At 34.5% G+C, this 144,179-nt stretch overlaps 2 protein-coding genes across 9 annotated transcripts; one reads left to right on the top strand and one right to left on the bottom strand.

Annotated features, from left to right (window-relative positions):
- Positions 1 to 8,869: 8,869 nt before the first annotated feature.
- Positions 8,870 to 43,548, top strand: LOC143234653 (5-hydroxytryptamine receptor-like). Its single transcript, XM_076472168.1, has 2 exons — positions 8,870 to 8,987; positions 42,136 to 43,548. The coding sequence occupies exons 1-2, from the start codon at positions 8,951 to 8,953 to the stop codon at positions 43,398 to 43,400; spliced, it is 1,302 nt and encodes a 433-aa protein (XP_076328283.1). The 5' UTR covers positions 8,870 to 8,950; the 3' UTR covers positions 43,401 to 43,548.
- Positions 43,549 to 49,152: 5,604 nt separating this feature from the next.
- LOC143234654 (leucine-rich repeat flightless-interacting protein 2-like) lies at positions 49,153 to 138,647 on the bottom strand. Of its 8 annotated transcripts, none has more exons than XM_076472171.1 (13): positions 138,492 to 138,647; positions 133,991 to 134,158; positions 78,987 to 79,073; positions 73,522 to 73,590; positions 70,626 to 70,721; positions 67,730 to 67,900; positions 65,085 to 65,177; positions 62,504 to 62,675; positions 56,834 to 56,883; positions 56,225 to 56,345; positions 54,142 to 54,221; positions 53,092 to 53,196; positions 49,153 to 52,063 (listed from the first exon to the last, which is right to left on the bottom strand). In XM_076472171.1, exons 2-13 carry the CDS (start codon positions 134,075 to 134,077, stop codon positions 51,959 to 51,961), a joined length of 1,236 nt encoding a protein of 411 aa, XP_076328286.1. In that variant the 5' UTR covers positions 134,078 to 134,158; positions 138,492 to 138,647; the 3' UTR covers positions 49,153 to 51,958. The 8 variants fall into 8 exon arrangements, with proteins under 8 accessions (XP_076328286.1, XP_076328284.1, XP_076328287.1 ...); XM_076472169.1 differs by having other exon boundaries at positions 67,703 to 67,900; positions 138,492 to 138,637; XM_076472172.1 differs by having other exon boundaries at positions 138,220 to 138,529.
- Between the last annotated feature and the right edge of the window lie 5,532 nt (positions 138,648 to 144,179).

Genomic DNA, 144,179 nt, shown 5'->3' with positions numbered 1-144,179 from the left:
TACCAGTAGCGTGTTTGGAGACTATGTTCATCAACCTTTACCAGTAGCGTGTTTGGAGACTATGTTCATCAACCTTTACCAGTAGCGTGTTTCGATAATATGTTCATCAACCTTTACAAGTAGCGTGTTTGGAGAAAATGTTCATTATCCTTTACCAGTACTGTGTTCGGATATTGTGCTCATCCACCTTTACCAGTAGCGTGTTTGAAGATTGTGCTCATCAACCTTTACCAGTAGTGTGTTCGGATATTGTGCTCATCCACCTTTACCAGTAGCGTGTTTGGAGATTGTGTTCATCAACCTTTACCAGTAGCGTGTTTGGAGATTGTGCTCATCAACCTTTACCAGTAGCGTGTTTGAAGATTTTTATCATCAACCTTTACCAGTAGCGTGTTTGGAGACTATGTTCATCAACCTTTACCAGTAGCGTGTTTGGAGACTATGTTCATCAACCTTTACCAGTAGCGTGTTTGGAGACTATGTTCATCAACCTTTACCAGTAGCGTGTTTAGAGACTATGTTCATCATCCTTTACCAGTAGCGTGTTTGGAGATTGTGTTCATCAACATTTACCAGAAGCGTGTTTGGAGATTGTGTTCATCAACCTTTCCCAGTAGCGTGTTTGGAGACTATGTTCATCAACCTTTACCAGTAGCGTGTTTGGAGACTATGTTCATCAACCTTTACCAGTAGCGTGTTTGGAGATTGTGCTCATCATCCTTTACCAGTATCGTGTTTGGAGATTGTGCTCATCAACCTTTACCAGTAGCGTGTTTGGAGATTGTGTTCATCAACCTTTACCAGTAGCGTGTTTGGAGACTATGTTCATCAACCTTTACCAGTAGCGTGTTTGGAGACTATGTTCATCATCCTTTACCAGTAGCGTGTTTGGAGACTGTGTTCATCAACCTTTACCAGTAGCGTGTTTGGAGACTATGTTCATCAACCTTTACTAGTAGCGTGTTTAGAGACCATGTTCATCATCCTTTACCAGTAGCGTGTTTGGAGACTGTGTTCATCAACCTTTACCAGTAGCGTGTTTGGAGACTATGTTCATCAACCTTTACCAGTAGCGTGTTTGGAGACTATGTTCATCAACCTTTACCAGTAGCGTGTTTCGATAATATGTTCATCAACCTTTACAAGTAGCGTGTTTGGAGAAAATGTTCATTATCCTTTACCAGTAGTGTGTTCGGATATTGTGCTCATCCACCTTTACCAGTAGCGTGTTTGAAGATTGTGCTCATCAACCTTTACCAGTAGTGTGTTTGGAGATTGTGTTCATCAACCTTTACCAGTAGCGTGTTTGGAGATTGTGTTCATCAACCTTTCCCAGTAGCGTGTTTGAAGATTGTGCTCATCAACCTTTACCAGTAGTGTGTTCGGATATTGTGCTCATCCACCTTTACCAGTAGCGTGTTTGGAGATTGTGTTCATCAACCTTTACCAGTAGCGTGTTTGGAGATTGTGCTCATCAACCTTTACCAGTAGCGTGTTTGAAGATTTTATCATCAACCTTTCCCAGTAGCGTGTTTGGAGACTATGTTCATCAACCTTTACCAGTAGCGTGTTTGGAGACTATGTTCATCAACCTTTACCAGTAGTGTGTTCGGATATTGTGCTCATCCACCTTTACCAGTAGCGTGTTTGGAGATTGTGTTCATCAACCTTTACCATTAGCGTGTTTGGAGATTGTGCTCATCAACCTTTACCAGTAGCGTGTTTGGAGATTTTTATCATCAACCTTTACCAGTAGCGTGTTTGGAGATTGTGCTCATAAACCTTTACCAGTAGCGTGTTTGGAGATTGTGTTCATCAACCTTTACCAGTACCGTGTTTGGAGATTGTGCTCATCATCCTTTACCAGTAGCGTGTTTGGAGACTATGTTCATCAACCTTTACCAGTAGCGTGTTTGGAGATTGTGTTCATCAACCTTTACCAGTAGCGTGTTTCGATAATATGTTCATCAACCTTTACAAGTAGCGTGTTTGGAGAAAATGTTCATTATGCTTTACCAGTAGTGTGTTCGGATATTGTGCTCATCCACCTTTACCAGTAGCGTGTTTGAAGATTGTGCTCATCAACCTTTACCAGTAGTGTGTTTGGAGATTGTGTTCATCAACATTTACCAGAAGCGTGTTTGGAGATTGTGTTCATCAACCTTTCCCAGTAGCGTGTTTAGAGACTATGTTCATCATCCTTTACCAGTAGCGTGTTTGGAGACTGTGTTCATCAACCTTTACCAGTAGCGTGTTTAAAGACTATGTTCATCATCCTTTACCAGTAGCGTGTTTGGAGACTGTGTTCATCAACCTTTACCAGTAGCGTGTTTAGAGACTATGTTCATCAACCTTTACCAGTAGCGTGTTTGGAGACTATGTTCATCAACCTTTACCAGTAGCGTGTTTAGAGACTATGTTCATCATCCTTTACCAGTAGCGTGTTTGGAGATTGTGTTCATCAACATTTACCAGAAGCGTGTTTGGAGATTGTGTTCATCAACCTTTCCCAGTAGCGTGTTTGGAGACTATGTTCATCAACCTTTACCAGTAGCGTGTTTAAAGACTATGTTCATCAACCTTTACCAGTAGAGTGTTTGGAGATTGTGCTCATCATCCTTTACCAGTATCGTGTTTGGAGATTGTGCTCATCAACCTTTACCAGTAGCGTGTTTGGAGATTGTGTTCATCAACCTTTACCCGTAGCGTGTTTGAAGATTGTGTTCATCAACCTTTACCAGTAGCGTGTTTGGAGACTATGTTCATCAACCTTTACCAGTAGCGTGTTTGGAGACTATGTTCATCATCCTTTACCAGTAGCGTGTTTGGAGACTGTGTTCATCAACCTTTACCAGTAGCGTGTTTGGAGACTATGTTCATCAACCTTTACCAGTAGCGTGTTTAGAGACCATGTTCATCATCCTTTACCAGTAGCGTGTTTGGAGACTGTGTTCATCAACCTTTACCAGTAGCGTGTTTGGAGACTATGTTCATCAACCTTTACCAGTAGCGTGTTTGGAGACTATGTTCATCAACCTTTACCAGTAGCGTGTTTCGATGATATGTTCATCAACCTTTACAAGTAGCGTGTTTGGAGAAAATGTTCATTATCCTTTACCAGTAGCTGTGTTCGGATATTGTGCTCATCCACCTTTACCAGTAGCGTGTTTGAAGATTGTGCTCATCAACCTTTACCAGTAGTGTGTTCGGATATTGTGCTCATCCACCTTTACCAGTAGCGTGTTTGGAGATTGTGTTCATCAACCTTTACCATTAGCGTGTTTGGAGATTGTGCTCATCAACCTTTACCAGTAGCGTGTTTGAAGATTTTTATCATCAACCTTTCCCAGTAGCGTGTTTGGAGACTATGTTCATCAACCTTTACCAGTAGCGTGTTTGGAGACTATGTTCATCAACCTTTACCAGTAGTGTGTTCGGATATTGTGCTCATCCACCTTTACCAGTAGCGTGTTTGGAGATTGTGTTCATCAACCTTTACCATTAGCGTGTTTGGAGATTGTGCTCATCAACCTTTACCAGTAGCGTGTTTGGAGATTTTTATCATCAACCTTTACCAGTAGCGTGTTTGGAGATTGTGCTCATAAACCTTTACCAGTAGCGTGTTTGGAGATTGTGTTCATCAACCTTTACCAGTACCGTGTTTGGAGATTGTGCTCATCATCCTTTACCAGTAGCGTGTTTGGAGACTATGTTCATCAACCTTTACCAGTAGCGTGTTTGGAGATTGTGTTCATCAACCTTTACCAGTAGCGTGTTTCGATAATATGTTCATCAACCTTTACAAGTAGCGTGTTTGGAGAAAATGTTCATTATCCTTTACCAGTAGTGTGTTCGGATATTGTGCTCATCCACCTTTACCAGTAGCGTGTTTGAAGATTGTGCTCATCAACCTTTACCAGTAGTGTGTTCGGATATTGTCCTCATCCACCTTTACCAGTAGCGTGTTTGGAGATTGTGTTCATCAACCTTTACCATTAGCGTGTTTGGAGATTGTGCTCATCAACCTTTACCAGTAGCGTGTTTGGAGATTTTTATCATCAACCTTTCCCAGTAGCGTGTTTGGAGACTATGTTCATCAACCTTTACCAGTAGCGTGTTTGGAGACTATGTTCATCAACCTTTACCAGTAGTGTGTTCGGATATTGTGCTCATCCACCTTTACCAGTAGCGTGTTTGGAGATTGTGTTCATCAACCTTTACCAGTAGCGTGTTTGGAGATTGTGCTCATCAACCTTTACCAGTAGCGTGTTTGGAGATTGTGCTCATCCACCTTTACCAGTAGCGTGTTTGGAGATTGTGTTCATCAACCTTTACCAGTAGCGTGTTTGGAGACTGTGTTCATCATCCTTTACCAGTAGCGTGTTTATAGACTATGTTCATTATCCTTTACCATTAGCGTGTTTGGAGACTGTGTTCATCAACCTTTACCAGTAGCGTGTTTAAAGACTATGTTCATCATCCTTTACCAGTAGCGTGTTTGGAGACTGTGTTCATCAACCTTTACCAGTAGCGTGTTTAGAGACTATGTTCATCAACCTTTACCAGTAGCGTGTTTGGAGACTATGTTCATCAACCTTTACCAGTAGCGTGTTTGGAGCTTGTGTTCATCAACCTTTCCCAGTAGCGTGTTTGGAGACTATGTTCATCAACCTTTACCAGTAGCGTGTTTGGAGACTATGTTCATCAACCTTTACCAGTAGCGTGTTTGGAGACTATGTTCATCAACCTTTACCAGTAGAGAGTTTGGAGACTATGTTCATCATCCTTTACCAGTAGCGTGTTTGGAGACTGTGTTCATCAACCTTTTCCAGTAGCGTGTTTGGAGACTATGTTCATCATCCTTTACCAGTAGCGTGTTTGGAGACTGTGTTCATCAACCTTTACCAGTAGCGTGTTTAGAGACTATGTTCATCAACCTTTACCAGTAGCGTGTTTGAAGATTGTGCTCATCAACATTTACCAGTAGTGTGTTCGGATATTGTGCTCATCCACCTTTACCAGTAGCGTGTTTGGAGATTGTGTTCATCAACCTTTACCATTAGCGTGTTTGGAGATTGTGCTCATCATCCTTTACCAGTAGCGTGTTTGGAGATTTTTATCATCAACCTTTACCAGTAGCGTGTTTGGAGACTATGTTCATCATCCTTTACCAGTAGCGTGTTTGGAGACTGTGTTCATCAACCTTTACCAGTAGCGTGTTTGGAGACTATGTTCATCAACCTTTACCAGTAGCGTGTTTATAGACTATGTTCATTATCCTTTACCATTAGCGTGTTTGGAGACTGTGTTCATCAACCTTTACCAGTAGCGTGTTTAAAGACTATGTTCATCATCCTTTACCAGTAGCGTGTTTGGAGACTGTGTTCATCAACCTTTACCAGTAGCGTGTTTAGAGACTATGTTCATCAACCTTTACCAGTAGCGTGTTTGGAGACTATGTTCATCAACCTTTACCAGTAGCGTGTTTGGAGATTGTGTTCATCAACCTTTACCAGTAGCGTGTTTGGAGACTATGTTCATCAACCTTTACCAGTAGCGTGTTTGGAGACTATGTTCATCAACCTTTACCAGTAGCGTGTTTGGAGACTATGTTCATCAACCTTTACCAGTAGCGTGTTTGGAGACTATGTTCATCATCCTTTACCAGTAGCGTGTTTGGAGACTGTGTTCATCAACCTTTTACAGTAGCGTGTTTGGAGACTATGTTCATCATCCTTTACCAGTAGCGTGTTTGGAGACTGTGTTCATCAACCTTTACCAGTAGCGTGTTTAGAGACTATGTTCATCAACCTTTACCAGTAGCGTGTTTGAAGATTGTGCTCATCAACATTTACCAGTAGTGTGTTCGGATATTGTGCTCATCCACCTTTACCAGTAGCGTGTTTGGAGATTGTGTTCATCAACCTTTACCATTAGCGTGTTTGGAGATTGTGCTCATCATCCTTTACCAGTAGCGTGTTTGGAGATTTTTATCATCAACCTTTACCAGTAGCGTGTTTGGAGATTGTGCTCATCAACCTTTACCAGTAGCGTGTTTGGAGATTGTGTTCATCAACCTTTACCAGTACTGTGTTTGGAGATTGTGCTCATCATCCTTTACCAGTAGCGTGTTTGGAGAATGTGCTCATCAACCTTTACCAGTAGCGTGTTTGGAGAATGTGCTCATCAACCTTTACCAGTAGCGTGTTTGGAGACTATGTTCATCAACCTTTACCAGTAGCGTGTTTCGAGATTGTACTCATCAACATTTACCAGTAGCGTGTTTGGAGAATGTGCTCATCAACCTTTACCAGTAGCGTGTTTGGAGATTGATCTCATCAACCTTTACCAGTAGAGAGTTTGGAGACTATGTTCATCATCCTTTACCAGTAGCGTGTTTGGAGACTGTGTTCATCAACCTTTTACAGTAGCGTGTTTGGAGACTATGTTCATCATCCTTTACCAGTAGCGTGTTTGGAGACTGTGTTCATCAACCTTTACCAGTAGCGTGTTTAGAGACTATGTTCATCAACCTTTACCAGTAGCGTGTTTGAAGATTGTGCTCATCAACATTTACCAGTAGTGTGTTCGGATATTGTGCTCATCCACCTTTACCAGTAGCGTGTTTGGAGATTGTGTTCATCATCCTTTACCAGTAGCGTGTTTGAAGATTGTGCTCATCAACCTTTACCAGTGGCGTGTTTGGAGGTTGTGGTCATCATCCTTTACCAGTAGCGTGTTTGGAGACTATGTTCATCAACCTTTACCAGTAGCGTGTTTGGAGATTGTGTTCATCAACCTTTACCAGTAGTGTGTTTGGAGACTATGTTCATTATTCTTTACCAGTAGCGTGTTTGGAGACTGTGTTCATCAACCTTTACCAGTGGCGTGTTTGGAGATTGTGGTCATCATCCTTTACCAGTAGCGTGTTTGGAGATTGTGTTCATCAACCTTTACCAGTAGCGTGTTTGGAGACTATGTTCATCATTCTTTACCAGTAGCGTGTTTGGAGACTATGTTCATCATCCTTTACCAGTAGCGTGTTTGGAGACTATGTTCATCATCCTTTACCAGTAGCGTGTTTGGAGACTATGTTCATCAACCTTTACCAGTAGCGTGTTTGGAGATTATGTTCATCATCCTTTACGAGTAGTGTGTTTGGAGACTTGTTTATCAAATCTTGACGTACGTTTGAAGACTGCGTTTATTAAATATTAAGGTACATTTGGAGACTGTGTTCTTTAATTTGATTTCAAAGCATGGTTATATGTGTCCGAAATGCAAAACTAAATAAAGTAGCTTCGATATTAGAAACCTTTTTTCTGACAAGCGTGTTCGGTGTATGAAAAAACCGTAATATTTATCTCATCATCAGAAATATAGATTTCACCAAGAAAGACCTGTTTGTTTTTAAACACAAAACTACACAATGTTATAAATAAACCTTTTCGGTGAACAACCAATAGCAGCGAAAAAAGAAACACAAGACTCATTCTATTGAACACTCGTCACCCAATCAGACCACAACTGTGAGAGGTCTAGCCTAATAAGGCTACCGTGTCATTAAGCTTATTTAGTTAACCATTTAATTTAGCTGATAGTTTTTAATCCTGTCAATATTTTTATTATATTTAACTTCAAAGCTTCCTTTAGCCAATCACCTAGGTTCTTACAAATATAGATTATTAAGATAAGATGCATAGATTAAGAACGCTGCAACAGACATCTACTGAGTGTTTCACTGTGTTATCACTTACAATGTTTAAGCTTATCGAAGATACTATTTTAGGGTTACCTTTCACTGACTTGGCGACAAGACTAAGGGCTCACAGCGCCAGAACTCCGGTTTCGGTACTCCTGGTACGCAAAGCATAAACAGCCCATTAACTTACGAACAGTACTTTAAAGCCCTAATGACTATTTCTGTTAGAAAACAAAATAATTATTATAGCCGAACTTTACACACGTGTTTAGGCCATAATATATTTTTCCAAAACAAAAACTGAATTTATAAAAAGATAAAATTGAACATGAGCCGAGACCAGAAAGAAGTTTTTGTACTTACGTGATAACGAATGTCATAAAAACTTTCAAATAGCTCCACTCATCACGAGCACTTCACGTGCTTTTTATAAGTTAAACCTTTCGCATGCTACAAAAGAACCGCATACGTTTGTTTGTTTTGAATTTCGCACAAAGCTACTCGAGGGCTATCTGTGCTAGCCGTTCCTAATTTAGCAGTGTAAAACTATAGGGAAGGCAGCTAGTCATCACCACCTACCGCCAACTCTTGGGCTACTCTTTTACAAACGAATAGTGGGATTGACCATTACATTACAATGCCCCCACGACTGAAAGGACGAGCATGTTTGGTGCGACCGGATTCGAACCCACAACCCTCGGATTACGACTCGAAAGCCTTAACTTATTTGGCTATGTCGGGGCGACCGAATGCGAATAATAAAAAATAATAATGTTTCTAGATGTATTTCAGCATTCAACGTGATTGGCTTAAAAACATAATTTATGTACTTTCCAGGAAGAAGCTAAAAACCACTGACATGGGTTATTGAACTAGTTTTAAAAAAATATTCCATTTTGATCATAAAAAATTAAAATCATTTGTTTTTCTTATTTTTTTTAGCTACAGGCCGGAATAATAATAAAAGTCACTCGTGCGGTATTTTATATCTTTACATTTGAGAAAGAGATAGGAAAGCTAAGCCATTAGCTCTTATAACATGCTCTCAAGCATTTAATCAATGTAGCACGTGCATATTCAGTCTCGCGTCTCCCATTGGTCAGATACGTGACATCTGTATGACGTCATAAGATACAGCAGTAGCATCGCCTAGTGGGCTCAGGTTGACAACAAGTAACGAGCAATTGAGACGAATGAAAACATTTTTCCTCGCTCCCTGGTTTTCCCGCGAGCTGAACATCTGACAATATGATAAATTCTGCTACTTTTCAAGAATATTTAAAAGGTAAGCACGCGATCTTTAAATGCAAATGGTCTTAGTTACTATTTTTAAAGAAAAAATGCAAGTTTAGTTATGCCTCGAAGATGTTATTTTATAAAAAGCATCGAGATCAGATAGAAATGTATGTTTTGAGAAAGGACGTAAATGTAATAAAAATCGTGCTACAAGTGCATTTTTAATTTAGGAAAATAACCTTGGGTGAAATTCTGTAGGACAGTTTGTTTTGTTTTTCTAAACATATACCACAGTTTGTATTCTATATGTTAAGTTTATGATACTGTTAGGCGCAAAGCTACACTGTAAGCTATGGATTTTATAATTAACGGTGATCCACTGAGGGGTAGGGCGTATAGATGAAATATAAGTGGAATGTTACAATGGCACAGATGAGTTAGGGTAAGTTTAATGTTTTAGATGGAATATAAATTAATAATTATATTGCACGTAAGTTTAATGTTACAGCGAGTTTATATTGTAACTTCATTGTTATAGCGAGTGTAGATGAAAATTATATTAAATGTTACAGTGACTTTATATTGGATGTTACATCGAGTGAAAGTGAAATAATGTTGTAAGTTTGTTAAATGTTATATTGGGTGTAAGTTAAATGATATTGTTTGTTTGTTTTGTTTGGAATTTCGCGCAAAGCTACACAAGAGCTATCTGCACAAGCCGTCCCTAACTTAGCAATGTAGGAAGGCAGCTAGTTATCACCACCCACCGCCAGCTCTTGGACTACTATTTTACCAACGAATAGTTGGATTGACCGATACATTAAAACGCTCCCACGGCTGAAAGGGCGAGGATGTTTGGTGTGACGGAGATTCGAACCCCTGACCCTCAAATTACGAGTCCATTGCCTTAACCAGCTGGTCATGCTGGGCCAATATTGCGTGTTTGTGTAATATTTTGAGTAGCACGAAGCTGAACAAAATTTTTGTGTTTGTCTTTCCACATAAGTCTTCCTAAAATAGCGCGTTGAATCGTTTATTTATCCTGGAAATATTTAAAATTAATCTCTCTTAAAACATAATATTAACTTTAAAATGTTTCTTCATATTTAAAATAACAACTAAAAAATAAAGTTCCGTAAAACGAAAATCAAACTATTGTGGCCCATTAGTTGGGCATTTCAAGTAAATAAGTTGGCGGCGTATACTGTTGCTTAGCATCCTTCCTTCTAGTCTACGAATTCAAAATTAAGTACGAATATACGAAGGTAATCTTTGTCATAATTATTCGCGATTTTTACTTATGTTGTAACGTCACACAATGAAACGTTTGGGTGGAGAGTCATTTTCATTTGTCCCGCGGTAGGCCAGTAGTAAAACAATGGAGTTAAAATGCAAAAATTCTGGGGCTCAATTCCACACACTGAACAGAGCGCAAGTGACCCATTGTCTAGCTATACACAAAGAGAGCAACTTAGTCACTTCGCATACTACAGGGTGTTCAGAAAGTCACTTATATATTTATTAACAGACAGATTTCAGTATAGAATACAGGAGGTAAATATGAATGACAATTATAAACAATGTTGAAAGTGACTCCCGTTGGCATCAATACGGGCCTGGATCCTTCTTATTTTGTTTCTAAACACCACTATCAGTTGCTGGCTTGAAATAGACTGAATAAAATATGATTACAAAACTGCACAGTGACTTTACCGAACACCCTGTATCTTAACGTGGCACTTTTGCTCTTTTATAGGTCTTTTTATAAACAATTTACACACATAACATCTCAGACAACTGTGTTATTTCTGAAAGTAGTTTACACACGATATTAAATTATTGCATTTAAAGACGTTGTACGCAAGTGAATTAATAAAACCCACTCCTGCTCTGTTCTGATATGCAAGGGCCTGGCATGGCCTAGCGCGTTAAGGAGTGCGCTTCGTTATCTGAGGGTCGCGGGTTCGCGCCCGAGTCGCGCCAAACATGCTCGCCCTCCCAGCCGTGGGGGCGTTATAATGTGACGGTCAATCCATTGGTAAAAGAGTAGCCCAAGAGTTGGCGGTGGGTGGTGATGACTAGCTGCCTTTCCTCTAGTCTTACACTACTAAATTAGGGACGGCTAGCACAGATAGACCTCGAGTAGCTTTGTGCGAAATTCCAAAACAAACAAACAAAAGTGATATGCAAACATGCAGCTTGTAGAAACGGTTTTGGTTTGTTTTGAATTTCGCGCAAAACTTTACAAGGGCTATCTGCGCTAGCCGTCCCTAATTGGTGGTGGCTACCACCCACCGCCAATTCTTGGGCTACTCTTTTTACAAACGAATAGTGGGATTGACCGTAACATTATAACGCCCCCACGGCTGAAAGGGCGAGCATGTTTCGTGCGACGGGGATTCGAACCCGCGACCCTGAGATTACGAGTCAATCGTCTTAACCTACCTGTCCATGCTAGGCCCATAGAAATGGAAACAAATACAATCTACTTAAATTAAACTATATTAACAAATAAAATATATTAATGATATACTGTGTGTGTGTGTGTATGTTTTCTTATAGCAAAGCCACATCAGACTATCTGCTGAGCCCACCGAGGGGAATCGAACCCCTGATTTTAGCGCTGAAATCCGTAAACCTACCGCTGTACTAGCCTAGCGGGAGACTACTGACATATTATCGTTGGCTGTAATTTTATATTGTATCTTATGTCCTCAATACTATTGGTGTACTATTATTCGTTTAAGCTCATATTGTTGTCTATGTCCTCAATGCCATTAGTATACTACAGTTGGTTTAATCTGATATTGTTATCTATGTCTTCAATACTGTTAGTATAATATTGGTGGTTTAATCTGATATTCATTTCTATGTTCTCAATACTATTGGTGTACTCTTATTGGTTTAAACAGATATTGTTCTATATGTCCTCTATACTACTAGTATACTACTGTTGGTTTAAATTGATATTGTTCTATATGTCCTCTATACAACTGGTATAGTATTGCTGTTTATAATTTGATATTGTTGTCCATGTCCTCAATACTACCAGTATACTACTGTTGGTTTAAATTGATGTTGTTCTATATGTCCTCAATACTACTGGTATAGTATTGCTGTTTATAATTTAATATTGTTGTCCATTTCCTCAATACTATTAGTATACTACTGTTGGTTTAAATTGATATTGTTCTATATGTCCTCTATACAACTGGTATAGTATTGCTGTTTATAATTTGATATTGTTGTCCATGTCCTCAATACTACCAGTATACTACTGTTGGTTTAAATTAATATTGTTCTATATGTCCTCAATACTACTGGTATAGTATCGCTGTTTATAATTTAATATTGTTGTCCATTTCCTCAATACTATTAGTATACTACTGTTGGTTTAAATTGATATTGTTCTATATGTCCTCAATACTACTGGTATAGTATCGCTGTTTATAATTTTATATTGTTGTCCATTTCCTCAATACTATTAGTATACTACTGTTGGTTTAAATTGATATTGTTCTATATGTCTTCTATACTACTGGTATAGTATCGTTGTTTATAATTTTATATTGTTGTCCATGTCCTCGGTACTACTAGTATACTACTGTTGGTTTAAATTGATATTGTTCTATATGTCCTCTATACTACTGGAATAGTATCGTTGTTTATAATTTGATATTGTTGTCTATGTCCTCAGTACTTCTAGTATACTACTGTTGGTTTAAATTGATATTGTTCTATATGTCCTCTATACTACTGGTATAGTATCGTGGTTTATAATTTTATATTGTTGTCCATGTCCTCAATACTATTAGTATACTGCTGTTGGTTTAAATTGATATTGTTCTATATGTCCTCTATACTACTGGTATAGTATCGCTGTTTATAATTTTATATTGTTGTCTATGTCCTCAATACTATTAGTATACTACTGTTGGTTTAAATTGATATTGTTCTATATGTCCTCTGCACTACTGGTATAGTATCGCTGTTTATAATTTTATATTGTTGTTATGTGCTTTCAATACTATTGGTGTACTATTGTTTGTTTAACCTGATATTGTTGTCTATGTCCTCTAAACTCCTGGTATAGTTTTGTTGTTGTTAATGTGTTATCATTGGTCTGTAAGAAATGAAATGTCTTTTTTTAGGCACACTTCTTGACATTTATTCATCAGAATCTCTTTGTTAACTCATCTGAATGTTTCTTTTTACACAGCTTCACAATTTAAAAATATTCTGCACTTTAAAACTTCGCATTATTTATACTGACAGAATATCATGAGTGCCTCTTCTCGTTTGTAATTTTATGATAAAACATTTTAGTCGCTTTAATAATAAATTACTTTGACTTTAAGAACAGTTGTTTTACTCACGTTTCTAAACTGAATCGTGTTACTTTGACAGCTTCGCGCAAGTGAAACACACTTTAAAAAGATAAAAAATAAATAAAAGTGATATATTTATTTCGTTTATCTATAAAATTCAGCAAATGTAAGTTGAGTAGTGCAAAACAATTATCAAAACTCAAAGTATGTGAACAAATAATTTCTGTTAAGCTTTTAACTTGGATGTTCTATGAAACGTTTTTCTCTGCGCGAGATAAGGCAGACTTGTCAGACTGTTATTAATATTTGGACTGTTGGTGGTCGTATTGAAATTATCTTCTGGAGTCGTTTTTTTTTTTTTCGAGGTTCAGTTGACGTGTAACGTGTTTAAGCTCGGGCATTGTGCATACTTACTGTTCAATGATTCTGATCGTTGGTTAAATATATATATTAAGGACAGAAAAATCGATTGGTAATACGTATCCTGTACTGCTAACATTGTACCTCTTCATGAATAATCTAAAATACGTATCCTGTACTGCTATCATTGTACCTCTTCGTGAATACTCTAAAGTACGTATCCTGTACTGCTAACATTGTACCTCTTCGTGAATACTCTAAAATACGTATCCTGTACTGCTAACATTGTACCTCTTCGTGAATACTCTAAAGTACGTATCCTGTACTGCTAACATTGTACCTCTTCGTGAATACTCTAAAATACGTATCCTGTACTGCTAACATTGTACCTCTTCGTGAATACTCTAAAGTACGTATCCTGTACTGCTAACATTGTACCTCTTCGTAAATACTCTAAAATACGTATCCTGTACTGCTAACATTGTACTTCTTCGTGAATACTCTAAAATACGTATCCTGTACTGCTAACGTTGTACTTCTTCGTGAATACTCTAAAATACGTATCCTGTACTGCTAACATTGTACCTCTTCGTGAATACTCTAAAATACGTATCCTGTACTGCTAACATTGTACCTCTTCGTGAATACTCTAAAATACGTATCCTGTACTGCTAACATTGTACCTCTTCGTGAATACTCTAAAATACGTATCCTATACTGCTAACATGAATACTGTAAAATCCCTAATTTATATGTGTATTCTCTATTCCATTATTTCTAGGGTTATTTTAATAATGAAATATTCATTACTCACTTTTGATTTTTGACCAGAGATGATTTACCAATCCTTCTGCCCCCAAAGTCCGATAAATACCAAATCCTGGGTTGTTGTTGTTGTTTTCCAAGTTTGGTAAATGCTTAATGAACTTAGCATCACTATTACGCCTGAAGTTATCAGTTGTGAAAAGTCCATTGGTTATCCAAATTCTGTAATTTGATTTGATATTCTGCTACTGCTGCCCCTATAGGACAAAACCTCTAACTCGAGCATTTCTATTCTAACGTTATTAAATGCGTATTGAAACGAGTAGTAACATAAAACTCTGGATCATTAATAAGTTGGAATTCACTTATCAGCTTGTATTTATGACATGAGGTCATCAACTGATCTTACTGCTCTATGGAGGCTAAAAACCCCTAAAATATTTATATTTGTTGATCTGACTGTTGGTATATGTAGAATAGAACTGGAAGAGAAAAATACACCAGTATGAAAATAATTCAACTTGAGCTCAGCTCACTGTCTCCTGGACGCTGTAGCGACCCTCGATTATTTCTTTTATATCCATGATTTTCTGTTCTTTTCTTTCAAGTTGATGATTTCACCATGTGTTTGTTTGTGTGTAGTTTAGTACAAAGCTACATAATGGGCTATCTATGCTCTGCCCATCATGAGTATCGAAACCCAGTTTCTACAGTTTTAAGTCTGCAGATATACTACCGTACTATCTGTGGGCTTCACCATGTATAAGTAATGTATGTAAATGTTTTTCTCTACAGACTAGAATTGTTCAGAGAACGGGCTCAAGGCGGTTATTATATTCCACCAACAGTATCCGTTACCATTAAATGACCTAAACTAGCAGCCTATGAATCAAAAAATAAAAGATGGCCTAAAACTTAAGTAATACCTAAATATATAAAACTTAAGTAATGTGTGTATCTAAATGAAACACAAGTAATGTATGTATCCAGAGGCGTAGATCCTGGGGGGGAGGATGGAGGGTATACATCCTACCTTCATTTTAGGTGGGGGGTATGGTGCATACAATCATCCCCCCTACAGTTTGGTCTGTTGAATTGTTTTATTGCATCACAGGCCTACAAATTGTGGGTTTGTTCTTGTGATTCTCGTGTTCTTACCAATCGAATTACATAATTAGGCTCAGATGTAGGCTCTTTCAGTAGCCGAAATCTTTAATATAGGCGTGCTTTTAAGCTTTTCGATCTAAGCGATAGTTCGTAAGCATCAGTCAGTAGGCCAAAGTATACATGCAAGTATCGTGGCAACAAGATTACTCTGTGACAGCATGTTTACAGCTTTCAGGTTCATGTAATCAGAGATTACCAATTTGCAAATTGAACAGTCCACATAAGTAGTTGCAAAAATCATCCCCCCCATCAGGTGTAAAAAAATCTTCGCCCCTGTATGTATTTATATGAAACATAAGTAATGTATATACATATAAAACTTAAATACTCATTCGACGTGTCCCAAGGATGAAGCTGATTTTTTACGAAGTTTCCATAGAAACCATACATTGTTAACAAAAGTAAAGATATTCGAAGTATGAGGGACTTAATTCAAAATAAATAGAAAACTCATTTATATACGTCATAAAAACCTGTCACAGAAAACGGTTCATCTTTGTTGTAAAGAACCTCTTTTACAGGAATATGATATTGTTTATTTTGTATTGTTTTAAATGTTGTTTATCTAACTCATAATTATTTTGCTAGATAAGCGATTTGACAAAAGTTCAATAAAACAACCTATGCTGTTAAAGCGATTTTTTGTCTCCAACAGAGTATGCTATAACCAGAGATACGTAATAAACGTTTTGTTACGATAGTTATTAAATGAATTAAAAATTTAACTTTCTAATACCATAAAATTTCTTTTTAAAATCTAGATTTTTAAGTTCTAATTATGAATTTTCCTATGCATGTTTATTAACGTAATAATTATCCATATATCAGTAATACTTTTGTGGTTCTACGTTGTTGTATGTGTATTCATTAGCTGGTTAATTATACGATCCAGTGCCTGTGTGTCTTTGTAGGAGTCACAAAGTTATTTCTAAATAATTCACACGTTTTCTCAATCCCAAGATTTGCAGAAAAGTGTAAAACTTTTCACACCACCCCTTAGGGAACACGAATATTTCGTGAAGACACTTTTAACGAAATTACCCGAGAGTTCACTTAAAATTTGGCATTGATTTACATTAGAGCACCTAAATGAGCAGGCCTATTATTTACCGCTCGTAACTTGGTTAAAGTAATTAAACTTATGTTACTGTAGAAACGATAATTAAACTGACAAAGTTCAAAATAGCAATTAAAGCATTAAAAATTAATTGTAACGGTATGATCTTTAGGCCCAAAGGTTCGCTAGTTATCTTTTTTTTTAAAGACGCATGCGCTCATGGGTTCGCGAGTAGTATCACAGTAGAGAGTTTTATTCTTTAATCGTCTGCTTAAATTAACAGGTAAAATGACTTATACAGTGTAGTTGGTTTTTACAAGAAAATCAGTGGCGGCGCCAGGATATTTTCGTTGGGGGGTAGGGGGGCTGAGGTAAATTGTGAGGGGCTTCCCAAAATGCAATCAATATGAAGTATAGATGGTAAATTATAATAATGTAAATACTAAGGTACATTTCAGAAAGGTGTGCTATTTTGAACTGCGTTTTCAATACAGTTTTCATTGGAAACTCATACTCTGATTAATAATTCATTATTACAAATTAGAAATAATCTGTTTATGAAAATATGTGTATATGTAAAAGAGGAAGCTCACCTAAATTCCACCCAAGGTAATACATAAAGAAAATCAAGATTAGCTTAGATTGAACATTTAATATACCATTAAGAGTAAAGCTACAAATCAAAAGAAATATAACAAAGACATAGTTTACATAACAGAAACGAATTATCCCATGTGAAATTAATACACTCTGAGGAAAAGTAAGGTCACTATCAGGCTAACTATCTTTCATCTTAATGAAGACGTTGAGTTCTACAGATCTATGTCTCTTTGATGTTAATTGTTAAACACGACGACGATTGTGTTTTCCATGTTTTATGAATATATATAGGTAACAATATTTAGGGGCTTAGGGGGGCTTGGCTCATTGGGGGCTCTAGCCCCCAAAGCCCCCCTTGGCGCCGCCACTGAAGAGAATGGATTCCACGTTCACAAATTCTAATAAGGATATTTGACTAAAACTATACATTTAGCGGGCATGGTGAAAAATGTTGAATTTACTTGAAGGGAGAGTTTTATGATGCGTTTGTTTTTACGTTCGTGCAGAGTTACACAAGGGCTAGAAGGGAAGGCACCTAATCATCACCACCCACCGCAAATAGTTGGTCTACTCTTTAGCAACGAATAGTGGGATTGCTCGTGACATTGTAACGGCTGAAAGGACGAGCATGTTTGGTGTGACGAGGATTCGAATCTTCGAACCTCAGATTACGAGTCGAGTGTCTAACCAACTTGTCACGTTGTGTTTTTATGATGTGAAAATTATATAATGAATTTGTGACGTCATAGACTAAACAAAAACTATTATGTTATTTTCTTCAATTCAAAATTTGGCCAAATTTTAGTTTGTTTATTTGAAGTTAAGCACAAAACTGCACAATAGGCTATCTGTTCTCTTCCCATCACTGGTGTCGAAACGCAATTTTTAACGTTATAAGCCTTCACTATTCTTCCTGTCTAGTTACACATTTATTAATGTTTCATCTCCAAGCTTTAAACTATATTAATATACATATGTGTATATGTATATATATATGTGTGTGTGTGTGTGTGTATAAGGGGTTAAATTCGATGACGTTTGACGTAATGCTGTCAGCTACAAATTCTTGGGCTTAACAAACTGGCTTGAATGTCCGAAATTCGAAGAGTGCGTGATTTTTTGTAGTGGTTGAATAGGAGAGTTTTAAACCCAGTCGACGCTCCGTTGTGCCCCTAGGGGGTTTAGTTTTTAATTCAAATCCCGCTTTATTGGAGATTAACGATGTCAATAATCACAAAATATTCCAAACAGTAAATTTCAAGATAACCACTTCTTTGTAGAAAAATCCATCAGTGAGATAGCGATAACTCTTTGGATTTATAACCCTAAGATCGGGGGATCGATTCCCTTTGATGGACATAGCAGATATCTTGATGTGGCTTTGGTATACAAAACACGGGCGCACGCTACAAAACTCAGCTTTTAAGTAGAAAATTCCAGAAGTATGACACGTATAGTTGTGCTGTTTTGTTGGATTTATGAACGTGAAACTAACTTATACTTAACATTTTTTGAGGTATTATTTAGTTTGAATTATACGTTTGTTGTTTTGCGACATTGTTTTAAATATTGTCATCTACTCTCCATGATAGAGGGCCATAACTCACCTGTTAATAAGTATTAAATGTTTATATTTGAAATTCGCGCAAAGCAACACCAGAGTTATCTGCACTAGCCGTCCCTAATTTAGCAGTGTAAGACTAGAGGGAAGGTAGCTAGTCATCACCACTCACCGCCAAATCTTGGGCTACTCTTTCACCAACGATTAGTGGGATTGGCCGTCACTTTATAACGTCGACACAGCTAAAAAGGCCGAGCATATTTGGTGTGACGGGGATTCGAACCCGAAACTCTCGAATTACGAGTTGAGTGTCTTAACCACCGGGCCATGTCTGGCCGTTTTCTTGAGTGAAAGAAACAAACTTAAAAATCGGTAAATTACCGATAGAAAGAAAGATTGGTTTGGAGAAAAAACGTATTGTGAGCGCTATCTAGCAGAGACTAACATCTGAAATTTGCATTCAACAAACTTTGAAGGGTTTTTTTCAGGAAATAAACAAATAGATATTTAGCATCGAAAAAAATTTACTGAGATCCATCGTTAAGAACGTCAGTGTATAAAGACAAACAAAAGCATGTCCACCTCGAGTATGTCAGTGTATAAAGACAGACAAAAGCATGTCCACCTTGAGTATGTCCATACTGGAAAAAATATACAAGTTGAAGCTGAAAAACCGTCTAGGAATTATTATTAATTTTTTATTTAGCTCAGTCACCACAAGGGGGCTACAACTGAATTGGCGGAAAACGTGTATTATTATGGTAATTATAAAGGATTAACTTTCCACAATCAGTGATAAACGGAGTATTTTCTTTAATTACGTTCTTATGTTATTCATTTTTATCATGCTATAACTTCAAATCTATAAATCTAATTACATTAATCTGGAATAGACTCTAACAAATAACGGTTACTCTGATTTTCAAGCAGAAAATTCTAAAAGTTACTAATTAGATCCGGGGAAAAAAGCACATTTTATACCAAATTACCTTTATAAATCTTTATTTGACATAAAATTCACAAAAAAGAAGAAAACACTAGAGAAAGTATGAAAGGAATTTCTCTAAAAGTTAAGTTGAAAGTTTTATTGAATTAAAGAGCACGTAATGTTTTCTAATTAAATTTTGAATTAATTAATATTTTAACTCGTCGGGAAAATCTTTACACTTGGTCGCTTCATAAACACTACACCAGTTGTAGCCAGAGAAATATACTTTTGATGCAAGTGTGTCGCAAAGTATGTTAAAACGACGTTATCCAAAATTATATCACAAACTAGACCCACCAATCTATTTACCTTCTTCAAATCAATGTCCATTTGTTTCATGTTTTGTTTTATTCATAATATATATATATATATACTGGCACTTGATCATGTGGTGTTGATATACTGGCACTTGATCATGTGGTGTTGATGTACTAACACTTGATAATGTGGTGTTGATATACTGACACTTGATGATGTGGTGTTGATACACTGACACTTGATAATGTGGTGTTGATATACCGGCACTTGATCATGTTGTATTAATATTGGCAATTGATGATGTGGTGTTGATATACTGGCACTTGATCATGTGGTGTTCAAATATTGACACTTGATTATGTGGTATTGATATACGGGCAGTTGATGATGTGGTGTTGATATACTGACACTTGATGATGTGTTGTTGATATACTGACACTTGATCATGTGGTGTTGATATACTGACACTTGATGATGTAGTGTTGATGTACTGGCACTTGATCCTGTGGTGTTGATATACTGGCACTTGATGATGTAGTGTTGATATACTGACACTTGATTATGTGGTGTTGATATACTGGCACTAGATGATGTAGTGTTGATATACTGGCACTTGATTATGTGGTGATGATGTACTGACACTAGATCATGTAGTGTTGATATACTGACACTTGATCATTTGGTGTTGATATACTGACACTTGATGATGTGGTGTTGATATATTGGCAATTGATGATGTGGTGTTGATATACTGACACTTGATGATGTGGTGTTTATATACTGACACTTGATGATGTGGTGTTGATATACTGACACTTTATCATATGGTGTTGATATACTGACACTTGATCATTTGGTGTTGATATACTGACACTTGATGATGTAGTGTTGATATACTGGCACTTGATGATGTGGTGTTGATATCCCTGAACTTGATGATGTAGTGTTGATATACTGGCACTTGATGATGTGGTGTTGATATACTGACACTTGATCATTTGGTGTTGATATACTGACACTTGATGATGTAGTGTTGATATACTGGCACTTGATGATGTGGTGTTGATATACTGGCACTTGATGATGTAATGTTAATATACTGGCACTTGATGATGTGGTGTTGATATACTGACACTTTATCATATGGTTTTGATATACTGACACTTGATCATTTGGTGTTGATATACTGACACTTGATGATGTGGTGTTGATATCCCTGAACTTGATGATGTAGTGTTGATATACTGGCACTTGATGATGTAGTGTTGATATACTGGCACTTGATGATGTGGTATTGATATCCCTGAACTTGATGATGTAGTGTTGATATACTGGCACTTGATGATGTGGTGTTGATATCCCTGAACTTGATGATGTAGTGTTGATATACTGGCACTTGATGATGTGGTGTTGATATACTGACACCTTATTAAATCTAATTTACAAAATTTAAAAGATAATCTTGCTTTAGTTATTCCATATATGGGGCCACCGTGACCCAATAAAATGTCTATAATAGAAAACAACTGGCTTATTGCATCATTACACTAAACAGTTAGACCAATCATATCCTGACCAAGCACAGGGAGCTAAAAGTATCAACAGAGATGTCTGAATTGTAGAAAATACCTGATCAATTACAGTTCTGTTGGTATTCAAACCCATCACTGTCTAGCAGTTGCGAAGAAATTTGTTACCGAATCCACCAGTCGTGGACAGTTTTTCCTACGAGTGAAGTTTTGAAAACAACTGTTTTTCAACTGAGCTTCACGAGCGATGGTTTGAGGACGTTATTTGTCTACTCCAGCTAATGTTTTTATTTTCATTTTTTTACTAGACACTAATTATTAAAATCTCAAAAATAGGAACAGTTTCCAAGTAAAAATTCTAAAACAACACTTGAAAACGTATCTTTAACAAACATGAACCTTTGTGAACAACATTCCTCAACAAAGTTTCTGAATACCCCAGCCAACCTCTTTGATCAAATAATCTAGTCACTAGGTTTTTACATTATTCGGTTTGTCTGGAGATTCAAGTGACTCGTTACACTGGGTGAAAATAGTCTTAAATACTCAATTAAAAATATGTAATGCTAAATACTCGTGATCAAATAATTTATATTTCAGCTGTCAATCCGTTGCTGTCTACAGGAAAATCATGAGAAAGACTTTTTGGCGACCAGCCAAGGTTCGATCCTTGATATTTAAAAAAAAAAAGAAGAGTACTGTGTTATCCAATCATCTGGAATCATCCCCGTTACGCACTAACTATTATCTTATACCTCGTGTGCGATTCTTGTTTGATTTATTTAGTATTATTTAAATTAATCGTCTGCTATTATCTTGTTTTATGATGAATTATTTCTTAAATGTTGAGGTAATTTGATAGTCATCGTTGTATTGTTGAGGTAATTTGATACCTATTGTTTATTGTTGATGTAATGTAATACCGGTTGTTGTATTGTTGAGGTAATTTGATACCCATTGTTATAGTGCTGAGGTAAGTTAATACCTATTGTTTATTGTTGATGTAATGTAATACCGGTTGTTGTATTGTTGAGGTAATTTGATACCCATTGTTATAGTGCTGAGGTAAGTTAATACCTATTGTTTATTGTTGATATAATGTAATACCGGTTGTTGTATTGTTGAGGTAATTTGATACCCATTGTTATAGTGCTGAGGTAAGTTAATACCTATTGTTTATTGTTGATGTAATGTAATACCGGTTGTTGTATTGTTGAGGTAATTTGATACCCATTGTTATAGTGCTGAGGTAAGTTAATACCTATTGTTTATTGTTGATATAATGCAATACCGGTTGTTGTATTGTTGAGGTAATTTGATACCCATTGTTATAGTGCTGAGGTAAGTTAATACCTATTGTTTATTGTTGATGTAATGTAATACCGGCTGTTGTATTGTTGAGGTAATTTGATAGTCATCGTTGTATTGTTGAGGTAATTTGATACCTATTGTTTATTGTTGATATAATGTAATACCGGCTGTTGTATTGTTGAGGTAATTTGATACCCATTGTTATAGTGCTGAGGTAAGTTAATACCTATTGTTTATTGTTGATGTAATGTAATACCGGTTGTTGTATTGTTGAGGTAATTTGATAGTCATCGTTGTATTGTTGAGGTAATTTGATACCTATTGTTTATTGTTGATGTAATCTAATACCGGTTGTTGTATTGTTGAGGTAATTTGATACCCATTGTTATAGTGCTGAGGTAATTTGATACCTATTGTTTATTGTTGATGTAATGTAATATCGGTTGTTGTATTGTTGAGGTAATTTGATACCCATTGTTATAGTGCTGAGGTAAGTTAATACCTATTGTTTATTGTTGATACAATGTAATACCGGTTGTTGTATTGTTGAGGTAATTTGATACCCATTGTTATAGTGCTGAGGTAACTTAATACCTATTGTTTATTGTTGATGTAATGTAATACCGGTTGTTGTATTGTTGAGGTAATTTGATACCCATTGTTATAGTGCTGAGGTAAGTTAATACCTATTGTTTATTGTTGATGTAATGTAATACCGGTTGTTGTATTGTTGAGGTAATTTGATACCCATTGTTATAGTGCTGAGGTAAGTTAATACCTATTGTTTATTGTTGATGTAATGTAATACCGGTTGTTGTATTGTTGAGGTAATTTGATACCCATTGTTATAGTGCTGAGGTAAGTTAATACCTATTGTTTATTGTTGATGTAATGTAATACCGGTTGTTGTATTGTTGAGGTAATTTGATAGTCATCGTTGTATTGTTGAGGTAATTTGATACCTATTGTTTATTGTTGATGTAATGTAATACCGGTTGTTGTATTGTTGAGGTAATTTGATACCCATTGTTATAGTGCTGAGGTAAGTTAATACCTATTGTTTATTGTTGATATAATGTAATACCGGTTGTTGTATTGTTGAGGTAATTTGATACCCATTGTTATAGTGCTGAGGTAAGTTAATACCTATTGTTTATTGTTGATGTAATGTAATACCGGTTGTTGTATTGTTGAGGTAATTTGATACCCATTGTTATAGTGCTGAGGTAAGTTAATACCTATTGTTTATTGTTGATGTAATGTAATACCGGTTGTTGTATTGTTGAGGTAATTTGATACCCATTGTTATAGTGCTGAGGTAAGTTAATACCTATTGTTTATTGTTGATGTAATGTAATACCGGTTGTTGTATTGTTGAGGTAATTTGATACCCATTGTTATAGTGCTGAGGTAAGTTAATACCTATTGTTTATTGTTGATGTAATGTAATACCGGTTGTTGTATTGTTGAGGTAATTTGATACCCATTGTTATAGTGCTGAGGTAAGTTAATACCTATTGTTTATTGTTGATGTAATGTAATACCGGTTGTTGTATTGTTGAGGTAATTTGATGCTCATTATTTTGTTGAACAGGTTACTTCATGTTGTTTTATTTAACAGGTTTTCCTGGAGAAGTTACTTCATATTGTTTTATTTAACAGGTTTTCCTGGAGAAGTTACTTCATGTTGTTTTACTTAACAGGTGTTCATGGAGAGGTTACATCCTGTTGTTTTATTTAACAGGTTTTCCTGGAGAAGTTACTTCATGTTGTTTTATTTAACAGGTTTTCCTGGAGAAGTTACTTCATGTTGTTTTATTTAACAGGTTTTCCTGGAGAAGTTACTTCATGTTGTTTTACTTAACAGGTGTTCATGGAGAGGTTACATCCTGTTGTTTTATTTAACAGGTTTTCCTGGAGAAGTTACTTCATGTTGTTTTATTTAACAGGTTTTCCTGGAGAAGTTACTTCATGTTGTTTTATTTAACAGGTTTTCCTGGAGAAGTTACTTCATGTTGTTTTATTTAACAGGTTTTCCTGGAGAAGTTACTTCATGTTGTTTTATTTAACAGGTTTTCATGAAGAGGTTACTTTGTCTTGTTTTATTTAACAGGTTTTCCTGAAGAAGTTACTTCATGTTGTTTTATTTAACAGGTTTTCCTGGAGAAGTTACTTCATGTTGTTTTATTTAACAGGTTTTCCTGAAGCAGTTATTTTATATTGTTTTATTTAACAGGTTTTCCTGGAGAAGTTACTTCATCTTGTTTTATTTAACAGGTTTTCCTGGAGAAGTTACTTCATGTTGTTTTATTTAACAGGCTTTCCTGGAGAAGTTACTTCATGTTGTTTTATTTAACAGGTTTTCCTGGAGAAGTTACTTCATGTTGTTTTACTTAACAGGTTTTCCTGGAGAGGTTACTTCATGTTGTTTTATTTAACAGGTTTTCATGAAGAAGTTACTTTGTCTTGTTTTATTTAACAGGTGTTCATGGAGAGGTTACATCCTGTTGTTTTATTTAACAGGTTTTCCTGGAGAAGTTACTTCATATTGTTTTATTTAACAGGTTTTCCTGGAGAAGTTACTTCATGTTGTTTTATTTAACAGGTTTTCCTGGAGAAGTTACTTCATATTGTTTTATTTAACAGGTTTTCCTGGAGAAGTTGCTTCATGTTGTTTTATTTAACAGGTTTTCCTGGAGAAGTTACTTCATGTTATTTTATTTAACAGGTTTTCATGAAGAAGTTACTTTGTCTTGTTTTATTTAACAGGTGTTCATGGAGAGGTTACATCCTGTTGTTTTATTTAACAGGTTTTCCTGGAGAAGTTACTTCATATTGTTTTATTTAACAGGTTTTCCTGGAGAAGTTACTTCATGTTGTTTTATTTAACAGGTTTTCCTGGAGAAGTTACTTCATATTGTTTTATTTAACAGGTTTTCCTGGAGAAGTTACTTCATATTGTTTTATTTAACAGGTTTTCCTGGAGAAGTTGCTTCATGTTGTTTTATTTAACAGGTTTTCCTGGAGAAGTTACTTCATGTTATTTTATCCAACAGGTTTTATTATTTTTTAAATTCAAACAAAAGCGTAATATTTAAGATAAAAATTAATAATTATCCAATACCTTCTTTATTTCTGAATATAAGGTACATCAGCAAAAGGTACTATGAGGCTGGCGTGTTTAGCATGCCAAGCTGTGTAGGATTCCTGAACCCTAGGGGTCTCTCACCTAATAATTTAAATCTTAGTGCATAAAGTACATCAAACCATACATATACCAAAAACCAGTATGTATTTCATTCACATTACTCAACTTTCTTTGATAGGTTAGCCCTAATCTATTAAAAATAGTATACATTTCATTTACGTTACTGATGTTTATTTGATAGGTTAGCCCTAATCTACTAAAAATAATATGCATTTCATTCACATTACTCATATTTTATAGGTTAGCCCTAATCTACTAAAATAGAATATATTTCATTTACATTACTCATATTTTATAGGTTAGCCCTAATCTACTAAAATAGTATATATGTCATTTACATTACTCATATTTTATAGGTTAGCCCTAATCTACTAAAATAGTATATATTTCATTTACATTACTCATATTTTATAGGTTAGCCCTAACCTTCTAAAATAGTTTATATTTCATTTACATTACTCATATTTTATAGGTTAGCCCTAAACTACTAAAACAGTATATATTTCATTTACATTACTTATATTTTATAGGTTAGTCCTAATCTACTAAAATAGTATATATGTCATTTACATTACTCATATTTTATAGGTTAGCCCTAATCTACTAAAATAGTATATATTTCATTTTCATTACTTATATTTTATATGTTAGCCCTAATCTACTAAAATAGTATATATTTCATTTACATTACTCATATTTTATAGGTTAGCCCTAATCTACTAAAATAGTACATATTTCATTTACATTACTCATATTTTATAGGTTAGCCCTAACCTTTTAAACGTTTACCCTGATTTTTAGAAATGGGTTTAGAAAAGTTGATTCACAGCAGGATGGAGTGGCGTTGGAATCGAGATGGGGCTTTCCCATCTTTCAATCTCTCCTAATAAAAATGTAGCAAAATTAAAAATATTACGTTTTGGAAAAGTAGGAGATATGCGTCAAATTTAATCGAAAACCAGTGAGCTCCCATGGCTCTGAAGCAACCCCTGAACACGAGGATAATGGGTGCGTCTATAGCCTCCCACTTATAATCTACCTTCTACACCTCTGGTTTATTGTCATCCCAAATGGACATATACTTGATAACAAGAATGAATTACACTTAGAATCTTTAAGTTTCAAAATAATACAAATATGTAAATGTGAAAGTTTTTGTTTTTGCTTCTTTCTTGTCAAGTGTAGAGCAACACAGTTGGCTATCTGGTCTATGAGACATCGAAACCGGGGGAGGGGGGCTATTATGAAAGGAGTACAATCAATAGATACTAAGGTAATCTCCTGAAGAAGGCTTGTACTCGAAACGATGAGCACGTTAGGCCCATGGATCCATTTGCCAGCATGAATAATGGGTAACAATTATAATAAGTTCTGTACCATTAAATAAACTTGATTTATGGAAGATGGACCTCTATGAAAAACGAACTTTCCTGCTATAACGATATGTATCACGGAAAAACGTTTTACTTTCCAGTTTGTATTGGAAACTTCACGTGCATTGTAACACTGAACAATACTACGTTTGCTATGTAAATAAGTTTAAATCCCACAAGAAATATCAGTCTTGAAAATTTATTATAATGCCTGAAAAACTCATATTTGAAATTTCCAAAGTAAACACTCAAAACCCTTAAAATTCAACAACTCATCAAAGTCTCTGTAACCATGACGACATTCAAATCTTAAGCAAAAAAAGGAAAACAAATCAATATCCGGTTTGAACTGGAACTCTCTTATTCAGTCACGAAAAAATTCAGGCACTGTTCGAATTTCTGACATTTAAGTAGGTTTGGTTAAGCCTAAGAATTTGTAACTTACAGAATAATGTAAAATGTCATTGAGCTTTAACCCCTCATACATAGAAATATACATGAATATTAATATAGTTTAAAGCTGGGAGACAGAACACTGTTAATAAATGTAAAACTAGGTAGGAAGGATAGTAAAGGCCTATAACGTTAAAAGAACTTGGTAGTAGGCACAGTACAGATAAGTTGAACTGAACTGAATGTCAAAAACTAGGGCATTACTTTGTTTTTATTTATTTAGATTTTGTAGATGAATAAGAGAATTCTAGTTCCAATCGAATATTGCTTTTTGTGTCTCTTCGTGTGTGTCTGTATTTATTTATGTAGTGTATATTAGTGTATAGAAGACGTTTTGATACTAGAAATAAACAATCTTATAGCACATAGAATAAATAACAACAAAATGTTGGTGTTATATGGTTGTTTATCTATAGTTATAAACAGATATGACAATGATCTGTTAAAGGAGCAGATAGTTTATCTTTTAACAGATTTGCCGTTATACATTTATTTTAATATCTACGTTTGTTTCAGTTTGATCAATGTGACGTATATTGTTGGATGGGTATTGCGAAATTCCCGCCTGTTCTCTAAACTTGTAGAAGATTCTTGAGAGCAAAGGGCAACAACGCGCATTTTACGAAAATGCTAACGTGGCTTTGAACGTTGTTGAACATTCGAGAATCTCGCGTGGTTGGTATAAAAGTCATCATAAATCTTCAAGAGACAGTTTTATATTGTTCAGCTGCAGTAAGTAACTATAAACCTCGGAAGCTATAATTGTAATTAACGCTTATTAATCGGGAAACTACAGAATTTGACCAGAAAGGTTTATAGATTTCGAACATTAGGAACTGTTTAACCTCAGTGAATTAACTTCAGACGTTAATATTTCTATGAAGACATTAGATATCTATCTTCCTCTGTGAAAAGTAAGCTTGTAAGCGTGTGAGGCCAGACAAGAATAAAGCTAGCTAGCATTCTCGTCAGTTGAAGTGTATCTGCGTATCAACATAAAACTAATTTGCGCCTTGTGGACCTGGACCATTGATAAAGTTTTCTGACCAGGAGATTGAATATTGTTTGTTAGTTTGTAAAATTTTTATATATAAATAATTATTTGTAAAAAGTATTAGTAATAACCATTGTTATAAATTGTATTGTTGTTTGTATATTGTTAAGGCGTGCGACTCGTAATCTGAGGGTCGCGGGTTCGCATCCCCGTCGCGCCAAACATGCTCGCCCTTTCAGCCGCGTGGGCGTTATAATGTTTCGGTCAATACCACTATTCGTTGGTAAAAGAGTAGGCCCAAGAGTTGGCGGTGGGTGGTGATGACTAGTTGCCTTCCCTCTATTGTTACACTGCTACGTTATGGACGGCTGGCGCAGATAGTCCTCGTGGAGCTTTGCGTAGAATTCAAAAAACAAACAAGAATTAGACATGTGGCGTTTAAAAACACCAGGAATATAGTTTTCATGGAAACTAACATTATGCATTCTTGACATAGAAATAATGGTTCTCTATCCATATGCAATCAATAAAAGTGAAAATAGACTTCCGTGTTGTTACGTATTCCTATGAACACAACCTCATCGGTAATATTTCCGTATTTTTAGAAAATAATAAATATGAAAGTTTATAACATTGATATTACTTGGCAGAAGGTAATCTGTAGTGTAAAAAAAACACTTGGAAAAATGACTTGAGTAGCCAAACATTCGATTAAGTGAAGTGCCTTGAGAAGAAAAAATGCTGGTTTGAAATTTACACTTGGCAATTCTGTTGAAGCTCTCGGCCTCGTGCTGATGAATAACACAGGATATTGCTTCTAGAGCCTTCTTTTCCACTAAAGTTTAGTTTCTTGAAGGTGAAATAATATTCCCTTATCCAATAAGTCTCGCAGTAAATGAACAAACTGTAAGACAAAATTAGTCAAGAAGAAATCGAACTCCAACACGTGACTCACATTCTGAAGTAATGACTTTGTATCGTATTACATCTGGTGAGTCTAATTTTCTTAAGATGTAGTTTTCCTTGTGTTTTACCCTTACTTTTGAGGTTAATGGCTGTAGCACCATATTAATTAATACATCTGATGGGTTTCGGGTGTTCTTTTCTGGCTTTGTTTTTAAGGTGATGGTTGAAGTTGTATTGGAGGTATTGGAATACAAGGGTTTCTTAATCACGAGAAACCCACTTTTTTTTTAATACTATTATTTGTTCTTTACGCTACCTTCGAAGCGCATACAAGTTTTTTGTATTCGTCAAAACTTTTGCTAATCGTAATGACGGATGAAAGGTTATCTATGAATAGTGTTATTTATGCAGTAAACAAACAATGCACGTCATTCATAGACAATCTGTAGACAATCCAGATACATCGAGCCTCAGTAGAGTAAAGTATTCTTTACACTGTCAATAATATTTATCTCAAAATATTGTAATTTTGTCTTTTCTTAAGGCTTATAGGAGAGTGCTACACAATTAGATTTGTACATTTGGCAATACTTAAAGCTGTAAACTGGTACCTGTGTGTTCCGAACCTTATCTATACTCTTTCTGTAACCTTACTTTTCTTAATATTGGTTATAATATTTAATATTTCTAGTTCGAGCCCGGCATGGCCAAGCGTGTTGAGGCGTGCGAGTCGTAATCCGAGCGTCGCGGGTTCGCATCCCCGTCGCGCCACACATGCTCGCCCTTTCAGCTGTGCGGGCGTTATAATGTGACGGTAAATCTCCTTGTTCGTTGGTAAAGGAGTAGCCAGAGAGTTGGCGGTGAGTGGTGATGGCGAGCTGCCTTCCCTCTAGTCTTACACTGCTAAATTAGGGACGGCTAGCACAGATAGCCCTCGAGTAGCTTTGTGCGAAATTCACAAACACACATCTATTTTGATTATATTTTAAGCTGAAATTGGTTCGTTAGTTGAAAATATTTTGTTAACAGCAAAGCGCTACAGCTGATGAAATAATGAATTTTGAATTTTTTGAAATAAGGTTTTTGACCCTATTGCTTTAGGGCAAATTTTCATAATAGGCTGTCTATACTTTGTTCACCACATGGAATCGAACCCTGGACATTTAAGTAAGAATGTTTTTGACGCTATTGCTTTAGGGAAAAGCTTCATAATAGGCTGTCTGTACTCTGTTCACCACGGGGAGTTGAGCCCTGGACTTCAACGTACACCGTGAACTAAACGCTGACCCACCGAGACACGAGTGATAACGTTAGTAAACTATATTTCATTAGCAATAATCTTCACTGGATTTATTTTTATTTTTTCGTTTTCATTCAAAGACGTATATTTCTATTGCTGGAAGCTAACGTTAATGTAACACGTGATTTAGAAAAATTAATAATTCACACAATTCGAATTTCCAACAACTGTATACTACCAATAACAATGTCCAGTAGGTAAGAGATCTTTCAGAATTTTCCTTTTGTTTTGATTAACAATCCTATATATATATATATATATATAGTGTTATATTTCTGTATAGTTTCTGTTTTTTTTACCAGTTAAAAGATAATTTTATTCACCAGGAGTTCTAATTTCAATATTTCATACACAAATTTATTTTGACAATAATTTATTTTTAATTTTGTCTTACCAATTTCAGATGTGGTAGTTAATATTTTTGTGTTTAATATATAATATCGAGATTTTCACTGACTGATATAATTTTCTCGAACAAAGCTAACGCTTGAAACCAGGTTTCAATACTTATTGTGCGTACAGCACAGATAGCCACCTGTGTAGCTTTATGCGTAAGAGCAAACAAACATCGAGTAACTTTGTTTGTAGTGAGGCACAAAATTACATATTGGGTTTTCTGTTATCTCCCCATCACGGGGATAGAACCCTGGTTTCAAGCGTTGTAAGTCCGCAGACACACCGTTGTGTCATTGGAGAGCAAGTCACGGGGATAGAAACCTGATTCCAAGTGAGACAGTAAACCTACAACGCTAAAGTATAGGGCTCGATTCCCCGTGGTGAACGCAACAAATAATCCAATTAGGAACGTTATGAGAATGGCTATCAATTTCCTCTATGTGATTAGATTAATCCAAGAACTGACTACAGTCAAGGTTGACTCAAAATTAGAGACGGCTATTGGAAGTGGCTCCTGTGTACCCTGGAAACAAAACAAACAACCTGTTCTTAACACAGAAGATTTTCGAGTCGCGGTGACAACAGCTTATGTGAAGCTGCGACCGCTCGTGTTATATCTGCACATGCTTGGTTATCTTGTTTAATTTTACAAGCAAATATGTTATTTAGTTTAAACAAGTGTATTCTAATGGCTAATAACATAGACCTGCGAATTTAAAGTCCATAAAAGTTGTTTTGGTTTTAATAATAGATTTTCCATAATTCAACTCCGCAGAGTTCAAAATAATATTTTTTTCTATCACATAAGGATTTTTTTTTTTTTACAAATCGGGAAGAAAAATCTCTTACTTAAACCAAATTATTATTTCGTTTATCACAAGGAACATTTTCTATTAATATAATTGATATGTTAAGTTCTGGAACGATCGATAAGAGTTTTACGTCATGATTGGTCTGGAGAAATCTGTGGCAAGTGGGTGTCAGTATTTTAAGCATAACAAAAAGTGTCTCAATTTCAATGAATTTGATTCTCTCATGTAAAAGTACGTATGACGTTTTATGAAATATCTGTACGTGATGGAGAGAAATGGATATTGTTTTCGGATTCAGCGAACAGGAATTATCGTAGAACATGTAAAAGTTTCAAAACATAAAAGTTTGTTTGTTTTGAATTTCGCACAAAGCTACTCGAGGGCTATCTGCGCTAGCCGTCCCTAATTTAGCAGTGTAAGACTAAAGCGAAGGCAACTAGTCATCACCACCCACCGCCAACTCTTAGGCTACTCTTTTACCAACAAACAGTAGGTTTGACCGTCACATTATAACACCCCCACGGCTGTACGGGCGAGCATGTGTGGCGCGACGGGGATGCAAACCCGTGACGCTCGGATTACGAGTCGCACGCCTTAACACGCTTGGTCATGCCGGGTCCTAACAGTAAAAGCACGACAGGTTTGTGTAATCTGTGTTTGTGGTGTAATTTTTAATTAAGCATTAACTTTCGGTCGTTTGTCGCGATAAAATTATCCAATTCTTATCTTTCTTGTATTTGTAGATTTTACGTTTAGCATTTCCGCTAAAGATGTTGACAAAATTAAATAATGCCATGAATAATCGTTAGCTTGCAAACGTAACAAAATCCACATTTAACCGTAACAGGAAGTGACGAAGTGTTTTCACGCGCAACTGGTCATATTTCCGATGGCTTGTGTACCAACTCTTCATAAATTATAATCATTATTGTAATAACAATGAATTATGACGTGTAATTTCAATCTATGTGGTTAAATAATGTAGCTTAGGATGGTGCTCGTTTGACTTACAGTTTCATATAAAAGCTGTATCATTATAACTTTACAAACGTTAATATTTAACGTAGATGTTTTAACATCATATGGGCGAGTGTCGGGCCTTCAATTTTCGTCGTTTCGCTAAATTTGATATATTAAACTGTTTATTTATTTTAGCAAAGTTGAAGAGATTTCCACAGTTATTCACTAGACACGTGTGTCAGACTCCGCCAAATTCATATAAAAACAAAAGGAAAACAGGCTTTCCAGTAAAAGTTTCTGATAATTTGTTTATTCCACTGTGCATGTCACATCAAGTGTTAAACAGTTGTTCCGCTTTATAATACTCTTTGTTTGTTTTCGGATTTCGTGCAAAGCTACACGAGGGCTATCTCCGCCCACCGTTCCTAATTTATTAGTGTAAACCTAGAGGTTTACCAACGAATAATGGGGCTGGCCGAAACATTATAACGGTCCCCACTGCTGAAAGGGTGAGACGGAGATTCGAACCCGAGATGCAGGTCTGCCCTAATCACCTACTCATGCGAGGTCTAGCTGCGTTTGAAAATGGCATCCTTTATTAAAAATATGCAGCGCATTTTATGTTAATACGTTTTACTTTACGGCTTCAAAATTTTATGGTTATGCTATAATTAAACAGAGATTGGAATTTGTTGTTTTTAAAGCAGTCCTTCCTCATGGTTTTGTTTATTCATTCAGCTTTATGTGGATATAATTATATAATTTGACATATATATATATATATAAACCCCAAAACACGGAAATAACAATATATATCACCTAGATATAACAATTTTTAAACCACTTGAAAACTCTGCACAGGTAGTAAAGTGTAACTTCTCATAAAATATAACGTTTGACACATATTTTAAGTGGTTTTATATATTCAACGGAACCTTCCACACTTTATACTGCCCTTTTCATTTTTTTTTTTTTTTTTGGTAGTTGGATGATGTGAGCTTAATGGATAAAAATGTTCCTCTACTTTCTTTCTTTTTCTCACGGCTTGAGTAAAGATAAATTTGGTTTATATTGCTATGACCATAGTCCACCTTGCTTCGAAGAACACTTTTAGTTCCACCTAAAATAAAGGGATTTTAATGGTCTTTCACAGTTACGGACACAAAAGGTTTGATTTTTGGAATTTCGCGCAAAGCTACTCGAGGGCTAGCTGCACTAGCCGTCCCTAATTTAGCAGTGTAAGACTAGAGGGAAGGCAGCTAGTCATCACCACCAACCGCCAACTCTTGGGCTACTCTTTTACCAACGAATAGTGGGATTGACCGTGACATTATAACGCCCCTACGGCTGAAAGGGCGAGTATGTTTTGTGCGACGGGGATTCGAATCCGCGACTATCAGATTATGAGTCGAACATCTTGACCTACCTGGCCATGCCAAGCCCGTCACAGAAGGCTGGTCCAGTATTTCTTATAAAGATCACACAGGACTGCTGATACAATTCTTTGTTTGTTTGTTTTACTCTTCCTAATTTGTTCATTCCACTATGTATCTTTGCAGTTATCTATAAATCATACAAGAAAAAAGACTTTAAGTTCACTTAAAACGGATAGCCACTATAGACTATGACTGTGGTGGCATAGTTGTCTCGACGAACACTAGAGGGCTGGTTGACAAACAATTTATTTTATTTGGAAAATTTTCTATTTTCCTTTGTTTTTCATGAACTAGTAAGATATTATTGTGGTTTCATTTTTATTTTGAGTGAGATTAATATATGTTATGAAAAATATTTAGCACGTAATGATAAGTCTGTTCTTGATTAACTTGAAACATATGGAATTAATAGTTAGATTGTAAATAGCATAACTGACCCATGCGAAGCCCGGCATGACCAGGTGGTTAAGGCACTCGACTCGTTATCTGAGAGTCCCGGGTTCGAATCCCTGTCACAACAAACATGTTCGCCCTTTCAGCCGTGGGGGCGTTATAATGCGACGGTCAACCCCATTATTCGTTGGTAAAAGAGTAACCCAAATGTTGACGGTGGGTGGTGACGACTAGCTACCTTCCCTCTAGTCTCACACTGCTAAATTAGGGACGGCTAGCACAGATAGCCCTCGAGTAGCTTTGCGCGAAATTCAAAACAAACCAAACTGACCCATGCTGTTATTTATGGTAACTAAGAAGATTTATAATTGAAAAATAAATACAAAATTGTGAACCGTGACTAAACAATGTCATTAATCTGGAAACATACTGAAAAAAAAATGTCTCCTTTCCTTAACCGATGAATTACAATTCAATAAATTCGATAATCTAAGTGTTATTGAAAGAACTGGAAACTTTACTTCGTGACGATAACTATTTCTAAAACGCTTGGGTTATTCGATGCTTATAAAGAAAGATGAATCCTCCAATTATAGTTTTTAACCATTTTTTTTATTCGTTCAGAGTCGTCAAGTTCTCAACTTACCGTATTTCTGTATGTTATTATAAACTTTGAACATGCGCATTCACCCCAAACAGTTTGGCTGGTAGTTTCTGCTGCACGCGCATTTCGAACTATAATGAACATTCTTGCTACGTGACATGGGCTTAAGTTTTATCTTTGATTTCATTAATTAGTTCGCCTTTAAGAAAAATTTAGAATTTAATTAATTCAAAGTAATGACACAAGGTTCTAAAGTACGGTACGCTGTGCTAAAGTATGTGTCTTTAGTATTTGGCACAGAGAAGAAATGGGCTTACTTTTGGTTAATTTGTTCTATCAGTTTCTATAGGAACGGAGAATACCTATTGTTTTATTAAATCCCACAGTGAGACAGCGATAAGTTTACAGGTTCATGGGCCTATAATCCGGGATTCGATTCCCCGCGGTGGACGTAGTAGATAGCCCAACGTGGATATGTTGTGAAGCTAATAAGCCTTATGAATTTCCCTCGCCTACGGAAGTGGGAGGTAGACTAGGGTCTATGTGTGTCTGTCTGTCTGTCTGTTTGTGTTTCCATGCGAAAATCTCGAAAATTAAGAGACTGACATACACGAAAAGATGGTAAGTCGGTATGGAACAGTCCTCCTCGATCTCGGTCTGGATCCATCACGTATCTGGATTCTTGATCACTTTCAATCATTTTTTTATAATGTGGAAATAGGGAATGTTTATGGTTTTAGGTTAATAACACTGTAAATTGGGATTCGATTTGAACCATATTTTAAGGTAAACTTAAACCTGAGACTCCACATCACAGTCCAATGAATGATCCGGATCATTGTGGATTTGAGAAGATTTCGAGAGTTTCTGAAGATGAAATTTCACGTTATCTAATATAAACCACGCATCATCAAAAAGGAGCAGGGTGGACTAGGGTATGTAATCTTGTAATTTTTAAAGCCAGATTACAAACAAGAAGTCGACTTAACACTTTAGGAATCGATATTGATAAACGGGTATGTCTGAAATTGTTTATAGTTAACCACAAAGCTGTACAAAAGGAATATTTCCGCTCTATCCACCACAGGTATCGAAACCCGGTTTCTAGTGCTGTAAGTCCGCATATTTAAAACTTAAATATCTAAAGATGAATGAGTTTGTTTGTTTTGGATTTCGCGCAAAGCTACACGAGGACTATGTACGCTAGCCGTCCCTAATTTAGCAGTGTAAGAAAAAAGGGAAGACAGCTAGTCACCATCACTCACTGCCAACTCTTGGGCTATTCTTTTATCAACGAATATCGGGACTGACCTTCATATTATAACGCCCCCACAGCTGTAAGGGCGAGCATTTTTGGTGTTACGGGGATTCAAATCCGCGACCCTCAGATTACGAGTTGAGTGCCTTAACCACCTGGCCATACAGGGCAAAGATGAATGAGAGGCCACCCAGGTCATCACGATTTTTAAAACCTCGTGAACAAGAACAGTATTAGACCAATCACCGTCATTATATGTTGACCATAAATATAACCCTCAATTTAATGGTTATTTACTAATCATGTACATAACAAGGCTTAGCTGGTTGACTCAGGGAATCGGAACAGATATCACAATGTTTTAACTAAAACACTCACGAGTTGTTGATAATTATTAAACCCTTTTGATTGGTCCTTATTACATCTGGAAATACAGGATTTATTAATAAATATTATAGTTTTTATTGGCTCTTACGTGAGCAGAAATTAAACAAGCCTTTGATAAAAATTAAAGTGTTTTGATTGGTCCAAGCAGTAGGATAACCTGGAAGAGTCTCTGATAACTATTAATAAATTTTTTTTTCATTGGCTCTTGCAGGAGCAGGAACTAGAGAAATAACTTAATATCGTCTTTTGATTGGTTTTCATAGCACCAGGAACAAAAAGGACCATTGATAAAGTGTTTTGATTGGCTCTCATGAGAGTCAGGAGCAGATATATTAACTGAACTGATGATGAGAATTCCAAGATAAATCTCATGAAGGTTGACGCATTAGAACGAAATAAAAAACAGCTAACATTACTCGGTGTGAGGATAAAAAACAGCTAACATCTCTCGGTGAGAGGATAAAAACAGCTAACATTACTCGGTGTGAGGATAAAAACAGCTAACATTACTCGGTGTGAGGATAAAAAACAGCTAACATCTCTCGGTGTGAGGATAAAAAACAGCTGACATTACTCGGTGTGAGGATAAAAAACAGCTAACATTACTCGGTGTGAGGATAAAAGCAGCACTCGGTGTGAGGATAAAAAACAGCTAACATTACTCGGTGTGAGGATAAAAAACAGCTAACATTACTCAATGTAAGCATAAAAACAGCTAACATTACTCGGTGTGAGAATAAAAAACAGCTAAAATTACTCGGTATGAGGATAAAAACGGCTAACATTACGCGGTGTGAGGATAAAAGCAGCACTCGGTGTGAGGATAAAAAACAGCTAACATTACTCGGTGTGAGGATAAAAACAGCTAACATTACTCGGTGTAAGGATAAAAACAGCTAACATTACTCGGTGTGAGAATAAAAAACAGCTAACATTACTCGGTGTGAGAATAAAAACAGCTAACATTACTCGGTGTGAGGATAAAAACAGCTAACATTACTCGGTGTGAGGATAAAAAACAGCTAACATTACTCGGTGTGAGGATAAAAACAGCTAACATTACTCGGGGTAAGGATAAAAAACAGCTAACATTACTCGGTGTGAGGACAAAAGACAGCTAACATTACTCGGTGTGAGGATAAAAACAGCTAACATCTCTCGGTGTGAAAATAAAAAAACAGCTAACATTACTCGGTGTGAGGATAAAAGCAGCACTCGGTGTGAGGATAAAAAACAGCTAACATTACTCGGTGTGAGGATAAAAAACAGCTAACATTACTCGGTGTGAGCATAAAAACAGCTAACATTACTCGGTGTGAGGATAAAAACAGCTAACATTACTCGGTGTGAGGATAAAAACAGCTAACATTACTCGGTGTGAGGATAAAAAAACAGCTAACATTACTCGGTGTGAGGATAAAAAACAGCTAACATTACTCGGTGTGAGGATAAAAAACAGCTAACATTACTCGGTGTGAGGATAAAAAACAGCTAACATTACTCGGTGTGAGGATAAAAAACAGCTAACATTACTCGGTGTGTGATAAAACAGCTAACATTACTCGGTGTGAGAATAAAAAACAGCTAACATTACTCGGTGTCAGAATAAAAACAGCTAACATTACTCGGTGTGAGGATAAAACAGCTAACATTACTCGGTGTGAGGATAAAAACAGCTAACATTACTCGGGATAAGGATAAAAACAGCTAACATTACTCGGTGTGAGGATAAAAAACAGCTAACATCTCTCGGTGTGAAAATAAAAAAACAGCTAACATTACTCGGTGTGAGGATAAAAACAGTTAACATTACTCGGTGTGAGGATAAAAAACAGCTAACATTACTCGGTGTGAGGATAAAAGCAGCACTCGGTGTGAGGATAAAAAACAGCTAACATTACTCAATGTAAGCATAAAAACAGCTAACATTACTCGGTGTGAGAATAAAAAACAGCTAAAATTACTCGGTATGAGGATAAAAACGGCTAACATTACGCGGTGTGAGGATAAAAAACAGCTAACATTACTCGGTGTGAGGATAAAAGCAGCACTCGGTGTGAGGATAAAAAACAGCTAACATTACTCGGTGTGAGGATAAAAACAGCTAACATTACTCGGTGTAAGGATAAAAACAGCTAACATTACTCGGTGTGAGAATAAAAAACAGCTAACATTACTCGGTGTGAGAATAAAAACAGCTAACATTACTCGGTGTGAGGATAAAAAACAGCTAACATTACTCGGTGTGAGGATAAAAACAGCTAACATTACTCGGGGTAAGGATAAAAAACAGCTAACATTACTCGGTGTGAGGACAAAAGACAGCTAACATTACTCTGTGTGAGGATAAAAAACCGCTAACATCTCTCGGTGTGAAAATAAAAAACAGCTAACATTACTCGGTGTCAGAATAAAAAACAGCTAACATTACTCGGTGTCAGAATAAAAACAGCTAACATTACTCGATGTAAGGATAAATGCAGCTAACATTACTCGGTGTGAGGATAAAAAACAGCTAACATTACTCGGTGTGAGGATAAATGCAGCTAACATTACTCGGTGTGAAGATAAAAAACAGGTAACATTACTCTTTGTGAGGATAAAAAACAGCTAACATCTCTCGGTGTGAGGATTAATTTCATCTTACATGTTTTAGTCCAACATTTATGGAGGTTTCTAACACTGACCATATTTTGGCCGTATTTATTTATCTTGTTCTTTCAACAAAGTGCAGAGTTTACTGGCCAACATTTTTTCTATATTAATTCTGAAAGCGTCTTAATCATTGAACGATACCACCAATACCATTAACTTATTTTTCACGAATATCAGAAGTTAAATATCTTCAATCGATGAATTCTGGTTCGTGTATTTTGAATTTCGCGCGAAGCTACACGAGGGTTATCTGCGCCAGCCGCCCTTAATTTAGCAGTGTAATAAGACTAGAGAGAAGGCAGCTAGTCATTACCACCAACTACCAACTATTGGGCTACTCTTTTATAAATAAATAGTGAGTTGACCGACACATTATAATGCCCCCACGGCTGAAAGGGCGAGCATGTTTGGTGTGACGGGGATTCGAGCCCGCGACCCTCAGATTACGTGTCGAGTGCTCGAAAATTAGGCTTAAGTGATCGTATACGCTACAACAAACCAAATCCAGTTAACATACTTTCATTCGCCCTTTTTAATATTAAAACACTGTTACTTGTTTGAGCTATTTAGAATGGAATGTTTAAAAACTTAAGCTATTCCTGTGATATTTCAACACATTTCTTAACAAAAACTAAAAACAAAAAGACATTTTTTTTCCATTCGGTAAGTTAAACAGATAATAACACATGGTATGTCGTCAATAACATTTGTTTTCGAAATAAATCTTTAATTTAAACAAATTGGATAGAACTTCAAATATTGACCCTGCCCTCACCCATTGTGAGACAGCGATGAATTTATGGACTTACAAAGTATCGGATTTGATTCCCAGTGGTGTCCACTGGGGGTGTGACTTTGTTGTAAAACAAACGTAACATCGACCATCCTTCAATCAATTGAAGTAAAACGTTAGTTACGTGTGTGGTTCTTACACAATTCTTTACTCACCGAGAGTAACACAGGCAGTCTAATCAATGTGTACGTCCGTTAAATTATGTGAAATGTTATCTATTTTTTTCAAATAATTATGGTAATATAGATTCAGTGGTGTGTAGGAAGTCCCTACAAACACCATATAGGCTAAATACATAAGACCACATCGTCTTTTTTTTGGTATGTCCGTATACGGTTATTGTCTCAAAGGCATTTGGTTGGTTTGTTTTTTATCCTATAACAAAGCCACATCTGACTATCCGATATGTTCAGCAAGGGGATTGGTTTGTTTTGAATTTCGCGCAAAGCTACTCGAGGGCTATCTGCGCTAGCCGTCCCTAATTTAACAGTGTTAGACTAGAGGGAAGGCAGCTAGTCATCAACATCAAATACCAACTCTTAGGCTACTCTTTTACCAATGAATAGTGGGATTGACCGTCATATTATAATGCCCCCACAGCTGTCAGGAAGAACATGTTTGGTGCGACAGGGATTCGAACCCGCGACCCTCAGATTACAAGACGAGTGCCTTAACCACCTGGCCTCACCGAGAGGAATCGAACCCCTGATTTTAGTCTTATAAATCCGATTATTTATCGCTGTCCCTCAGGGGAACACGACATCTGGGAAATTCAGGTCTAAACTGAACCTTACAGCTTGGTGAGTGTTTTTGGATCAACCGATTTACAAGTGATTCATAAATGTTTATTAAACTTTATTGTTAAACAGTTTACAGAGGATCTAAATATATTTATCGATGTAAGTGTGTTAGTGATTAGATTAAACATTTTGCAAGTTTATTTTAGTTTTATGTTTATTTTACAGTTGTATTGTTTGTTTTACAGTTTTATTATGTTTATTTTAGTTTTATTATGTTTATTTTAATTTTATTATGTTTGTTTTAGTTTTATGTTTATTTTACAGTTGTATTATGTTTGTTTTAGTTTTATTATGTTTATTTTAGTTATATTATGTTTGTTTTGGTTTTATGTTTATTTTACAGTTTTATTGTTTGTTTCACAGTTTTATTATGTTTTTTTTACAGTTTTATTGTTTGTTTCACAGTTTTATGTTTATTTTATTAAGTTCACGAATGATCTCATCGTATTCTTATATTTTTATTATATAAAACAGTTTACAGATGAATAAATTGTAATTTAACGTATTCATTTACAAACAGTAATATCTGAAATTTTCTTTTGTAGGGTTAAAAATAAACAGAGACAACTCTGTTGGACAAACAAGCGCTGACAAACTGTATTCAGGAAACAATCTCGAAGAAAATGCGTATCTTCTTACACTCATTAACATGACAAACTGGACAACAGATCACCAGTGCTGTTGGTATTATGCTAACTATTCCAACAATGGAACCTCAATTCTCAATTCTTCTGCAGATCAACAAATTCTCTGGGCTATCTTCGTTTCCACTCTCCTGTCAGTTTTAGTTTTAGCCACTCTTCTTGGAAACGTTTTGGTTATTACTGCCATTCTAATGGAAAAAAATCTTCACACTGTGGGCAACTATCTCGTGCTGTCCTTAGCTTTAACTGATTTAACGGTAGCCTGTCTGGTAATGCCGCTAGCTGTCGTATACGAGGTTAAACAAGAATGGACATTTGGTATCCTTTTGTGTGACATATGGACATCTTGTGATGTTTTATGTTGTACGGCTTCCATACTCCACTTACTGGCCATAGCCGTTGATCGTTACTGGGCTGTGACGAATGTGGATTATATTCACAAAAGAAGCGTCCGCCATATTGCAATCATGATTGTACTCGTTTGGACCGTTTCTGGTATTGTGTCACTCGGTCCCGTTCTAGGTTGGAAGGATCCTGGGTACGAAGAACGTATAAGAACTTACAAAATATGTCTGGTAAGTCAAGACGTAGGTTACCAGATATTTGCTACACTTGCTTCCTTCTACATTCCACTAATACTAGTCCTGTTTCTCTATTGGCGTATATTCCAAGAAGCTCGGAAGAGGATTCGAAGAAAGAGTGGTTATCGTTCTTTCCAGAGGTCTTCTTTTCCACCACCAGTTTCTTCTGTGACAGAAATGACAACATTCATGATGCACTCGTCAAGCAACCCGAGCTTTGAGACGGTAACGACATCTAGAAATGGATATAAAATAACTCATAAAAATTCCTTGGTGATTCACAATCGTGAGCACAAAAAACAAACGAAGTGTCCAAAACACTCAATAGCAGAGTCCACTAGAGAAAGAAGGGCAGCCAAGACACTGGCAATCATTACAGGGGTCTTCGTCATGTGCTGGTTACCATTTTTCGTTACAGTACTTATTCTGCCACTTTGCAATGGTTGTAATATCCCTGTGTATTGCTTTAGTCTTTTTGTTTGGCTTGGGTATTCCAACTCCATGTTAAACCCTATCATCTACACCGTGTTTAGCCCTGATTTCAGGTCTGCCTTTAGACGCATGGTATTTAATTCAAACAAATGATCCAGATTCCGTTGTTGTATTTTTTCCTGATCTTCACTTTGTAGATTAATCTCAATTTTATATATTTATTGAAAATACAGATGTTAAAGAACTCGCTTTGTGTACATTCCACATTGTATATAAAATTATTAAATCAATCTTCCTGTTTATCAGCTGATATTTCAAAGATTTTATAAAATATTCTGAATAATCAATCGATTGCATTCATTTAGGAGAAGCTACTGATAAAAGAAAAAACGGTTTAAATCAAACCAATTTAATATTAGGTGATTTTAGTCGGCAACATCGTGAAGAATTAAAATGATCACTCTGGTTAAAGAAGTAGAACCAACTGATAAAAATCAAATTGAAATCTATCTAAATATAGCATGGGGCATTCTTCCCCCGAATAATAGCCATAGACGTGGCATAGAGTATGAAAAGTGCTGGAAGGTATTCTAGGGGATTTTTCTCCATTAAGTCATCAGAACTGTATGTAACTTATGTGAAGAGATGTAATCAGAGGACTCTGGACGACACTGGATTTTTTTCGTTCATCTAACAGATTCTTTACAGAAATCTAAGGATTGCAGTGACCTTGAAAGATGCTTGAAGGTTCCACTACGTCCTTCAAACAATGCATTCACAATTGAAGCGCGGTTGTAAAAAGGACTGTGATTTTAGAAGTAACTATTGCCAACAAGATATCCTTGAATCATTGCTGGAAATAATTAATCAGAAATTATTTTCAGGTAAGCTACGACATTTTCTCTGCCTTTTAAAGGAACCAAGGGGTTCAGAGTATTGCAGAGGAACATAGCTCAAACCATAAGTGGATAGCTCGTATCACACAAGAGAAGTTGAACTATTCTTGTAGATTTTCTCAAAACCATGATCCAGTTATTAGTACAATATCTGTTATCTTTCCACTATTTAAGGCATTTTTTCTCATTGGTAACTGGATCTAGAAGCTTATACAATAGTTTTCCATTACAACGTTCTCTGTAAGATACGACTTGAGATTGGTGTTCATTAAACTTATGCTAGTTAGTGTCTACTACTTGATGACAATTCTAATTTACCATCCTATCTTTTCTCCTCTTTCTGTCACTATATATTAGCAACCACAATTCCCCCTACGAGCGAGCTTCTTAGCCATCTTTGGCCATTGCTAACAAACCCAAATGACTGATAACTTGGAGCTACCAATTAACCAATTAATGAAACTGTTTTGACTACTGTGGTACTTTCTAGATGTGAACCCACCACGATGTCTCTAAAGAGCCCTCGTTCTATATTTTTGTTTTTTTCACATCTGTTCAACTTACTTTTAAAGACGGGATTATTCCAACCATTTATGGTACTGCAACTATCACCTGAATCAACCTACCTGGTATCTACAGATCAGGTCAATCCTAAATCTGAGAGAGTACACAGGACATAACAAAGTGGTCATATATATATAATAGTACTCAAGAGTCCAGCATAAAAATATATTACTTTTTGTTGTGTAACCTCAAAGTTAACATAAAGAATTCTTAGTCTTTGTTAAATGGAAACACTGTAATGTGTGTAAGTGCCACCACCAAACTACCCTAAAGGCATCTGTTCACTACCAAGTGTAGTACCAGTCTCTTCTAAGGGTGTCTGTTCACCACCAAGTGTAGCACCAGTCTTCTAAAAATGAGTGTTCACCACCACCAGTTGGAACATCAAACTCTTCTGAAGGTGATTGTTCACCACCATCAATTGAGGCATCAAACTCTTCTGAAGGTGACTGTTCACCACCATCAAGTGTAACTCCAGTATCTTCTAAAGGTGTCTGTCTGTTCACCATCATCAAGTGTAGCACCAGTCTCTTCTAAAGGTGTCTGTCTGTTCACCACCATCAAGTGTAACTCCAGTATCTTCTAAAGGTGTCTGTCTGTTCACCATCATCAAGTGTAGCACCAGTCTCTTCTAAAGGTGTCTGTCTGTTCACCATCATCAAGTGTAGTACCAGTCTCTTCTAAAGGTGTCTGTCTGTTCACCACCATCAAGTGTAACTCCAGTATCTTCTAAAGGTGTCTATCTGTTCACCATCATCAAGTGTAGTACCAGTCTCTTCTAAAGGTGTCTGTCTGTTCACCACCATCAAGTGTAACTCCAGTATCTTCTAAAGGTGTCTGTCTGTTCACCACCATCAAGTGTAACTCCAGTATCTTTTAAAGGTGTCTGTTTGTTCACCATCATCAAGTGTAGCACCAGTCTCTTCTAAAGGTGTCTGTCTGTTCACCACCATCAAGTGTAACTCCAGTATCTTCTAAAGGTGTCTGTCTGTTCACCATCATCAAGTGTAGCACCAGTCTCTTCTAGATATGATTGTTTACGACCATCAAGTGGAACACTAGTCTCTCAAAAAAAGATGCTTCTCACCTCCAAATGTAGCACCAGCCACCCTAAAAGATGACTGATCACTGCCATCAAGTGGGACACTAATCTCTTCTAAAGTTAATATATCACTAATATTCAAAGATTCAGCAATAAACAAACCACAGTTTTACTTGTTACACTTCGGTTTAAGTTTATAAGTTTCTTCAGGTATAAATATGTTGTATACCCACCTTTAACTTCTAATGTAGTATATGAATATAAATGTTAAGTTAAACTGGTTCCACCACTAGATGGTTAATAGTCTACCAACAGTAAAGTGCTAAAGATCTACGTCATTCTCATACACAGTATGAATGACAAACTAGTTAACCAGAGGACAATTTAAGATTCTTCCTAAAAGTAACAGCGAACAAAGGGAGTCTTTTTGAAGTTAAGCAAGATGTAGTTAACCAGAGGACAATTTAAGATTCTTGCTAAAAATAACAGCGAACAAAGGAAGTTTCTTTGAAGTTAAGCACCATGCGACACAAGGGGCTATCTGTGCTCCGCCCACCACGGGTATCGAAACCCTGTTTTTAGATTTGTAAATCCGCAGACATAAAAAGGGAAGTCCTCTAATTATAGATTCAAGTTGAAATAAAACAAACCAAATAGTGATTTATTTCAAAAAGAAAACTACTAGCTACTGCCAAATGCAGTAGCGCACTCTTTAAAAAACTGTAGTCTCAAAGAAACACGTTTTTGTTTCGTTTTAATCTGTTATTCAACCTCAACGTTACAAGCTAGCATACTGTACATACGTGTGACGTAAGTATATTCTGTGTATTGACCCTTAAGCGGCAGCTATCATCCGTTGATGCTACTATTTACAACATTCACGCTGTTTAAGGGTTAATCATTAGTACGTCATGTTATAGGTAATTATTTTCTGCGGTGGTCTTTTATAATTATATAATTTTGAAGACAGAGTGGGTAACCGTTTGTTCAGTGTTTCGCGAAAATCCTGACAAACAAACCAATCACTACTGTCAATACAAAATTACATTTATTTTAAAATTTCCTGTCTTTTATTTACCTCTTTGGAAGAACTGCTCCGAGTTTTATCATATCTAGCATACACTTCCTGCCCAAAGACCACAGTTTTATAGTATCTAGCCTGAACCAGCTGCACAAAATTATTGTTTTAGCATTCTTCTTCTTTCCACCGTGGTATTAGGACCGATAACGTTAAAATTCCAGATTCGAACGCAGAGCAGGTGAATTATCACGTCGCTTTGCGCTTGAACAAAGATTTATATTTGTTTGTTTTTTGTTGTTTGAGTAATCAAACGCAATGTGGGCACGTGTTTCTTTTTTCTTTCTTCCACATACTAGCAAGAACCGAGAAAGGAAACCCCCGTTATCGCTGTAGGTACAGTAAAAGCTTATGTCGAAAGTGGATTTCAGAGATTCGATTAGTTTGTTCACATGTTCAAGACAGCGTAACACGAACTCTGAGCATAGCTTCTAACGTGATTAGTGCAGCAAAAACATTCGTAATCTGTCTGGGAGAAAGGTAGGGCTTTGGAATTACTAAGAAATTACAGCCGCAAAGATGAAAAGTCTACAATGAAGAACGAAAGCAGCGAACTCAGAAAGTTAAAATCAAAAAGTTTATTTTTATACGCCTCAATAATACGTTAGGTATCTCTATATAACACACCTCTGTACTGCACAATACATACACAAAATCAAAGAGACACGTGACAACTCGAACCATATAAAATCGTGGTAAAACGGAATGCATAAGAACTACATTTTCATATTGTTTTAACGTTTCACAGAAACTGCAATGCTACTTAAAACGTATTGTGGAAAGTGGGCAGAAAGCAGATAACCCACTGTGTATCTTTGTATTATGTCAAATAAACCAACCAATCTACTGGGTCATATGACTGAAACGTTCATACAGTCCCCCAAGGGGTCAATAATACGTTTACAGACTTAACCTCCTAAAATTATGGGTTCAATTCTCAGTGGTGGGCAAACTGCAGACATGTACTGTGTAGCTTTGTATTAAAACAAACTATCGCACAAACGTCTATGTATGAGAATAACCAGGGCAAGAATAGTGAAATACTTTTAAGTAAGACCAAGTCTTAGTTCGGTATCTCACAGTCCTTAGACTGCCTACGTAAGAGATCCTTAAAAAAATAGACATATACAACATACAAAAAACTTGTAGTACCATTATACATCTAGTTTAGCAATAATTAATCAAAACATATAGTACTTGTAGTACCATTATACATCTAGTTTAGCAATAATTAATCAAAACATATAGTACTTGTAGTACCATTATACATCTAGTTTAGCAATAATTAATCAAAACAATTAACTGTAAGCATGCTTATGTTTGTTCCACAAGTTATTAGTTTCCAAACTGTCACTTCACACTGGTTCCAGACTATGTCATTAAGTCACTTCCTCTGCTAGGACCTAAACTATGTCACTTCTCCTTGTGACCAATTCCAATAAATGTATTTGTTGATGGCTGTGATCAGAGGAAAACCTCTCTCTCCTTATGGAATGTCATTAGCTGGACACATGTAACACACGAGTTGTAAACGAGCACAATCGTGGAAATAAAACTATGAACAATAACTCTTAACAAAGACAACACAAACAAGCACAACTCACAAATTACGTTATTCCTTTCTCCAAAGATTGTTTAGAAAATTCGTGAAATTTATAAAACAGTTCCTATTTCCAACTCTTGAGATTCTCTCATCAAATACTAGTATTTAACAGTCACTTTTATAATGCACCCACAACCTCAACGTGTACAGTACAATTCTGTGGCAGCGACATGCAAGCCATGAGCCCTCAGGTTTGCAGTCTATCATGCGAACCTCCAGAAGTCATACCTGGCACTCTTTCTTGGTCAGTGCAAGCCTCAAGATCTTGTGACACAGCTGTTTAACCCACTCGAACACAAGATCCCTTCAGGTTAAAAATGTCAGTACTTTAAATGACACAAAACAAAGTGTTCAGAGCTTGAACTGTGTGTAAGCCAGAAATATATATTCAATCACCTTCACTAAGCAATAGAAAACTTTGCTGTAACATTCTATTAGACCTGTTTTACTGTATGTTTAAATGTTTTCCATCTATGTGCAGTAAAAGCATGAACTAACTTCAATGATCCTGAATATTCAGAAACCTTGTGGTAGTAATGTGTGCACAAGTTTGGACTAGATGAGCTCAATTAAGGCACTGTGATCCTCAACACGTACAGAAACTGTTTAGTATCAATTTCCTCTCCTTATTTAAAAAGAAAAACAAATGAACCACACTTTATGTTAGAATAGTTTACTGTCTGATGTAAAACTCACTAGCTATTACAATGATATAATTCAACTTCAAGATTTCACAACAGTTTATTTAGTATCTGTACTTACAACAGAGATCAACATCACTCAACCAGTCTGTTTTTTTTGAGAAGTTAACAACTTACAAATATTGAAACTTGTTAATTTTTAAAATTACATACGTAAGTACACAATCTGTCCAAAAGACACAAACAAACCCACTAAATAATCGTCATGTTTATTCTCAAGATATTTAAATAAACAGCATTTGCTGATCTGACTGAACAAAGCATTAGTCAAGGGTCTACCCTAAGAATACCAACTTCATTGTAAAGCAAAAGATATACTGCAAATTATAACACAAGTTATTCTCTGTTCTACAGAGTGTAAAACATTCACAAAAAACAAACTAAAAACTACCAAAAACACAATGACAGTAAACTTCCAAAAGTTGCTACTGTGGAAGCGTAAAGTTAAAACAAATGCAGTACAATAAGATCAAAATTTTTAACAGTAAAATCTGTAGTCAATGTTTACAGAAAAAAAAACCAAACTTTTGAACATTAATAAATTAAAGACTAAGTGTTCTTTACCCAGCAATGAGATTACAAAAAATATTCCATTTTTTATAAATTTAAATTTGATATGAAAATGTTCATCACATATTAAACCAGTTTTGTACAAAGAAATAAATATGAAATTATCGTAAGCCTTTCTTTGGAACCAAATAATAAATCACAAAGTATATTTTTTTTTTACAAACAAACATCTAAAAAATGCAGGTTACCAATAAATTTGACTTCACAAACGTTTTTGTGAATTTTCATCTTGTTATTGGATTATGCTGCGATCATGCAGTGTACAGAGAGCTGAATATATTATATTAAAACTACTTTTCAAACAGAAATTGAAAAGTCAAGTGACAACTGTGACCAATATAAAGTCATTGAATGGCAGTATGTGTCATAACTACATTCTGACAACGTTTAGTTTCCGCAGGTAGTATGATACTAATAAAATTAATCGCTTTTGGAAATAGTGACATTCACTTCTGACGTAATGTAATAAAAAAAAAAAAAAAGCAATATGGATCAACCTGGGACACTACACTCACTGAATAAAAGACCTTCAACAAGTCATGCTCCAGTCATGACAAACAGAGTGAAGCACCCTAAGATAAATGATAATACAAAATCAAAGGCAAAAGTGATCTATGTATGCAAGGTACTAATACAAAAATGAGACTAATAGGATATGGTACACCAAGATAAGACTACCAGTCATACCTACCTTTCAACCTATGCATACTTCCAGCAGCAAGAGAATAGAATAGGTATTTGGTATTCATACTATTCCGTATATTTGAATATATAATGATCAAGTCATCAGATGCAGCAGCCATGGATTTCTTTGCCAGTGCACTATTGAAATAGGCATAGGAATGCCATCATTCTTGTACATTAAATACATTATGGAAAACATAACAGAAGGTTTGATAGACTTTGACCATGATGGCCTTACAAGTGAGCCTTTATCAACATGGGACTTTATCATGGGACTATGTCTATTGTCATTTTAATACAACATACTCCACCTTTGTATTTTTAAGATAAATTCATTATTAAGGAAATATCTTTTGCTGGCTACTAAATTTATTTCATTGGAAATGAAAAAAAAAAAACTTTCATATGAAGCTAATCAGCATCTGAATATAACCTATACACAACTGGCATTTTAATCCATGTCAGCAAAAACAAATCTCAAACACATTTGCAGAACAATAATGATACAGTTTAGTTCAACACAACTTAGTTCTGTTATTATTCAACTGATACATAAGGCCTTCTACAGGAATATAAAATGTTAAAGATAATTAACTACATATATGACCATTTATTCATTTCAACTATCAAATATCAAACGTTAGAGAAACAGTAGTCAAATGTTTTAAATAAGCTATTAACAGACATTTGAAAATCATAAACATTTATATAAATTCACACTTTGTAAACCTTCCTTGAAAGAGTTGATTTGGCACCAACCTAGCTATATTTAGCTAGAATATTAAAAAGACAACTAGCTTTTAACTGTGTATTCATTAAAATGTTATCTTACGTGAAAGCATAACAAGTTAACAACACATATTCCAGTGAAATCATTTATCTACAAATAATTACTGGTACTTCTTGTACAGTGTGAGCAAACATAATGTAACAACTTTTCACGATTCCTTGGTTTAACAAAATTTTAAAAGCCAGGTGATGACTGGCATTCGAGAAACTTTTTTTGGAAAGATTTAGCAAAGATCTTCAAAGATATACATAAAAACCAATCAAAAGAAAGAGTTCACTTATTCTGTCTGTCTTTTAAAATACAAACCAGTTTGAATTGGACAGAACATTTTTATTACAAACGGTACAAATTTTCTGATCAAGAACTATAATATTTTCAATTAAAAAAACTGAAAAAAGAATAGACTTGTTTCCAATAAAAATATTTTATCCACTACAAACCATTTTAATTATTTTATTGAATTTTTATAGTGAATCTTTGCCAGTGTTATGTCTTTTATTTTGTACATGTTTTTCCTTTGAAGAACAGTTTCCCAAATTACAGACAAATCTCCATCAAGCTTGCTTTCTCAAACTATTACAACAAATTCATCTTTTAAAATTACTTAAACATATCAACAAGTTAATAAAAACAAAAAGGTTACACATATTGTACTCCTCACCTGAGTCAAGTCTCTTGTTTGTTAACAAAGAAACAGTAACATTCTTTTAAACATTCTCTTTTGTTTCTGATAATTTACACACAACAATCTCTGTAAGCTTCTTAGTCTGAAATGACAAAAGCTTATGTAACAACAACATTTCGAGATGATTTCAACTTGTCTATTCTCTTCTGTAGATGAGCATTAGCCGTTTCAAGCTCTTCGATCCTTGCATGAGCATCTCGAACCTGCAGGTGACAAAAACAAATTCTGATCAGACAAACCTGACATCATGCATGTAAAGGCAATTTCTGCTTGCACAGACTTAGCATCATACTCATAAGGGTGATTTCTGGTCAGACAGACCTGACATCATACTCATAAGGGTGATTTCTGGTCAGACAGACCTGACATCATACATATAAATATTTCTGGTCAGACAGACCTGACATCATACATATAAATATTTCTGGTCAGACAAACCTAACAACATGCACATAAAGATGATTTCTGGTCAGACAAACCTGAAAAGATACACATAAAGATTATTTCTGATTACATAAACCTGACATCACAGATATAAGAATTATTTCTGATCAGAGACAGCAAAAATAATTTGAATTTTAATAATATAAGTCTGTAACAGTAGAAACTATTGAACATTAAAAATATATGTGTGTGTGACTTGCTATTAGATGTTAATGTGATTTATTACCAGACATAAATGTGATTCACATATCAGTTACTATTAGGCATACACCTAAAATTCCACTTTCTGATATTTCAAAAGCTTATTGTACCAAAATAAATCAGACATAACTTAAGACACAGAGAAGAGAAATATACAAAGTTCTGATTTCACAACAGACCAAATATAATACAGATATAAAGAACTATGCACAAGTTCTAATGAAACAGATATAAAGAACTATGCACAAGTTCTAATGAAACAGATATAAAGAACTATGCACAAGTTCTAATGAAACAGATATAAAGAACTATGCACAAGTTCTGATGAAACAGATATAAAGAACTATGCACAAGTTCTAATGAAACAGATATAAAGAACTATGCACAAGTTCTAATGAAACAGATATAAAGAACTATGCACAAGTTCTAATGAAACAGATATAAAAAACTATGCACAAGTTCTAATGAAACAGATATAAAGAACTATGCACAAGTTCTAATGAAACAGACGTTACTAAAAACTAAAAAACTCTCAGTGATGAAACTCGCTACCATAAAAATAGAATACACATCTACAGATCGTCACCTCTCTCTGTAACTTTCGTTTCTCTGCTTTTAGTTCATCTTCCACTTTTTCTCCATTCTCTGCAGCAGACTTGTACCTCGTGACTTGACTTTCCAATCGAGATAACTAAATAAAATACGATGTTATATTACCTTTAAAAATATCTACAACTTTAGATCTGAACTGTATTGCTTTTCCTAAAAGATTTTTTTTTCTTTTTCCAGCATTGTCCACTTTTTTTTCATTCCAAATGCCAAATAAGTTAAGAAACTTCAAGTAGAAAATACAACTTTATTTTTTACACTTAAACACAAAACAAATCTCAACTAAAATGCACATCCCAATTTACCATTTGATGCTACAAAAGTAATATTAATTTAGCACTTAGTTAACGCACACAATGTTTGTATTTAAATACAGAAAAACATTTAAAACATGCTGAAACACAGAACTTTAGCCACAGAAAGAGGAAAAAAATAAACTTAATTTTATCATTTTGTAAAGTTAGTGGAAGTAGGCTTAGTGAGATTTCGTTTTTAACACAGAAACTAGGCTTAGTAAAATTTCGTTTTCAACACAGATTTTTTGATACAGAAATAATACAATTTCACCCTTATCCAGAGTTCTTTCTTAATTTACAAATGTTTGTATTAAACCATTCATGAATTATAGAGCACAACAGTTTCTTTAAATGTTTGAAATTAAAAAAAAATCTAAAAGTATTATCAACTTTAGTGCTAAGTTAAAATTAAGCTAAATATTTTATTCCTTTATTAGCTTAGTATTAAAAATTACTTAAATAAATTATACAACAATACTAAATTCAGTGCTACAAAGTTAAATGAGATGTTCATTAGCTTTAACAGTCAAGTGATACGTCTACTGTACTATGAGTCATTTAAGTTAATCAGAAAGAAAACGGTTTTAAAAAGCAAAGTACTTAATCTGGTTAGAATGACACCTACAAAAATCAACACAAAACAGAATTAAATTAGAATTAAAACTGTGATACAAAACTAATTGATGAAGACCAATAATGTTCATTATTTAAATAAATACAACTGTACTCACGTTACTTTGTAATGTTGTGTTTTCTTGTTCTAACTTCTTCAGTTTAAACTTATAATCACTGACTTGTTTGTTTGTCTCTCCTGGTTGAAAACAATAAGATTATTAGCAAATGTACAGCTTAAGTTGGATTACAACAAGTTAAAAATAGAACATTTTTTAACACTTTCATTCAGTTGCTAGTAACTCCTATACTTATGACTTGTGTAAACCCACCTAACACCCCCATGCACAAAGTTTGGCAACCTTTTAAAATTCACCTTTCAAAATATTGCATACAACTGTAGTTAAAGGGTTAAACCACCTAAACTCCTGGATCATTTACTTGTACAGTTCAAGATTATTAGAAAATACGTAACTAATATGGAGAACCTGGATCATTTACTTGTACAGTTCAAGATTATTAGAAAATACATAACTAACATGGAGAACCTGGATCATTTACTTGTACAGTTCAAGATTATTAGAAAATACATAACTAACATGGAGAACCTGGATCATTTACTTGTACAGTTCAAGATTATTAGAAAATACGTAACCAATATATAGAACCTGGATTATTTACTTGTACAGTTCAAGCTTATTAGAAAATACGTAACTAATATGGAGAACCTGGATCATTTACTAGTACAGTTCAAGATTATTAGAAAATACGTAACTAATATGGAGAACCTGGATTATTTACTTGTACAGTTCAAGATTATTAGAAAATACGTAACTAATATGGAGAACCTGGATCATTTACTAGTACAGTTCAAGATTATTAGAAAATATGTAACTAATATAGAGAACCTGAATCATTTACTTGTAGAGTTCAAGATTATTAGAAAATATGTAACTAATATGGAGAACCTGGATCATTTACTTGTACAGTTCAAGATTATTAGAAAATATGTAACTAACATGGAGAACCTGGATCATTTACTTATACAGTTCAAGATTATTAGAAAATATGTAATTAATATGGAGAACCTAGATCATTTACTAGTACAGTTCAAGATTATTAGAAAATACGTAACTAATATGGAGAACCTGAATCATTTACTAGTGCAGTTCAGGATTATTAGAAAATACGTAACTAACATGGAGAACCTGGATCACTTACTTGTACAGTTCAAGATTATTATGTAATCAATACAGAGTTTTTGGATTGCACACAGAAACTCAAATGATTTACACAGCTATAATTTAGTTGCTCTTAGAATAAGTAGGTTTTAACTCACAATAAACAAAATAACCACAACAAAAGATTAGTCATGAAACACATCCAAATAATGAATTTTTTTCTCTGTCCTATCCATATTAACAAATGAAAAATTATAATTTCTACTTTTAACAACGTACATCAAATAAATTTTGTTGTAATACACAACATACAAGTATGCCTTACTGAAATATCAGGAACATAATGTGAAATCTTGCATTCAATATAAAATATTTAAATAAAAAAAAATCAAAATAATTATAACACCTACCTTCATTTTAGTTAGTGAAAATAAAACAACCAAGATGTCATTTTAAATTTGTGTTAATACGTAATAAAATTTAATCAAATCATAACAATATAAAAATGACATTTCATCAGCTCCGATGTTACTGTATTTCATTGTTAGGTATCGTAGTTATAAAGACATAGAAAAAATAGTTGAAATTTGTCTGAACAGAGATTGTAAGAAACTAGTGCAAGATAATTTATTTCTTGCAAAATGTATGCACGTGAATGCATGCATAATGTAAAAATCTAATGCGTACTTGTACATCTTGTTAAAAACTACCCAAACTTAATAAAATTTATACGATGTAATTTTATTAGTTTTTTATTTTAATACAGGTAGGTTATGCAAAAAGACTATTTTTTCCAAATTAAAAAATTGAATCAAAACATTAGTGCCAGATGAAGTAACCAGGGTGCGTCACTTGTCCTCCCTGCTGGACTGAGTGTGCAATAAATTAAATTTAGATTAAATAATAAAAAACAACAAAGTTTATATTTTACACTTTAATTTCAATATACATAAAAAAACTATTTAAATTGTTTCAAAATTACAAGATTTTAAAACTAACTGAAACAACAGAAGATACTTACTCTGAATATCTAATAGTTTCATTTCAGGACCATTAGAGTGAGGACCATGTACTAGTGTAATTTGTTCCATTCTAGCTGTCTTTTGCCTTTCTTCTTCCAAATCCAGTTTCATCCTATTAATCTGAATAGAGAACAGTAACTTGTTTATAGCATTAAAAGAAATGTAGCACTTATATTGAAATATCTAATTATAATACAGTCCTAAAGTTTATTACTTGATAAATAACTGTCAGGTTAATATCTCACTTTAATTTTTACAGGAACTTGTGCTTTGCAACACGTTTCTAATAAAGGTTCACAGAAATGTTACAGTTTAGGTGAAATTTCTGTTTGTTTGTTTCAAGACTGCTACTGTCTTTCTCACACATACATATAAACAATTACTCTAGAGTGAAGTCAAGTTTGTAGCTTCATAGGGAATGTAGATGCAAATTCGAAATGTTTTCCATCACATGGACAAAAAAGTGGGGTACTAACTTTTACATCCCCCAATTGGCATCTCAACCCCCCTTTTCACAAGTAATGATTTTTAGAGATATATTCCTCAGCCTCCCTTCTTTAAGAACTAGATCACAGTCAAACACAAAATGTAAATACTCTCACACTTACTTCATCTAGCAGATCCTGTTTTCTCTCTGCTAGTTTTTTCAACTTCATATCTGTAAGGAATCGTAGATGTATTTAGGTATTCAAGTAACAAATGCATTATCATAGTGCTAAGAGAAATTTAAACATTATTACATCTTTCCACGAGATAATTTAACAAGACAGTTTTCAGACATCTAAAATTCATTAATTAGTAAAGCATATCACAGAATTGTTCTTATATTTCTGAAGTAATAAAAACTGCCTGCATCAGTTGTCATTAATTTTATATACACATTGTTGTTAACTTGTTTCATAGCACAAGTTACAAGTCATTAAATACAGTTACTTCTCAGGTTACTTACAATGTCACAGATTACCATAATTCACACAATTACCATCTCAGCTTACTTAATGTGTAATTATTGTTTCAGATTAAGTATTACCATATTAAATATAGTTATTATATCAGGTTACTATACTAAGTATTACCATATTAAATATAGTTATTATATCAGGTTACTATATTAAGTATTACCATATTAAATATAGTTATTATATCAGGTTACTATATTAAGTATTACCATATTAAATATAGTTATTATATCAGGTTACTATATTAAGTATTACCATATTAAATATAGTTATTATATCAGGTTACTATATTAAGTATTACCATATTAAATATAGTTATTATATCAGGTTACTATACTAAGTATTACCATATTAAATATAGTTATTATATCAGGTTACTATACTAAGTATTACCATATTAAATAGAGTTATTATATCAGGTTACTATACTAAGTATTACCATATTAAATAGAGTTATTATATCAGGTTACTATACTAAGTATTACCATATTAAATATAGTTATTATATCAGGTTACTATACTAAGTATTACCATATTAAATATAGTTATTATATCAGGTTACTATATTAAGTATCAGCATATTAAATATAGTTATTATATCAGGTTACTATATTAAGTATTACCATATTAAATATAGTTATTATATCAGGTTACTATATTAAGTATTACCATATTAAATATAGTTATTATATCAGGTTACTATATTAAGTATTACCATATTAAATATAGTTATTATATCAGGTTACTATACTAAGTATTACCATATTAAATATAGTTATTATATCAGGTTACTATACTAAGTATTACCATATTAAATATAGTTATTATATCAGGTTACTATACTAAGTATTACCATATTAAATATAGTTATTATATCAGGTTACTATATTAAGTATCAGCATATTAAATATAGTTATTATATCAGGTTACTATATTAAGTATTACCATATTAAATATAGTTATTATATCAGGTTACTATATTAAGTATTACCATATTAAATATAGTTATTATATCAGGTTACTATACTAAGTATCAGCATATTAAATATAGTTATTATATCAGGTTACTATATTAAGTATTACCATATTAAATATAGTTATTATATCAGGTTACTATATTAAGTATTACCATATTAAATATAGTTATTATATCAGGTTACTATATTAAGTATTACCATATTAAATATAGTTATTATATCAGGTTACTATACTAAGTATCAGCATATTAAATATAGTTATTATATCAGGTTACTATATTAAGTATTACCATATTAAATATAGTTATTATATCAGGTTACTATACTAAGTATCAGCATATTAAATATAGTTATTATATCAGGTTACTATATTAAGTATTACCATATTAAATATAGTTATTATATCAGGTTACTATACTAAGTATTACCATATTAAATATAGTTATTATATCAGGTTACTATATTAAGTATTACCATATTAAATATAGTTATTATATCAGGTTGCTATATTTGATACATTCACTACTTCAGATAATTTAACACATTAAACATAGTTTATATTTCTAATAATATACTCACTTGTCAAATCTAGCCATTATAAAGGACAACATATAATTATAAAGGACTACATATAATTATAAAGGACTACATATAATTATAAAAAACTACATATAATTATAAAGGACTACATATAATTATAAAGGACTACATATAATTCGCAGCACACAGACAATTATTTTTTAAGCATCTTAGAATAAGAATATTTTAAGATGTACAATGAGAAAAACTGTTACAGAAAATAATCTAAGAATGGAACACATACCATTAAAATCATTAATATAAAAACTGTAAAACTTTTCCAAACCAGACAGCATTTTTCCAAAATTACTAATACTTATTTAGAAGATAAAATGTATTATAGATATTTATCAGTAAGTATCCTACATGTGTAACAGTAAACACTGTAAAATGTCCTGACCAATACAAGACATAACTAAATAAAATGCATTATAGATATTTATCAGTAAGTATCCTACATGTGTAACAGTAAACACTGTAAAAAGTCCTGACCAATATAAGACATAACTAAATAAAATGTATTATAGATATTTATCAGTAAGTATCCTGCATGTGTAACAGTAAACACTGTAAAAATTCCTGACCAATACAAGACATAACTAAATAAAATGTATTATAGATATTTATCAGTAAGTGTCCTACATGTGTAACAGTAAACACTGTAAAAAGTCCTGACCAATACAAGACATAACTAAATAAAATATATTATAGATATTTATCAGTAAGTGTCCTACATGTGTAACAGTAAACACTGTAAAAGTCCTGACCAATACAAGACATAACTAAATAAAATGTATTACAGATATTTATCAGTAAGTGTCCTACATGTGTAACAGTAAACACTGTAGAAAGTCCTGACCAATACAAGACATAACTAAATAAAATGTATTACAGATATTTATCAGTAAGTGTCCTACATGTGTAACAGTAAACACTGTAAAAGTCCTGACCAATACAAGACATAACTAAATAAAATATCTTATAGATATTTATCAGTAAGTATCCTACATGTGTAACAGTAAACACTGTAAAAATTCCTGACCAATACAAGACATAACTAAATAAAATATATTATAGATATTTATAAGTAAGTATCCTACATGTGTAACAGTAAACACTGTAAAAAGTCCTGACCAATACAAGACATAACTAAATAAAATATATTATAGATATTTATCAGTAAGTATCCTACATGTGTAACAGTAAACACTGTAAAAATTCCTGACCAATACAAGACATAATTAAATAAAATGTATTATAGATATTTATCAGTAAGTATCCTACATGTATAAGAGTAAACACTGTAAAAATTCCTGACCAATACAAGATATAACTAAATAAAATGTATTATAGATATTTATCAGTAAGTGTCCTACATGTGTAACAGTAAACACTGTAAAAAGTCCTGACCAATACAAGACATAACTAAATAAAATGTATTATAGATATTTATCAGTAAGTATCCTACATGTGTAACAGTAAACACTGTAAAAAGTCCTGACCAATACAAGACATAACTAAATAAAATGTATTATAGATATTTATCAGTAAGTATCCTACATGTGTAACAGTAAACACTGTAAAAGTCCTGACCAATACAAGACATAACTAAATAAAATATATTATAGATATTTATCATTAAGTATCCTACATGTGTAACAGTAAACACTGTAAAAATTCCTGACCAATACAAGAGATAACTAAATAAAATATATTATAGATATTTATAAGTAAGTATCCTACATGTGTAACAGTAAACACTGTAAAAATTCCTGACCAATACAAGACATAATTAAATAAAATGTATTATAGATATTTATCAGTAAGTATCCTACATGTATAAGAGTAAACACTGTAAAAATTCCTGACCAATACAAGATATAACTAAATAAAATGTATTATAGATATTTATCAGTAAGTGTCCTACATGTGTAACAGTAAACACTGTAAAAAGTCCTGACCAATACAAGACATAACTAAATAAAATGTATTATAGATATTTATCAGTAAGTATCCTACATGTGTAACAGTAAACACTGTAAAAAGTCCTGACCAATACAAGACATAACTAAATAAAATGTATTATAGATATTTATCAGTAAGTATCCTACATGTGTAACAGTAAACACTGTAAAAAGTCCTGACCAATACAAGACATAACTAAATAAAATATATTATAGATATTTATCATTAAGTATCCTACATGTGTAACAGTAAACACTGTAAAAATTCCTGACCAATACAAGAGATAACTAAATAAAATGTATTATAGATATTTATCAGTAAGTATCCTACATGTGTAACAGTAAACACTGTAAAAATTCCTGACCAATACAAGACATAACTAAATAAAATGTATTATAGATATTTATCAGTAAGTATCCTACATGTGTAACAGTAAACACTGTAAAAAGTCCTGACCAATACAAGACATAACTAAATAAAATATATTATAGATATTTATCAGTAAGTATCCTACATGTGTAACAGTAAACACTGTAAAAATTCCTGACCAATACAAGACATAACTAAATAAAATATATTATAGATATTTATAAGTAAGTATCCTACATGTGTAACAGTAAACACTGTAAAAATTCCTGACCAATACAAGACATAATTAAATAAAATGTATTATAGATATTTATCAGTAAGTATCCTACATGTATAAGAGTAAACACTGTAAAAATTCCTGACCAATACAAGATATAACTAAATAAAATGTATTATAGATATTTATCAGTAAGTGTCCTACATGTGTAACAGTAAACACTGTAAAAAGTCCTGACCAATACAAGACATAACTAAATAAAATGTATTATAGATATTTATCAGTAAGTATCCTACATGTGTAACAGTAAACACTGTAAAAATCATCACTAAACCTCACACAGACTTTTAAATGTCGCCAAGAAGTGACATGGGGAGTTCATGTTCAGGTGTCACCCCCACATCCCGTTTTTCCTCTGTGCACTGATCATTTAACCAAAGACGTTTATCTGACATAACACACCTAGAGACATCTAATCATTTAACTAAAGACATTTATCTGACATAACACACCAAGAGACACCTAATAATTTAACTAAAGACGTTTATCTGACATAACACACCAAGAGACACCTAATAATTTAACTAAAGACATTTATCTGACATAACACACCAAGAGACACCTAATAATTTAACTAAAGACATTTATCTGACATAACACACCAAGAGACACCTAATAATTTAACTAAAGACATTTATCTGACATAACACACCAAGGGACACCTAATAATTTAACTAAAGACATTTATCTGACATAACACACCAAGGGACACCTAATAATTTAACTAAAGACATTTATCTGACATAACACACCAAGAGACACCTAATAATTTAACTAAAGACGTTTATCTGACATAACACACCAAGAGACACCTAATAATTTAACTAAAGACATTTATCTGACATAACACACCAAGAGACACCTAATAATTTAACTAAAGACGTTTATCTGACATAACACACCAAGAGACACCTAATAATTTAACTAAAGACGTTTATCTGACATAACACACCAAGAGACACCTAATAATTTAACTAAAGACGTTTATCTGACATAACACACCAAGAGACACCTAATAATTTAACTAAAGACGTTTATCTGACATAACACACCAAGAGACACCTAATAATTTAACTAAAGACGTTTATCTGACATAACACACCAAGAGACACCTAATAATTTAACTAAAGACGTTTATCTGACATAACACACCGAGAGATCCTTCTCCTCCTTCTTCTAAAATCTGGGCAGCTTCTTCAGAAACTAAGGCAGCTCTGCCCAATAACACTGGAGTTGAACTGTCTGGTGTATTCCTAGAACTGTTAGCATTAACATCTCCATTAACGAGAGTTTCCTCTCCTCCCACTAAGACCAGTCCATAATCCTGCAAAGTGTAGCACGTAATTAAACAAAAAAATGTAGCACATGATTCAACAGGACACAAGAGTAAGTTACACAAAAAAGCATATTTTTCTCAAAAATCAAGTTGCTACAGTCAACGTTCTACTGTCAATTCCACGGAGATCAACTAGCGGTTCCTGTTCTTTATGTTCACGAGTTCTAGTATGAATGTGGCAGCAGGTTTTTAATACGGTGGAACTCTTTATTGTGAAATCAATTTAGAGAAACAGAAATACACATAATTCTGTAACCATTGTCTGTAATACTGGTGAAGAAATGCAACTTTGAAACCAAAGTTTAGTGTAAAGAATTATACACATTAAGAAACACATTAATTTTAATGTAAAGAATTATACACATTAAGAAACACATTAATTTTAATGTAAAGAATTATACACATTAAGAAACACATTAATTTTAAATCCATTCCTTATTATCCAATTGTCAGTACAGTTAATATACCTTGACCTTTCTTAATACTTCTATTAACTCATAAGAATTAGGAGTTCTTTCAACTACAGATAATACACCATATAACGGTGAGAATAAATTATTTACTGTAGTCTTCTATTGAGTAAAATTGAAAATAATATATATAAAAAAAACATCACCAGTCCACAGTTAGCAACTATGGTAAACACACATACCTTTTGATGTATACTAACTAATCCACAGATGAGTTTTTTACATTTGAAACACAAATCTAATGAGATTAATCATTTTACATCTATGATAACTGTTTTTAGTGTCACAATAAATATCATAATCTAGTCATTTTATACCTAAGATAACTGTTTTTAGTGTCACAATAAATATCATAATCTAGTCATTTTATACCTAAGATAACTGTTTTTAGTGTCACAATAAATATCATAATCTAGTCATTTTATACCTAAGATAACTGTTTTTAGTGTCACAATAAATATCATAATCTAGTCATTTTACACCTAAGATAACTGTTTTTAGTGTCACAATAAATATCATAATCTAGATTGCACAATTTTAGGATAAAAATATTTCAAAAACAGTAATTTTCCTTAATAATTTTGTGTTTTCTAAAAACAAAAAAATTGTGTTTCACAGAATCCCTTTTGTTATTTTTGTTTTGCTTGTTTTTAAATTTTGCGCAAAGCTACTTGAGGGCTATCTATGCTAGCCGTCCCTAATTTGGCAGTGTGAGACTAAAGGAAAGACAGCTAATCATCACCATCTACCGCTAACTCTTGGGCTACTCTTTTACCAATGAATAGTGGGATTGACCGCCACATTATAATGCCCCCACGACTGAAAGGACGAGCATGTTTGGTGCGACAGGGATTCGAACCCATGACCCTTAGATTGTGAGTCGAATGCCTAAACCCACCTGGCCATGCTGGGCCTTTTTTGTTATTTCAAACTGATGTTTCACTCTCCAATGCGTCCATAAGAAAATGGTATTTCATGGTGTAGAGTTCCTGCTTTGTTTTTTAAGAAACCAACCAAACCTTTTCTTTAATGATTTTAAAAGGTTTATCACAAGAAGTTTTGTAAAACATTTCCAGATTATATGGATCAGCAACATGAACAACATTAAAACAAGTGCAAATAATTTTTATGTTTACTAGTTCTCAAATGAAACAGAATTACAAAATTTTGATATTATAATATAAATGCTTTAACTACAGCTTGTAATATTTATTGTAGGTAAAAATATAAAACTACCAAATATGTACCCTGCACTGTAAAAGAAGGTATTCCAAAGATGCTATGGTTGATAAGAAAAACTCATAAAATGTGAAACTTTAAGCATACATCATTCACTCCTTGGTGTACATCCATTAATATAAAAGTCACAGTTTAATTACAACTTTCAATTAAGTAAAACAATATATAAGTGAGAAACAAATACTACGTTGAAACATAGTACTAGTTTCAAACAGATACTCTCTTCTTACACCCAAAGCGTCTTAAATTCTTCAAATATGTTTCTCCTAGTTACTGAAGAAGTAATTTCTGGATTCTATACTCTCTTCTGTAACACTGTCTTCTCACACTCAGAGCACAAAGACATTTTAGCTATATCACACTCTTTAGAACTATTCAACAATTGTAATGTACCTACATACACAAATAATTCTTAATAAGTTCTATTAAGAATATTTTGTCTTGAGAAGATTAACCTTTTCATATCTTTAGGTTATAAGCACCCAGTGACAGGTTTAATTTAAACATTAACGAGATGAATGAATTCATATTATTAAAGTTTACGGTTTCTGTTTGACATGAAAAGTTATCTTGTGGCTTGTATTTATTTTACTATGTGTATTTAAGTATCGTGATTGATTTTACATAACAAATTGATTATAATTTCAATACTTTCAAGTTTTTTTCTATTAGTAACATAAAACTCTACCTCTATTAATTCATCCCTTTGTTTTAAGCTTTCTTTTAAAAATTCAACTTCTTCCTTCATTTCTTTGAAGTATCTATTTAGCTGATCATATGCCTGAAAAAAACCCACAAAAAACAAAGGTATATCACAACAAGTAACATAATCAGAATATTATAAATACATGTAATATGTCATAAGAACACTTACAAATTGAGGGTATTACATGATACACAAAACTTTTATTGTACCAGTCAGCAGTCAAGGTGCCTTTAATTTCTTATCGTTCAACGGCTGCACTCGTTGAGATAATGTCTACACTTGCAACAGTCTCCCAACATGCTTCAACAGATGTTGCATGCTGGCCATAATATCATTCTCTTCTCTACAAAACAGATGTTGCATGCTGGTCATAATATCATTCTCTTCTCTACAAAACAGATGTTGCATGCTGGCCATAACATCATTCTCTTCTCTACAAAACAGATGTTGCATGCTGGTCATAATATCATTCTCTTCTCTACAAAACAGATGTTGCATGCTGGTCATAATATCATTCTCTTCTCTACAAAACAGATGTTGCATGCTGGTCATAATATCATTCTCTTCTCTACAAAACAGATGTTGCATGCTGGTCATAATATCATTCTCTTCTCTACAAAACAGATGTTGCATGCTGGTCATAATATCATTCTCTTCTCTACAAAACAGATGTTGCATGCTGGCCATAATATCATTCTCTTCTCTACAAAACAGATGTTGCATGCTGGCCATAATATTGTTCTCTTCTCTACAAAACAGATGTTGCATGCTGGTCATAATATCATTCTCTTCTCTACAAAACAGATGTTGCATGCTGGCCGTAATATCATTCTCTTCTCTACAAAACAGGTGTTGCATGCTGGCCATAATATCATTGTCGTCTCTACAAAACAGATGTTGCATGCTGGTCATAATATCATTCTCTTCTCTACAAAACAGATGTTGCATGCTGGCCGTAATATCATTCTCTTCTCTACAAAACAGATGTTGCATGCTGGCCGTAATATCATTCTCTTCTCTACAAAACAGATGTTGCATGCTGGTCATAATATCGTTCTCTTCTCTACAAAACAGATGTTGCATGCTGGTCATAATATCGTTCTCTTCTCTACAACTAACCCTCAGTGATTGTTACAAAACAATTAAAATTTGGATTTATACGTAAAAAGAACGCTCTTCCTGCTTTACTCATTCAATTGTCTGAAGTTTGATGCTGACTTCAGGTTTTATTTACCTAAGTAGTGGTTCTTGGTCAGCTACACATCCACTGACATTACTTTGTGCTAACTGTACCTAGGTCATTGTAACAACAGGTACTGCATTCTTATGTTTCACGTACTATCTTTAGCTTCCATGCAGCTCTTCTCAAAACATATAATTTTTGCCTCAGTTTTTCACATGTAGTAATCTTCACCAGTCAAATTTTGGGTTAATGCATGCTTGTTCTGTGGTATTTCTGTGAACTGTGACAGTATTCTCCATACCACAGCCAGTCACAATGCAGACTTTCAACACATGACTATACTCTGATGTAGTTCATTTTCACACAATAGAAAAATCAATCCCACAACAGTTGCATTTCATACACATTTTATTCGACATTTCCACAATTATTTCCAGTAGTGCATTAATACACATACAATGTATATTACTGCTTAATAAGGTTTAAAAGTTATTAGATGATGTAACCACATAAGACATCTGTAAGTTTTAAAGGATGCACAACATCTGGTTCTTATTAATTTACAGATATGAAGTACAAAACACAGCAATCACTACCATTACAATGTTCCACAACTAAGAAAAGAATTGTCAAAAGATTATCAGTTCTTAATATGACTCTCTTCATAATACATCTATAAAGCATTTCATGTACTTCTAATAAATACATCAATGAATGGACAAAAAGATAGAAAGATACTGTAAATATACATGCTCTGACAGAGGTTCATTTAACACTCACTAAAAACATTTGTGATAAATAAAAATATGCATCAGTAAGAAGTTAGCTACAAATGTAGCACAAATGTAGTACAAATGTAGCACACCTCTCTAAGGAGCAAGTTTTCACACACTTACAAGAAATAATAACAAATCACATTATCTTTACAAGAATGAAATTCCACAAAGAATACATCTTCATCCATTTCGAGAAAGAATAGACCCTCATCCCATTCAAAATGTTTTCATAAAAGTCAAGGTACAGAGCATATCCAAAAGTCTGGAACCACGAATACTTCAATGAATTGTATAGAATGAATTCCACATGTTGTATTTGTAATTCACAATAAGTTTTGATTAATTCAATCTTCTCATGCTCCGACAGTGCCATAATAGGTCACATACCTAGAATTTAAGAAAAGCCAAATCACCAATGGTTCCAGACACTTTGGATACTCTGCATTTGTGAAGATGCTTGTAGAACCTTTACAAAAAAATACTTGTAGAACCTTTACAAAAAAATACTTGTAGAACCTTTACAAAAAAATACTTGTAGAACCTTTACAAAAATATACTTGTAGAACCTTTACAAAAAAATACTTGTAGAACCTTTACAAAAGTTACTTTTCTATCACAAGTAATGAGTCCCAAAACCTTACCCTGGACTTCTCTTTACAAAACCTTACCCTGGACTTCTCTTTATAATCTTTTTGTGCCTGAATATAATTTTCTTCCATTTCTTGTACTTCATCTTTCAAAGTGTCAACATTGTAAGTGAGAGATGATTTTTCATTATCAAGTTGTGCATTACTGATCATGGCTTTCTTAAACTTCTTGTCTAAATCTTGTAACTGATGCTGAAAAAGAAACCATTTTATTATCTTCAAAGAAAAGCTAATTACTCATGTCTTTTGTTCTTTTTTTAAGAACTTAGTGGTTCTATAAAAATATAAATATTCATATTTTTGCTCCAGCTTGAAACTGGAGTTGATTTATGATCCCAAAATAATCCCGAACTCAAAAATATTAAAACCACAAAGATTTATCTCAAGGAACAAACATATTGGCTTGTTTTCAATTTCATCCAAAGTTACACGAGGGCCATCTGTACTAGCCATCCTTACCCACTGCCAATTCTTGACCTACTCTTTTACCAACTAACAGTGGTGTTGACCATCACACACCCTTGTCAGAAAGTTTTTGTTTTGTTTTTTATTTCTTGCAAAGCTACACGAGGGCTATCAGAGCTAGTCATCCCTAATTTAGCAGTGTAAGACTAGATGGAAGAGAGCTAGTCATCCCTAATTTAGCAGTGTAAGACTAGATGGAAGAGAGCTAGTCATCACCACCCATCGCTAACTCTTGAGCTACTCTTTTACCAAAGAATAGTGAGATTGACCATCACATTATAACTCCCCCACAGCTGAAATAGTGAGCATGTTTGGTGCTGTAGGGATTCAAATCCGCAACCCTCACATTATGAGGTGAGTGCCTTAAACACCTAGCCATGCCAGGCCATTGACAGAAAGAGAGAGTATATTCGATATGACAGAAATTAGAACCCGTAACCCACAAACTGCGAGTGAAGCACCTTAACTTAACTATTGGGTTGTGTCAACCAAGAACAGAAAGAATAATAATATGTCACAGAAATGATACTGCTATGGATTCAACAAGTTATAACACTGTTTCATAATCTGATTTTATTCTAATGTTATATTATTCTATGTACTTGTTTTTTTGGAACTTGTGATTTCTACCTTTCATATTCTAGTCTTTTAACAATACAAACCAAGAGTTATAAATCATATATTACACATTTTCACTTGATAAGACATTACTACACTATTAATGGTTCTACCATAAAACATCTTAAATTTGTATGTGTGCAATACCTACAACATGAATCTTTATCTTTGAAGCTTTTACAACGTTCTGAATATCATAAAATATTGAGTTACATGCAGTACAAAACATCTTGTAAAACAAATTACTACGCTTTTCTCACAATCCAACAGTACAAACATTCTGAATTTAAAACTTTATGTGAGTATTGAAATATATTTTCTGATGTAGTGTTTAAACACTGGTCCAACAAAAGTGAGAGAAGATCAGTAGAACCAACAACAAAAATAATGTAGTGTTCAAACACTGGTCCAACAAAAGTGAGAGAAGATCAGTAGAACCAACAACAAAAATAATGTGGTGTTCAAACACTGGTCTAACAAAAGTGAGAGAAGATCAGTAGAACCAACAAAAAAATAATGTAGTGTTTAAACACTGGTCCAACAAAAGTGAGAGAAGATCAGTAGAACCAACAACAAAAATAATGTAGTGTTTAAACACTGGTCCAACAAAAGTGAGAGAAGATCAGTAGAACCAACAAAAAAATAATGTAGTGTTTAAACACTGGTCCAACAAAAGTGACAGAAAATTAGTAGAACCAACAACAAAAATAATGTAGTGTTTAAACACTGGTCCAACAAAAGTGAGAGAAGATCAGTAGAACCAACAAAAAAAATAATGTGGTGTTTAAACACTGGTCCAACAAAAGTGAGAGAAGATCAGTAGAACCAACAACAAAAATAATGTAGTGTTTAAACACTGGTCCAACAAAAGTGAGAGAAGATCAGTAGAACCAACAACAAAAATAATGTAGTGTTTAAACACTGGTCCAACAAAAGTGAGAGAAGATCAGTAGAACCAACAAAAAAAATAATGTGGTGTTTAAACACTGGTCCAACAAAAGTGAGAGAAGATCAGTAGAACCAACAAAAAAAATAATGTAGTGTTTAAACACTGGTCCAACAAAAGTGAGAGAAGATCAGTAGAACCAACAACAAAAATAATGTGGTGTTTAAACACTGGTCCAACAAAAGTGAGAGAAGATCAGTAGAACCAACAACAAAATAATGTAGTGTTTAAACACTGGTCCAACAAAAGTGAGAGAAGATCAGTAGAACCAACAACAAAAATAATGTGGTGTTTAAACACTGGTCCAACAAAAGTGAGAGAAGATCAGTAGAACCAACAACAAAAATAATGTAGTGTTTAAACACTGGTCCAACAAAAGTGAGAGAAGATCAGTAGAACCAACAAAAAAAATAATGTGGTGTTTAAACACTGGTCCAACAAAAGTGAGAGAAGATCAGTAGAACCAACAAAAAAAATAATGTGGTGTTTAAACACTGGTCCAACAAAAGTGAGAGAAGATCAGTAGAACCAACAACAAAAATAATGTAACGTTTAAACACTGGTCCAACAAAAGTGAGAGAAGATCAGTAGAACCAACAACAAAAATAAACCTGACTCTCGCCTGTACAAACTTAATAAGAAATAAAATATGCTTAATATAAAACTACAGAAACAAATTAAAGTAATAAACATTTGAAATGTTGCTAAGGTTTAACAGTAAATAAATAAATATACCAATAAAAAGTTTCAGATATTGCAACAAATTTAAATTTGTTAATAATAAAATTGATACACTACTGCAAACACATTTGTCGTGCACCGTTACATTACCTCGATAGGACTATATAGTTTAATTTCAGTATCACTTATCGTTATGTTCACTCTCACCTTTAACTCTCTAGTATTTTCATCACTTATGTCTTCACTGCTGCGTCTAGAGCTTGCATAAGATGAAGTATTTGAAACAAATGATGATGACCTTCCCTATAAACCAAAAAGTTGGTTACTTTTTATGTGCTCCACCTAATTTTATCCTTTATAATGTCAACAGTCACAGGTTAAAAAAAACAATGTTATCCTCGTATACTCAACTGTTTGCTTTGGACATTCACACAAAACTATTAGAACTATCTGCACTATCCATTACAAAGATTTAACTTAAAAGGAAACAGGGCTAGGTCAACAGCCACCCATCAACCCTTGGACTACACTCATCTTAACTTTATGTGCACTCTTGTAACACACTTACAGCCCTAAAATGCATTAAACAGATTTTAGCACATGTGGTAACTGAACACGAACAAAGAGCTCCCAGATCCACAGTCTTGCGCATTAGTCACTGGTCATAATCAGCCAGACATCCTGGTATAAGTTGAACATAATGTACCACGTTAATTTTTTATAAATAAATTACAAAATTTATAACCAAGTACACTTTACATAGCTATATTTAAGCAGCTATCCAAAAGTTAAAAAATATGATGTCAAGTTACATAATTTTCCAGAATAATTTTACACTATAAAGTCAAAGCATGTATCAGTAGCTTAAACATGATTTATTTATCAATGCCACAACACTTCTTCAGTAACCCGTGTTTACACACTCCACTCAATCTAAGTTGATATCGGTTAACTTTTAATACAATAAAATCCACCTTCTTCAATTAATTCTGAACATTTTAAAATTCCCCTTTTACAGTTTCCAAATAACACATAATTCATCCTTACAATTCTTAATAAAACACTGATAAATATATTTAAATTTTACACTAGTCTGTAACTTCATATGGAAGGAAAACTGTTTCTCCCTGATGAAAAAGGCTCAGGTTATAGAGTTTTACATTTCTGTCTTAAATTGAACTTTTAATCATGTCTTCCCAACATCATGAAAACTATACTTATTCAACAATGATTTTGTGTGTTCTGTTAACACATTCAAAAATGGTTTTGTGTGTTCTGTTAATACATTCAACAATGGTTTTGTGTGTTCTGTTAACTTATTCAACAATGGTTTTGTGTGTTCTGTTAACATTTTAAACAATGGTTTTGTGTGTTCTGTTGACATATTCAACAATGTTTTTGTGTGTTCTGTTGACATATTCAACAATGTTTTTGTGTGTTCTGTTGACATATTCAACAATGTTTTTGTGTGTTCTGTTAACACATTCAACGATGGTTTTGTGTGTTCTGTTAACACATTCAACGATGGTTTTGTGTGTTCTGTTAACACATTCAACGATGGTTTTGTGTGTTCTGTTAACACTTATTTAAAATTAAATTTTCTTTATTAAAGTACTATTAAAGTGAACAGTATTATGAGTCACAAACTTCCTCACAAACACACAGGCAAGCAAATATGACTTCTTACAGTTGACTAAAAATAATTAGTCATATTTTCAAAAGCAGGTACACAAATCTTATGCAAACTATACATGTTTAGGCTTATAACGTGAATATTCAGATTTGTATTGAGTAATTTATTTCAACCATGACCATGTTCATTTTAGTTTCTCGTTTAGGTTTTAGCGCATGAACTCTTGGTACAATTACTTAAGCCTTTTGCAGGTAATTGAGCTGAAAAATTGTATATTAACAACAAAACTAAAATGACATAGTAACAGTCAAAAGAAATTATCTTATACAAATATACACAATCCAATTTCATTTACACATATTAATGTTCCAGACTAAGAAAAAATCCGAAGTCTTAAAAAAGTTTCTTTAAATGTTGTTAAAAGAAACAACCATCAATATATTTTAGGTTAATGGTTAAAAAGAGTCAAGAACCCCAGACTTGAAAAGATTTGTTTGGACAAGAATTAAATGTGGAAACCATGACATCTTTAAATTTAACAATATTATACAGGGTGTTCAGAAAGTCACTGTACACTTATATATTTATTAACAGACATGTTTCAATGTAGAATATAGGAGGTAACTATGAATGACAATTATAAACACGATGGTTTTGTGTGTTCTGTTAACACATTCAACAATGGTTTTGTGTGTTCTGTTAACTTATTCAACAATGGTTTTGTGTGTTCTGTTAACTTTTTCAACAATGGTTTTACGTGTTCTGTTAACTTATTCAACAATGGTTTTGTGTGTTCTGTTAACTTATTCAACAATGGTTTTGTGTGTTCTGTTAACTTTTTCAACAATGGTTTTACGTGTTCTGTTAACTTATTCAACAATGGTTTTGTGTGTTCTGTTAACTTATTCAACAATGGTTTTGTGTGTTCTGTTAACTTATTCAACAATGGTTTTGTGTGTTCTGTTAACACATTCAACAATGGTTTTGTGTGTTCTGTTAACTTATTCAACAATGGTTTTGTGTGTTCTGTTAACTTTTTCAACAATGGTTTTACGTGTTCTGTTAACTTATTCAACAATGGTTTTGTGTGTTCTGTTAACTTATTCAACAATGGTTTTGTGTGTTCTGTTAACATATTCAACAATGGTTTTGTGTGTTCTGTTGAAAGTGACTCCTGTTGGCATCAATACAGGCCTGGATCCTTCTCATTTTGTTTCTAAACACTGCTATCAGTTGCTGGCTTGAAATAAACTGAATAAAATATGATTACAAAACTACACAGTGACTTTCCAAACACCCTGTACATCTGTGTAATTGTTCACTTCATATCACTAAATCTATAATTAAAAGCTATCAAGACAAGTGACAAAAATTAAATAACAGTTCCAAAAAGTTTGTTAAGAATCCAATAAAATTCACAAAACTAGAAGTTTTTAATAACTGTTGATAACAACAGCTCTCAGCACTCACCTCTCGACCAGTTCTCCCTCGTGATGGTTCATTGAGTATTTCATAGTGTTTATCACTCTGCTGGTCTGCCTAAATTGTAATAAAACAGTTCATCATATTATCAAACACTAAAAACATCTTCACTTCCAATTTTACTTCAGTTTATGATATTTTTAATAGATATTTGAATAAAAGTTTGTTTTTTTCCATGTTGTCCCATACAACATAAAAGCCAAAGCAACAAGTCTGCACAATATGAAATAGTTTCTACCAATATTTAGTTCAGACACTAACTGCATCATGAAGTTATATTCACTCAAAGACCAAAGCACATTTACATCCATGCTTTACATCTCAAAATAGTTTTCAGTATATACATTTAAGTTTCACGTTTCAGTATACTTGAAAGTGGTTGTCACTCACTCAAAATAAACCCTTATTCTCTTTAAGTCTTTAAACTTGGTATCAGTGGTAACCACTTTTGACTGATATATCAGCAGTAAAAGTCACTAATTGATGCTGTTTATATGCTATAAATATTTTGGCTTGTACTTGTTTAAACTTCTATCAGCAAAAATCATTAGAATAAACATTTGGCTTTTTTAGAAACATCAAAGAAGTGTTTGTATCTCTGGTTATGATAATGTTATAGTTTAGTGAAGACATGTTAACTGTGAAGAGGGTGGGTAAAAAAACACCAACCACAAACTGGTGTAAATAACAATCGATTCTTATTATAGAGGCCCAAGTGAAGAAAGTATATACATCAACTATTTAGTTAAATGAACTAAAAATCTGAAGAAAGCATTAACATCAACTAGTTAGTTAAATAAACTAAAAACCTGATGAAAGCATTAACATCAACTAGTCAGTTAAATAAACTAAAAACCTGAGGAAAGCATTAACATCAACTAGTTAGTTAAATAAACTAAAAACCTGAGGAAAGCATTAACATCAACTAGTTAGTTAAATAAACTAAAAGCCTGAGGAAAGCATTAACATCAACTATGTAGTTAAACAAACTGGTGTAAACAACAACTGATTCTATTTATACATGCCTAAGTGATAGACCTATGTTGATAATCAATGGAAGAACAATAATCAAACCTGAACAGGTACGACAGTTTAATCACTGGTGTAATCACGTTTTAATGATAAAGAATGTTTTCTAAAGATGACTGGAACGGGTACTGAAACTTTAAGAATAATGTTTCGACCTTCTCAGGTCATTTTCATTATTATTTAACTAACTAGTCAAACTTTGGTGCAAGTTTTCTTATCTGAAAATGACCTATTTCGGTCCTAACATTGCCCTCTGCATTATTTTAATTAAAGTTTTAACACCTACACCAGCCATTTTTAAAATATATTTTTCCTTCAAGTGGGTTTCCTATCATCATAAAAGAATATTTTATTATATAAATAAATGTTCAAAATCTACAATATACTTAAATTCCATAACTGTTTGCACACAGTTATCATTGTAAATGCCAATCCAAATGGATTTTTTAGATAACACTATGTAACACAAATTTTGTTCCTGGATAGTATGTGTTATTTCTTAATTGTTTATGTTGTAAAACTACAGAAAATGGCCATTATTCCCTTCAAACTTTACTTTTGTGACCTGGATAATGAAATTTAGAAATTAACCTATTTTCTATGTAAAAACGGGCAAATTTGTACATTTTCATTTACATAAGGTCTGAATAAAACAACATATGAATCAAGATTTACATGTATTTATAGTAAAGTTATACAAAAATGTTTAGAAGTGAGTAGTTTTTTGACATTTGCAACTGTCATGTAAATCACTTTCATGTATCAGCCCCAAAATATAGTCTCCCACCATGTTTTCGTTATACGCTTCTTGATAGCGGTGTTCAAAGTCCAGTATATCTTGGTGGAAGTGCTCACCTTGCTCCTCTGAGTATGCTCCCATGTTCTTCTTGAATTTATCAAGATGAGCATCAAGGATATGGACTTTCAGGGACATAGTGTAGCCATTTTACCATAGTTCTTCACCAGAGCCTCAACCAGTTCCACATAATTTTCGGCCTTGTGATTGCCTAGAAGCCCCAAATCACTGTGACAAAACTGTCCCAAGCTTTTTATCCCTTCCTACTGAGCTTCTCGGGAATCCTGTGCACTCCAGGATCTTCTTTATTTGTGGTCCAACGAAGATCCAAGCTTTGACCTTTGCCTCAGACAGTTTAGAGAAAAAGTCTCGAAGGTACTTGAAGGCTGCAGACTCCTTATCAAGAGCTGTAACAAATTGTTTCATAAGACCCAATTTTGTGTGCAATGGTGGGATCAACACCTTCTGGAGGTCCACTAGTGGCTCACACTTAACATTGTGCCTCCCCACAGAGAACTCGGTCTGTTGTGGCCAGTGCTTCCTGTTGTAGTGCTCTGCAGTGTCCCTGCTGTCCCAAAGGTAAAGATAACAGGGAAACTTGGTAAAGCCTCCTTGGAGACCCATCAAGAATGTCGCCATTTTGAAGTATCTGATAACTTTCCAGCCATACTCATCATACTTCAAGACTTCTAACAAAGTCTTGACGCTGTTGTATTCCTCTCTGATGTGCACAGAATGAACCAGGGAAAGAGACGGATACTTATTCCCGTTATGGATCAGCACAGCTTTGAGGCTTCTGGATGCATCTGGGGAATGCTTGTAGCTTCTTGATGCCATATCTAATAAAATCAGATAGATCTGTGTGTTCACTTAGGCAGCTACAACTAAACTGAAGTGGTGAGTGGTGAGCCCCTGTATATATATATATATATGTTACTATTGAAAGTTCTAGAAAATTCTAAAAGTTTCTTGAAAATTCTCATGAGTTCTACAACATTCTAGAAAGTTCTCAAAAATTCTTGTAAGTTTGAGAAAATTCTCTATCAGTTACTCAGCACTGAATCTACCTGGAATGTTGTGGAAAATGGATATATTTGAAATTTCATTACCCAGAAAACAACAGTAACGTTTGAAGAGAAAAATAGGTCTTTTTCCATTTACTTTAGGCATATACAATTGGGAAATAACACTTTCTGTCCAGGAACAAGAAAAAGTATAAATTTCGTTACATATATACATACTGCTAAACAAAACAACAACAAAATACAATCCAAAGATGAATAAATATAAAAAAACAAGAACTATATATACAGATGTGCCTTGTTACTTGTACATATACAGATGTGTCTTGTTACTTGCATATATACAGATGTGCCTTGTTACTTGCATATATACAGATGTGCCTTGTTACTTGTATATATACAGATGTGCCTTGCTACTTGTGAGACTGATTTTTATCAATAAATATTCTTTGACTTTTCTTATGTTAAAGTCAGGCTCATGGTTTGGTGCTGTGACACTCTGTTCATCAAAACATTCTGTGGTTTAGTACTGTGACATTCTGTTCATCAAAACATTCTGTGGTTTAGTACTGTGACATTCTGTTCATCAAAACATTCTGTGGTTTAGTACTGTTGACATTCTGTTCATCAAAACATTCTATGGTTTAGTACTATGACATTCTGTTCATAAAACATTCTACAGTTTAGTTCTGTGACATTCTGTTCATAAAAACATTCTATGGTTTAATACTGTGACATTCTGTTCATCAAAACATTCTATGGTTTAGTACTGTGACATTCTGTTCATAAAAACATTATACGGTTTAATACTGTGACATTCTGTTCATCAAAACATTCTGTGGTTTAGTACTGTTGGCATTCTGTTCATCAAAACATTCTATGGTTTAGTACTGTGACATTCTGTTCATCAAAACATTCTATGGTTTAGTACTGTGACATTCTGTTCATCAAAACATTCTGTGGTTTAGTACTGTGACATTCTGTTCATCAAAACATTCTGTGGTTTAGTACTGTGACATTCTGTTCATCAAAACATTCTACGGTTTAGTACTGTTGACATTCTGTTCATCAAAACATTCTATGGTTTAGTACTATGACATTCTGTTCATAAAAACATTCTACAGTTTAGTTCTGTGACATTCTGTTCATCAACACATTCTGTGGTTTTTTACTGTGACATTCTGTTCATCAAAACATTCTACGGTTTAGTACTGTGACATTCTGTTCATCAAAACATTCTGTGGTTTAGTACTGTGACATTCTGTTCATCAAAACATTCTGTGGTTTAGTACTGTGACATTCTGTTCATCAAAACATTCTACGGTTTAGTACTGTTGACATTCTGTTCATCAAAACATTCTATGGTTTAGTACTATGACATTCTGTTCATAAAAACATTCTACAGTTTAGTTCTGTGACATTCTGTTCATAAAAACATTCTATGGTTTAATACTGTGACATTCTGTTCATCAAAACATTCTATGGTTTAGTACTGTGACATTCTGTTCATAAAAACATTATACGGTTTAATACTGTGACATTCTGTTCATCAAAACATTCTGTGGTTTAGTACTGTTGGCATTCTGTTTATCAAAACATTCTATGGTTTAGTACTGTGACATTCTGTTCATCAAAACATTCTATGGTTTAGTACTGTGACATTCTGTTCATCAAAACATTCTGTGGTTTAGTACTGTGACATTCTGTTCATCAAAACATTCTGTGGTTTAGTACTGTGACATTCTGTTCATCAAAACATTCTACGGTTTAGTACTGTTGACATTCTGTTCATCAAAACATTCTATGGTTTAGTACTATGACATTCTGTTCATAAAAACATTCTACAGTTTAGTTCTGTGACATTCTGTTCATAAAAACATTCTATGGTTTAATACTGTGACATTCTGTTCATCAAAACATTCTATGGTTTAGTACTGTGACATTCTGTTCATAAAAACATTATACGGTTTAATACTGTGACATTCTGTTCATCAAAACATTCTATGGTTTAGTACTGTGACATTCTGTTCATCAAAACATTCTACAGTTTAGTTCTGTGACATTCTGTTCATCAAAACATTCTATGGTTTAGTACTGTGACATTCTGTTCATCAAAACATTCTACAGTTTAGTTCTGTGACATTCTGTTCATGAAAACATTCTACAGTTTAGTACTGTGACATTCTGTTCATCAAAACATTCTATGGTTTAGTACTGTGACATTCTGTTCATCAAAACATTCTTATTCAACAATTTTGTATAAAATATTCTACAAAATTCATGTGAATTAATATTTCATTAAAAAGTAACTACAATTTATTTTATATTTTAAATGCATTGTTTGATTATGAATGTTGATTTAAATACCAGAACATTCTTTACCATTAAACTTTGTCGACCTGATAATGACTGTACCAGTGATTGAAACACTGTACCTGTTCTAACAATTAATCTTACTTACTGTAAAAGCTGTAAACTGTAATAAAATATACTTTATACATAAGTAAACCCAAATTAAAACTACTGGTTTCTTGAATGTTTTAAATTTAAAAAAAAACAAAGAAACATAATTCATAACATAATTCCTTCAATCCGTTCATTGTTACCTCTTTTTGTTGCTTCTCTAACTCACGCATTCGGATCTCTCTGGCCTCTGCACGTGCCTGCCTCCGTGCAGCTAATCTAGCCTCTGCCTGTGAATAAAAAAAATTAACATTCTAAAGTGGTCCAAGGTATTCTGCATGACTTTCAAAAGCTGTATATAACAGATTACAATGATGAAAGTTGTTAGAAATGACATTTAGTATTAGCTATTTCCTTTGACAACCAAAACATGTAAAACCAAGACAGACTGACTAACATTTGCTAAAAAATGTTGAAACCAGCAGTCAAAGGCTTAAGCCAAAATAAAACCATCATTACATTTTGTTTAATGTGTTCCAGTAAGTACACATAAATAGCAAGTGCTCTTCCATCACTAGAAAATAAGAAACATTTAATGTATCCTTCAATTTCTTTGTGAAATTGCTTCTTATTATCCTTAAAGATACACAATGCTTATCTGTGTTGCAAATCCACCATGAGAACCAAATTCAAAGTTTTAGCATAGTAAGCCAACAGATTTACTACCACTAAGGAGAATGTCTTTCAAATGAAAACCAATCAAATTCAGACACCTACAAACCCTTTAAGAGAAGTCCCTTTATCACAGAGTAGAAGAAACCAGATTCATACGTGGTATAAATATTGTATTCAGCGATAATTCATTCAGAAATAAAACTGTACAGAGAATGTAGGTTCAGCACAAGTCAATTTTGTATTACCTTAGAAAGTACATTATTAATTTTGAATCCATATTGAAGAATAAATCTGACACGAAAGATGTAAACAATTAGTTATTTATAAACACATCACAAGGTGCATCATGAATAACATTATTTTACCAACAAACACATCAATAGGTGCATCATGAATAACATTATTTTACCAACAAACACATCAATAGGTGCATCATGAATAACATTATTTTACCAACAAACACATCAATTGGTGCATCATGAATAACATTATTTTACCAACAAACACATCAATAGGTGCATCACGAATAACATTATTTTACCAACAAACACATCAATAGGTGCATCATGAATAACATTATTTTACCAACAAACACATCAATAGGTGCATCATGAATAACATTACTTTACCAACAAACACATCAATAGGTGCATCATGAATAACATTATTTTACCAGAATTATTTCTCAAAATGGTTCCATTTTTAATTTATGAAAACAATGAAATACTTTGTGAAATTTGTTTGATTTAAAACTACATTATGTATTACATAATTTAACACAGTGGAAGTTTAAAATGATATATAAAGCTTTAAGATCATAGTAACATTGGAAGGTTTATAATTGCTAATTAGGTCTTATCAGTCACTACCTTACTTTAAAGACTGAAAGGTGTTACTGAAGATACAAAACCAATATTTATGTACGCGTGTTTTTGTTCATTGGTTTTAAATTAATAATAATGGAGTGTTTAAATTATTTTCAATATTTCTATAACTTACATAAACCACTAATGTTATTACCTGCATAGCTTTGTAAAACACTGATGACAAACAAGACAATTTTGGAGGCTATGGAGTTTCACCAAGTACCAATGGCTAGGCATCAATTATTATTCACTTTACTATTTTCTATTATCTTTACATCAAAAACCTCTCATTTGATATTAGACTAAACTGTAATCTGACTAGAAAATAAAAATGAGTTACTAGTCAATAGCCACAGAAAACAATGAGTTACTAGTCAATAGCCACAGAAAACAATGAGTTACCAGTCAATAGCCACAGAAAACAATGAGTTACCAGTCAATAGCCACAGAAAACAATGAGTTACCAGTCAATAGCCACAGAAAACAATGAGTTACCAGTCAATAGCCACAGAAAACAATGAGTTACCAGCCAATAGCCACAGAAAACAATGAGTTACCAGCCAATAGCCACAGAAAACAATGAGTTACCAGCCAATAGCCACAGAAAACAATGAGTTACCAGCCAATAGCCACAGAAAACAATGAGTTACCAGTCAATAGCCACAGAAAACAATGAGTTACCAGTCAATAGCCACAGAAAACAATGAGTTACCAGTCAATAGCCACAGAAAACAATGAGTTACCAGTCAATAGCCACAGAAAACAATGAGTTACCAGTCAATAGCCACAGAAAACAATGAGTTACCAGTCAATAGCCACAGAAAACAATGAGTTACCAGTCAATAGCCACAGAAAACAATGAGTTACCAGTCAATAGCCACAGAAAACAATGAGTTACCAGCCAATAGCCACAGAAAACAATGAGTTACCAGCCAATAGCCACAGAAAACAATGAGTTACCAGCCAATAGCCACAGAAAACAATGAGTTACCAGTCAATAGCCACAGAAAACAATGAGTTACCAGTCAATAGCCACAGAAAACAATGAGTTACCAGTCAATAGCCACAGAAAACAATGAGTTACCAGTCAATAGCCACAGAAAACAATGAGTTACCAGTCAATAGCCACAGAAAACAATGAGTTACCAGTCAATAGCCACAGAAAACAATGAGTTACCAGTCAATAGCCACAGAAAACAATGAGTTACCAGTCAATAGCCACAGAAAACAATGAGTTACCAGTCAATAGCCACAGAAAACAATGAGTTACCAGTCAATAGCCACAGAAAACAATGAGTTACCAGTAGCCACAGAAAACAATAGTCAATAGCCACAGAAAACCAGTCAATAGCCACAGAAAACAATGAGTTACCAGTCAATAGCCACAGAAAAACAATGAGTTACTAGTCAATAGCCACAGAAAACAATGAGTTACTAGTCAATAGCCACAGAAAACAATGAGTTACTAGTCAATAGCCACAGAAAACAATGAGTTACTAGTCAATAGCCACAGAAAACAATGAGTTACTAGTCAATAGCCACAGAAAACAATGAGTTACTAGTCAATAGCCACAGAAAACAATGAGTTACTAGTCAATAGCCACAGAAAACAATGAGTTACCAGTCAATAGCCACAGAAAACAATGAGTCAATAGCCACAGAAAACAATGAGTTACCAGTCAATAGCCACAGAAAACAATGAGTTACCAGTCAATAGCCACAGAAAACAATGAGTTACCAGTCAATAGCCACAGAAAACAATGAGTTACCAGTCAATAGCCACAGAAAACAATGAGTTACCAGTCAATAGCCACAGAAAACAATGAGTTACCAGTCAATAGCCACAGAAAACAATGAGTTACCAGTCAATAGCCACAGAAAACAATGAGTTACCAGTCAATAGCCACAGAAAACAATGAGTTACCAGTCAATAGCCACAGAAAACAATGAGTTACCAGTCAATAGCCACAGAAAACAATGAGTTACCAGCCAATAGCCACAGAAAACAATGAGTTACCAGCCAATAGCCACAGAAAACAATGAGTTACCAGTCAATAGCCACAGAAAACAATGAGTTACCAGTCAATAGCCACAGAAAACAATGAGTTACCAGTCAATAGCCACAGAAAACAATGAGTTACCAGTCAATAGCCACAGAAAACAATGAGTTACCAGTCAATAGCCACAGAAAACAATGAGTTACCAGTCAATAGCCACAGAAAACAATGAGTTACCAGTCAATAGCCACAGAAAACAATGAGTTACCAGTCAATAGCCACAGAAAACAATGAGTTACCAGTCAATAGCCACAGAAAACAATGAGTTACCAGTCAATAGCCACAGAAAACAATGAGTTACTAGTCAATAGCCACAGAAAACAATGAGTTACCAGTCAATAGCCACAGAAAAACAATGAGTTACTAGTCAATAGCCACAGAAAACAATGAGTTACTAGTCAATAGCCACAGAAAACAATGAGTTACTAGTCAATAGCCACAGAAAACAATGAGTTACTAGTCAATAGCCACAGAAAACAATGAGTTACTAGTCAATAGCCACAGAAAACAATGAGTTACCAGTCAATAGCCACAGAAAACAATGAGTTACTAGTCAATAGCCACAGAAAACAATGAGTTACCAGTCAATAGCCACAGAAAACAATGAGTTACCAGTCAATAGCCACAGAAAACAATGAGTTACCAGTCAATAGCCACAGAAAACAATGAGTTACCAGTCAATAGCCACAGAAAACAATGAGTTACCAGTCAATAGCCACAGAAAACAATGAGTTACCAGTCAATAGCCACAGAAAACAATGAGTTACCAGTCAATAGCCACAGAAAACAATGAGTTACCAGTCAATAGCCACAGAAAACAATGAGTTACCAGTCAATAGCCACAGAAAACAATGAGTTACCAGTCAATAGCCACAGAAAACAATGAGTTACCAGTCAATAGCCACAGAAAACAATGAGTTACCAGTCAATAGCCACAGAAAACAATGAGTTACCAGTCAATAGCCACAGAAAACAATGAGTTACCAGTCAATAGCCACAGAAAACAATGAGTTACCAGTCAATAACCACAGAAAACAATGAGTTACCAGTCAATAGCCACAGAAAACAATGAGTTACCAGTCAATAGCCACAGAAAACAATGAGTTACCAGTCAATAGCCACAGAAAACAATGAGTTACTAGTCAATAGCCACAGAAAACAATGAGTTACCAGTCAATAGCCACAGAAAACAATGAGTTACTAGTCAATAGCCACAGAAAACAATGAGTTACTAGTCAATAGCCACAGAAAACAATGAGTTACCAGTCAATAGCCACAGAAAACAATGAGTTACTAGTCAATAGCCACAGAAAACAATGAGTTACCAGTCAATAGCCACAGAAAACAATGAGTTACCAGTCAATAGCCACAGAAAACAATGAGTTACTAATCAATAGCCACAGAAAACAATGAGTTACCAGTCAATAGCCACAGAAAACAATGAGTTACTAGTCAATAGCCACAGAAAACAATGAGTTACTAGTCAATAGCCACAGAAAACAATGAGTTACTAGTCAATAGCCACAGAAAACAATGAGTTACCAGTCAATAGCCACAGAAAACAATGAGTTACTAGTCAATAGCCACAGAAAACAATGAGTTACCAGTCAATAACCACAGAAAACAATGAGTTACCAGTTAATAGCCACAGAAAACAATGAGTTACCAGTCAATAGCCACAGAAAACAATGAGTTACCAGTCAATAGCCACAGAAAACAATGAGTTACCAGTCAATAGCCACAGAAAACAATGAGTTACTAGTCAATAGCCACAGAAAACAATGAGTTACTAGTCAATAGCCACAGAAAACAATGAGTTACCAGTCAATAGCCACATAAAAACAATGAGTTACTAGTCAATAGCCACAGAAAACAATGAGTTACTAGTCAATAGCCACAGAAAACAATGAGTTACTAGTCAATAGCCACAGAAAACAATGAGTTACCAGTCAATAGCCACAGAAAACAATGAGTTACTAGTCAATAGCCACAGAAAACAATGAGTTACTAGTCAATAGCCACAGAAAACAATGAGTTACCAGTCAATAGCCACAGAAAACAATGAGTTACTAGTCAATAGCCACAGAAAACAATGAGTTACCAGTCAATAGCCACAGAAAACAATGAGTTACCAGTCAATAGCCACAGAAAACAATGAGTTACTAGTCAATAGCCACAGAAAACAATGAGTTACTAGTCAATAGCCACAGAAAACAATGAGTTACTAGTCAATAGCCACAGAAAACAATGAGTTACCAGTCAATAGCCACAGAAAACAATGAGTTACTAGTCAATAGCCACAGAAAACAATGAGTTTCCAGTCAATAGCCACAGAAAACAATGAGTTACTAGTCAATAGCCACAGAAAACAATGAGTTACTAGTCAATAGCCACAGAAAACAATGAGTTACCAGTCAATAGCCACAGAAAACAATGAGTTACTAGTCAATAGCCACAGAAAACAGTAAAATATTATAATACATTATTTTATCATTTTTACATAAAAGTTCATTCCATATATAACACAAATTTATGTAATTCATCAGATTTACAATTGTAAAAATGGTAGTTATTACATGAAACTACATGACTGTTAGATCTTCACACTTATAATTGGAAAACATTCTTCAAAAATTGATTTCTTTCTTTTAAAAAACAAAATAGTTGGTTTTCAAAATTTGAAGTCTTTTCACGACCATCTAGAACATGCGACACAAAACCACAAAAACGTTTTGTTTGTTGTTGTTTTTTATTCCAAAGTTAGCACACGGTCAGCTCTAAATGTTCTGTTTACTGGAAGAACTGAATCTCACTGGTGGACCCACAGAAAAATGTAACTGCTGTGTAACGTGTGTGCGAGTTCTTAAAGGGCAACTTGGCCATTTTACACAACTATTGCCTACAGCTTTTACATGGTCTCAAACTGGTGACATTTAACTATAAATCATGTATGAACACTTTGTGACCTGAAAAACTTTACCTCTGAGATCTCGAGTTTTGTTTAAACTGATAACTTTGTGTGACCTTTACCTTACAAACAACTTCCTAATCCTCAGTTTATGTATTAAAAAAGTGTAACTTTGAACCATTTGACAATGATCTTTGACATTTCGTCAAAAACAGAAACCAAAGTTCTGTCACCTAATCAAGAGTGAAGTAACTACTAAATAATTAATACACAGCATCAAAGTTTTGTTTTTAACACCCATAATGTAGGTAAATTAACACGTACGATGATACACAAACTGTTCTCTACGTTAAAATACTTTCATTCGCGAGCTTTCGACCCTCTCTTCCCGGAGCCTTTAGAATCATAGTGTGATATATTTCTTTATCACCTAATTACGTTTTTTTCTCTTTATCTGGCCATATTAACTCTAACAGTGTATGTATACCAATATGTATTTTCCTTATTCTTGTTAAAAGCCAAGTTACACGTAATTATAATCTGCTAGCAGCACAGGTGCTAATTAGACCAACGTAGTCACCTTTTACACCCGAATACAACTACCAACTAAGCTACAGATCACAAGTACAAACCCTTCTGCGCGTGCTTATGAACCGGTAGCAATTTTCGCCACTTCCAGCACGTGACGCCGCAAAATTATTAAAACTACCAACACGTTAATTTAACCAACAGTAAGGTCGGCTTTGGTAAATGATATTAATGTCCAGTCGGGTTATTATACAGATTAACATTATAAATATATAAACGTTTCGTGAATAACCTGATTATTTATTTTATTTTATTCTAAAATTTGAATCTTCCTTAAATTTCTCAAACAGCGCGGATTTTCAATTTTACCCATTACCCATGGATTGTCTAGTTACCCATCAGCAAATACGACCAAAAGTACAGTCAGCCGTTCTTTCGATCTTGTTGTTTTGAATTTCACACAAAGCTACTCGAAGACTATCTGCGCTAGCCGTTCCTAACTTGGCAGTGTAAGACTAGAGGGAAGGCAGCTAGTCATCACCACCCACCGCCAACTCTTTTATCAACGAATAGTGGGATTGACCGTATCATCATAACGCCCCTACGGCTGAAAGGGCGAGCATGTTTGGTGCGACGGGGATTCGAACCCGTGACCCTCGGATTACGAGTTGAACGCTTTAACCCACCTGGCCATACCGGGACCCCGTTCTTTCGAATACCGACGTCAGAAAATAAACAGAACATATTTAACCAACAGTTACTGTAAAAGAAATTTATTAAGAGAATTTATTAATATTTAATCTAAATCATTTTTTCCGCCTTACGTTCTAATCCTACTTGTTGATAGATGAGGTAGGAGAAAGATGTTTTCCATCCGCGTTATGCAGGTTCCGCCATATAGAGGGCGTTTTATAAGAGAAATCTTAAAATAATGCTGCAAACTTTTGATATTTCCGGTTTAAGCAGGTTTTACTGCACATACCAGTACATTCCGTTCATAACAGCATAAGCAGACACATACAAAGTGTTCTCTTTCAAGAGCACATAACCAAAATAAAAGAATAACAAATATTATTATATTTATACTCTTATTTCTCGCTTTTGAAGTTCGTGTGTCGTGTTCTAAGCTTCGGAGTGCATAATTATTCTCGTGGTTCGTAGCATGCGCACGTTTTACTGACGCGATGACAGTACAAACTCCAATGTCCAACTTTTCTCATGTGACGTCATTTTAGTGTCTACTGACTGACAGACCACACACTACTATACACTGCTGGCCAAAATCTTAAAACCAGTGAACATAAAGAAAAAATATGCATTTTGCGTTGTTAGACTCCACTACTTATTTGAGTAGAGCTTTGAAAGATGAAAATAAGAAAAGGGAAAATAAAAAAAATACTTTTTAGCATTTAATAGGAAAAATGTGAGCACTATGAAATTAGCCTAAATACTAGCTGGTCAAAAGTTTAAGACCATACTAAAAAGAAGTCCTAAACAGGGTAGTAAATGTCCAACAAGAGATATCAGTAGTGAGTTGCACGACCGTCATTGCGAATAACTTCAAACATTCGCATGGTCGATATAAGCGTTTGCAGAAGGCTGGCTGGAATGTTATTCCAAGTGGTGAAGATGGCTTCACAAAGATCATGCACTGTCTGAAATTGACGTCCATTTCTACAGACTTCCCTTGCCATCCACCTCCAAACGTTTTCAGTGGAGTTCAGTTCGGGCGAACACATTAGATGGTCCAAAAGAATCACGTTATTCGCCATGAAAAAGTCCTTTATTCTGCGGGCATTGTGGATTGCAGCATTGTCCTGTTGAAAGATCCAGTCATTTCCACACAAGCGAGAGCCTTCAGTCAATAAGGATGCTCTCTCCAACATGCCAATGTAACCAACTGTTGTTTGACGCTCCTATATAACCTGAAGCTCCATTGTTCCATGAAAGGAGAAAGCATCCCAGATCATGATGAAACCTCCTCCACTGTATCGTGTAGAAAATGTCTCCGGTGGGATATCCTTATCGTGCCAGTAACGTTGGAAGCCATCTGGACCATCCAGGTTAAATTTTTTCTCATCAGAGAACATATCCTTCGTCCACTTTTCTACGTCCCATGTTTGGTGCTTCTCAGCAAAGTTTAACCGAGCTGTTTCGTGGTGTGAAGGTGGCGTGGCCTTTGAAGACGTTTACGATTTTTAAAGCGTTTCTCTCGTATATGCCGTCATATTGTTCTTGAGCTGCATTCTGAGTCCGTAAGGCCCTTAATCTGGTTCGACAATCGACTGGTGTCTTGCCCGACAACCCGTCGAATCCTCCTGCTCAACACTGGCGGAATTTTCTTGGGCCGACCACTTGAAATTCTTGTTCCGTATCCTTCAGGGTCTTTTAATAAATTTGCAACAACAGTTTTACTAAGCCTAATCTCACCAGCGATGGCACGTTGAGAGAGATCTTGCTTTTACAGCTCGACAATTCTGCCACGTTTAAACTCTGTCAACTTTTTAGTCTTTGCCATGTTTTTACCCAATGTAACACAGATGATGTCAGTGGGAGATGTTGACAACGCTAATGCTTGAACACAAATGACTAAATTTCGTTACATGTTTACCAATTAACGCTTCGTTTCAGTATGGTCTTAAACTTTTGACCAGCTAGTATTTAGGCTAATTTCATAGTGTTCATATTTTTCCTATTAAATGCTAAAAGAGTTTTTTTTTTAATTTTTATCTTCCCTTTTATTATTTTCATCTTTCGAAGCTCTACTCAAATAAGTGGTTGAGTCTAACAACACAAAATGCATATTTTTTCGTGTTCATTGGCCTTAAGAATTTGGCCAGCAGTGTATAACAGTGCGAGTAGTTGAAGCAGGCGACCCCTTTCAGAGATATAAATCCCAACAGTAAAAATTAAAGTAAAATAAAAATGCTCAAACAATAATCAAGAGTGCTGACCACAACAGGAGCGAAACAAGCACGCACACGCGCGCGCGCATACCACCGAAAACAAAGACTAACGTGTCTGTTGACGGAATCGAAAACGAGGATACATCGTGTTGTCGTAGCTAATCGACAGTAATATTTTTTAACCTTTAACGCTTATAATTTAATTTGAGAGCCAATAATTAACGACTATATGAGTGAAGGTGTTTCTCACCCTCTAGAGAGAAAGGATAGATTAGCTTCATAATACAAAGGTCATAGTCACTGCAAACAGCGACAAAGACCCTAGTCATTGTAACCAGCAGCGACAGAAAGACGATAAAGATAGTTGGAGGGGTAAACCAACTAAAAACTGTCAACAATTTGTTATATCAAATACGATAACTTTTATTCCAGTAAACATGTGAATTATTAACTCTCTGATGTCCAATACGAGATGACGTCCTATCCGAGTCACAACAACTGGGCAGCATCACATCAACTTTTGAAAAATTGTGACGTATTCTCACAGAGCTTATCAAAAATTAAATTATAATGTTTTAATTTGTATTTTGATATTACATATATTAACAGTTGTTTCAAATTATTACAAAAAGAAATCGAAGCTTATTTGTTATTTTTAGTCTGCTGTTGGATACTCTTTTTTTATTAAGGAAATGCATATATTTCCCGTTTCCATAGAAACAACTTATCAACAGATAATAAGCAGGCGGAAATACATAGATTAACAACAACTGTCAAGTATACACAGTTAAAAAGCTTTGATTAAAAAATTATCTTTCTTGTTTTTTCAAGACGGGGGAGCAAGTCCCTCTTGTTCTTAAAGTGTGGTCGAGAAATGGCCAACTGTACCCCTATCTGTGGCGCCTATATACTCTTAAATACAGCCATCATTTTCCATATGTTGTACATACATTGCAACCTTGAAAGAGAGTTAAAGGCCAAGGTCTCGGATCACTTGAGACACATTCGGGAACTTTATCAGGCATTTCTTATTTCTTGTGACGCCATAACCCTTAAAACTCTCTCATTACGAAAATAGCTTTGAAAATATCAGCTTTCCAAGTAAATATAGAATTCTTCACTTGGTACTATTGTAAGAATGTGTTATAAAAACGTATTTGTTTTAACAAATTTACAAGCACTAATATAAACACACACGTTCCTTGATTTCTACAACTTTATTATTTTCTCGATATATTCAATGTGTTTGTTTTAAATCAATCCACGAAGTTTATAGAGCTATTAATAAAGTAACATAGTATCATATATTATAGTTCAGTGAAAATTCCACAGCAAGTGAAAGAAAAAAATATTACTATAATAAACAATTTCGACGTATTCGCACGTCCTCTCTTTAGCCTAACGTTGTCTTGTGGTAGGAATATTGACCAACTCAAAATTAACTATTTAGTATTAATTGTTACAATAAATTTCAGCAACTCTACTGGGTGAAGTTATTACCCGTGTGGTCTATAAATAGTTATCTTTAATATATATATACACACACATATATTACCGCAAAACATTTACCGTCAAAACAGTATTTATTTTACAACAGGATTTTACAACAGAATAATAAAAAATAATTACAATTGCAGGCACCTAAATCTGCAAGCCCACTTGTCTTAGGCCTAACATTACAGCTTAATATTCAGTAAAAAAAAATATATATTATTACTAACTTCTTCACGTATTCTGCTTTAGTTGAGTTGGGGCCAAACGTTACCTTATCTAATACCATCAGTAAAGAGAGTTATAATATAATTCTAAAGCCTAACGTTAGACCCCAGTGAAACTTTGTTAAGCTTTTAATACGTTGTTGTACAAAATGTTTACTGAACTTTATATTTACTTTGTGCCTTTTGTTTACGTCCATGCGCGATTCCGTCCTGAAAATGCGCAAGCGCAGTTAGATAATACGGTGCATGCGCAGTCACAAACTGAATCTCATACAAGTTTCAACAATGAAGTCACCGCACGATGTTGGTATGTTAACACTAAATCAGGATGGTATTAAGTAATGTGGCACATGTGTGATAAAATACAGTAACGTACTGAGCTATCGAACATAACTAACATTTTAAATTGTTAATACCTCCAAGTAACATTCTGAACCTATGTTTACACTTATAATTCATTCTATTTCTGATGCACGAATTATGGAGTTATGCAGAACCAGTCCTGTGGCTAACTTTGGTGATCATATTTTAAATAGCTTCACACTGAGAACAGTGCCACGAACTTAAGTTAGGCCTTTTGGTCTCTTAAACATACGTATTTCTTGTTCTTTTATATCAAGGGTCAACTCGCAGATAACTCTTGAAGGTACACACCACAAAGTGATAACTGATTATGGTGGAAAAATATAAACAAACAAGTGCTAATTATCAGGTCACGCGGAGAATAAATTACTATAACCATATCTAGAATAACCTATTTTTGTGCAGTAGCTACTAGACACTGGGATATCCTATACAAACGTACTTGATAATGTCGTTTAATGGGTCATATCCCATCCACGTGAAGTCAGCCTGAGATATGCTTTCCACGCGTAATCGGTACTAACTGTTACACCAGCAAGTGGTGTTCCTCTTGCAGAATTTGCTGCCTTGACCTCACTAGATGTCAAGGGGGTGTTTAGTGGTGGCAGAGACACTGCTAAAATCCTAGCATCCTTCTATATGTTTCTATATAGTTTTAAACGTTGTCAAGGTATCAACATATAGCATACCTAATACACAGACCGATACCTTAGACAATCCAGCGAAGGTTAATTGGTCCTACAAAACTTCCAGAACCCATTCTGCAGCTAGAAGACTTGCCACTGCTGCTCTCCGTCACCAGGTGGTTCTTGAAGTAGAAAAAAATTTGAATTCCTAGTTGATATATAGTAAGGTTTTGAAGTTAACCCCGAGAATAACTTTGGTTATGTGGCTACAATGAAGTCCACGTGTCAATTCTTATTAACTGTATCAACTTGTGGAAACATACTTTAATTTAACGACTACAAGATAGCAAGTTATTTATATATTTTAAAAAGGCTGGTATGGATAGAGAAGGCACTAGCACAGGAGCGAACAACGTTTCGACCTTCTTTGGTCATCGTCAGGTTCACAAAGAAAGAAAGGGTTACTGACCGGTGGCTGACCCCCATGTTTGAAGGCGGTTGTGTAATTGAGTGTAGGAATGTAAAGGGCGTACTTAGATGTTTGATTATATTTATTAATATAGGTATAAAGGTGTTCCTTTTTTGTATTGGTTTATTTTGGGCTTGAGTTGTTGTATGAGTAAGGCTTCTTTAATTTTTCGTTTGTTTCTTTATTTAGTATTTGAGTGTTTTCTATGGTTATGTTGTGTTTATTTGACTTGCAGTGTTCGAAAACGTGTGAAGGTGACTTTTTATGTTCTTTGAATCTGATTTCCATTTTTCTACTTGTTTCTCCAATATAGAAGTCGTGGCAGTTAGCACATTGTATTTTATAAATAATGTTGGTGTGGTGTTTGTCAGTGTAGTTTTTACATAGTATAAACCTCAGTTTTGTGCCTGGTTTTTGAATACATTTGGTATTAACTGGAATGTCATATTTTGTTACTAGTTTTTGCCAAATGTTGGTAATTTTTCTGCTGATGTCAGGAATATATGGTATGCAGCAGTATATGGTTTCGTGATTTCTTAAATCGTGGGGTATATTTACTTTTGTTGGTTGATTTTGCATCAACCAACTTAACACTAGAAACGGCAGAGGCAAAAAGATCTGTCACAACAAAAAACTAGAAAAACTAAGATGCAAACAACAGAAAAGACACCAACACGACAAACCGTTGACTAACCTCATAATTAACAGATCCGACCGACAATTAAACACAGACGAGAGACATCTACTTAGCAAAGGACTCAACTTCGCAATAGCACCTAGGTACATTCCAACCTTAGAAATCAAAACATGTTTAGAAGATCTAGCCAGGAGACTTGTGATACTTTCTACAGAGAAGAAAAACAAGGAAACAACCAAACACAACCAACAGAAAGACGACAACTTAGATAATTTTAGTGACATACAACAGCCAAACTTCCCAGGAAAAAAATAATAATTCATACTTTCCACAAACACCTAAAAACAATATCTTAAACGATTTTTTTCAAAGAATGTTCTCACAAAACATAAAACTAAAAAACAATCTTACAAAAAGAGAAATTAATTCCATTAAAAACTGAAAACAAGACAAAAACAAAAATTCTAAAAGCAGATAAAGGTAACGCTATAGTCATAATGAAGACGAATGAATGCATATAAAAAATGAAGAACATCCTATCAGACACGAACAAATTTAAACCAATACACACAAATCCAACAAAGACACACGAGACACAACTGAACAAATTACTACTACAAATGAAAAAAGCAAACACAGTTTCACAAACACTTTATTCCTACCTACGTAAAACCGACTCACGCACACCGCAAATTTACGGCATCCCCAAACCTCATAAACCAGATTGTCCATTACGACCAATAATGTCCACATATGAATCGTTCATGTAACAACAGCCAGCTCATTCATCAAAGACTCCTTTAATTTCAAATCTAACCTTAATCTACTTGTACTATGCATCTACTGGATACCGTAAGGTAAGTGTACTAGTACTATACATCTACATGATACTCTAAAGCGAGTATACTAGTACCATACATCTACTTGATACTGTAAGACGAGTGTACTATACATTTACTTGATACTGTAAAGCGAGTGTACTATACATCTACTTGATACTGTAAGACGAGTGTACTAGTACTATACATCTACTTGATACTGTAAGACGAGTGTACTATACATCTACTTGATACAGTAAAGCGAGTGTACTAGTACTATACATCTACTGGATACTGTAAAGCGAGTGTACTAGTACTATACATCTACTTGATACTGTTAGACGAGTGTACTGGTACTATACATCTACTTGATACTGTAAGACGAGTGTACTAGTACTATACATCTACTTGATACTGTAAAGCGAGTGTACTAGTACTATACATCTACTGGATACTGTAAAGCGAGTGTACTAGTACTGTACATCTACTTGATACTGTTAGACGAGTGTACTGGTACTATACATCTACTTGATACTGTAAAACGAGTGTACTAGTAATATACATCTACTTGATACTGTAAGGCGAGTGTACTAGTACTATAAAGCGAGTGTACTGGTACTATACATCTACTTGATACTGTAAGACGAGTGTACTAGTACTATACATCTACTTGATACTGTAAGGCAAGTGTACTAGTACTATAAAGCGAGTGTACTGGTACTATACATCTACTTGATACTGTAAAGCGAGTGTACTAGTACTATACATCTACTTGATACTGTAAGGCAAGTGTACTAGTACTATAAAGCGAGTGTACTGGTACTATACATCTACTTGATACTGTAAAGCGAGTGTACTAGTACTATACATCTACTTGATACTGAAAGACGAGTGTACTAGTAGTATACATCTACTTGATACTGTAAGACGAGTGTACTAGTACTATACATCTACTTGATACTGTAAGACGAGTGTACTGGTACTATACATCTACTTGATACTGTAAGACGAGTGTACTGGTACTATACATCTACTTTTTACTGTAAGACGAGTGTACTGGTACTATACATCTACTTGATACTGTAAGACGAGTGTACTAGTACTATACATCTACTTGATACTGTAAGACGAGTGTACTGGTACTATACATCTACTTGATACTGTAAAGCGAGTGTACTAGTACTATACATCTACTTGATACTGTAAGGCGAGTGTACTTGTACTATAAAGCGAGTGTACTGGTACTATACATCTACTTGATACTGTAAAGCGAGTGTACTGGTACTATACATCTACTTGATACTGTAAGACGAGTGTACTGGTACTATACATCTACTTTTTACTGTAAGACGAGTGTACTGGTACTATACATCTACTTGATACTGTAAGACGAGTGTACTAGTACTATACATCTACTTGATACTGTAAGACGAGTGTACTGGTACTATACATCTACTTGATACTGTAAAGCGAGTGTACTAGTACTATACATCTACTTGATACTGTAAGGCGAGTGTACTTGTACTATAAAGCGAGTGTACTGGTACTATACATCTACTTGATACTGTAAAGCGAGTGTACTAGTACTATACATCTACTTGATACTGTAAGACGAGTGTACTAGTACTATACATCTACTTGATACTGTAAGACGAGTGTACTAGTACTATACATCTACTTGATACTGTAAGACGAGTGTACTGGTACTCCACATCCTTGCAGTTCCTTCTCATAAGCTATCGAACATACTGTTCATTTTGCAGACTCGAGATTTTGACCGGATACGTGCGACTGAATCACGAGGGCTTCGGTAAATTCCGCGTGCACATGTCGATGCATTATAAGTTGTGTACTACTTCCGTGTACACAAAAACGAATTCCAAATGCGGTGAGAAACAACTTGCAATTTATATTATGTTAGTACTGTTAAATTAAGGCACGTGCTTTGACTTCTTATCTTATTTTAAACATCAGGTTCAAATATTACAACGAGAACATGAAGCAATCTTATCAGTTTCCTTTGTCGCAAAATTAAACAAAAGATCATCTGCGCTCTATCTATCGAGTGAAATCAAACCCCGGACTTTTAGGGTTGAAAATCCGTAAACGTAATGGCGATCCAACGGGGTTGGACAAGAAGCTTCCTGTAACTGTGTTTTAAAGACACGATATATATGTATTCTTGTGATTTGATTTATGAATACGCTTTTTTTATTATTATTCTTCATTACGAAACTCATGAAATGAAAACCATTAATTGAAACGAAGTTAAACAGTTAATAAGTGAGGCACTGTAACTTTATGATTTTCAAATTATATTAAAAATGGAGGTATTTTTATATGTAGTATTATTAAAACAAACAACGTCACCTTTTCGACCAAAAAATAGTTTTTCGACAGGACCATTAATTATTATTATTTTTCACCAGTTAGTTCTTAACAAGTCAGTTTAATTTTCTAATACCGTAAAACTTGAATATAGCTAACTTTGTTGCACTGTTCACAATCAACTTTACACAGTATGAATGGTATTACCAAAGGCCCTACGAAGCCCGAGTTGTTACTACTACGTACACAGGACTATTTTTTTAAAATTTATCTTAATCAAAAGCTTTATTTTCTTGTCACTTGTTATCTGGCAGACTGGTTTTAGACTTTACGAAACCAGGAAACCATTTTATTTCATTCTTTCCGTTATGTAAACCTTCCCATAAAACCAAGCCTAGATGAAAATTGATGAAATTAGTGAGAGAGCTGTTAATGGATTTATATTTCTAAAGTACATAAAAGTAATTATGATTTTAAAAAAACACAGCTGGTCCTTGACGAGTTAACATTCATGAACGAAAAACAAATCAGAACAAAAAAACAAACACGTCAATACGTGTTATCTTTGTGGGGAACCAGAAGATTTCACGGAACATAGTTTATTCCAATGATTGGTTTGCTTTGTTTTGAATTTCGCGCAGCTACACGAGAGCTATCTGCGCTAACCGTCCCTAATTTAGTAGTGTAAGACTAGGGGGAAGTCAACTAGTCATCAACACCCACCGCCAACTCTTTGGCTACTCTTTCACCAACGAACAATGGGATTGAATGCGAGTGTCCACAAGCAGGAAGAAAGTGAAAAGAAAGTAGCGGTCGCCAAAACTGAAGTGAATTATCACATCGCACGTGGTGGCTGATAAATTCAGTATATTATCTTCTACTTCCTAACACTCACTAATTTTTACTAATAACTAAAAAAATACAGCAATCAACAAAAAGTAGTAACATTAACAACTATGAATTATTTTTTTAAAAATAACAAAAGGAAAAGCTTTCAGAAGTAATTGAACAATTGATAATGAACCCCATTCACCAGTCACTGGCGTTCACCCGTATAGCACACATTAACCCCCCCCCTTAAAACTAAAATAGATTATTTCAAAACATATCTCATGGTGCCTCAGTGAAAATCACCTATGCCTCTCTTCATCTCTCTCCACTTAAGTTACAACAACAAATAAAAATGTGAATGTTTTATTTCTTTCGGGAGTGCCGGGTGCAAGCATGTCGCCCTTAATGCTGCGAGTCAAAGAGTCCAAGGTTCGAGCACGCGATATGTCGCTGAAGACGTTAGAAAAGCGACATCAAATTCCACATCTCGGTTCAAACCCGTGGTGGGTACTGTTTGCACCCAGCCCTCTCCCACGGACAGCAGTTTTAAATTAGAATGGTTATGTCTGTAGCTTGAAATATTCTACCTGGCCGTTTAGTTCAGTAACACCTAAGTGAAATATTCTACCTGGCCGTTTAGTTCAGTAACACCTAAGTGAAATATTCTACCTGGCCGTTTAGCTCAGTAACACCTGAGGTGCCGTTAAGACTAAAAATATTTAACAGACGTTCCAAGACTTACACATCTATTGTCGTTAAAATACACTTCTAAACACTGCGAAAGCTTACCTTTCTCGGTGATGCAAACACAAATGACAAATTGTAGGATAGAAATGTTTATATATTCGGCATTACATATCGAATTTTACGTCATGCAAGTTTTTTCCCGTGGACTATATGTATATTTGCTCGAAGCTTTGAAGGGATCCAGATTGAAAAGACAACCTGTACGAATGAAACTATAGCACGTGTTCAACACGGAAGCTCTTAAACCCAAGATGTGGAACGTGGCTCGTGTTTCTCAAATCTCACGACACCTAGTCACCATTCTGAATATTCTGGAGACAATAACACGTATTGAAGTTGCGATGTTTTCGCAGCTTGAGCTAAGTGGTCAAAACAAACAGAATAAAAGAAAACAATTGATAAAACTTTCTTTCATCTGTAACACGTAGCTTGTACTTCACTTTTAACTCTAACCAACGCATGCCTACGTTTAACAACGCTAAGCCTTATTCTTCTGTCAAGGTACTTCTGCTTAGCTGATCTTGACAAATCAACCCACTAATACGAATAAAACATTTCGTTTCACAAACAGTAATGTTAGGCCTATTATTCTAATCAAGCTAATAATAACCAATCGTAACAAATTATTCCATTGAAATCAAAAAATCGTTTAATAAAGCGAAACCTAATGGTCAAACTACTAGACGGTTAACCCATTAATAAGGAAAAAAATTCGAATACAATTTAATAAAGATATGTTTTTCTTCTAGTCAGTCTAACAGCCGATCATGACTAATTAACCCATTACTGTAACTAACACATTAACAGCTTTCTTTTGAACATATGACTAATTAAACCTTTACTGTAACTACCACATTCATAGTTTTCTTTTGAACTCATGACTAATTAACCCATTACTGTAACTAACACATTCATAGTTTTCTTTTGAGCTTATGACTAATTAACCCATTACTGTACCTAACACATTAACAGTTTTCTTTTGAACATATGACTAATTAACCCATTACTGTACCTAACACATTCATAGTTTTCTTTTGAACATATGACTAATTAACCCATTACTGTAACTAACACATTAACAGTTTTCTTTTGAACATATGACTAATTAACCCATTACTGTAACTAACACATTGACAGTTTTCTTTTGAACATATGACTAATTAACCCATTACTGTAACTAACACATTAACAGTTTTCTTTTGAACATATGACTAATTAACCCATTACTGTAACTAACACATTAACAGTTTTCTTTTGAACATATGACTAATTAACCCATTACTGTAACTAACACATTAACAGTTTTCTTTTGAACATATGACTAATTAACCCATTACTGTAACTAACACATTAACAGTTTTCTTTTGAACTTATGACTAATCAACCCATTACTGTAACTAACACATTAACAGTTTTCTTTTGAACATATGACTAATTAACCCATTACTGTAACTAACACATTAACAGTTTTCTTTTGAACATATGACTAATTAACCCATTACTGTAACTAACACATTAACAGTTTTCTTTTGAACATATGACTAATTAACCCATTACTGTAACTAACACATTAACAGTTTTCTTTTGAACATATGACTAATTAACCCATTACTGTAACTAACACATTAACAGTTTTCTTTTGAACATATGACTAATTAACCCATTACTGTAACTAACAAATTAACAGTTTTCTTTTGAACTTATGACTAATCAACCCATTACTGTAACTAACACATTAACAGTTTTCTTTTGAACATATGACTAATTAACCCATTACTGTAACTAACACATTAACAGTTTTCTTTTGAACATATGACTAATTAACCCATTACTATAACTAACACATTAACAGTTTTCTTTTGAACGTTTAAATTTTTCTTCGATTTTTTAATTACCAAAATTTCCAGAAACAACTTATAATACGAGACTAGTTTTTAAAAAATCATTTTCTTAGTTCACGCATATTTTGCTGACGAGGAAAATGTATTAATTATTTGGATATTTAAGATATATAACAACTAAACATGGTTTAATCCCCAGCTAACACTTTGCTTGTTTGTTTATTTTGAATATCGCGCAAAGCTACACAAGAGCTATCTACACTAGCCGTCCCTAATTTAGCAGTGTAAAACTAGAGAGAAGACAGCTCGTCTTCACCACCCACTGCCAATTCCTGGGCTACTCTTTTACCAACGAATAGTGGGACTGATCGTACCGTTGTAACGTCCGCACAACTGAAAAGCCGAGTACGTTCGGTACGAAGGAGATTCAAACTTGCGACCCTCAGATTGCGAGTCAAGCACCTGAACCACGTGGTGATGCCGCCGTGTATACGGTTATTACACTTTTCTCTCTTCCACCATTCAGAATTTCTTGAACGCTTTGGCCAGGTTTACTTCTCACAAAGGCTCGGCATGGCCAGGTGGGTTGAGGCGTTCGACTCGTAATTTGAGGGTCGCGGGTTCGAACCCCGTCGCACCAAACATGCCTGCCCTTTCAGCGGTGGGGGCGTTATAATATGACGGTCAATCCCACTATTCGTTGATAAAAGAGTAGCCTAAGAGTTGGCAGTGGGCGGTGACGACTAACTGCCTTCCCTCTAGTCTAACACTGTTAAATTAGGGACGGCTAGCGCAGATAGCCCTTGTGTAGCTTTGCGCGAAATTCACAAACAAGCAAACAAACTTCTGACAATAAGAATTCTCCCCAGTAATTAACAAAAATGTACACACTCGTCTCCTTGATAAGAGACGTCATTACCTTCACCTCTCTACCTTCAACACATCTATTGTAAGACACGTCATTACCTTCACCTCTCTACCTTCAACACATCTATTGTAAGACACGTTATTACCTTCACCTCTTTACCTTCAACACATCTATTATAAGACACGTCATTACCTTCACCTCTCTACCTTCAACACATCTATTATAAGACACGTCATTACCTTCACCTCTCTACCTTCAACACATCTATTATAAGACACGTCATTACCTTCACCTCTCTACCTTCAACACATCTGTTGTAAGACGCGTCATTGCCTCTCTGCGTCGCCTTCTTTCACACATCTGTTATAAGACGCGTCATTGCCTTCACCTCTCTGCCTTCAACACATCTGTTGTGGACGCGTCATTACCTTTCACTCTCTACCTTCAACACGTCTATTATAAGACGTTGCGTCATTACCTTCACCTCTCTCCTTCAACAGCATCTGTTGTAAGACACACGTCATTGCAACACATCTATTTTTCGCCTCTCTGCCTTCAACACATCTGTTGTAGGACGCGTCATTGCCTTCGCCTCTCTGCTTTCAACACATCTGTTATGGACGCGTCATTGCTTTTCACCTCTCTGCCTTCAAGCACATCTGTTGTATTAAAGATTTGCCTTTTCACTCTCTGCTTTCTTCAAGCACATCTGTTATAAGCGTCATTGCCTTTCACCTCTCTGCCTTCAACACATCTGTTTGTAAGACGCGTCATTGCACCTTCACCTCTCCACTCTTCATTCAGCACATCTGTTGTAAGGACGCGTCATTGCCTTCACCTTCTACCATTCAAGCACGTCTGTTGTAGGACGCGTCGCATTTGCTTTCACCTCTCTGCCTTCAACACATCTGTTGTAAGACGCGTCGTTACCTTTCACCTCTCTGCCTTTCAACACATCTATTGTAAGACATCTGTTGTTGCGTCATTGCCTTCACCTCTCTGCCTTCAAGCACATCTGTTGTGGACGCGTCGTTGCATTCACCTCTGCCTACCTTTCAACACATCTGTTGTAAGACACGTTACCTGCCTTCAGCACATCTGTTGTAAGGACGCGTCGTTGCCTTCACCTCTCTGCCTTCAACACATCTGTTGTAAGACGCGTCATTGCCTTCGCACTCTCTGCCTTCAGCACGCATCTGTTTAAGACTGCGTCATTGCCTTCACCTCTCTGCCTTCAACACATCTATTTAAGACACGTCATTACCTTCACCTCTTTTACCTTCAGCACATCTGTTGTAAGACACGTCGTTGCCTTCACCTCTCTACTTTCAACACATCTGTTATAAGACGCGTCATTGCCTTCACCTCTCTCTACCATCTTTCACACATCTATTGTTGTGACACGTAAGACCGTCATTACCTTCACCTCTCTACCTTCAACACATCTATTGTAAGAGACGTCATTACCTTCACCTCTCTACCTTCAACACATCTATTATCTGCTGTTAATATTCTTCTGGTAAGTCTGTAGACCATGGATTTCAACATTTTAACAAATCCAAAAAGACTTACTGCTGTCTAACTGGAGAAAATCCTCAGTGTCACAGCGGTATGCCTGCGGACTTACAACGTTAGAAGACGGGTTTTGATACTCGTGGTGGGCAAAGCACAAATAGCCCCTGGTGTATTTTTGTGCTTAACTACAAATAAACTGAATGGAGAGCCTTAACAAAGTTACCTCAGAATAATATAACGATTTCTACTAACCCTTGTCTCGGATGGTAATATTCCAACAATAACCGATTTTCAACTGACGTTACTACACTGGATTTCTTTGTCAACGAGTGTTTATGTTTTGTTTGCTTGTTTGTTTTTGAATTTCGCGCAAAACTACTCGAGGGCTATCTGCACTACGAGTGTTTATAAAGGTTATTGTTTCAAACTCTTACAGTAAACACATCTATACGTAAAATACAAGTTACCTTAACTTGTTATACTTTGGCCTCAAACACAAATTCGTTATTAAGTAAAAAAATAAACCTACACTAAATATTTGTTGATCAAAATGTTTCTTTTGTTGATTTTCGACCACAGTTATTAGAGCGCTAGCTACAATCGCCGTCCCTAATTTTGAAGTGATAGACTAAAGGGAAGGTAACTAGTTAACAACAGCCACTGCCAACTCTTGGTTGGTTGGTTGGTTGGTTATTGTTTATTGGCACAAAGTAACTGGGCTATCTTCTTCAAACACCCGGTAAAAAGTAAAATCAGTAAAATATGTAAAAAGGAATATATGCTAATGTAAGACATAGTCCAGATTTCGGATTAAAATCTTCAGTAGAGTTAAAAAGACCAATGGTCCTTAAAAATTTAAAAGCACAACTGAGGTGAACATTATAACTCTCACCAATGACACTGTCCAACGTCAATGGTGAACCCATGGTATAAATGTTTAAAATGGTGTCGTTACTCTCGATCGTAACGACGGCATGACAGTAAGATATGTGCTATTGTGACTTTAGGGTCACACAGACCACACATTGGTGCATCAGTACCAGATAAAAGAAAGTGATGAGTTAAAAAAACTGTGACCAATGTGTAGCCCAACCGGAACTCAACTTCCTTCTTTAAATCTTTATGAAGCAAGACGGCCAAAGAGCAATAGAAGGTTTGATCTGGAAAACTTTGTTATCACGTTGTTCATTCCTAGTCGATTGCTAACTGGAGCAGAGCCGAGCCTTGAATACAGGAACATGTCCACGTATGGGACAGGCACGGTGGTGATAGTAGCAGAGCAGACACACCTAGCTGCTATGTTAGTGAGCTTGTTTCCACGAATACCAACGTGGCCTGGTATCCAGTAAAACTGGACAGAAGTACAGAAATGGGCCAGTCGGTTTTGAATATCGACGAGGATAGAGTGAGAACAAATGTGAAGTGATTCCAGGGCTAACAGAGAGCTAAATGAATTAATATAAAAGTACAGTTCACGTACTGCATAGCTTCTATGTGATCAAGGGAAGAGAAATGGCGTACAATTCGACAGTAAACACAGAAATTGTAGAAGGATTCTGTGTGCAACAACCGAATCACAGCAATCCATGGCAGAGCCTACAGAGTCACCTGTTTTTGAACCATCTGTATACATGGAAATAGATGGATAGTTCGAAAGATGTTCGGCAAATAGAAGGTGATAATTCCAAACTGGAATATCTGCCTTCTTCAGATAGCTCAAAGAAAGGTCACATTTGGAAACAATAATTAGCCATGGTGGGATGGGCTGATCTGTGGATACTGCAATGTAATTCAAAGATAGACCCAACTCATCCAACTGCACCTTAATACAAAGGCTAAAAGGAGCAATGGTAGAACATCTATTATAAAAAAAAGTGTGACCCACTGAGGAAGGAAAATACAACCCCATTCGAGATACTGTAGTAAAGATCGAAGCTATGAATCATACATTAAAGACAGTTGCAAACGACAAAGATATAGAGAGGTTCATGGGACTCCATATACAAACTCTGGACTGGAGAAGTGTGATATGCCCCTTGTGCAGAGCTGAAGCCCCTGATGGTGAACAGGGTCCAACATTTTCAAGGCTGAGGTCCTGGCAGAGCCATAGAGCAGAGATCCATAATCCAGTTTTGATTGAATAAGGGCACAATAGATTTTTAGCATGGAACATCGATCTGCTCCCCAAGAGGTAAAAGAGAGTACACGGAGGATGTTCAGTGTCCTTGTACACTTGACACGTAGCTGTTTGATGTGTGGAATAAATGTCAACTCATGATCAAAGATATACCCCAAGAACTTTGCCTCAGGAGTCACTGGAAACATAACTTCACCAATATGGAGTTAAGGATCAGGGTGAATACCCTGTTAATGGCAAAAGTGCATGCAAACAGTTTTGGGAAGAAGAAAGGTTAAGACCGCTTACTGTGGTCCACTTCAGTAAATAATTGAGGGCAGTTTGTAGTTGCCACTCAGTAAACCTCATGTTCGACAACTGACACGAAATGTGGAAATTGTCGACAAAGAGACTGTTTGCATATGTATGGGGGGTAATTTTCCACTAATGACATTAATTTTTATAATGAAAAGTGTGACACTCAAGATACAGCCCTGAAGCACTCCAAGTTCCTGTGGGAAAGGATGGGAAAGTGTCGAACCCACACAGACTTGGAATCGCCAATTCATTAAAAATATTTAATAAAAATCAGTAAATTGCCATGCAATCCATACGAGTGGAGGTCTCATAAGATGCCATACAACCAGGTTGTATCATAAACTTTCTCAAAGTCAAAAATACAGAAACAAGATGTTGTCATTTGAGAAAGGCTTCACTGATTGATGTTTCAAGTCGAATCAGATGATTCATAGTGAAGCGCTGTCTTAGGAACTCACACTGAGTGGGTGAGAAAAGGCTGTTTGGCTGGAAGAACCAAACAAGGCAAGCATTAACCATCCTCTCTAAGGTCTTACAGAGACAGCTCGTCAAAGCAAAAGTCAAAGGAATCTTGTGATCCTTTCCTGGTATAATTGCATGGCGCCAAACATCAGGAAAAACATTCTCCTGCAAGGTTAAAAATAACCAGGAGAATAGCAAGAAAGGCAGGAGAGAGATGGCACAACACCTTGTAATGAATATCATCAGGTTCAACTGATGTACTGCCATACCGATGAAGAGCAAGTTGTCCCATATGACTTTGGAACTGATGGTAGAAGAGATGCTAGAAGTGTATTTAATCCAAGATTCCTTCTGGCTTTGACGTCTGACCTGCTAAACATGTGCACAGGCCTGGTGAAATGCAATGCAATTTAAAAATGTGGGATATCTATGAAAGTTACCCTAATCCCGTTTTCGAGCTTTTCTTGTCATGCGGCAGGCAGAATTCCACTAAGGACGAGGATACTGTGGGAAACATTTCGAGGTTTTAGGAATACACTGAGCAGCTACCTGGACAATACAGTTATTGCTGCCACACAGTCATCTAATAATGGCAGGATCAAGTTCTGAGAGACTGATGAAAGAAGGCCAGTTGGCTTGGTCCGACTTCCATCGAGGCACGCGGGTCGGAATGCATTGACCATGGCCAGTCTCTCTCAAAATGATAGAAAAATGATCACTGCCCCATGGATTACTGTCGACCCTCCAAGAAAAGTAAATGAAAAGTGAAGGGGAGCAAATAGAACGATCTATAGCAGTAAAAGACGGACTAGGTGCATCAAAATAAGCATAAGAACCAGTACTGAAGAAAGGTTGTGGTCCAACAGCACATGCTCAAAAGCACAATCCCTCCCATCAATACTAGCACCACCACAGAAGGGATTATGTCAATTAAGATCTCCCAACAGTATAAAAGGGGGATGGTAACTGCTCAATGAGAGCATCAAGGTCTGACTGATTATAAATCTCTTCAGGAGTCAGTTAGAGAGAACAATTAGTGATGGTGTGACCCAAAGAAACACGGATGGCTACAACCTCCAAGAGTGCATCAAGTGACAAAGACAGGATGGGCACATGCTGATCAACCAGCAATGCCACCCCACCGGCTGCTACATTTAACACAGCGTGGTTCCAGGATGCACTCGTAAGCGTCCTTGCCTTTACCATCACAATAAGCACAAATCAAAGAACCAAGACACGATGTTTTGACTGACCAAACCGACGGCACTCGAAATATCTGACAGGATTAGGAATGCAAGGCTGTACCTTGCAGTTCAGATAACCTGCTTTGGCTGTGGCAGGAGGACATGGTGATGTAGACCTTAATATCAGAACAACTCTGACTCAGAAATGTTCTTTAAATTCCTCTCAACTATAACTCCTCTAGAAGAATTTAAAGTTGCAATGGGGAGTAACCTCAATGGGTATATCCCCAATAGCCTTTGATTTCAAGAAGAGTTTAATATGTTGTAGTGAAAATGATTCCACTAAAATGTCTCCACAGTGCAACTTCTTTACTGACTTTGGGGAGCCAGCAAGTCCCCTCTAATCCCTTTTGAATAAAAATGGAGACATCCACCCTAAGATTTCTCAGATAAGGAATGGATAATCAGAAATTGAGGTACAGAATCTGGCTGCGATACTGACTGTACAAAGAGTCGTCCATGCATGGTCATTTTCCGGTAATTTTACTTTTCATTTTTTTTTCATTTTTATTTATGTTGTCAGAAAAAGAAGTATTCATAATAAATAAGGTACATTTCAGTGCCCATTGACTCCATCCACCATGGACACGAGAGAACGTGCTGCAGTGTCCTTGTTTGGCACGTCAGGGTTTCGTGAGCACTATACCCAAATACCAGCATGAGATACAATTTCCACAATATCCGTTGAGAACATCCAGCACTGGTACTTGGTTGACACTAATCCAAATGGACCAGCTGATTGACCTTAGAGGGGCCCACCCCAAGGCCACCCGTTAACAGGAATTCAAGGCCAAAGTGATGTGTTACGGCTGGATCCCTCAACCACCAGAATCCTCTCCTCCCCTTCACGGATCGCTACATACGGCAAACATGTGGGTGAATGTTTAGGTCCACTCACCACGTACAAGAATCCACATCGGAGGGCCAACTCTTGAGCTACTCTTTTATCAACAAATAGTGAAACTAACCGTAACTTTATAATGCCCCACAGGTGAAAGGGCAGAGCGTATTCAGTGACGAGATTTGAGCCCGCAGTTTGCGAGTCGAACACCATAACCACCAAGCCATGGATTAAAACTGTTCAGTATATAAATATCTAACACTGTTCAGTATATAAATATCTAAAACTGTTCAGTATATAAATATCTAGCACTGTTCAGTATATAAATATCTAAAACTGTTCCGTATATAAATATCTAAAACTGTTCAGTATATAAAGATCTAACACTGTTCAGTATATAAAGATCTAACACTGTTCAGTATATAAAGATCTAACACTGTTCAGTATATAAAGATCTAACACTGTTCAGTATATAAACATCTAACACTGTTCAGTATATAAACATCTAACACTGTTCAGTATATAAACATCTAACACTGTTCAGTGTATAAACATCTAAAACTGTTCAGTGTATAAACATCTAACACTGTTCAGTGTATAAATATCTAAAGCTGTTCAGTGTATAAATATCTAACACTGTTCAGTGTATAAATATCTAAAACTGTTCAGTGTATAAATATCTAAAACTGTTCAGTGTATAAATATCTAAAACTGTTCAGTATATAAATATCTAAAACTGTTCAGTATATAAATATCTAACACTGTTCAGTATATAAATATCTAACACTGTTCAGTATATAAATATCTAACACTGTTCAGTATATAAATATCTAACACTGTTCAGTGTATAAATATCTAACACTGTTCAGTGTATAAATATCTAACACTGTTCAGTATATACATATCTAACACTGTTCAGTATATAAATATCTAACACTGTTCAGTATATAAATATCTAACACTGTTCAGTATATAAATATCTAACACTGTTCAGTGTATAAATATCTAACACTGTTCAGTGTATAAATATCTAAAACTGTTCAGTGTATAAATATCTAAAACTGTTCAGTATATAAATATCTAAAACTGTTCAGTATATAAATATCTAACACTGTTCAGTATATAAATATCTAAAGCTGTTCAGTGTATAAATATCTAACACTGTTCAGTGTATAAATATCTAAAACTGTTCAGTGTATAAATATCTAAAACTGTTCAGTATATAAATATCTAAAACTGTTCAGTATATAAATATCTAAAACTGTTCAGTGTATAAATATCTAAAACTGTTCAGTGTATAAATATCTAAAACTGTTCAGTATATAAATATCTAAAACTGTTCAGTATATAAATATCTAACACTGTTCAGTATATAAATATCTAAAACTGTTCAGTATATAAATATCTAACACTGTTCAGTATATAAATATCTAACACTGTTCAGTATATAAATATCTAAAACTGTTCAGTATATAAATATCTAACACTGTTCAGTATATAAATATCTAACACTGTTCAGTATATAAATATCTAAAACTGTTCAGTATATAAATATCTAAAACTGTTCAGTATATAAATATCTAACACTGTTCAGTATATAAATATCTAAAACTGTTCATTATATAAATATCTAACACTGTTCAGTATATAAATATCTAAAACTGTTCAGTATATAAATATCTAACACTGTTCAGTATATAAATATCTAACACTGTTCAGTATATAAATATCTAACACTGTTCAGTATATAAATATCTAACACGCACATTTCAAACTGATATTTTTCACAAACAAACAAACTTTTCCTTATTATCTGGCCCGGCATAGCCAGGTGGTTAAGGCACTCGAATGGTAATCCGAGGGTTTCGGATTCGAATCCCCCGTTGTAACAAACATGATCGCCCTTTCAGCTGTGTGGGCGTTATAACGTTACGGTCAACCCCACTATTCATTGGCAAAAGAGTAGCCCAAGAGTTAGCGATGGGTGGTGATGACTAGCTGCCTTCCCTCTAGTCTTACACTACTAAGTTAGAGAAAGCTAGCGCAGATAGCCCTCGAGTAGCTTTGTGCGAAATTCAAAGCAAAACCTTATCATCTTTACTTACTATCTCTTATAAAATCAGAATTAAGACAAAACATCTCCATCTTTGGCTTTTGTTTTAATAATTGAAGATAATTAAATGAGCAAACTATTTAAAACTCGTTGAAAATGTAAAGTTTTGTGTATTTTAATAATTCCTAACAAACAGACAAACTCTTCATCAACAATGCACGATTTATAGATATTTCTCAACGTGAACCGAACTTACATGCGCACACTGGATAAACAGTAAGGTCAAAAAAGGATATAGGGTTGGTATATGGCGTTACTGACCAATAGCATTCGCTATCACGGGGTCTTTTTCTACCTATAAATACAATACAAGAGATTCACTGTCGCTCTTAAAACAACTGAAAATAAATAGCGTGTTTAGCTGAGTCGCAGCACGCGCGTTGGAATAATCTCAGCCTACACGCGAATCTATAGACTAGTCGTATTACCCTGTGGAAGTGCGTTTTCTCGGGGCACTCCCGTTTCCCCCCACAGCAAAAACTTAGGCATTGGATTTTTAGATCCCAACCCAGGCAACTTAATTGCCAGACCCAAAGTCGGGTCGTTTGAGTTCATGTTCATATTTACTTTGACTTCTGCCTTTCGGGACGGGACCTGGCCGTTCTCTCCGGTGCTGCCTTTGCCTCGGTCTAGGATAGCATTAAGAATGACTTCCTTCACCCAAAAAAAAAAAGAGTCAAAAATTATTTAATAAATAAATAAATAAAACTAAACCTGATAACCTTTCACGAAAGGGGACGAAGAGGAACCACAACGTTCCTGAACACTCCAGTTGGAGAGAGAATTCTTACGATTTCCTCTCTCTAAACTAAACCCTGCCACGTTAGTTTGCGTTTGCGAGTCGTATTATTTCCAACACATTTGACCCTTACGTTTCTTTCCTACCCGGCCACATATAAGCAAGCGTTGTGTCGAAACTGAATGGTTGAAACTGATCACTTTTCGGTGATGACGAAACCCACTTGTTGAGAAATTTATATGCAAAACGGCTCGTTTGGGCTGAAAACACTTTACTGTTTTGCATATAAATTGATCACTTTTCGATTAAGAGATGGCGCTGTGTACTTTCTTTTGTTTGTTTTCATTTTCATGAGAAAAATACAAAAGTTCACGATAAGATTAATTATGAGGCACCAATTACAACCTTTATTATGCTTCTGATAATCATAAATGCAATAATTATTATTAGTAGTTATTTACCCAATTTAAGTAAAAATAAATAAAAACTTATTTACACAGCTCGTGTTTCCGATTATTCAATCACTTGCCACGTACACGTCACTCCTAGCATTATACTGTATTATATTATATTGTATTAATTTTAGATGCAAATATACAGAAATTTATAATCCCTGTAGACACAGTAACACTCTTCACTGGTCGATATATGTTCTAGTTTCCAATTTTAAACGTGGAGATTTTTAACAGTAATAAAAGAACACTGGTACACTGACAACAAACTAACAATGTTATGCTCGCAATTTTAACGTTTGTGGTGATTCATTTTTTGGCACGCCAAAGAAACCTACATTGTGATCTCTTCCAAACGGCGTGATGTCTCTCCCTCTATATTTAGATGTATCATGTCTTGTCTGATGCCAAAGTAAGAGCGATTACTTATGTAGCTATCTTTAATTCATTCTCTAGCCACGTGGGTCAACTGTACTTTAAAACTGGTATTATATGCGAGTATTATTAGAAAATACCTGATTTTTCTGATAAAACTTGTGTTGAATATAGAGATTTAGTATAAGACGTTTTATAGGTGTCTCTGGCGTCCAGTTGAAATTAAAATATTGTTGTCGACGTAGAAATCTCAATAGAAACCAAGGGAAGAAATAATATGTATTTACTGGCATAGCTGTTTCATATACTAATTCGGGGGGTGTTAAGTATTAATACGAATAGGAAAAAAAGGAAAATTCCATTCGGGCGATGAAGCTCGCCCCTAGAAACAACCAATCAGGACAACATATAAAGGGTTTTCACACACACACACAGAACATTTTTTTCATCATAATATCCTGACAGGACACCCATCATCAGGTAAGTCATCCCACATACGTAGAGCTTTTGTCGATAAACAAGTCTAAACACGTGCGTTTCATATACTGCATACAGCGTAATCATAACCACTGATAAATGAAAAGTCATTGAGGTTTGCCACCAAACACATACAATTTATTGTGAAATTCTCACTTACCAAAGAAAGGTAAGAGAGAAAGGGGGCAGCTAGTCAATACCCCCCATCGCCAACTTCTTTACGAACGAATAGTGGAATTGATCGTTACATTATAAAAAGACGAGTATGTTCGGCGTGATGGAGATTCGAACCCGTGACCCACAGATTACGTGACTAAAACGCCATACCGTGAGGAATTATATTATACACATGTCCACCATTATATTACGGCAAATACATTTCTCACAACAGCTTATAAAGTACCCAGAACAACATCATGAGAATTCATGTATAAATACACACATAGAAACAATAACAGATAGACTCCTACATAGTTCAATAAATTATTTCAATAAAAATTGGAGAAAAAACGAACTAGTGAGCGAACTTGATAGGTATTGTTTACATGAGGAGAATAGACCTTAGCACCTTTCACCAGTGAATATATATTTTATAAATAAATAAATAAAAGGCCACCTATAAACTAGACTCCTCATTGGTTTAGGGGTTAATTACTAAACACTGAAAGTGTTTTGTTATGTAAATGCTTTATAATTAATACCTAATAATTAATGAAAGTGTAAATAATTATGGAACTATAAGAGAAATGGTTTTATTGCACTAAGTGTATGTGTAGATAGTACATGGACATTACCCTGAAAGAGGCCTGAGTAAGGGTTACTCTGGTGCTCATGAACCATATATAAATACACCAAAATTTAAAGAAAGGGGGAAGAGGTTAACGAAACCTGACCCTCCTGGGTATATAAACATCTAAACCCAAATACCCATACAAGAGAGAGAGAGCGAAACCATACAGCTGTTCACGAGAATTTTGCTGACAAACACGCACACACAGGAGTGAAAACATAACCTGGGTTCCCCTCGAGTGGCGGAAGTAATAAAGACAGCCAAGGTTATATTGTTTCTGTTGAATTACGTGGCAACTCTTTACAGAACCAAAAGTATGAAAACAACTTTCATCACAGGATATCATTATTTGTTTTCATTCACTGAATGCTGACATCTAGGTCCAAAAATAAAACTGATATCCATATATTACGTTATCTATAATATTACTGATATCCATAAATTACGTTACCTGTAATATTACTGATATCCATAAATTACGTTACCTGTAATATTACTGATATCCATAGATAACATTATCTATAATATTACTGATATCCATAAATTACGTTACCTATAATATTACTTGATATCCATAAATTACGTTACCTATAATATTACTGATATCCATAAATTACGTTACCTATAATATTACTGATATCCATAAATTACGTTATCTACATTATTACTGATATCCATAAATTACGTTACCTATAATATTACTGATATTCATAAATTACGTTATCTATAATATTACTGATATCCATAAATTACGTTACCTATAATATTACTGATATCCATAAATTACGTTACCTATAATATTACTGATATCCATAAATTACGTTACCTATAATATTACTTGATATCCATAAATTACGTTACCTATAATATTACTGATATCCATAAATTACGTTACCTATAATATTACTGATATCCATAAATTACGTTATCTACATTATTACTGATATCCATAAATTACGTTACCTATAATATTACTGATATTCATAAATTACGTTATCTATAATATCACTGATATCCATAAATTACGTTACGTATAATATAACTGATATCCATAAATTACGTTACCTGTAATATTACTGATATCCATAAATTACGTTATCTATAATATTACTGATATCCATAAATTACGTTACGTATAATATAACTGATATCCATAAATTACGTTACCTGTAATATTACTGATATCCATAAATTATGTTATCTATAATATTACTGATATCCATAAATTACGTTATCTATAATATTACTGATATCCATAAATTACGTTATCTATAATATTAAAATAGGAAAGAAAGACGTCTTAAAACTGTGAACTACGTGAAGAAATACAACCAAACCCAAAGATGTATTTTAAATACATTACTTTTATATGAAATGCCAACCCTTATAATGCACTTAGGATGTTCCAGCTCGAAATACAACCAACGACTTGTACCACGCACACAGAACCGACACGAAAAAAAATGTTTGTTCAATTTGTTTTGAATTTGGCAAAAAACTACACGAGAGCTGCCCCTAATTTGGCAGTGAAAACCCAGAGGGAAAGCAGCTAGACATCACCACTCACCGCCAACTCTTCGACTACCCTTTTACTAACGAATAGTGGGATTGACCGTAAATTTATAACGCCCCCATGGCTGAAAGGACTAACATGTTTGGTGTGACCACCACAGTAGGCCTAGAAATTGTAATAATAAAATAGATATGTTCAACGTTATTCCAGTCAACATTTGTTACAATATATCAATTTGTAATGTGTTCACTTTAAATCAATTTGTAATGGGAAAACATACATGGGAAAAAATAAGTCGCTGAAAGAAGCTAGCTGCCATAGAAGTTAAATACAGCTTCAGACTTAACAAACTGACATAAAAAACACAAGTTCGTTTGTACAAAGAAAAAAGAAGAGCTAATTTTTAACACCGAGTTCTGGCAACTGTCTCATTCAACTGTTCTATTTACCGATTTCTTTTGAGCTACACTTGCGCCACCTTAAATGTGTATATAATTTAAACATTTGCTACAAAACGGAATGACTCATCCCATTTAAGTTTTTATTGAGTGTGTAAATATATACAAAGCAACAGGAATTATTCGCTGGTTATCCAACTTTCTTGATGACGTAAAATGCAGAGTAGCTGTTCAAGGTACCTACTCGGACTACATTACTCTGAATGCGGATGTTCCTCGGGGAAGGTGAGTTAGCCGGGCCGAAATTTCTACGTCAGAAATAATGCCACTTACACTGGACATTAAAATTATCACACCAAGAGTAAGATATAATTGTGGTATTTAAAACGGATATTTTATGTATAAATACGCGCTGGTAAGTATTCTTGTGAACAAATGTAATTTGGTTTCGAAACTGTTTGCGATATCACACAAACCGAACGAAACGAAAAACAACGGTATAAACTGTTTGTGGCCAAATAATTTAAAATGAAGCTACATGTTACTAGTGTTATATTCAAGGGCACGTCCCTGAAGAGGGAAAGTTAACTTAGTGTTTTGTGTTAGAACACTATCAGTAGCATTTGACAGTTCTTAAATCACTGATTCGTGGGGGGAGGTCGAAAATATAACTGACCCTCCTAGATCATCAACGGCCCAAAAAAACTGGTGCCGAACGCAAAGAGATATTAGTCATTCATTGACACGACGGGTATACAGATTTCAGCTAATCTAATTCTTATAACACCTAATATTTTGGTTGGAAATTTAATAAACACATTTTATTTAGAAGTAAACCACATGAAGTTTGGTTATTCAAAAAAACCATACTAAATTTTAAAGAACAGTTATAAGGTCGTCCGTATTAATTTGTTTTCCTATAAATGTAACCATACAACTCAAAACCCATACGATAAAGAAAAGTGGAACATCCAACGAAGTCTACGTAATGTACAACAAACAACGCACGTGCCCCAAACGGTCGTTACAACACATAAGTCACGAAAGACGTCCGTTAATAAGAGAGCTTCCTGGTTAATTTATTAACTTCTCCCATGACAACCGTCTCTCAGACAGGCCAACAGCTGTGTTACTAGGCAACGATGAAAATTCTAACGAAACGACACTATTGTATTGTGTTGTTACAGGTTCAAATAAACTCGATCATTTCAGAATATTTGTTTTCCTTCTCTCATTGATAATACTGGTAATATAAACTTTATTCACTCTGAAACACGTTGAAATACATTAGTGGTTATATACTGTGTTAAAAACATTAATATAATTGTTAGTTGTGACTTGAATATTTCAGATTTAAGATTAATTACATGAATAAACTTACTGTCCATATGTTATGAAACACGCACTTAAGAATATAGTAATTAGAAAAACAAACTTACTGTCTAGGTGTTATGAAACATGCACTTAGTAAAACAGAACTTAGAAAAATAAATTTATTGTCTAGGTGTTATGAAACATGCACTTAGTTAAACAGTAAAGAGAAAAATAAATTTATTGTCTAGGTGTTATGAAACACGCACTTAGTACAATAATAATTAGTAAAATAAATTTCTTGTCTAGGTGTTATGAAACATGCACTTAGTAAAACAATAATTAGAAAAATAAACTTGTCTAGATCAGGGGTGTGCAACAGGCGGCCCGCCAAGCCATTTAGTGTGGCCCTAGTTGTTGTAATCTAACCATGTGGCCTGATCTGTAATCCAACGCAAATGGAATATTTTTAAAAGCATCGATCCTACGGAATTCCCAGGCTTCGACTCGACAAACTTCTAAAATTATCTTTGCTAGAGAGGAGCAGGCCGAATTCGATTGGTCAGCCTCCTTACGGCATGAATAGGTGACGTGCACTAGCACTATTGTCTACGACTCAACGTCATGTCCTGAACCTCGCCTTCCCCCGCTGGCGACAATTTTCCCTAACCTCTGCTGTCCGTCATTCATTATTGGTGAAAATTTTATTACCTTTTACAGTTACTACAAGAGATTGAAGGTAAATTGATTATTATTTAGCATATTGTTGTGACTTTACTGAATTTATTAAAATTTTTGTTTTCAGATGCATCTGATTCTATGTACAGTGTGACCTCGTTATTCGCGGGGGTTACGTTCTTTACCCTCTCGCGAATAGCGAAAAACCGCGTATATTGGACGCAGTTTTAAAACGTATATGTATGCGATTATATACTATATGAAATGCTTCCCAAACACTAATGATACTTATACTCATTGATGCAGTAATAATGTAGCAATATTGCATACTGTTATGTATTTCACTAAATTGTACCGTGCGTTACCGGGCTGTGCTTTGCCGTTTGCGTTGTTGGGGAAGCTGAGGCAGTCAGCCAATAGCAGTCAATCTTGTTTGGTGAAGACGACAATTGATAAAACGGCTTGATTGAGTAAATACAACAGAAATCTCCTCGAAAAGCCCTTTCAGTCTCTGTGACCTACAAAAACTCAGTTCGCGCATAACCCGCGAATAGGCGAGGTCACACTGTATTTTGCTATTCTCAATTAATTTAAGTACCGGAAGGCTATGATCGGGATGCCAATTTAGAAACATGTGTTTCTGTCCATAAGAGGTTCCATGTGTAAATAAATTCTATGTTTTTCTACTTTGCTATTTTTTTGTTTTGATTTCAGGGCTAGTAAAATGTCAGCAGTTAAGAAACGAAAAATTGATGATGAGGAATGTTATTCAACAGTGAATGGTGCACAAAATATCTTGTTGTCCCACATAATCAAGGTGTTGTCTGCCTCGTCTGTCAAACTACAATTGCAGTCATGAAAGAGTACAATATTAAGCGACATTACGCAACTAAGCACTCCTCCCAGTTTGATGAAATTGTTGGTCAGGCACGAAAGGACAAATTGAACATTTAAAACATCCATTGAAAAGCAACAAGGTGTTTTTACCACTTTCAAGAAAAATTCAGAACTGGTGACAAAACTGAGTTTTAAGCTTTGTGAATGTATGGCAGAAAAGGAAAGCCTTTCAGTGATGGAGAATTTATTAAAATTGTTTAACAATATTCACAGAATATGCATGTCCAGAGAAAAAATATTTGGTGGAGCAAACTAGCCTTTCCCTTTACTGTCTCACGCAGGACAAAAGATCTTTCAGAGGACATCAAAGAAACTTTGAAGAGAGATTGAATTCGTGTGAAGCTTTCAGTCTGGCTTTGGATGAAAGCACTGATATCAATGACACATCCCAACTTGTCATTTTCATCAGAGCTGTTACTGCAGGCTTTGATGTTTTCGAAGAGTTTTTAGATATGGCAAGCCTTTCCTCCACAACCACAGGACAGGATATTTGTGAACAAGTGCTTAAGGTTGTAGAAAAGTTTGAACTGAATCCTTATAAATTATGTGGTGTTACAACAGATGGTGCTCTTTCCATGACAGGTAGGACAAATGGATTCACCAAGAAATTTCTAACTGCAATTGGAGCACAAGACGTAGTTGTAAGCCATTGCATTATTCACCAAGAGAGCTTGTGCACCAAAGTTCTGGATTTTGCAGAAGTCATGAAAAATGTCGTCCAATGCGTAAATTATATTCGAACACGAGGATTAAATCATCGACAATTTAAAACTTTTTAGATGAGCTGGACAGTGAGTATTCAGATGTTTTGTACTTCTCTGCTGTACGTTGGCTTAGTAGAGCTGCTACTTTGAAGAGATTCTGGAATCTGCGAGAGGAGATTAAGTTCTTCATGAGAGCAAACGTCAGAATGTGGACTTCTTGAGCAATGAGAACTGGCTGAATGACTTAGCATTCCTCACAGACATTACACAGCATCTGTCTGATTTAAACTTAAAACTACAAGGGAAAAGTCAACTTGTGAATAAGTTGTTTGAGCATATTTGTGCTTTTGAGAAGAAATGGAACTTTTCAGGTTCAGTTGAGAAGAGCCATATTGACCCATTTTACATGTCTTGCAACCAGGAAACTGGAATTTCCTAATCTGGATTGCACCAAATATGGAACCAGTGTACAAAAGCTGCGTGATGAGTTTGCAAACAGATTTCCAGATTTCAGACAAACTGAAATTAGATTGAAATTGTTCGCTCAACCTTTTGATTTGGCAGTGGAAGACAGTCCTGATGATTGCCAAATGGAACTCATTGAACTGCAGGCTGACATGGACACTAAAAGGAAATTCTCTGAAAACAGTTTGCTAGACTTTTGCAAACTCTGTGTACGTGAAAAGTTTCCCAATTTGTCCCGTCATGCACAAAGAATTGCCTCCCTTTTTGGTAGCACCTACTGCTGTGAGCAATTTTTCTCCAAAATGAAGCTCATCAAAACCAAATGTAGAAGTCAGCTGACTGATGAACATTTGACCAGTCAGTTAAGAATGGCAACCACTTCTGTCAAAGCTGATATTGACAAGCTCTGCAAGGACTCTAAATTTCAAGTGTCGCACTAAAATGATCACTCATGCAAAAATATAAAATATTATTGCTTGCATTTTGAGAATTTTTTTAAATTTATTGTGCATGTACACGAATAAGCTTGTTTTTTAAGTGGCCCCGCTTGATTGATGAAGTTGGTTATATGGCCCACCGACGAAAAATGTTGCACACCCCTGGTCTAGATGTTATGAAACACGTACTTAGTAAAACAAACTTATTGTCTAGATGTTATGAAACACGCACTTAGTACAACAATAATTAGAAAAATAAACTTACTGTCTAGGTGTTATGAAACACGCACTTAGTACAACAATAATTAGAAAAATAAATTTATTGTCTAGGTGTTATGAAACATGCACTTAGTAAAACAATAATTAGAAAAATAAATTTATTGTCTAGGTGTTATGAAACACGTACTTAGTAAAACAATAATTAGAAAAATAAATCTATTGTCTAGGTGTTATGAAACACACACTTAGTAAAACAATAATTAGAAAAATAAAGTTATTGACTAGATGTTATGAAACATGCACTTAGTAAAACAGTAAATAGAAAAATAAATTTATTGTCTCGGTGTTATGAAACATGCACTTAGTACAACAATAATTAGAAAAATAAACTTATTGTCTAGATGTTATGAAACACGCACTTAGTACAACAATAATTAGAAAAATAAACTTATTGTCTAGATGTTATGAAACATGCACTTAGTACAACAATAATTAGAAAAATAAACTTATTGTCTCGGTGTTATGAAACATGCACTTAGTAAAACAATAATTAGAAAAATAAACTTATTGTCTAGGTGTTATGAAACACGCACTTAGTACAACAATAATTAGAAAAATAAACTTATTGTCTCGGTGTTATGAAACATGCACTTAGTAAAACAATAATTAGAAAAATAAATTTATTGACTAGGTGTTATGAAACACGCACTTAGTAAAACAATAATTAGAAAAATAAATTTATTGTCTAGATGTTATGAAACACACACTTAGTAAAACAATAATTAGAAAAATAAACTTATTGTCTCGGTGTTATGAAACACGCACTTAGTAAAACAATAATTAGAAAAATAAACTTATTGTCTAGATGTTATGAAACACGCACTTAGTACAACAATAATTAGAAAAATAAACTTATTGTCTAGATGTTATGAAACACGCACTTAGTACAACAATAATTAGAAAAATAAACTTATTGTCTCGGTGTTATGAAACATGCACTTAGTAAAACAATAATTAGAAAAATAAATTTATTGTCTCGGTGTTATGAAACATGCACTTAGTAAAACAATAATTAGAAAAATAAACTTATTGTCTAGGTGTTATGAAACACGTACTTAGTAAAACAATAATTAGAAAAATAAACTTATTGTCTCGGTGTTATGAAACATGCACTTAGTAAAACAATAATTAGAAAAATAAACTTATTGTCTAGATGTTATGAAACACGCACTTAGTAAAACAATAATTAGAAAAATAAATTTATTGTCTAGGTGTTATGAAACACGTACTTAGTAAAACAAACTTATTGTCTAGATGTTATGAAACACGCACTTAGTACAACAATAATTAGAAAAATAAATTTATTGTCTAGGTGTTATGAAACATGCACTTAGTAAAACAATAATTAGAAAAATAAATTTATTGTCTAGGTGTTATGAAACACGTACTTAGTAAAACAATAATTAGAAAAATAAACTTATTGTCTAGATGTTATGAAACACGCACTTAGTACAACAATAATTAGAAAAATAAACTTACTGTCTAGGTGTTATGAAACATGCACTTAGTACAACAATAATTAGAAAAATAAACTTATTGTCTCGGTGTTATGAAACATGCACTTAGTAAAACAATAATTAGAAAAATAAACTTATTGTCTAGATGTTATGAAACATGCACTTAGTAAAACAATAATTAGAAAAATAAACTTATTGTCTAGGTGTTATGAAACATGCACTTAGTAAAACAATAATTAGAAAAATAAATTTATTGTCTCGGTGTTATGAAACATGCACTTAGTAAAACAATAATTAGAAAAATAAACTTATTGTCTAGATGTTATTAAACATGCACTTAGTAAAACAATAATTAGAAAAATAAATCTATTGTCTCGGTGTTATGAAACACACACTTAGTAAAACAATAATTAGAAAAATAAATTTATTGTCTAGATGTTATGAAACATGCACTTAGTACAACAATAATTAGTAAAATAAACTTATTGTCTAGGTGTTATGAAACACGCACTTAGTACAACAATAATTAGAAAAATAAACTTATTGTCTAGATGTTATGAAACACGCACTTAGTACAACAATAATTAGAAAAATAAACTTATTGTCTCGGTGTTATGAAACATGCACTTAGTAAAACAATAATTAGAAAAATAAATTTATTGTCTAGATGTTATGAAACATGCACTTAGTAAAACAATAATTAGAAAAATAAATTTATTGTCTAGATGTTATGAAACATGCACTTAGTAAAACAATAATTAGAAAAATAAATTTATTGTCTCGGTGTTATGAAACATGCACTTAGTAAAACAATAATTAGAAAAATAAACTTATTGTCTAGGTGTTATGAAACACGCACTTAGTAAAACAATAATTAGAAAAATAAACTTATTGTCTCGGTGTTATGAAACATGCACTTAGTAAAACAATAATTAGAAAAATAAACTTATTGTCTAGATGTTATGAAACACGCACTTAGTAAAACAATAATTAGAAAAATAAATTTATTGTCTAGGTGTTATGAAACATGCACTTAGTAAAACAATAATTAGAAAAATAAATTTATTGTCTAGGTGTTATGAAACACGTACTTAGTAAAACAAACTTATTGTCTAGATGTTATGAAACACGCACTTAGTAAAACAATAATTAGAAAAATAAACTTATTGTCTAGGTGTTATGAAACATGCACTTAGTAAAACAATAAACTTTTGGCTTTATTCACATTTACCAAAGCAGTAATTTATGCTGCGAAGAAACTTGTGGTTTTGAAAACAGGAATTTACTTTAGAAATACGTAATGGTAAAAATCAAAAGCGCCTACTTACATCACCTTCAATAAATACATCACATGAAACATAGATTTATGAACAATACAATGATGGCAACCCTCAAACAGAGTGTACCTGCAGGAAAAAAGGCAAACTTCTACTTTAGACTGTGTATGTTGATTATTATTCAACCTGTTTAATGACTACGTGCTGAACTAGCCACAGAGAAAACTGGAACTGATCTTCGTAACTGAAAGAGCTGTAACTTGTACTAAAATAATTTATTTTAGTTACATAAAGATAGATATGGGAAATGAACCCCATTTAGGGTTATAACTCCTTAATCTTAACGCACTGTGACACACCACCACCAGAACAGAATTTTAAAAAAATAATAAAACAAACCTTTGGAAAGCTCGTTTGAATGAGTTTTTCAAGTTATTTTGATAAAGTTTACTTCACTAATAAGTCTGATATTTGAGAGAGAACGCACACACACGACTCGCAGGTATACATCGAAAATAAAAACTGGTGTAGAATTATACACAGCTTTGCTCACGACCTTGAAACACCGATGAACAAAGACCCTAATGAAATTACGAGAAGTACCAAACTAACATGTTAGTACAATCAGTGTGCGTTATGTTATTAGCAGTGCACACGATTGTAACGTGTACACGCGCCTGGTGCATTTTCCTGTGTTACGCTCGCACAAATAAATACAACAAACTCGAGCCGAAGCGGAAAAAATTAGTAAAATGATGGGGAATAAGCTAATTTTTTTATACCTGGGTGAAACAAACATCCGAAGTTAGAGACCCCAAAGGTTCAAGTGTAGCCTGACTGAACAATTGGCTGGAGGTAAGGTAACCAGCCATCACCGAGTTTTGTCCAGATCTCTCAGTTTCAGCGAATAACGGATTTGACTGTCACTTTCATAACACGCAGAACTCGACAAGCAGCATCACGTCTTGAGCTCCCGATTCTCCTAACTCCATTCTACGATATGCCAAGCCTAGAAACGTGATTCATAGGGTTTGGTTAACTATGCATCACAAGACACTGAAGGTTACTGTCTTCCTAACACCACTATTTTCAAAAACATAAATGTTGGTTCCTTACATCATACGGCCAATAATTTAAAATTTCACTTTACTGATAAATCTATTACTGACAGTATCAATTCCAGGGTATAAACCATGATAAATCTATTACTGACAGTATCAACTCCAGGGTATAAACCATAATAAATCTATTACTGACAGTATCAACTCCAGGATATAAACCATAATAAATCTATTACTGACAGTATCAACTCCAGGATATAAACCATAATAAATCTATTACTGACAGTATCAACTCCAGGGTATAAACTAGGTTATTACTGAAAATCTTCTGCGATTCACTTTTTTCCTTAAGCAACTACAAGACTTCTACAGTATAGGACAATGGAACTTGAAACAAATACAACCATGACAACAAAGTGATGGTTATCCGTCACACATTTGGTCCATTCCCAGAAAATATTCATACCAATAAATTGGCGCTAGACAAAGGATAAGCAAGGTGTAATATTAACTACTGAACCGTAACTACGTTAAGGTAAGTTCGAATGCCGTGCAGGGCACAAGGCAGCAAGTAAAAACAAATGAACCGAAATTACTTTCTTCGTTTCTTCGCTCACATGAGGACGTAACTACGACGGTCTTGTCTTGGCACAAAACTGCCTTCTTACGGCTCTGGTTATATAGCATTTTCTCTTGGAATATTAAGCCTTTTTTCCTTCGTAAACCAACCTTAAACATGTTACGGTTCTTCGCACGTTTCCTGAGAACATTTTTTCCCGTCTTGTGCTTATGCGAGCGAAACAAATTGCGCGTGACCAACGTACGAACCTTCTTACACACGCAAAACAAAATACGCATTGTAAATCCAAGAACTCACCCTCTGGGGAATCGCGTAAATGTTTTTCTTCAACTTCACAAAATCGCCAATACCAACACAACCATTTTACCTCACATAAACAGCAAATACGTGAAGATAAACTATCAAAACGTTTTAAATTGATTCGTTCTTTGTTTCCTAAAGTATGAAAGTTGTCTGTGATGGAATAATAGTAAACGGCACAAGGTATTGTACGCATGCGTAGATATCCATTATTAATAAAGCTGTACCGTTTCTAACAAAGGCCAGGTGGTTAGGATGCTCGAACAGCAATCTGAAGGTCGCGGGTTCGAATCCCCGTCCCACCAAACATGCTAAACCTTTTAGCCGTGGGGTCATTATTATGTAACGATCAGTCGTTGGTAAGAGAGTAGCCCAAGAGTTGGCGGTAGGTGATGATGATCAGCTGCCTTTCCTCGAGTCTATCACTACTAAATTACGGACGATAGCTCAGGTAGCCATCACGTAGCTTTGCGCGAAATTCAAAGCAGGCTATTACAATTTTTAAAAAGAAAACATTTACACACGTAAACTAATTTACAAAAAGGGTGGGAAATTATGGTCACGTGTTCTATTGCGAAAAAGATTCACAACTCGTGTTATTTTCTAGTTCTGCAAAATACGAAACTTTAGTAATTTCGGAGTGCTTATAATTGGGAATATAAGCTCGTAAAAAGTAGTAAATTATTACATGAAAGCTGAAAAGCAGTAACCCTTTGTTTATATACACATTGCTGGGATAACAACACATTGGAATGCAAGAGTTGAGAGTTCCAAAATGAGTCAATTATCAAACAAGACTTTTCAAAACCATTTTTCTCTCCTGCATTACCGACAACAATTAAGAAAACTACAGTTATTGTAGTTCACAGAAAATATATAACTTTTAAATTTATTGAAATTTCTTACTATCGTGGCGCAGAGAGTTTGAAATTGACAACAACAACAAGGGTAGCACGTTTGCAGCATGGATGTCTTTGACGTACACGTGCCAAACTGCGCCAAAATTGTACCTCACTTCCTGAAATGTAAGAGTAGCTATATAGGAAACCTCATAATAGCACGGGGAGCGGTAGTCTGTCTAAATTACGGCCTTAAAAATATAAAACTTTGTAAACACGTTTGATAAAAATGTGTTTTCTAGTCTCGTACATTACCTTTCTGTTTTACCGAATCTTCCAAAATATATAGTCAAGCGATTAATTGTATTCAGTATAAAATGCACAAAAAAAATACATAGTCAAGCGATTAATTGTATTCAGTATAAAATGCACAAAAAAAATACATAGTCAAGCGATTAATTGTATTCAGTATAAAATGCGCAAAAAATATATAGTCAAGCGATTAACTGTATTCAGTATAAAATGCGCAAAAAATATATATAGTCAAGCGATTAATTGTATTCAGTAATAAAATGTGCAAAAAAATATATAGTCAAGCGATTAACTGTATTCAGTATAAAATGCGCAAAAAAATATATAGTCAAGCGATTAATTGTATTCAGTAATAAAATGCGCAAAAAAATACATAGTCAAGCGATTAACTGTATTCAGTATAAAATGCGCAAAAAATATATATAGTCAAGCGATTAATTGTATTCAGTAATAAAATGTGCAAAAAAATATATAGTCAAGCGATTAACTGTATTCAGTATAAAATGCGCAAAAAAATATATAGTCAAGCGATTAATTGTATTCAGTAATAAAATGCGCAAAAAAATACATAGTCAAGCGATTAACTGTATTCAGTATAAAATGCGCAAAAAATATATATAGTCAAGCGATTAATTGTATTCAGTAATAAAATGTGCAAAAAAATATATAGTCAAGCGATTAACTGTATTCAGTATAAAATGCGCAAAAAAATATATAGTCAAGCGATTAATTGTATTCAGTAATAAAATGCGCAAAAAAATACATAGTCAAGCGATTAATTGTATTCAGTATAAAATGCGCAAAAAAAAAGTTATTTTTCCATAAGCAAGACCCATACCTTGAAGTTCCGATAGTTCCGAAAGTAGAGCACTGCGGGTATCAACTGTTCCATTATTCCAAACTACTATTACCTTTCTCTGAGAAACAAATACTAAAATGGTCCCACTCAAATGATAATGAATATTAGTAATTATCTGCAGACCACTTCAAACCATTTGTAATATACATCTGTACTGGTTGGAATCGAGATGTAATGGCTGTTGGAAATAATGATTGTCCTTATATATTTCATCAGGAAAAGTGAGAGGCAACATGCCGCCACACGTGCAATAAGACTGCCGTAGAACTGTTTATTTAAAACCTGAAATGTTTTTAAATCCTGATATAAAACGCTCCAAATGTCAAAGCCTGATCACGAACCAAAGTGTTTCGCACTTTCTTTGCCACATTATCAGTAGCTATGCATTACCGTGAATCAGGTTTATGTAACAGATGGGAAGAACTCTTTGTATAAACGCAAAACAACTGCTCTCCTTGTTTTAAAGACATGCGGTCTTAAAGAATGGGTCTTGTAGAGGTGCATCTAATAGTTGGCAAATACAGAAACCTTGAGCGTGATTTTAAAACACAACTTTTTACAAACATGACACAAAAGTATGCAAATCCAACTTCGTGCCAAAACACTGATTCATTGACTTAATGGAATGCTACATACGAACAGCCTTCGCCAGTCAAAACGTTTTTTGAGATGTGGCACGCAAGTCGGGGTGTGATTGGTTATATATTAACTCCCAATCAAGAAGGGAGATTTAGGAAGTCATCGCAAGCATGGTTAAAACAACTACATACACAACTGGATTCAACTACGCTTCTTAAGAGTGGGCAAATCATGTTGAACAAAACAGTAAAAACACGAAAAGCTAAAACTTTCTTTAAGGACGTATCTTAAACGAAGTTCCTTCATTTCTTCCCTGATACGCTCGCATCACTTTTAACAATCGTTTCCCTGTTTGTCATAGCCCTGACCTGAAACACACGACAGTGACACTAAATTACCAACGCAGACAAAAGAGATTTGAAAACTTTGTTTGTTTTTGGAATTTCGCACAAAGCTACTCGAGGGCTATCTGTGCTAGCCGTCCCTAATTTAGCAGTGTAAATCTAGAGGGAAGGCAGCTAGTCATCACCACCCACCGCCAACTCTTGGGCTACTCTTTTACCAACGAATAGTGGATTGACCGTCACATTATAACGCCCCCACGGCTGGGAAGGCGAGCATGTTTGGCGCGACGCGGGCGCGAACTCGCGACCCTCGGATTACGAATCGCACGCCTTACGCGCTGGGCCATGCCAGATTTGAAAACATTCAAAGAAGAAGAAAAAACAAAGTTTGTTTATTTTTACTATTAATTCTGTGGAGAGTTTTAGTTACATGCCATAGAGAGCACACTATGGTGTACCAAATATAGTGCCAAACCAAGTCTGGCATAATCGTAAATAGCAGGCTTTAAGTTGTACTGCGCATATACGTATAAATGATCTTATATTTACATTTATATACATAAATATTTACACACACACAGTTTTGCCGTTAATTTTATGGAGTAAAATTGTCCAATCAAATTACGAGTTTCAAGGTAAACAAAAAATCCCATAAAATAATACGAGTTTAAGAGTTTCACGTGTTTATTTCATTCCGTAACCAAAAATTACATATTTAATGCATGTCATTTATCATATGTACATCATATAAAATATAATTCAAACCATATTTCCCAATAAGTGTTATAATAAAAAACAACAACAAAGCATCACAAACTTAAAACAATCGTAGGTTTGGTATGCAACACTGGTTAATAAGACCAGTGTTATGTCACGAATAAGAGACATTTAACCGAACCATTCTAGATGACAATTTTTGTTTTGTTGTTGTTTTCTAAAATAAAAACAGATCGAGTTCTATTCTTTTGGAAAACAGTTCCCATGTTCTCAATTATACAACGAAGAATTATTCGAACACGTATCTTATAAAACTGTCTCAACCTTACATTGTGTGAAAAAGATTCCTACAGTTGTTATAAGAATATGGAGTTTGGCCTGGTTAAACGTTAGTGACTATTGAAATATATATTAAACTCGCTAATCTTACTATAATGAACGTAGCGTGTATGTCAATATCTATGTATGTAACCAGAACTTCTGCACCATCTAAAAAGTGCCACCACAAACGAAAATCGATTAAAAATGTCACCTTGGGTATTCAAAATTCAGATAAGAAAAATAACCATGTCATGTGAAATAACCATTTCTTTATAACAGTTTTTAATACAAGTACTGTCCTTACAACAAGAACATGACTTTCACTCGAACAGTAGATATATATTTATTAATGTAATTTTCAAATGAGAAACTGTAATTTTTATAAACTTATTTTTTCAATAAATGGTTCCACTTTTAATATATAAAAACGTTAGTTTAATAGTACTATTAGTAATTACTAGCGCTAACAGCTACAGTAGTGTTTCTGTTAGTGTTGACAATAAAGACTTAATTACAAACTAAATAATATTGGGTTGAGGAATAATTCGTGAGCGTTTTGTCAAGTTAACAAAATATATTCATAAATGAAACGCTTTCGCAAAATATTTCATGTCATTTGGTAGATAAACTTTTGCTCTAATAGATGGTATGTTTGATTTTCATATATCTTTAATTTTTGCTTTCATTTTCAGCTCATTAAATGGAATGTTAAGTGGACAAAATCGAGCATTTTCGACACCATCTGCTTTTCGCATTTAATTTCTTGCAATTTCGTTTAAAATAATGCATACTATATACCTAGGTATTACATGAAATAAAGTATCATAATAAATGTTTTGGGTGTAATGTGTTCATGCATTGAAGTATTGTATAGTCTTGCATGTAATGCTTGAATGAAATTATTTAAAAACGCTCACAAATTATTCCTCAACCTAATACATTTAATCACAATAAACAGTAAAAGTTAATACTGTCTCTTTTATAACTTAACATTTCAGAGATATTACCTGGTTCAATTAATCACGAAACCTCTTATAAAGTTTGTGGAGTCTGTTTAGAGTATTATCCTAATCCTAAGCTGTTACTATTCTCATTGTTATAGGTGTTGGTCTGATTAGCACTGTTACTATTCTCATTGTTACAGGTGTTGGTCTGTTTAGCCCTGTTACTATTCTCATTGTTGTAGGTGTTGGTCTGATTAGCCCTGTTACTATTCTCATTGTTATAGGTGTTGGTCTGATTAGCCCTGTTACTATTCTCATTGTTACAGGTGTTGGTCTGATTAGCTCTGTTACAATTCTCATTGTTATAGGTGTTGGTCTGATTAGCCCTGTTACTATTCTCATTGCTATAAGTGTTGGTCTGATTAGCTCTGTTACTATTCTCATTGTTACAGGTGTTGGTCTGTTTAGCCCTGTTACTATTCTCAATGTTGTAGGTGTTGGTCTGATTAGCTGTTACTATTCTCATTGTTATAGGTGTTGGTCTGTTTAGCTATGTTACTATTCTCATTGTTATAGGTGTTGGTCTGATTAGCTGTTACTATTATCACTGTCATAGGTGTTGGTCTGATTAGCTCTGTTACTATTATCATTGTTATAGGTGTTGGTCTGATTAGCTCTGTTACTATTCTCACTATTATAGGTGTTGGTCTGATTAGCTCTGTTACTATTCTCATTGTTATATTTTGTTCCCTCTGTAACTTGTAGATTTGTTACACAAAAAGTGATTCCCTACTACATTCTTATCATGACTGTTGCTCTTATCAGAGAGAAGAGATTTTCTGATGTACTTTCTGGTCTGCAACATATTTCAGCAAGACTTTCTACAGATTTATCTCTCCAATTATGAGTATGTGCAAGACAATTATCCATCAAAGCTAGGTGTTGAAATCCTGGAACCCAGTATTCTGAAGGGGCTCTTGAAATCCCAGGATATTTTGAGACTGTTCTAACTTTTTCCAGAATGAAGAGGTGTTACTAATATCCTACATTTTATCATCTACCAATGGTGATATTTAACCAACAGTTTTCAATCATCTGCCAGTGGTGATATTTAACAACAGTTTTCAATCATCTGCCAGGGGTGATATTTAACCAACAGTTTTCAATCATCTACCAGTGGTGATATTTAACCAACAGTTTTCAATCATCTGCCAGTGGTGATATTTAACCAACAGTTTTCAATCATCTGCCACTGGTGATATTTAACCAACAGTTTTCAATCATCTGCCAGTGGTGATATTTAACAACAGTTTTCAATCATCTGCCAGTGGTGATATTTAACAACAGTTTTCAATCATCTGCCAATGGTGATATTTAACAACAGTTTTCAATCATCTACCAGTGGTGATATTTAACAACAGTTTTCAATCATCTGCCAGTGGTGATATTTAACAACAGTTTTCAATCATCTTCCAGTGGTGATATTTAACAACAGTTTTCAATCATCTTCCAGTGGTGATATTTAACAACAGTTTTCAATCATCTACCAGTGGTGATATTTAACAACAGTTTTCAATCATCTACCAATGGTGATATTTAACAACAGTTTTCAATCATCTGCCAGTGGTGATATTTAACCAACAGTTTTCAATCATCTGCCAGTGGTGATATTTAACCAACAGTTTTCAATCATCTACCAGTGGTGATATTTAACAACAGTTTTCAATCATCTACCAGTGGTGATATTTAACCAACAGTTTTCAATCATCTACCAGTGGTGATATTTAACCAACAGTTTTCAATCATCTGCCAGTGGTGATATTTAACCAACAGTTTTCAATCATCTGCCAGTGGTGATATTTAACAACAGTTTTCAATCATCTGCCAGTGGTGATATTTAACCAACAGTTTTCAATCATCTACCAGTAGTAATATTTAACCAACAGTTTTCAATCATCTTCCAGTGGTGATATTTAACAACAGTTTTCAATCATCTGCCAGTGGTGATATTTAACCAACAGTTTTCAATCATCTGCCAATGGTGATATTTAACCAACAGTTTTTATTCAATCAAGTTTCTTCATTGACAACATTAACAAGTATTAGAAAGTTGTCTGTATTGAAATATAATTGCTGAATAGTGAATGAACCTCTGTGCTGAATGATGGTGGTGCAGTCTGATGAACGTACTAAACAGGTCCAATTAAAGTATTCATGAAGTATGACGGTGGTACAGTCTGAACAACATACCAAATGGATCCAATTAAAGTGTTCACGAAGTATGATAACAGTTTTAATTGTTTGTTTTATAACAAAGCTACCAAGGATATCTGTCTCTATCTCTAACCTTGAATTGTCAAATTACAGGAAATGTACTACCTGATAGCACCTGCTGCCATCTCTTGGACTGTTCTTTCCTCAAGAAATAATAGAATGGACTTTTACACCACAATGCTTGCACAGTTTAAAGGGTCCCAGAAAGTTCAGCAACAGGTAAGTCTTAATAACACACTTGTTCATGTAATTACTTAAAGCTTCACAACTCTCCTACTTTATCCTAATTTAAGTAAGATAAAGAACACACAGTTTAATGACATCTGACTGAGCCAAAACAGAATATAAATACATACAAGATTTAAAATCCAGCTAAGATTTCAAGAATTTAGCCGTTAAGATATCAAAATTAAAAGATTCGATATTGAAAAGTCTGACCACAACTTCCAAAAAGTTGGCACAGTTCTTTAGCAGAACTCTTCTGTCTCATCAGCATGAAGACCTGTTTACATGAAACCTGGTAGGCAACATTCAAAAGGTTTATTTGACTCAACAAACATTTGTTGTTGTTGTTTTACAATCAAATATCAGAATTGAACTTTCTGCAGACTCTCCACAATTTGAACTTGCATGTGTAAGATGGTTATAACAATCATAATTGTCAACACTGTATATGGTGTTACTTTACGGTCTTTACCATGCACTAATCGATCAGTTATATATACAAAGAAGACAAAACACGGCAAGAATTCTCATGGCTAGCTGGCTCAATTTAGGATTTCCACTTGCTAAATGTTGGTTTACAGTATGTATAACATACATCATATCAGAAAGTCTTAGATTCCAAAATCCTTTACTTTTGTGTCTAAAAATACCAATGTCAGAGAGTGTTGTATTGACTATGACATTTGAGGCTGTGGATCTCCTAATTATCTCTTCATCTTGGTAAGCAGATGGTTCCTCTCCTTCATAAGTCTTCTTGTTGCTTCCTTTACCATACATTTGATACAGCTATTAGTCTATATCCCTTTGGTGTATAATGGTTACTAAGAAGTGTTTGGGAAACACTGGTCATTAACCAGTCTCTGAGGTCCTTATTTTTTTCATTCCATCACTAATAAATTGCTAATGTCATATACTTCTGCTTTCTTGGCCTGGAAAGAATCAGTCTTTGCTACTCAGAAAAGTCCTCTCTAATTCATCCAATAACACTCATGTTTCCAATGTCCATCAACTAATTGTTAAGTTCTGTCACATGCCTTCAGTCCAGCCCATTTTCCAGAGAGTTGCCCAATTTGTTTGTAGCTGGCACATGCATCTCTTCAAGTAAAAATCATCTTTTTCTTCATCAGTTCTAAGACATCCAACATTTAGCTCTTTGATGTCCTGTTGCCCTGAAATTACTGGACCTCACTGCCAACAGAATTGATTTGTATTGCTTGCTAACTTCTTTCTTCTGTCATTAAATTCTATTCTTTTATTTAAATAACTTCCTCCTTTATTATACATTATATCCTCAGTGTGTGCCTCACTTTTCTTTCTAGCTTTGTTCCACTTCTGCTGTCTTCTAGTTTGGTTTATTAGAAGCACCACAATTCTAATTTTTTTTTGTTATCCCTTCAATAGCCTCCTGCACATATTTGAAATTGTTTCAGATTCTGTTCTGTATTGGAAGATCATAATCCTAAAGTGTTTTCAAAATGGATTTTTCTTGACTATACGTACATGTAAAGGCTTCCAGTCACTAGTCATTTAAGGCAAAATCTTCCATTTTATATGAAGGAAAACAACAGGTAGTAACAAGGTTTGAATCTATGTCAGTTACCTTCTCTCTCTCTCTTAAAATATTAAAACTTTTATGAGCTGACATTTTGTAGTTTAATTTTTGTGAAAGAAGTTTGTATACAAGGAATGTATGTTACATATATATTCACTTCACTTCAAGAGTTGGTGTTTTGTTTAAAAGGACCTGTGGAGGGAGAATGTAAAACATAGATAACAGCCAACCTAATTAATACGTGTATTTCTGACCAATCAGCTCAAAGTTAATTCCCCTTTTAAACAATCTTAAGAAATGACCATTTCTTTAAACAATCTCATGTGTGTAAATACATTTACTGTAAGTTGTTACCACCCAAATCAATCTCCTTCATAACCTACCTATTATAAAAGACAACTCTGGACTATTTACATTAAATTACTTTTTAAAAGTTCTATATTTTACATATAAAGCTGATGTAATCATATGTAAAATAACAATCAATCTTTGTTTACATGAAAACATAAAATGATTTGTTTGCTTGTTTAGAATTTTGTGCAAAGTTACATGAGGGCTATCTGTGCTAGCCATCCCTAATTTAGCAGTGTAAGACTAGAGGGAAGGCAGCTAGTCATCACCATCCACCGCCAACTCTTGGGCTACTCTTTAAACAACGAATAGTGAGATTGACTGTCACATTATAACTCCCTCATGGCTGAAAGGGTGAACATGTTTGGTGCAAGGGGGAATTCAAACCCATGACCCTCGGATTACGAGTCGAGTGCCTTAACTCACCTGGCCTTGCCAGGCCTCATATCAAATGATACATGACTAAAACTTTGACTAGATTATACCCTCCTGAGAACAAGAAATATTGTAATTTAAGATAATCTAAAAATTATGTATATTTATTTCATAGTGCTGGTTAATATGGAAAAAGATTTAAAGTTTTTGTTTTATATAACTCAGAACAATTGTTTCTTCTAACAATAAATGATACCACTTTAATTTACACTAACTGGTTCATTTAATTAACACGAACAAAATGTCAAAACACTGACTGGTTCATTCGATTAGCACTAACAAAATCTGACTGGTACATTTAATTAACATTAACAAAATGTCAAAACACTGACTGGTTCATTTCATTAGCACTAACAAAATGTCAAAACACTGACTGGTACATTTGATTAGCACTAACAAAATGTCAAAACACTTACTGGTACATTTGATTAGCACTAATAAAATGTCAAAACACTGACTGGTTCATTTAATTAACACTAACAAAATGTCAAAACACTGACTGGTACATTTGATTAACATTAACAAAATGTCAAAACAGACTGGTACATTTGACCACTGATATTATTTTCCACACTTTTTAGAAATGTTGTATCATCTGTAATCTGAGTTACTTTAATATTGGTGTTAATTTACTCTTTATTTTACTTTATTTTTCTAATTGGTCAAAGGGGTAGCCACACCTTCTCTTTTTATTTTACAAACAATAATATAATACTAACCTCAGGAATGAGTTCATTTACTGAATGCCAGAAAGATTTCATTTTCTGTTTTAATGTGTTGTCAACAATTACATTATTTACTTATATGAACACATTTAGACACACTAGGACAATTGTTACCATAAAGTTAGAACAGTTACATGGTTGTAACTAAAGAAATATTATGGATGGAATTGAAACCAGTTTAATTATTGTTTGTTTCTGTAAAATAGAGAGAAGTTTAAATATGTTTTAAATAAAATGACTGTTTAGTGACTGTTTGTTCACCCTGTGGAGGTACACATTTATAAACTTATAACTAGACATTATTGTGCAGGGCCCCCAAAAGTGTTTTATTTCGAGAGTAAACAAAACCAAAATTAAGAGCAACAAATATTTTTGTTTCTTGCTTTTGAAGGTTATATGTCATGCTGTGTTATAACCCATTAGAAGGTTATATGTCATGCTGTGTTACAACCAACATAGTGTGTGATTCATCTCATAATTCACAGAAAGCACATTTTAGTGATTTCACAATAGTACAAATTGAAACATTAAGCATCCCTTTCGGTGTCTATTGACTGACTGACAGACAAAACATTACTGAATAGTGGTACAGGTAGTGAAAGCAGGTGACCTCTCCACACAGCTTTCAGCCCCCTTTTGGAAAAACTACAAATTAAATACCATTCTAATAACAACTTGTAGTTTTATTAAGCATATGTGTGTACTAATAAACACACCATGTATTACCAGGTGTCATTTCACTTACCTCACGAGCAATCTGATCTAAGGCCTGATCCTCCACAGAATACAACTTAGTCGTAGCCCTTTTACGACCACTCCCAACTGTAGCCATGGCCAAATTCTTATTGGGTTCCACACAGAATAAAATACAATATTTCTTCTGAGGTTCAGCACACTCCCATTTTCAGAAAGACTGAAACCAAGAATCACATACAGGTTTATAAATGTCATGTTTGTTACATACACATATTGCTATTGATGTTAACACTATTCATAGTAAGACCATTTAAGGAATTTTCTTTGAGCAGAATTTTGCTTATATGGTTTCTTTTTTCTATTATTCTCTCAAAAGGAGTTAATGGAAAACCTTGAATATTAAACACTTATCAACTGGCTGACAAAGTTACAGAATAAATACATACACTTGAGTAATTCAATAAGGTGAAGTGTGATTCTCTACATATTGTATGAGATAATTTATTAGATCTTGTTGTACTTATGTTAATCATGAGAAATTCATCTAAACCTATTTATGGATACTGTAACACAGTCTCAGTAATCACACAAATAAAATGTACATCAGGAAGAGTATGTCAGACATCAGTTGTTAGTGAAGATTCAGTCAACGTGGCTGTAAGTTTCTGTAATCTCTCAAATTACTGATAATATGCACAGTAATAAATAAATAATAATGCCACTAGATTGCATAAGGAACATAGGGCCGTAATCACTGCGGTTTCAGTAACAGACTTGTTTTTTAAGTGAGTAGGTTGTTAGCCTACTGCACAACCCCCAATCTGGAGGACCAAATTCTCAGCCCACCGAGGGGAATCAAACCCCTGATTTTAGCGTTGTAAATCCGGAGACATACAGCTGTACTAGGGGGGAGCGGGCAATATACACAGTAATATAGGATATTTTTTTAAAGTGTCAATAATGTTTTTCAGTAATCATAATTAGCCATAATACAAGCATAAAAATGGACGTCATGGTCACTACACCCTGCCTGAGGTGGCTAGAAGACTACAATGTAGTATTGGCAACAGGCTCTTGTAAGCAAGCTGGAGAAAATACAAACTGGATTTCTTCCAGCAGAATGGATAAAGTAAATTCCTAAAATGAACCTGAAAAAAACTGAAAGTGGCATTTTGTCCTGCCTGTGCCAGAGAGAAAGGAAATAAAATAACAAGTTGGCTGATGGCCCTTCACCTATTACAAATAACAAGTTGGCTGATTGCCCTTCACCTATTACAAATAACAGGTTGGCTGATGGCCCTTCACCTATTACAAAAATTATGTTGTTTGTGCAATCATCAAAAATATGAAAACAGCACACAACAAAGAGAAATTTCATACTCTGAGCCATTTGCTTGAGAATGGAGTCAAATGGAGAGATGGTCATCACAGGTAGACTAAGTGACAAAATGTGGCACACAAACAAACATCTGCTGACTGAAACCACTAGCCTACAAACACTGCATTGTACAGTGAAGAGAGAGAGAGAGATACAAGGCAAATGTGGGAATATCCAGAAAGCAGTGCTACTGGTTTCACCAATGAATAAATAAATAGACCTATAACTATAATTTTTATGATGACTGCATGACACCCAGAACACAATTGTATGTAGCATTTTGGTACATATTGTTAATGGTTATACATATCTGTTAGTAAAACAAGTTATTGAAGTTTTTACAATTTTAATAAATGCACATTACAAGTTGAAAGCAACAAACAATTTGATTTTCAATCAACTGAACAAAATGAATTAAAAACACCAACAATGAGAATAGCTTTTATGAGGGGGGGGAGAATAAGAAAAGAAAATAGAATGTGAATATGCAAGAAGCACATAAAGGTTCCAAAAAGACAGTAGAATATCTTATAAAGGAAGGAGACAAAATGCCAAAAAGATGTTCAACCAGGAACTCATCTTCAACTCCTAGCATAAATTTTGAAATTTTAGTTCATGTTCCCTCAGTTCCCTGGGAAGATTATTAGTGTAATTTTCAACCAAGTAAGAGATGTGTAAGGTCAAAGAAAGTTGTTGGAGAGAACTCCTTCAGATTGTAATATCAGTTTACAACTATTACTCAACATCTTAATACAAAGAGAAATAAGGATAAATATTGTACTTCTTACAATGCAAATGATGGAACTGTCAGAATTTTAAAAACAGTCTTTGCAGTGAACTTCAACCCTAAATAACAAAATGAGGTTCTGAATGTATGATGGAACCATGACAGTAATGCACTGTTCACAGTTGCAGCTTTGCACAAAGATTAATGCAAAACTTATCTTATCTGCTCAAATACAAAAGAAGTAAAACAAAAACACAGTTAATGCTTTTGTTGAGTTTTTTTATGATAATGAGTTTGATCCAGTTCACCTGACATGATGGTAGCTGAAGAAGTCATCTGAAACAATGAGTCACTAACAGAATTTATAAACATTTATATGGTCTACCTGTTGCAGCAGTTAAGCAGAAAGTACAAGAAATCATTCACATGGAAATATTCTGCAACATGTCATGGTAAGAGAAATGTAGATAGTGTGAGTGACAAAACCAGATCTACTGACTAAGATTTTACAATGAGCAAAAGTATGTGTGAGCCTATTGTTCAAAAAGCCCACAAATTTACTAAAGTTGTTAACAGTCTGTTAATTAACTTCATCATAATTTTCTTTGACAAAGATATGAAATGGGATGACACTGTTTGGGATAAAAAGAACCTTCTTTAACCAAAAAGGTCCATCTCTTGAAATAATGCTCCAAACAACAGTCTTCACCTTAACTACATTCCAATGCACACAGCAATTTAAGAACAGGTTGGCCTGATGGTTGCATCTTATTTCAAGGTGGCTGGGTACTGGCCAGTTATGATGTCAAAACCACGCCCAGAAACTTCTGATTGTTGTTAGTGGTCAGTATGAAGTCATCGTCACAACTAAGTTAGCTAATAATGTCCTGAAATGGCCACAGAGAGAAGAAAAACTGTGGCACAAACTGACATTATATGAAAGATCCAACCACCAAAAGATGATAGTTAAAAGATGAAGTCAAGTTTCTATAATAAGGTTCGCACGTGATGCATGGTCCATCATAACTTATGTATACTATTAGCTCTTCTTAGTTTTATCTTTGTATCTTGCAGAGAAAAACTATCTTTCTCAAAATGTGATCATAAGATGTACCTTCTTACTTATTAAATCTGTATAGTTCTGCATGAGAGACAATTTGTTTTCAAGATATTTCAATTGCCAAACTTTCTGTAGTGAATAATGTTTCACAATGCATATAATTTATTATACTAACAAACTTGTGTGTATAAAAGGACAAACATTTAATATCTTGGCCAAAATTTATTACCCCTTTCTCAAACAGGCAATACTCTCTTTAGCCTTAGCTGTGACACAGTGTATAATAAAACTAAATGCTTATATGTAATACTTTGGTTGTTTATTTTTCAAAATAATCCTTAAATTTTGAATTGAAAACAATAATTATATTCTCATGTAGGCTTACTTTTTTAGAGTATTACCTTACAAATAATTCTCAAACATTAATAGTGAAAAATGTACATATAGTTTAATTATTGAAATGTTGTAAAACATTAAGGTTCTTTTTCCCATTTTCAATAGCAGCAAGCTTATCCATAAAAACTTTTAAACAAAATCTAAGATACAAAGATCCATCTTTGTCTTAAGTGCAGTTTACTTGCTTAATTTATTTTTTCTTTGAATAAACTTCATCATTCTCAAGTTTACAGTTAAATTCCATATTCTTGAAAGCATAGCTACATTATTTCATCTACAGTTTAGTTCTATTACCAAAACTTCTGGGAAAAAACTTTTTTTTAAACCTCTTTGCTTACTTTAGTGTTTCTGAAATAATTCTGCAAATGGATTAACCTATGTTTAGAACAAAATAATACACACCAAGCTACCATAGGTTTATTAATAAGCATATATATATATATATGCCAAATCAAAATTCTAGCTTCACAAAAGCTAATATCATATTCAGTTTATAACTGTTTTAATTTTTACTGCATTTATGAAAGCGTTTTAATACGTACGCTAAAACGAACCATAAAAACTACAGTCTGTTAGTAGTATTTGTCCTAGTTTAATTTATATTTTTAAATGTGAAACGAACTCTTAATTTTCCTGTGGTTTGTAGATAAAATTTAAATGTTTAAACTGATAAAAACGCCTCTTCTTTTTCCTAATAATTTGTAAATTTACACTTACCTTTGGGTTGTAAAATACTTTATGAACGTTTGTATAAATTTTTAACTTTACTGCGTTTACATACAACATGTAAAGAAGATATTACTATACACTTGGATTACCAAATTGGAACACTAATATCACCATAAACTTGAGATGAGTAGGCCTACTAACGATTCCCGGATGTTTAAAAAAAAATAATGAAAACAAAGTAAAGAAAGGCCATTATTTGTTTTCTCTTGAAGTTAATTTAGTTTACCAACTTTTATCAACAATTTACGTTTCATTAATACCTTCGAAACATAAGTTTGCCAACTGTTTCTTTCTTCATAACTTACAACAGCTACTTCAGAAAATTTATTTGTTATTATACAAATCATTCCGCATAACTCCAAGAAACTTCTTCTGATTACCACGTGCTGACCACCAGTTGTTGTATTGATAGAATGGTTGCTTGGTTTCTATGAAATAAAAAATTAAGACAAAATTAAAGAACTAGAAATAATACTTTTTCTCCCTTAATATTAAACAAGACTAAAATTCAGATACAAAATTGTAGTGCATACAATTTTATATTTTGCAGTTTAGGCCTTGAACAAAATATAATAGATATTTATAATAAAATTTCTCATCAATCAATCGGTATAAGATTCTATTTATTAAAACTTAGGTGCTTAATATATGGAGGACAGTACTTTATCGCTATCTCATTAAGAACTAGCGTACAGCCCCTCAAAAATGACTTGATAAGTATTACAATCTCCATGGCATTCCTTAACCTCACTTTTAACAGCTAATTAAAATTAATAAATTTTGCGAAACAAAGCTTGACCAACCGTTTGTCTTTTATTATGATTTAAAATATATAAAGTAATTGATAACATTTTTACCGTAACGTAGAAACGGGTTATCAAAAGTCATTATAAGTAAACTATAAAGTTAGAAATGATTCGAAACGGTAGTCTGCGGTGTCCTATAAGACTAACTTTCAAATATCATTATTGGGTTAGACAATAATAGTCGAAGAGGTGTAAATGGTGAGTGTTTTGACTAACTATCTTTCCTTTTTTATCGTTTAAAATTAGAGAAGTTACAGGCAGATACCTTTTGTGTAACTTATCCTTAAAATCCAAACAACTTGTAGTAGTTTGAAGGACAAATTCTTGTCGTCAAGGGTTAAGAGACAATGTTGATAAAAAAAGTCGCTCACCTTTATTTTACTTTTTTTTATATATATACATAAGTGGAGAAAATCAGTTAGCTTGTAAGTCGGTTGATCTTTTAGCAACTTTAACTTGGGAAATACAAATTGTATTACAATGACAAATTAATAAGTTCATAATTTTTTCATAAGACTTTAAAGGGACGTAAAGGAGCTTATTAACCCATCAAGAATGTCCCTTCCAGCTCTCAACTATAATCATCCATTTTTACTCATTTATTCATCCAATATTTTATTGAACTCAGTTAAATTTGCTGTCTTTACCACTCTTGGAGGCAAGTCATTCCAAGAGCCAACCATCCTGTTTGAAAAGCAATAGAGAACTGCAGATGATTCCTGCATTGCCGAAATTTGACTTTATACACCCTTGCTCTATTGTTTTCACTGTTAAACTCAAAACATTTGATAAATCTATATGATCAAAACCCTTAACAATCTTAAACATTTGATAATTCCAGGTGCTATCCTAGTGATCTTTCTCTGCACCTTCTTACAGTTTTTTTGAAAAGGAAGCCAAACCTATACACACTACTCTAAATGAGACCTTACTAGTAATCTACACAGTAAAACAATAATATCCCTTTTATTGTTTTCAGTATTTCTGTAGATGCTACCCCAAATCGTATTAGCCCTGTTACTAACTGCAATGCTCCTTTTAGATGTATTACGTATTACAATCTATCCCAGGCGAGCCCCTAACTTATTATGATGGCCCGGCATGGCCAAGTGTGTTAAAGCGTTCGACTCGTAATCCGAGGGTCGCGGGTTCGAATCCCGGTCAATTCTGCTAATAGTTGGTAAAGTAGTAGTCCAAGAGTTGGTGGCGTGTGGTGATGACTAACTGCCTTCCCTCTAGTCTTACACTGCTAAATTAGGGACGGCTAGCGCAGATAGCGCTCGAGTAGCTTTGCGCGAAATTCAAAACAAACAAACAAACAAAACCTATTATGTTACACCTTATCATTAATCTCCGACTAGTCTCCGATTTGTTATATTAAGTACATTACATATTACAATTTCAAATAACCGAAAATTTTAATTTAGAAGTTACTTGAATGTCGAAAACATACCAGCCGTTCTGAAATACATTTTTATTTCAAGTGGTTTTCTTGTCATCAAGAATAAGAGGTAAGTTATCTCTCATGTTAGTTTTTCGCTGAAGTTATGCGATGTCTTCGTATAAACGTTCGAAGTTAATTCTCTGAAGTTGAACGATTTTCAACTCACAAACATTCTTAGTCAAATACCTGTAGTTTTATTACAATTATAAGTTCCGAGGGTTATAGTATAGTATTTTACATACATCGTACACTGTTTATTCTGACGCAAATTTAGAGAAAAGGCGTGACTTTCGCAATACACATATGCAGTTTTAAATATTGCTTTAACAGTGTAAGATTAGAGGGAAGGCAGCTAGTCATTACCACCCGCCATCAACTCTTGGGCTACTACTTTACCAAATATTAGTAGAATTAACCATCACTTTATAACGCCCATACAGCTGAAGTCGAGTACCTTAACCACCTAGCTATGCCGGGTCCAGTTTTAAATATGTATTAAAATAAAATAAATACACAATAGCAAATTCATTACAGATGACTTAAGTGAATTTTCAGTCACGACACGAAGATTTCTTTCTGCAGCTACATTATTTAATACAGTTCCATTTAAAATGTAACAATAATTTGAAATGTGGAAACTTACATACATCACCTTGCATTTTGTACAATTACATATCATTTACACATATTAACCCAATGTACCAAATGAGTTAATCTTCCCTGTAAGTCTGCAGCACTTCTGACACACTTAGCCATCTTAATATTACCTGCTAATATCAAAGCTTTCTTTTTCATTCCTGATTCAGTATCCTTAACATAAATAGCAAGCAACAGAGACCTTCAAAAGACCCTGAGGCACACCGTTTGTAACTGTGATCCAGTCAGATCATGTATTACTACAATAATACTACATTTATTGTTACTGCTTTCTATTCTCCCGCCAGTTTTTTATCCAACTTAATAGCATTTTCCCTTTTCCCACACCCACATATTTAACTTTTATCACAAGTCTTATGCACTTTATCAAATTTTTTTTCTGAAACCCAAGGTAAACCAAATCCACAGTATTTCTTTGATCAACCCTTTGGTTTCTGGAATTCTGTATACTCTATCACCTGAAAAGCTATAAATGAATAATTTGTTGGAGGGTTCATCACTGTACGATTTTTAACAAGTTTTACTTAATATTTCTCATAATGACAACAGCACGTGTGATTATTTAAACGGGCTGTTCTTAGTTGATATGAGTTTCAGAAAACGATAATATAAACATTCTTTGATAGATTGTTTAGGCAGAGTATTCATGATGAAACTTTGTAGAATGGACGGTAACTACCTGTTGTGGAGACACAAGTGTAGAGGACGACGTTTCGAAAATCTTCCGCCTTTCGTCTTCGAGACTTTCGAAACGTCGTCCCCTACACTTGTGTCTACACAACAGGCAATTGTCGTCCATTCTACAAAGTTTCACGATGATATAAACAATTATTTGACAAAAGACCGTATATATGTGTGAATTTATAACTGGCAAACCACCAAATCAATTGTCAACAAACCTAAGACGTGCCTTTAAGATTTTCCGAAAATTGATATGTGGGTTTTCAGTTGAATATGTCACTGTTGAGGGTCACCATGTTTTCCTTGGGTAATGGCTAGATACATCAGATGTCTTGTTTTAAATTATCCAATGGTGCAGGACTCCTCATATGCGTATCACGTCTCAAGAGCTGGTTTTAAAAATTAGTGTGATATAAAAGGCTCAAACCTCAATGAACCCTTATGACATTTCTCAGGAGATATAAGGGCGCGTAATAATTTTGTTTGAGGTCAGTTAAAAACCGTAGGCATGAAAGGTGGCTACAGTTATACAGAATGCCTTGTTTACAAATGCAATAATTCACTTAAAGCAAATATATAATAACTAAAATATGTTCAGTTGTTTATCAGTTTTTTTTTAATTTTGAACAATTGATTTGTAGAAATGTGTCTTAAACAGAGAAGCAACAAACTGCTTCATGTGTATCATTTGAGAATTTTCTAAAATTCCTTCAATTCAAAGCCACACAATGAACTATCTACATATGTACATTATGAATCCCTGAGCTTTACGTTTGTATATTATTCACACAAAGCTACATAAGGGTATCAGCACTAGATGTTCTTAATTTTGAACTGATAAAGTACAAGGTAGGAAGGTAAATCAGCAGCGTCCACTGCCAACTCTTGGTCCGCTCTTAATAATCTGATCCAAAGTATCCTTTGGCCTTCTTCATATTTAGGAACAAGAGTAATGTTTATAAACAAAATTTCCATTGGTTCAAGATCTCATGTATATATTGAAAAGCTGAAATATCATCTCAACATCAAATAAAATGCAGGAAAAGCCCATAAAAATACAGTGGTACCTCGGTTCCCGAACCAAGCTGTCGTCGCCCGAACCCCCCGAAATAACCCGACTGATGACCCGAACGACCCTTCGACCATTTTCGGCCCACGCCAAGCTTGCCCAAAACATTTTACCCGCACCTGTCACTCAGTCCACACCCACGCTAAAAATCTGCTGTAAACGTTCTCGTTTTTATTTTTGTTTTGTTTTTCTAAAGATTCTGATTAAATAAGCCACCATGGGGTCAAAGAAGGATAATGAAAGCAGCAAACGAAAAAGAAAAGTTGTTAGAGTCACAATAGAGGTGAAAAAAGATCTCATAGCTAAGTATGAGAGTGGTGTTCGCGTGTCTGACCTTGTTACACAGTTTGGTATGGTGAAGTCTGCACCATAGTGATAAAATAGAGGTCATAAAAGGAGCTGATGTTGCAAAAGGAGTGACAGTGCTTACGAAACAAAAATCACAAACAATGGAAGAGGTAGAAAAACTGTTGTTTATTTGGGTAAACGATAAACAGTTAGCTGCTGATAGCATTTCTGAGGCCATCATTTGTGAGAAAGCAAAGCAGTTGCATGCTGACCTCCTAAAAAATACCCCTGGAACGAGTGCTGATACAAGTGATGCCTTTAAGGCTAGTAGGGGTTGTTTGAAAAATTTAGGAAAAGAAGTGGCATACATAGTGTGGTGAGACATGGGGAGGGTGCCAGTTCTAATAAAGACGCTGCTGATAAATTTGTTTGGGAATTTAAGGACTATGTAGAAGCTGAGGGTTTTATTCCCCAACAAGTGTTCAACTGTGATGAGACAGACCTCTTTTGGAAGAAAATGCCAAAGCGGACCTACATCACCAAGGAGGAGAAATCACTGCTAGAACACAAGCCAATGAAGGGCAGGCTAACTCTATTGTTATGTAGTAATGCAAGTGGGGTCTTAAAACTTAAACCTTTGCTTGTGTACCATTCTGAGAACCCGAGAGTTTTAAGAAAAATAATGCTCTGAAAAGTAAATTGAATGTCATGTGGAAGGCTAATAGTAAAGCATGGGTAACCAGGCAATATTTTATGGAGTGGGTCCATGAAGTGTTTGCCCCAAGTGTAAAGAATTACCTCAAGGGAAAACAGTTGCTACTCAAGGCCCTTCTTGTGATAGACAATGCACCTGCTCAGCCACCAGGCTTTGAGGACGGGTTGGTGGAGGAGTACAGTTTCATTACGGTGAAGCTCTTGCCCCCTAACACGACTCCTCTCATTCAGCCCATGGACCAGCAAGTCATATCGAACTTTAAGAAACCCTACACCAAAGCACTGTTTC

The sequence above is a fragment of the Tachypleus tridentatus genome, chromosome 12 (assembly GCF_004210375.1).
Source record: "Tachypleus tridentatus isolate NWPU-2018 chromosome 12, ASM421037v1, whole genome shotgun sequence".
In the NCBI taxonomy this organism is placed as follows: Eukaryota; Metazoa; Arthropoda; class Merostomata; order Xiphosura; family Limulidae; genus Tachypleus; species Tachypleus tridentatus.
The sequence above is the reverse complement of the archived record's forward strand: the minus strand, read 5'-3'. Positions and strand labels throughout refer to the sequence as shown.

Coding starts and splice junctions, on each gene's coding strand:
- LOC143234653 (XM_076472168.1), top strand. CDS start 8,951: ATGATAAATTCTGCTACTTTTCAAGAATATTTAAAAG. Junction 8,988..42,135: donor TTTTCAAGAATATTTAAAAG/GTAAGCACGCGA, acceptor TTTCTTTTGTAG/GGTTAAAAATAAACAGAGAC.
- LOC143234654 (XM_076472169.1), bottom strand. CDS start 134,077: ATGGCTACAGTTGGGAGTGGTCGTAAAAGGGCTACGACTAAGTTGTAT. Junction 70,722..73,521: donor GAGGGAGAACTGGTCGAGAG/GTGAGTGCTGAG, acceptor TTTGGTTTATAG/GGAAGGTCATCATCATTTGT. Junction 53,197..54,141: donor ACACAACATTACAAAGTAAC/GTGAGTACAGTT, acceptor TATTTTATTTAG/TTATCTCGATTGGAAAGTCA.